This window comes from Corvus cornix, chromosome 5 (assembly GCF_000738735.6).
Source record: "Corvus cornix cornix isolate S_Up_H32 chromosome 5, ASM73873v5, whole genome shotgun sequence".
Lineage (NCBI taxonomy): Eukaryota > Metazoa > Chordata > Aves > Passeriformes > Corvidae > Corvus > Corvus cornix.
This window is the reverse complement of record NC_046335.1, coordinates 40,274,638-40,418,816: the sequence shown is the minus strand read 5'-3', so window position 1 is coordinate 40,418,816 and position 144,179 is coordinate 40,274,638. Positions and strand designations below refer to the sequence as shown.

General features: G+C 36.5%; 1 protein-coding gene across 4 annotated transcripts; it reads right to left on the bottom strand.

Moving 5' to 3' along the window:
* Positions 1–24,544: 24,544 nt before the first annotated feature.
* Positions 24,545–130,528, bottom strand: FUT8 (fucosyltransferase 8). 4 transcript variants are annotated; one of them, XM_039552097.1, is made up of 13 exons: positions 130,463–130,528; positions 108,691–108,771; positions 87,175–87,269; positions 81,080–81,211; positions 79,295–79,719; positions 69,765–69,880; positions 69,452–69,620; positions 63,345–63,459; positions 57,053–57,290; positions 42,384–42,630; positions 41,012–41,188; positions 34,974–35,124; positions 24,545–31,271 (listed from the first exon to the last, which is right to left on the bottom strand). In XM_039552097.1, the coding sequence occupies exons 5-13, from the start codon at positions 79,495–79,497 to the stop codon at positions 30,954–30,956; spliced, it is 1,734 nt and encodes a 577-aa protein (XP_039408031.1). In that variant the 5' UTR covers positions 79,498–79,719; positions 81,080–81,211; positions 87,175–87,269; positions 108,691–108,771; positions 130,463–130,528; the 3' UTR covers positions 24,545–30,953. The 4 variants fall into 4 exon arrangements, with proteins under 4 accessions (XP_039408031.1, XP_039408030.1, XP_039408032.1 ...); XM_039552096.1 differs by having other exon boundaries at positions 108,695–108,771; XM_039552098.1 differs by having other exon boundaries at positions 69,452–69,617; positions 108,695–108,771.
* Between the last annotated feature and the right edge of the window lie 13,651 nt (positions 130,529–144,179).

Sequence of the window (144,179 nt, the reverse complement as noted above, 5' to 3'; positions counted from 1 at the left end):
TGTTTTATAGTCCTAATTCTTTATCTTCCTGCCATGTTTTCTTTAGATGAGAATAGTCTAGCAAGAATACCTAAAGATGAGTCAGACATGTTTTCTAAAGGTCATATGAAAGGACCCTTGCAGAGAACAACACCCACCAGCTAATTAGACGTTGCTACAGCTCAGGACTAGCACATGACTCGGAAGAAGTCAGGCCTAAAAGGATCCTCCCACTGCATTTTCTAATTTGGCAGTAATTAGAAATGGCAGTCTTTATGCTGATGCAGTCCCCAAGCACTAGGGCCAGATGCACTGAACACTTGTAGCTCTGAGACCACCTGCCAGGGAAAACGTAGAAGTATCATTTGCTGAACATGGCAAGGGCACCTGCTTGGTAAGATGCTCTTCCTGCATAACAAATTCACAGTACCACATTCCCTAAAGCACTAAATAACATAATGAATGATCTAAAAATCTACTGTTAATTTTTCATGCAGATTGTCAAATTTGTGTGTGATTGTGCAAGTCTGTGAACGTTATGAGTAGGTGTGAAAAAACTAGAGCTGAGCCACAAGAACTGGAATGAACTGGGAATAAATCCATCTTAGCCCTAAGTGACAATATAAATACTTCTCCAGTCCCATATATGGTGAGAAGACACTAGATGCCATTTCCTCTCACAATCCACGCATTCTAGCAGATTTTATGAAGCACAGGAAGAGCCCTGCTGCCTACAATCTGTCAAATTCAACTATTTTGCTTAGGTCTCTTCCTACTTGCACCACAAAGAACTGCACATTTCAAACAAGCTGAGTCATCAAATGCTTTATGACCTAAACACATAAGCAGAAGGGTAGCTAAGAAAAATACAGAGACCAGAAAAAAAAATATACATTTCTGTCAGAATCAGACATTGAACCAGACACAGTGTTGGTGCAGAAGGCAGCACTCAAATAGCAGAAACTGCAAAGCAAAGGTTTCACCTGCAGGAAGTTATTGTCAGTTCTATTACCACATCAAAACCAACAGAAAGCCACACCAGAGATCAGCTGAGAGTGTCCTTTACAAGACAGGAACTATAAAAATACTAAATGCCCAGAAATGACTGATTTTTAGAAAGGCAGTAATGGTTTGATCTGGATCTGCCTTGATCTCATTCTATAGGAAGATAATGTAAGAAGACAAAAGGCTTTCAGACTGAAGAAGGGATTGGTTATATGAAAAAACATAAACAACCCAGCTTTTAAGTTGCAAAAAATTCCAAGTGACCACATCAGACAGAATGAAAATGAAACACTTTTCCAAACAAATCTCTCCTCTTCTTCACCGAGGAGACAGACCCTTGCTTGTAGGAACCACTTTTGAGAGCTCGGTGGCTTTCTGGATTGCACCAAACTTTGCCAGTCTCCTCTGATCCTAAGGAAGTTCATTTGGTTATCTCTGGGTCCTGCTTGTGCTCCTCAGGGTGGTCTCTGCCACTAAGAGCTGCAGCCTCCCAGGCTGCACTGTCCTCCTGCCAGACCTGGAACCTTCCCCCTGAAGCAGCACCCATCCCCTGCTGTCCTTTCCAAAGGCTCTCCTTTTCCAGCCACTTCACGTAGGGATACAGCATGCAACAGAGAACGTGCACACCAAACAAATACCATCTGTCACATTTGGGAATTTAATTTGTGTAGGCATTGACCTGAGACAAGCTCTGTAGGCAAGAACTGAACTACATGCAATCTCTCTGGCAGAGCTGAGAGGAACAGATGTAAATTTCCTTCCTCAAAGCCACTTCCTTCAGATCTAGCAGTAAACACAAGAACACATTTTCTGCAGTCCTTCTATTCTACAGGGGGGTGAACTATTTTTGGCACAAGCAAGTCCCATAGGCTTTGATGGAAGCAGTTGGGGCCAGATCTCCCCATCCCCTCTTATGTAGATGAAGTTATGCCACAATTACACTAAAAATATCAGTGTGTTCCACAATGATCACACGATGGAGACTATGGTATGTTGATCATGTAACAGGCACATATCTACTGGTGCACTGAGAGGCAACCAGTCTTCTCACCCAGCCAAATCTGCACCCATCACCTGGACTGCAGCTGGTAGGATGGCTGTCACATCACCCATCACTTGTGTGATGGGGATGGGAGGAGTAGAGAGAGCAAGGTTTCTCTTGTCTTCTGAGGTGCCCCTGAGGAGACTGGTGAGAAGAAGGCAGATGGATTGTTCTGGTATGAGAAATCTGGTCTGCATCAGGGAAGCTTCTCACACTGCCCTGCAGTGAGAATGAATGTGCTCTAGTTCAGTTTGAATTCTCTGTATCTTATTCAGTTACGACTGCTCCCCATCAAGTGATTAATTCAGTAGAGGTAGCAAAATGAGGGGAAAAATGCCCAGCTGCACCAAATCACAAGAAATCCTGAAAAGAAAGTAAAAAAATCCTCCAGATTCAGGAGTCAAATTCATAGCCCTGGGCAAAAAACCTACTATGAATTTCCTGTGCCTAAGGAGTGAATGATGCTAACTTTTCTGGAGAGTTTGGATAAGGAAGCCAGTTCTTTTTTTGGGAAATTGTAGCTGGGATACACCTAAATAGTTCTTAAATCAGAAGACCAAACCTTTGGCACACTCTGTTCAAGCCTGTGGGCCTACTTGAGTTTAACTGCTTTCAAATTCTAGTTGGCCAAATATTCTAATTCTATTCTATTCTCTCTATTTAAGGCTGCATGAGTTTAAATTTTTCTGTAGACAGAATTCCCCCTTTTGAAAGGGGGCACAAAAGATTTCATAGAGTAGAACTGAATTACAAAGGGATAGCAATTTCTATTATCTAATTTCTGCATGGGACCTGTCTTTTGCAAACAATCTGGGTATTTTCAAGTGAATTAAAGCTTTTTCAACAGCTACGGGCATCAGGATCTTCTCCCACTCTTTTAAAAAAAAAAGAGTTTGCTGTAGCAAAATAAAAGGGCAGGTGAGAAGAATCGTGGAGGGAAACTCCACAGAGAGGACCACACCAAAATGTAACCCCAGTAGAGAAGCAAGGCCATTCAAAAATGTTGCTGGTAATGGTTCCAGCAAATGATCTGCAAGTCCAGAGAACTGAGGAAATTGCTGACAGTGTTGATTTCATGTTTCAAGAAAAATATATGGAAATATGCCAGTGATGTAGATGCAAAGAGGAACTGCATCTTGAATTGAGAAGGAATCTTTGTTTCTGCTTCCTCCTAGAGACTCTGCAGAGACAGCTGTCTATGACACTACTTTGTTCCAATTACAAATGCTTTTGGTGACTTGTGTAGGAAAGCACAGGTTATAACTCTCCTCAGATCATTCTATATAGAATACTCAACAAGTCATCACATCTGTAAGTCAAAGATAATGAGGTCCAGACCTCTAACCAGTGGATTTTGAGTTCTCACTTTTGTCATTCTCAGTATTTTAAACTGCCATAAGATGCTCTGAGGAGTCTCATTAACTCTGCAGCAGAGAGGTTTCATCAGTTTTCTCTACTCAAATGTTTCTATTCAAAAGCCTGTTTATCACCTGACAATCACCACACAAATTAAACTGAGACCTGGATAGCTACAGCCTTTCCTGTTACACTAACAACCCTATCAACACTCAGGAGACAGACACGAGCTGCTAGTTTGCAAAAACATTCTGAAAACCAGCTACCGGAGATAAAGCTGCTTCCTCAAGCAAACCTTTTACCATGACAGCCAGATGATGATCCAGAGACAGTCTGCGCCTTGCAGCAGGGCTGAAGATGGCTGATTTTGATAGCCAGGCAAACAGCTCAAGAGTTACCTCTCTCTGGATTGTGTCCAGTTAGGATTAGTCAATAATTAGGAGAGACATAAGAAGACTCTTCCATCAACAACAGAGCTTGGAAGAGCTAAGTTAATTCAAGAAGGGAACACAGTGCTTCTCTGGGAGGGAAATCAACATTTTTGTAGCATTTTACCGGAAACAACTCTGAAAAGCTGAGAAACAAGCACCGCTGAAACTTTCAAGGCTTTTAGGCTTTTTCTTCTTCCTTTGAAGCGGAATATATTGTGTTAAGACCAGTCACAGCAGAGGAGGTGTTTTACTAGGGTTCCTCTTCAAAACAGCATAGCTTTATTAACCATTTAAGAGATGAGAAAATTAGTAAGAGATATATCAGTTTTGATCATGATATGCTATGTGTCAATTTTGTAAGTAACTGCAATTTTCTATAACAAACTTTCTGACTGACTAAGCAGCTGTGAATATGGAGCCACAATACTCTACAGCAAACCAAGTGCCTCTTCTTTGAGAAACACATAATTGCCATGTCAGGTGACAAATGTGACACCTATATTGACATTACAGCCAGAAGTGGTACGAATGCCCCTGCAGCTAAGACTGCTTTTCTCTTGTTACCCTTTATATTGGCCAGGAAGCCAAGGAAAGTCTAAGACACTGTACTTCTGGCAATGAAAAATTACAGACTCATTTAGCAATTTCTTAAAACTCCAGTGAATATTCAGTACAGAAATCAGGCAGGTGGCTTGGCTATCCAGTTCTCATTAATCTGCCCCCTGGCACTCTGAGAGAATTTTGTTTTACTATGCTTTATATGCTTTATTAAAGGCATTCAAGAAATATTGAATGCATAATTTTTCACTGAAGGACATTCATGTGGCAGTCCCTAGACATGGGCTAATTATTTTTTTCCTTGAATACTTTTTAAATAATATCTGGCTCCAATAATGAAAGAGTAATATTTTGTCATCACTCACACTCATGATGTTGGAACTTCTGGATCTTTAGAGTGTTGAGCTTTTGATGGGATACCCTTCCTTCTCGGACCAGGGTAAAAGAGCAGAGGAGGCTGCTGCTCTGCTAAGTTCTTTATTTCATAGTCTCATAGCTGTCTTCAAGGCAGGGTTCAAAGGGGGTTACATGATAAAGCCAAGCAACAGCAGCAGGCAAAAACAGCTTCTTCTATATGCTCTATATGCTCCATATACTCTGTACTCTGTATACTATACACTATACACTCTACACTCTATATTTTTTCCTACAGAAGTGTGGATTATATTTTTTAACTGACCAATAAGATTAACACACAATTTTAGTTTTCTTAACCTATCCTGGTCTAATTCTAATAGTTGTAAATCTTACACAAGTGTTACACAGGTATTACACACATTTGTATATAGTTTCTAGCAGCTCTTGTTGTTTATGTGAACACTCTATCTAAAAAATGTGAGCAGTATAGTTCTATCTATATTTTGTCTAAAGTAAAGAATTCTGTGAAAAGGTAACACTGCTGCAGCAAGAACTGTGTTTAAGGTATCTGCTAGAGCTTTTTAATGTTTAAGGCACTTAGCATCTATTTCTACTGAAAGTTAAAAAATCTGTATTTCTAATTCACTTTGGTGTGACTTCATGTATCTCAGCTTGTCCAAAGGTTTTAATTCAACCCCTGTGCTTTGGCTTCCCTCTGGGCCTGAGTCCAGAGGAGCTTTCACTCCAACATTACAGGACAAATACAACATAAACAACACATAAAATCTCACTTATTAATTTAAAAGAACCAACTCTCCTAAGCTATTATGCCTATGTTCATTCATCTGTCATTTCCAAAGTATTAATGAACAGGAAATGGGGTCGAAATACATACAAAAAGATAGCTCCCTCAATCAAAACTCCAGATAAAATATTCAAGGAAATGTTATTTTTTAAATTTCCACCACTGCTTCTTTATTAAACAGTTACATCACAATCTCAAACAAGTAAAATATGAGAGATAGGGAGACCACTATGTCCCCAGTACATCCATGTGGGTGTGTTTGCTATTTCTAGCCCAGCTTTGGACTTTCACAAGTCTAATATAACAATCTATTTTTGGGGTTTTTCCATATCATTAATTGGGACCTGTTAGAAGAATTCTAATGGTATTGTTTAGAAATGTTCCACTCCCATGATTTTCCTTATTAGAACCATTGCCCTCTGCAGAATTATCGGTGTGATTCTAATTAGCTTCCAATGCCTTCAATTTAGAGAGGAGAGGAAGGAAGGAGAGGAAGGAGAGGAAGGAGAGGGAGGAGAGGGAGGAAGGAAGGAAGGAAGGAAGGAAGGAAGGAAGGAAGGAAGGAAGGAAGGAAGGAAGGAAGGAAGGAAGGAAGGAAGGAAGGAAGGAAGGAAGGAAGGAAGGAAGGCTGGATTTTATAAATTTAAAGATTAATAAAGCCTCAGCATAAAATGTCACTCTCATTTTCAAAATTAATTATATTTGATGTGGAGAAAGGAGTAATGTGAAGTCAAAGAAAGTGTGCCAATTCAAGTGACTACAGCACAAATGAAATGCCAGTTTAAAAGCCCTGACAAATTTCAATGTTTCAGAAAGGTCATTTATTTTTTTCTGCTAGTGCATGGGCAGTTTGCCTGACTTATGTAGTAGAGAAAAAGCAGGCTATATTTTACAGTGTGAGAACCATATGATGAAAGGAATAACCATTTAGCACATCTGCCAAGAAGAAACACCAGAAGGAAACATTTTCATGATCTATTTCATATACTCCTTTGCAATTATATTTTTTTAACAGGTGAGCTCTAGGACGGAAGTGTTCTGTCAATTCACTGTAGATTAAAATCAATAAATCAAGTACACCAGAAATTCTCTTCTGCTTGCTTTGTAGATTCTAAGGAACTATATAGATACATCTGAGTCTTTGCTGCCTATCTCTCAAATACGTTTTGTTATTCTTCATAAAAAAAACTGTGAACATATTTTGTGCTTACTCAACAGAAGCATGTCAGTGTAGATCAAGACTGTCAGAAGGTTTATTGTGCAGAACTGTGTAATTTTAACCTCACAACAGCTAAATGAAACACTACATACCCTACCCATTCTGATGGCCCTTCAGGCCCGTGGGCAGAGATATTGTAGAAACCATCATAACTGAACCCCCTTCTGCCTTTCTTCTCCATACGCTTTATGATGAAAACTTTGAAGAATTAGTTTCTAGACAAATTTCTAGATCTTTCTACTTTTTCCCAGTAGGGTGTGGGGGGCAGGAAATCCATGAATTATTATTATTATTTAATATATAATCTGCAAACTGAGTCTGGTAAACATTTGTTTGTCTGACTTCCATTCTTCTAGACAATAAAAAGAAGTTCCATTAGATACTTACTTGCCAGTTCCTATTTTCCCATTAGTGGTACTAATCTCTCAATCCTATCCAGTCTTGTAAAGAAGACACTACTGGTTGATAGATCTAAGCAAGCAGCAGCACTTAAAAAAAAAACAAAACTGGAAGGCTTCCAAAACCTGGAAGGATTTGTTTGTCAAAGAGACATTTGAACTAAGTAACATTCAATCAACCACTCAGGAGAAATTTGTTTTGGAAATAAGAAGAATTTTAAAAATTCTGCAGAAACAACAGTTATTCAGACAGTGCTCACCCTTGTAGCTTCACAAAGTACAAAGAATTTGATACAGATGGATCTCCTTGAAGTTTGCCAGGCATTGTCTTGCTTTCCAGTGTTCAGATTGCATTATCAGACACAGCTTTCTCCCCACCCACATCTCCAATTATGTCCAGCATGTCTGTCTCAGCTCCATCATGTCAGTTTTTCTCCTTGATACAGGGAATATTTACCTTATCTGAACTTTCTTGAGAACCATGGCCAAGTGCTCTTTTATGTACAACCTGACAAGGTGCCCCGAAAACTCCACAGAAAAAGAGCTCTGAAAAATTTACACATTCCCCTGCTTTTAGATGGCTCAAAAATTTTTCATCTACAAATCCTGTAATTAGTTGATTTGACATAAAATTTAACTTTAGGTCTATATGTAACTTATAAATATTAATGTCCTCCAGCTCTCATGTAGGCAGCACTAAAAGCCCCAGAGAATACCTCCTTTCAGTATGACTCTGGTAAGAGTAGCCAGAAGATGTACTTGATTTCTGCCTGGTCAACTGATGTCATGTTGGACATGTATTTATTATGCACCCATGTGAACTACACAGAGGTCTCAAAATTACAGCTTGGGGGGTTGATACAGGCATTGTTTGCAAACAAGGTGAAGATTGAGGCACAAGGGTGTGTGAAGGGTGAAGGCTGCCTTGCCTGCAGAGACCATGAGATGGTGGAGTTCAGGATCCTGAGAGGAGAGATTGGAAAGAAGCAAGATCACAGCCCTGGACTTTTAAAAGGAAGTACACAGAAGGTGAAAACAGGGACACGTAGCCTGGAAGTAATAGAGAGACGCTGGCCCAAGCATGCAGAGACAGTTAGAAAAGCCCAAGTCCACTGGGTGCCGAACCCAGTGAAGTCTTTTACAAGTGTGTAAGTGGCAATAAATGTAGCAAGTAAGTTTTGGGTCCAAAACTGTTTGATGTCTTCATTGTTAATCTGGATGATGGGGTAGAGTGCACTCTCAGCAAATTCGCTGATGACACAAACTGGGAGAAGTGGCTGATAAGCCATAGGATTTTGCTGCTATTCATAGGGATCTCAACAGGGAAATGGCTGACAGGAATCCAATGGAGTCGGACAGAGGAAAGTGTCCAGTCCTGCACTGGAGGAGCAACAACCCCATGCACCAGTACAGGTTATGCAGCTGGAAAACAGCTTTGCAGGAAAGGATCTGCATTTCCTGGTGGACAGACAGTTAACCATGAGACAGCAATGCCCCCTTGAAACTGAGAATGACAGTATCTAGATCTGCATTAGGGCTGTTTTTCCTACATTTTAAGATATATCTGATACTTGCTTAACAAGATCACAGCCCTGGTAGAACAGTCTATTGCTTACATTTTTAAGAAGAGAGGTAACAGAAAAAAAAATCAGAAAACAGAATAGTCAGAAGAAAAGAAAGGTAAGATGACACTACCTAATCCTTCCTTTGTTTCATATCAAGGTTCTATTTATTTTATTACATTGTGCAATTTCAAACTTTTTAAACTACATGACTCAGAAAGCATTTAAATTATGAACACTGCAAGGGAAAAGCTTTAGTAATAAAAACAGAATATCAGTGACTTTCAAAACAATTAACTTGAAAAGGTCAGAAATATTTTGGCACTACCCCACTATTGTAGGTACTTAACAGAGCCTTTGTCTACAATACAGGCTGTTGGAATCAACATTGCTACTTTCTTCAATTCTCTCACTAGAAATTCCTAGTCTACTGCAGAAAAAGATCAGTTTTGTAACAAGAGCAGAGAAGATGCATCAGGTATATGTAGGTAATGACATTTATATTACTGCTGGTCATTCTACACTTCATTAAATTTTCACCTTTACGTGGTCTCAGATGGAAGAGGATCCATTCAGACATGGACAAAAACTGGCCTCTATTTTGCAGTTACTACAGATGTTTTACATCCTCCAAAATCTGAAAACAAAGCTGTTGCAGTCTAAATAACATAGATGAAAGTGACATTTGCTCAGAGGACAGCTATTTATTATGTCATGAATGCAAAAATCAGGGGGATTAAAAGACAAAATGTTAATATGATAATGCCCATCTCAAAAATGGCACATTAAAAGGCATCCAAGAAAAACTAAAATCAGAAGACTACCAAACCTTTCTTATCATATCACTCCAATACATGAAGAATTCCCTTCTCAAGCTTAGGATCTGTCCACATAACTGAAAAAAAAATCTGGGACTGTCCTATATCCAGAGACTGAAAGAAAAACTGTATTTAATCATCATTTTAGCTCCCATCCAGGCATTAGGTACCTAATCTTATGTATTAGCTTTGATTACAAGACTCCTAGCATAGAAGAAGTGAAATATATTTATTTTTATTTTGAGGTATTTATGTGGAAAGGTTTATCTTCATTTCACATCAGAAGCAACCTTGCAAGCATCTTTGACACTTTAAGTGGAATATGCAGCAAAAAAAATCCCTATTAATATCCCAAACAAAGCAGTTAAAAAGACATCCAGAAAAACAACTTAAATGAAAACCTGGCTTCACCCAGGATATTCCTGTTGAATTTATGAAGTCAGGCTTTCACCCATTTATACATCAGAAAATACAGTATCTGCATATGACAATGCCCAGGAATATCTTGTTTGTTATACAAGATTACATGAAATCTTGTGGGAATAACATGGGATTTTCATGTATAAATTACAAGTTCTGCAGAATGTAACTAGGCTGCTTTCCTCTGACATTTATGGGTGTCTCTGATAGCCTCAAGTGGAAGATATTGAGAAACACAGAGCAGAATGCTGCTAACACAATGTATATATATATGCTGATTATGTATGTATTGTGCACAATATTGTTATAATATATGCTGATAAAAAAATTGATTATATTTTAAACCAGTAAGGATGACCAACAGGTAGAATATTAAATGGATTCTATTAAAAAAATTTCTTTCTTCAATTTCTATATATTATTTATTTCTTCCAGAGAAAGTAAATCTGGGCATTGTAACCACATCACTAGTACACTGCTGTTACAATTACACTGACTTGATGCATTTGGAATGTGAAAAAAAACCTGTCTTAAACTGGGTTTAATTTGAAATATACAAATCACTGCTGTATCAGCAGCAGTTTATAAAACTGACATCAAGGATGCTACCTAACAGTTGTTTATTTTTAAACAATCTCACATATTCAATTATTATACTCTCTAAGGCCAGAGCTCATGCCAAGCCTTTCTACATAGAAATATAATCCATACCTTTGATTTAATTTAGAAAGTAAATACAATCTGTTTAAAATTAGCAGGATTGATTTTCAGGGTTTGGGTTTTTTTTTTTGGTTGGTTGGTTTTGTTTGGGTTTGTTTTTTGACATGAACAATGCAAATAGATTACTTTTCTGAAAAGAACAGACTTAAAAATTTTTATTATGTGACAGTGCTAGCTAGAATCAAGCACAGGCAGAACCTGTGGAACCTTTATAGCACATAAATACATTTTGAGCTGCAAAGCTACTATAGTCCATGTGTTTATTCCTCTTGAGCTTCAAATCACAGATCTGTGCAGCCCTAGTAAAGCATATACTTGTGTTCTGACTCAAATTTATAGATCATTTTCCCAGACACTCTGAAAATGGACCTAGAGAATGATGAACATACCCTATTTTCTTCATCTGAAAGCTATACACACAGCTTTACGCCATGGCACACTAACATCCAAGTAACAGGATTATTCCAGAACTTGTAAGTCAGTTGTAACAAATGACTTGATGATTCTCAGAGGCAGAGAATCAGCAACAGCTCTGCATTAACATCACTGCATTAATAAATAACAATTAAAACTCCAAAACAATTGCCCCTTGCTATCTTTGAGAATAAAAAAAACCTCTGATATAAATTGTATGACTAAAATCCCACTCAAGGATCTGTGCAAATTCTTAGGTCATTAGTGTACCCTGCATTCTTTGCATCTGCAGCCCCCCTGCTGCCCAGGTCCTTTCCTGTACAGCTCAGAGTTGGTTCAGTTACGCCTGACCAAGATGCAGAGAGCAGAGCAAACCCAGCTGAGCCAAGTGCAGCTGTGTTCAGCATGTGCAAGGCCTAATTGCACATCTCCTTGACTAACCAGACAACTTTCTTGCTTTAAATTACTAACTGCTTCAAGAAGAGGGTTTATTCCATTTACCTACTTGCAAATGTAATCATGTCGTACCTTTTACACGTTTCAGAATAAATGCAGAAAACACAGTCCCCAGAAAAGGAGAAAAATGTGCATCATTAGCATTTCTGCAGCTCGTGATTTTGCTTCTCACCAAAGTGCATTCCAAATGATTACCAAATCAGTGTCAGCACAGTATGCATTTTTTCATAATTTGCTGTTATTTACATTATGCATTATGCATTATTAACAAAACTTAAAATACCCCCATATTTGTCCCCTCAAACATAGTCTATTTTTAGAGCCATATTTCCTCCAAAGTTCACAATAGTGACTGAATTAAGACAATGTGGTGATATATTTTCAGGTCATTGTCATAAATTCTTTATCATTCACATTCTAAGCTACATAACAGAAAGAACTTCCACATCAATTATTCAGCCTTCATAGCATCTGTGTCAAAATTAGAGATAAATGTAAATTTGCCTTAATTAGTGGAGACAGTGTACTACACCAAGCCTCTCCATACATATGTTTGCTCTGCTTAGACTCCATCGGGTGTTTCACCAGTATCTTTCATTACTAGGGTGCCAAATATCATCCAGTAAGTAAATATGGGAACCCTGCATGATTTTTCCCACTGCTTTGCTTGCATTCTCTCTTTCATAAACACGAATATCAACAACAGAATTGAAGATTAGAGTGTCAGACATCATCACACACTGCTCCCTCCCAGTGACACCTACCTTCTGAGAATTCTCCACCCTTAGCAGTCAAGGTCTCAGTCTTCTTTGTTTTGCAGCTGTGGGTTAACAGGAAAAAATAAAATAATCTCTTTTCATGCAAGTATCTCATTGAACACACTTCAAAATAAGAAGCATAAAATTATTACCATATATATAACTGAGTTTACTTATTAAAAATTTCCAAATACTGCACTTATTATTTACACTGACTAAATTTAAGATCCTGATTTTTTTTAATCTAATTACTTGCAGAAGTTTGTAATAATGGTTTATTATCACATCACAGCAGCAGCATGGACTTGTAGCCTTTATATTCAGTCATTTTGGCAACCTACAAAAATCTCTTTCTGAAATGCAAATGAAGTAAGCAAAGTAGTAATTTGGAACGTTATAATTCAATGAGAATTTTGAAGTATTTACAAAAGACCTGTCTCCTGCTGCAGGTCTTTGAGCCTGAAGAACTTTAAAGGTTGGTGAAAACAATAAGGTATTAAATTTTGAGGAAAAAACCTAACATACTACAAAAATCTAACATAATGGAAAATGCTAGGCAATTGAAAGAGATGGTTCATTATCAGTGCTCCTAATAATTATTCCACATTTCTTATTTTGTTTCTTTCATAACTAAATTAGTAGTTCACTGTTCATTTTTACTTTCTGCCTTATGAGGTCTATTCTTGCAGCCAAAAAAATTGGAAGTCCTTTAGAGGTCTTATCAAAATATATACCTTTTTAATTTCTAGCATACAATATAGGTAAAAAGAACTCAGGCTTTTCAATATACTTTAATATATAAGCTTTTGGTCATTATAACTGTCCAATAAAATTATCTATTCTGAAACTGTTGTTGACGAAATTTATTTGAGATTTCTTTGAATGAGCTAAAATCTTTTAAAGCATTGATTTATTTTTGTTGCATGTGCATACAGAACCCTAAGCCAAGCTTCTAGATGTTCCTACAAGGGCAAAATAAACTTTTAAGAACGTGTATTTGGTGAGCTCTTTGAACAAACATGGATATCAAACAAAGCCTTCCCTTTTCCCTTTAGGAATCTCAGATAATGCCATTACCACCATTTTTTAATATGTTGATCCTTTAGTCATCCATTGAAAATAGCAATTTCTCCGACTCATATTACAGGAAAAAACAAGTATACTGCAAGTTTTTCAAATTAAATTCCCAATGGCAGTTTAAATGACAATTCCTTAAACTGAAATGCATGCTAAAGAGCTCTCTGTTTCTTTTTACATGATCAGTTTAAGTTCTAGCTGAGAGCAGACAGGAAGAAGATAGTTAGTGCTGGAACATTGACTCTGACTCAAACAGCGAGATGAGTGCGTATGTTAATACCATTGAAGACGAAAAATTTGTGAAGTGGAAGGAAAGAAGCAGCTCCACAAGTCTATGTAGACAGTAGCTTTAGATAATGATCCAAGAATTTAGCATTTCTGGCTCAGGGAAGCAAAAAAAATATGCAATGAGCAATGTCACAACTGCTTTAATCTCTTCCCTCAGATGCATTATGTTCAGTACACAAGGAAATTTAGGGCACTACCCCTGTGGTCAGGAGTATCAGTAAGCATAAAAAACACTGCACACCCCCAGCACGCTCGTCAGCTGCACCTTTCAGCTAAACTCAGAAGCAACCTAATGTGGAAGTATCTACAGTTAATGTGTGATCAAGCTACACAAACTGTAAAACCAATCTGGCTATATACAATTTACTTGGTTGGCTGATGCCTTTCCAAGACTATGGATACAGACCATAATTTTTACTACCTGACTACTTTTCAGGACTTTATTGGGGACTGTGTTATGCAAGTCTTCATCAGCAACAATTTCTTCTAGGCCTGCTGCCATCAAAAAGAGCTTTAAAAGCAAGGCAGATCTCCTAAATGACCTTTTCTCTGAAACACAAGGGCTTACAGTGAGCTGCTGTGCTTACAGAGCAGGAGAAGCCACCACTAACCTTGTTCTCAACAGGTGTGCTATGATGATTCAGCAACTTTTCCAACCTATTTTTGAAAGACCTCTCAGATTGTTAAGGTCTTGCTTATACCTGCACAGACAGGCCTCAGTGTGTGTCCTTGGTAAAGGAGGATACTCTTTTTGCTTTAAAATATCTGGTAAGTTTCCTCCCCTCCAAGCCTTCTGCAGAATGAACAATCCCAGCTCATTCAGCATGGCAGATTTTTCAGTCCCCTAATCTTCTTCCTGGCCCTTCCCTGGACTCATTCCAAGTCCACATTTTTCCTGTACTGTTGAGCCCACAACTGAATACAAAACTTCAGATGCCCTCACCAGTGCTGAGCAGAGGGGAATAATCACTTTTCCTGACCTGCTGGCAATGCTTTCCTGATGAAGCCTAAGACAAATGTTATCATTTGTGCTGATTCATTCAGTTTATCATCCAGCAGGACCCCCATGTCTTTTTTTGCCAAGCTCTTTTTCAGCCACTTGGTTTCCAGTGCTGCTCTAGTGCGTGGGGTTGTTCCTGCCCGGGTGCAGAACTTGGCACTTCCCTCTGTTGAACTCCATCAGATTTCTGTCAGCCCATTCTCTGGCCTGTCAAGGTCCCTTTGAATATCAGAGTATAAAATTGAGGTGAACTCTGCCCCCATCATCCAAGTCTTCCAAGAATATGCTAAACAGCATTGGTCCTATCGGCTCCAGGGTACACCACCAGTGACTGGACTCCAGCTGGACTTTGTGCTGCTGATGAAAAACCTTTGAGCCAGCAGTACAGCTAATTTTCACTCCACCTCACTCTCCACTTCTCTAGTCATAACTTACTTTTTAAGTTTGACTTGAGAATGCATTTCAGACTCTGTCAAAAGCCTTACTAAGATCACGATAAACAATGTTCACGTCTCATCCACTGAGCCCCCATCAACCTTGCAGGCTGTAAGGTTGAGCAAGAAATTCCTGTCGTATCTGCATGCCAACTCCAAATCACCTTCTGTCTTTAATATGTTTAGAAATTGTTTCCCTGGTTATCAGCTCCATGGATTCCTAGGGACTGAGGCAAGGCTGGCCAGTTTGTAGCTTCCAAGATCCTCTTGTTTGAGAACAAGAATGACATTTGCCTTCTTCTAGCTCTTAGGAGTCTCCCCCAAACACAATGACTGCTCAAAACCAATTAAGAGTGACCTTGCAATGACATCAGCCAATTCCATCAGTGCTTGCTGTCAGGTCTGCTCATGGACTTACGTATTGCCAGTTTGTTTAAATCTTCCCTAAACTAACTCTCCTCCACCAAGGGTAAGTCTTCCTTGCCCCAAACTTTGCCACTGGTCTGAGAGACCAGTGAGAGATACCAGTCTCACTCAACACATTTCTATTTTAAATGCAAGAAGTGTGACTTTGTTGATCCTGTCAAAGATGACTGAAGATACCAGTACTCACAGTAGGTGCCTGAATTAGGCTTGGATGGGGACTTTGTTAATCCTGCTTTATGCCAGATCAGTCTGATTGATGAATACAATTATCAGAAACTGCAACACAGCCTCAGTGAACCTTCTGGAACACATTCACTGCAACACCATTTGAGTGGATCAGACTAAGGGAGGAAAATTGATTAGCACTTTCATTTCTTCTGGACTGAGGTTTTATGATCAGGAATTAAATCCTCGGTGTTTAATAGCGCAGAGAGAATTATCATGCTCAAATTATGTTACCTCAGTGGGCTCCCCACTTATGCTATGGAGAGGAGTATCACTAAAAGAAGAATCTTGTCCTTGTCAGGAATGTAACATAGCAGTGCTTTGCAGAAGAGCTGTATGACTTAAATAAAATTAAATAAGTAATACAAAACTTGGGAAAAATAAAGAGCGTGTCAGAACTCAGGACCCTTCTGTGGCAAAGGGGAAAACAGGTTTTGCCTAAGGGAAAAAAACCCACCACAAAATTATTCCTTCTATAGGGTTTTCTGTCTTGCAGCAGAAATTGTTTTCATGCTCTAGGAATAATCATATTACTCAAATAGTTAGCATCCAAACAATTAGAAACAGGGATAATGGAGCATGCTGAGAAGATTTATCTTACAAGGATCCACCATCAAGGCGTAACAGGTCATAAATGACAGGTAGCAAACAAAAAGAAAACTTTTTATATATACCACCTTGTCCTTGGAAGAGTAACAGAAGAATGAAGCACAAACATAGCAAAAAAGTCTATTCTATTAAACATAAAACCTTCATTAAATATCCTTGAGTCCTCCCTAAGAATTTATTTTCTAGAGAGACAGTTGTCACAAGGAAACAGACTTGAGAAACTTTCCAGTTTTCAAAGAGCACATTGACTTCAGATCTCTTCACAGGACCCAACTCTGCTTGTTAAATTCATCTGCTGTCATTTTTCTTTCAAGGACAAACAAAGCAAACAGTACCTCCTCCATGGCTATCATATGCTAATTAATCTATCATTTCTAGAATATAATAGCTTGTCAGCAGAAATTGTGAACTGACTTCAATAAGGTTCCCCATTCCAGATGATAAGTATCTTTAATTAGTATTTAAGCACTACTAGGTAGCCATTTTTGGATGGTTCAAACTGCTTTTATTAGGCTTGATAGCCATTAGGACTTTAAAAAGTGACATTAAACTTTGTCTTCAAGGCATATTCCCGTAAGAGCAACTAGCAAGTTCCTGCTGGCCATCCTAACAATAATTTTTTTGAAGTGCATCTACAATTAGGACTTCAGTGTTGTGTAGGTGTGTTGAATCTAGCGTTATACTGAATGGAGGTGTAATCAGGCTATGATTCACTTTACTGTGATTCAGTGTGATTTCACTTTACTGTGGCTAGCTGCTGTTCCCCTCGCTGGTGTATTAAAACTATCTGAACTATGTTTGACTACAGTCCACTGCAGTACTGGCAAAAGACCACTGAGAAATTGATATACATGATTTTCCTACAGCCTTACATCTTCCAGCAGCTATGGACTAAGGCACTATTAAAGCAAAATTCAATTAATTTATAATTACCCAGCAATAATGATTATGTTTTCTTCTCTGAACATCTGGCATGAAATATTTTCATCCTCACTGAACATTAGTCAAACACCTGCTTCTCTGAGCTGTGATGCTGTGGGGAATCATTCTCCAACAGGGGTTTAATATGTGCTGAAATGGGAATGACTATCTGTGCCTTTAATTAACATGGAAAAATGTAATAATACAAAAATTGGCTAACACCTCTTGGAAGCTGAAACATAAGCTTAAGTTCTCTTTCAAACTAAGTAGCTATTTTAAAATAAGGATCAAGACCAATCATAAGGGGTTTTTTTATCTGAAAGAGAGTGCACTATGAATAATCTTCAGGAGGGTTCAGAATTCCTCCTCCTCTTTGTCTTTGACACGTTTCATTTCCTATAAAATCAGGATCCAAGAACTTTAGAGTAGTTTAAGTGCTCATGCTTTGACTCGGCACATGCAATTCAATCTGTTTCCCATTCTCAATCCTAGTATATAAATTCTACCTTGTTTTTAAAAGAAATTGTCAATTATTTGGATTTAAAATAGACAAAATGTACATGACCACATGTAGAAAACAGTAATATTTTGTTTAACAAAAAACTTATTAAATGATTACTGCTAATAAATGGTGACACAGTGTGACCTCAAACATGAGGTTCTTAGGTTTCACATATTTTAAGGCTTGTATCACACACCAGTAGGCTGGAAGCTGAGTTAGTCCTGCCACTGGCCTAATCTAAATGATGTCAGGGCAGTTGCAAACAGAGATCACCACCTGGTGACATTTTCATGAGTAATGCTCAGGACCATTAGCATTGTTCAGAATATATATGCTCCAATTAGGCACATTTCCCAGCCATTACAGCCTTATCAGTGTCAACTTCTGGAGACCAACACAGCTCCTGAAAATAGAGAAATAAAGAGAAAACCATAGTATGCATAAATGACAATGCGTTGAATAAATGATAGTGGAAAAGTGGTGAATCAAGCTGAGTATGAGACAGATTGTTATAACCTCAGTAAAGAAATTAGCAGGCTGCAGTAGATGGTTACAACCATACCCACAGGGACAGCTCAGCTCCTGTTCCTTTCTTCCCTTTCTGGAGTGAGACTGCTGAACACTAGATTTTTATTAACCTCTTCATACATGCCAAAATCCAAGGCCCTTGGATGGTATGTTAAACACACTGCTAGATTTCAACTACAATTTCAGATACCATGTTGTCTAAGTGCAGTCTCCATCAAGAGACTATAATTCTAGCATTATGTATGCACAGGCTATTAATATAGCCATTCAAAAAACAAATGTCTGGGATTTCTTCTCTAACCACAAGAATACATGGAACAGTTCTGGATGTGAGGGTTTTATTGTACAACAAAGCAAACTGCTAGCTGAATTGTGTTTAGTACATATCCCCTAAACTTGGGTAAAGATTAAACTGATTTTGACTTCCAAGCAATTAAATTCTCAAATGGGTAACTGTCTGGGTTTCACTAATTTGCATCCTTTAATTCTGCTGAGCCAGAAGAGGACTTTCGTAACTTCTCTCATATCACCACACTGCAATAATAGCTACTGATAGTGTGTGGCTGGTGCTAAAGGAGACAAGGCTTTGCGGTAGTGCTAGAATCATTGCAATTACCCTGAACTAAACTTTGCATCTAGTTCAAAATCTGGAGACCTGCAGCTCAGGTCTCCTTAGGGCCCCATGACAGCATGATATCTAAGTTAATGAAGAGGGAAAACTTACACTGGTTTCAAGAAAATAATTGAGAAGGCTCCAATTCTGGTAAGATCAAAATATAAAACTATAGGGATCTTGGAACCAAAAGGATTGGGGCTAAATGGTAAAAACCATTCCTTGTTTACACTGCTATTTGCACATTTAGAGTGGTCACCGTTGTTTGTAAATACCTGGACAATAAAGGAAAATATCCTAACAATACTGTCTCAAAATACAAAGTCTAAAAATAACATAATGATACACACATTCTAGAACATGGATAAATAATCTTAAGTCAGTGAAGGCTAAACCAGAAAAATGTCACTATGAATTTGGGAATTATGTACTTGGGGAAAAGCACTGCTAATTCTTCCGTCTCTTAAACAAGGCTGTAAGGGAAAGAACTGACAGAGAACTGATCTAGTTTTCTTGCCCTAAACCTTCAAAAAGAGCTATTCAGTCCAAGAGTGTAGTGGCTGATAACTAAAACACGCATGACACCACACAACTATTGAGAGAAGAGCAGATGCACAACTATCTCAATATTAAACCCGCAATAATTTAAAAATACATAAGCGTAAAGCATCTAATTTTGTCCTGATGTGCTGCTACAATGTGCATTCCACTGGGGATGGGCAGGCATTCCTGCATCTAGATCCAGAAAATGGAGACCCTTTGATTCCTAAGTACACTTCAGGACGTTGTAAAGGGAACACTACTCTTATTTCTTTTTCATTACAGAGTTCATGAGGTATAAAGAAATACAAAGCAAAGTGGAAAGCTGAGAAAATTGGAATACATTAGGGAACAGCACGTTACAAAGGTAAATCTGTTAGATAGAGGCAATTAACTTTTCTCTTTCTTGACCTGTTTATTCCTATTCAATTGTCACTTTATTCCACACAGTAAATGAATGAGGTAAGAAATCTGTCCTTTTTCAGAACTGATGGAAGAGATGACTAAATAAAAAATATACCCAGAAGAATAATTGTTCAAAATATTTTGGAAAAGGTCTTTAGAGAAGTCTGTGTTATTTTCTTGTATTTGCCAATGAGTAAAGCTGGTGAGAATTTCTGGACATGTTGGGATTACACTGAGTAGTCCTGTCTTTGACCGTTCACAGCACTGCACTCCACTCATATCTAGTTAGAAATTTTCCAGTGCAAATTAGAAGACTTTTCAGGCTCTCCAAAGAGACAAAATTTTAACAGCTTAATTCAAAACCAAGTCAAAATTACAGTCATCATGACACCTGAGCCGTGTGTATTTATCAGTATTTTTAGGAGCTTTGGTTAAGATTCAATGAAAACTTTGTAATGATGAAACACAAAGTATTTGCACATTTCTCAGGGCCGTCTGATACCAAAACTTTCAAAAGTCTGTTCTAGCTACTGCAGTCTTAAAAAATACATACATATCACAAAGAGACAAAGAAAGGCAACACATGCATGAAGAACACTGCAAAGAAAAAAATCTAGAAATTTTAATAGAGCATAAGACAAAGGATACTGCCTTTTAAGGGACAGAAGACTCTATTTGCTGGCACAAACTAAATCCTTGGAATGGTCCAAAACTTGCAAAGAAAACTATGAAGAAAACTACACTCATTATCATCAGAAGCTGCAGTTCAACAAACAACTTTATTTCTAAATTTCTATTCTATTTCTGGTTTTTATATCTAATTTTTTTTTTTGTAGATATTTTTCCTGGTATTCAGATGAACCTTTTCTTGAATGTAGTATAGATCAGAAATGCATACAAGAGCAATCTTCCTAGATGCTGTTGAAAAAAGTTACAGCATGAAATACTTTGTCATCAGTCAGAAAATCACCATTTTTTCCGGAAAGCTCTCAGATAGTTTGAACTACCCTGTGAACTAAGTTTTTTTTTATCTATGAAGAGATTGCCAGTATAAAGTGCTTCAGATAACTTTTTGAGAAGTCTCAGTAGCAAGAGAATTGTAAGGAATGCTTCCATCAGCACACCTGACTGGAATCGAAAACACATCCTCAGGAAAACTTGGATTCCAACAGTCTTTGATAAAAGGCTTTTGGCCTTTCACTGCAGATACATTGCTAAATGGTACTACTGCTGAAAAAAAGGACCACACATCTAAGCAATTTCCAATTGTGATTCCTGGAAAAACATTTTCTGCAATTGCAAGCATGCTAGAGAGTTAACCTCAATACGGACATGATAATCTGATGATGCTTGCAGGCATCCATTCCAGAGCACTAATAATCATGCATAGAGAGGGAAAAAGGATTTATGGAATTTGGAATATCCTTGTCTGCTTGTGTAGCAGACTGCTACTATATCATCATACACAAACAGAATCTTGACATATGTGAGGAATTCTGAGAAAGCATTACATCAGCAACATAAAATGAAAACATGGGTACAGTGCACTGTTCTGATGCACACTTGGAAAACTAAATCCTCTCCAGACAGAATTTGAAAACTCCAGATCAGAGAGTTTTCACTGAACTCAATATGAGCATTTTTGTCCAATAACTTGTTCTTTTCTTAGTGATTTGTGTGAGACTCAACTACTCTTTGAATCTGTCTCCAATAGTAAAATGTAGTTCACATTCTTCATTACTCAGTCACTGAGTGTGTGCCATGAAAAAGAAGTGACAGATTTCCAACTAAAATATGGAAATATGTTGTTGGTCATATATACTGTTCTTTAATAAAAACATCCCAGTTAGAATGGAGTGATTTCACAAATCATGTGCTAGCCATACTGCTCTGCAGTAAACAGTGATACACTCTGTACTTCCTGTGACTTGAAAATGATTAATTAACATGATATATCAATGTATTGCCTTATGCATTAACAGATGTTCCCACACTTTCCAGATGGATATACTTAAAGTTCTATCATTCATGCTATATACTTGCTCACAAGTGGTTATCTGAAAACCCCAAGATGAAAAAATACTAAATACTCTAACCAAACATCAAGGTAATTCTGTGTTAAGATTAAAAAAATCTTGAGATTAAATTTCATATAGCTGTTCTGGCAGGCAGCCTGCACCCTAAAGAGTCTGTCCAGTTCCACAGATGCAAATTAATGCTGATTCCTCACAGATAAGCAGCTATTTAGATGAGCTGTGAAACCAACAGGGGAAAACCAAATGCTAATCCTGTGTATTTCTACCCTGGCACTCTCAGTACTCTTTCCTGCAGTTCTACTCTGGGGAATTCAGTGAGATTTCTAGTTTTCATTGTTTGTGCTAGGGCTAAATGAACTACTGTTTTTGGAAAAGCTTTACTCCTCCTAGTAACCTTTTTGTCTATTGTTTCAGGATTAATAACTCAGAACAAAAATGATTTTTTTTTTGTTGCTTCTGAGAACCTAACATTTAAAAATGTGATATATAGAAGATAAAATTTGATTAAAAAAACAGATGTGTTAATAATATCTTTGCATTTAGCTTTCTGCTTTCATTTTTTGTACACATGCAGGGGTTTTTTGAGATCTAAAGGCACAGAGTAGAAGACCACTCTACGTATAAGCAGAGACAGGAAGGCAATCTGTTGGAAACAAAGGAAGTTGGCAACAGCAGTAGAGAACTTGCTAGAGAAGTTATTGCATAAATGAAGAGAGTAATGGACACTGTTGTGCCTTGTACTAACAGCATGCTTAGAAAACTTATTTACAACTCCCTTTCAATCAGACAACACTATTGCCTTATTTCTAAATTCTGAAATGAATTCAAGCTGGAGAAAAGAGACTTAGGCAAAAGAGTGGCAATGTTGAGAGAAAAAATTTTATCACATGGAATTAGCCCTAACTAGGTTCTTGTGGACTCCATACATCTGCTGTCAGGAGGGGTCACCACTCAGACAGTAATAAGAGACAAGTATTTTCAGAGGCTTAAAACTTACTTTCAGCACCAAATTGCTGGCAACAGCTAACAGTAGTAAGTTACTTGTATCAGGAGAGAAGCTAAAATCTACCTTGTGGATTTGCATGCCAGCAAGGCCAATTACAGCTATTTCAGAAATAAAGTATTAGATTCTTATCAGTAAAGAATGATTTTTTTTTTTTTTTCAACCACTGTGTGTGGCTTTACCAAAAGGAAACCCTTCAACAGAAACTATGAAGAGGGAATAGTATCAACACTGCACTGAGAAAACCCAGACTGTTTTACTACAGAGGCAGTACAGCAGAGCACCTGTATTACATGATGCATCTTATCAGAAATGAACAGGACATTCTGGGACCAGTGTCCATCCAGCATGAAGTCATGACAAAATAATGTCTGTCTGTCAAATGAATCCTGATGGGGCAGGCCAGGAAGAGAAAAAAAACAAGAATTCCAGTTAATCACAAGACTGGCACACCTTCATATCAAGCCAACCATTACCTTGGTCACATCCTGATCTTCTCGAGCCTTCTTCAGACATTTCAACAGATTTTATCCCTTCATTAGATACGTAACTGTCTATGATGTGTGCATCTGTATCTTCTGGGTGTAATCCTAAAAAGTGCTTTCTTGAGAATGAAAAAGGGCTCTCAACAGTGCACCAAAAGGTGAGGAAAGCCTGTTATTGCAGTGGCTCTCACACTTATTCTCCTACTCAATTTTAAAAGCACAGAAATTGAGGATATACATTCATGCTTACTGCCAAAATTCTCATTGACTAATATATACCAGACCAATCAGCATGGAAATGAACCTGTTTCAATTCACAGTGATATAGATTTAGCATACACGTGGTCAGTTATTAACTTCCAAGAGAAGGAATGAGCACAAAAGTACACAAGATAATTTCTTAAATCACTGTGCTGTTTCAGAACCAAAGATATAATATACTACCAATGACAAATGTCATCAGCATGTAGGAAAGACCTAAGATAACTTCCTGAATCTGACTTCTGATACATGGATTCCTTGAGGGTTAAGTACTTTTTTTTATACACACATGATGGCAAATAAGCAATATATATAACTAAGCAAAATATTAATGTTACATAAATAAAAGCAAACACTAAAAAATCATATTGAATTTACCATTACAGATTAAATGTTTAAGCCATTTTATGGCTACAATTATTATTCATATTACTGTACTGTCTAGGGATCCTACTAAATGAAGAATCCCACTGGGACAAGAGTGGTAGAAACACAAAAAAAGGCAACTCCTGGATCATAAATCTTATAGTCTAAACATTGGACAAAAGGACTGAGCAATACAGAAACATACAAACAAGCTAATATGAATCAGTGTAATAAAAAGTAGCCATAGCACATGAGAAATACATGCTGAGCAGGGAGATACATTGCAACTCTAACTTTATAGCAACAAAACAATTTTTCTGTTGTTTATGAGCAAAATGAACAGTTAAGGGAACAAATCTATCAATCCTAAATCTATTATGTAAAGATTCTCTAACCCCTGTATAAACTCTACTGACATACAGGTTAAAACATGGTCAAGCCAGCCTAACAAGATTTTTCTATCTTTGCTGAATAACTGAATCTTATTCATAGGCAACCATCATTTTAAGAAAAGCTAACACACCATCTGAGGCAAGAAAGAAACTGTCAGTTTAATTCCACAAGTCTGAACTTATTGTGTATAACAATTTTATTCTCAAGTGAAAACAAAATCTTATAGATGTTACAAACTGACCAGAGATTTAGAATTATAAACTCATCATCACAGGTCATTCTCCAGCAATAAGCTGAAGTACTAAAGAGAACTACTCCCACCAACATAACACAGGCTCAATTCCTTCTCATTCCCAAAGAAGCAAGTAGGATGTCCTGGTTTTTGGTTTCCTTCCATTCTTCCAGTTTGCTACTATTTGGAGAGGTATCAGCAAATGTACTTGGCTTCTTAAAAAGATGGATCTTCTGTAGACAGCCAAATTGGACAGCAATCTCTACATTTAGTGGCTTCTCACAGCTGAGCTGCAATATCCTCATGACTTTGCTTGGAGTGGACTAATTAACTGAGAACAGTGCAGCTGTATTACACCAAAAAACCCACAAATTTGCCAGAGAGGAACACTAAGTTAAAATAAAGGAATCCAAGGCCGAGGAGTAGCAAATTAAGCTGCATGGTCCTGTAAAAAGACTGCATCCACATTGTGTCTCTAGCAAATTAAGCTGCAGGCATTAGTGTATAATAAGCACTAGCCAAAAATGAATAGGGAATGCTATGAAAATACATCTTTCATCTGGTCAAGATACTTGTCATGGTATGAGCTGTAAACCTTACTATTAAAGGAATTTCTATGCCTTGTAAGCCTCCTAAACACTTATCAGGTGCATCAGATTATAGTTGTTTCCCCTTTGGATCTTTGACTATACTAATGAGGGATGACATAAAAACACATTTTAAAAAAATAAAAACAAAACCACAAATCTGCCAGAAATATAATTTCACATGTTATTATGAAAAACCAAATACAGAATAGTCCCTTGGAATCCTGGTCAAGTAATGACAACTGGGTAAGGAACTCAAAATATGTGAAGCAGAAAGGTTTGAAGAAGGTTCATACAACCACAGTAGATCAGGATCAGATTCAAGTAGGTGGCAGGGCTAATGGAAGGGCAAAAAAATGCACAGTCTTCAGGAAACATCAACCTAGCTGCTTCTATTAAAATGGTGCAACTTAAGGATATCTTTAAGACAGTTAAGAGGAGATGGGATGGGGTCTGTTACACTTCTTAAAGAAAATGTAGGGCATTTGGGACATCATCTCACCATCCTCTAGAAAACCCTTCACAAATATACTAAAATGAAAAGAAAACGTTGAGTCTGGATAAAGTGGAAAAATCATGCAAAACTGAAAGTAAAACCAGTACACGTACTGCCAGCAGTTATAGAACATGTACAGTACAGTGCACTGGAGACAGCTCCTTCCCTCAAGAGCACCTCCCGAGGAGTCAGCCCAAGTGTGACCTTAATTCTGAGCAATGGCAAAGACATTTCTGTGCAAACAACTGACAGGCCTTTACATTAATCCAAACTTGTTTGAACTGCAGTGGCAATAGGATTCCGCCGACAAGCTGAGTCAAAGGAAACAAGCATAAAAAATAAAGGGATTCCACTGAACAGCAAACATCACCAGCATTGTCTGTGCACAGTACTGAGAGGGCTAAAGACCAGCAAACATCAGTGCACAGGATTCTGTAGTAATGCTGAAAGACCTCTGCCTTACGTCCTTCCTCAATAATCTTGTACACAGCGAATGCAACCAGCGATGCAGGCAAACAGAGAAGCAATTCTTTCCTGCAGACTTGGGAATTTTATACTGTCCTCTTATTTGCATCATGCAGTGCCATGTTTCATGCTTTTTAGAAATGAACAGGATACTATGAAGTCAAACACAACCTGTAAGCAGTTCATATTTATAAATAACTTTCTTTGCTTCAGTCTTGCTCCATGTAAGCTTACATAGAGAGGACCTCGACCAAAGTCTGGAGACTACAATTACAATTCTAGGGGCACCTAAGGGAATTAGAATTTAAGTGAGCTTTAAATACAATTTTAATTCTATACAATAAGAAAACCACACAATCTTTTGAACCCCTTGACAACCTGCTCCCAGGCCACCAAAATCGGAATGAAACTGTAATATAAAAAAACCCAACAATCAGAATATGACCATGTTTATACACGACTGCGACTGGTATTAGGCAAAAATTAAAAAGGAGGGTTGCAAATTCTATGTATTTCTCGCAATAGCAGTATGATTTCACTGGCAGAGGTCCTTAACCCAGTACTGAAATATTTATTTGTGGCTTTACAAGATGATATAGCAACTCAAATTAAAAGCACAATATCATGTGTTACTAGACTCTCTCTCCTTCCCATTTCCCAAATTAAGCAAATTATTTTTATCTGGTTCCTCAGTCACATCAGAAATTACATTGTGAAGAAACTAATGACCTGGAAAAACCAAGTTCAATTCACTGTTATGAAAAGGTTCCAAACGGTAGGTACTACTCAACCAGAATGAAGAAAAATCTCCCTCCCCCTAACTAGAATTTGTCATGAAAATTTTCCACTTATTTTCTATAATGTTCCTACCTCAGAAGAGCCTTATTTTATAATTGCGTACCAAAGAAACATAAAACCCATTATGAAGGAAACATTTACATTGTGAATATCTCTCTGTAAAAAAGGTATCATCAGTTCTCCTTTCTGAAAATTGGTAAAGGTGAAAAATCTTCCTGTTTTCCTTAAGGTTTTCTTAAAATTCAGTGATAGAAGGGGTAAACAAAAGACTTATCTGAAGGTAAGCATTTAAAAATATGTAAAAACTCTGAAATAAAACATCATCCTTCATGAACAAATCCATAATACTCAGCAGTTCACATGGGCAGGATGTTGGAAGAGACAGCTTGTAAATCCCACACATTTGACCATGGGCTGAGCTGAAAATCAAGGACAGAACTCAGGTCAGTGGCACATCGATGTCACAGAAGACCAGTTAACTGAACCACTCAGAATAAATTTCTTAGCTTCTAAGCAGCATGTAGAATATGAAGCTTCCAGAGACTTCATTTACCTGGCAAGTCAGTTTTTCCAGAGAATGCGACAGTGATAATGTAAAACAGCAAAGAACAAAAGAGCGCTGTTCATAGTGGGTTTTATGTATGCAACATGCATATGCACACATTCACACCAATGTTTCTTAGAGAGGAAAATTTTAATTAAACAGCAATTGTTTAAGGCAGTATGAAAGCTTGTTGTTTTATGGATGTCAGAGAAGATGGTTTGGTATGAGGCAAAAGTTACAAGACTAGATTGTTGCAGGGCTACAAGGTAAACAGAACAAACACAATGTATGCTTGCTTCCTCGCAAGCTTTCTGGCTAGTACCTTAATGAGTTCACAGCCTTCAAAAGATTCAGCTTTCTCCCAAGTATTTGAGACAAAATTTTTATTTCCTATTATTTCACTTTTCTGTGAGCCACTACCAAAATCTGGGGGTCTCTTTTCCATGTACCCATGGATCCTTCGCCACTGTACACCGAGAATAAAGTCTCAAATATTTATTTTGTTAATATAAAACAAAATCAGTTTTAATGTACCAATGTCTCAGGATTCCAAGATATAACTAATTGGTAGTCTTAAAGGAAACAAATCTCTAGAAACATGCATCTAGCAAGCAGGGTATTGCTAGATTTCTTCCTCTGAGAAATACTGAATTTTCAGCACTAGAGGATCATATAACCCTGGGGAATAAGATCATAGCATCTGCATTAGTACATTTCTGAATTATTAACAGTAATGCTATAATTCTGTATCATTTCATGATCATTTTCTCAAAGACGATGACCTAATTATTCATTAGGTACTCAGAATATGTAAGGAGGCATGTGTACCTTGCCAATATTTTGTCAGATACAGTCTGCTGAAGAATTGCCACACTAAATAGGTACATCTTCTACAACATCAGTGTTTTCAGTTCTCTCATTACCACACCAGAAGATCTGCTCTTCTTGCCTTTGGGCTCATCTCAGATATTCTGTTATTTATTTTCTTTTGTTGTATTTTCAACTGAGTTACCTGATTATGGCAAAATTTTCATGTTAATTTATTTATGAATACTATTTCTGAATCACACTCTCAGAAATGAACCAAAAATGATGGGCTCTGAAGCTCTACGTAAATAGCTTAAAAACTAAAACATTTTCAAAATCTCTAAATATCAATTAAGTTAATGTAGTATTTGTGGAGAAACAATTAAACTAGTTTTTCCCAAAAATAAAATGCATTGACTTAATTATTGAGGAAGAAATGTTCGTGGGTTTAGATCTTTTTTCAAGTTGAAAAGGAAAGTAGTAGTAGTTTTATATGTACAATTGAAAATAAAGTAAAAAAAAAAAAAGTTATAATTTAGCCTACATTTGTACCTCTGAAATACCGTATTTGCCTGAACTAGTGGAAAATTTACCAGCATCACTTGAACAGGAAATTACTGTCATAAAGCTGCTTCCTTAGCAGCTTCAAGACATAGAAACACCAGTTGATTCTAGATACCTTTTGTTGCAAAAATTACCTTTTTTTAAAGGTGACCTTGTCACCTTTAGCACTTCCTGGACAGTCTTTCTAATTTTCCATTATCCTTCAATCAGTCTTTAAATCTCATTTGGTATCTATGCTCATTTTTACTGATATGTCTATTTAACACTATGATCAATGTATCTTTTTTCCCCAGAGTTTTTCAACTTTGATTTTGTTATTCTTTTTCAAGACACAAAATAATTTTTCAGTTGAGGAACACCTTACTGGAGGGGATCTACAGGATCAGTCCTGTAAGTAATGTCAGCAAGTACTACTTTGTAATTCGTTCACACAACAATCCAGTTCCATCTCACCACCATTTCAATTGGAAGCCTGCTGCTGAACTGCACATTGCCAGAGACTTCCTTCTAGTTTTCAGTCTAAAATGTATTCATGGTCAAGTGCATCCATTCATTATGTTAACAATGTCCTTGGTCTATTCATAAACATAATTAAGTATACTTTTGCTTTGCTAAGGTCAACTAGCCATGCTGTTTTAACCTTTACTCACATGGCATTTTCTCAGTCTCTGAATAGCAAACATTTTCAGCACTGCCAGTGATCCAAACTGGATTCCACTAGAACCAATAAAATACTATTAATATATTCTTTTTATTTGTAAACAATTTCTTGCTATCTTACATATTATATATATATACACAACCATGAAATCTATGAATTTGTTTGTAAAATTATTTTGTAAATTACCTCTTTTCTTAATAGAGAGCTGACTAGCAACAGACTTCAAAACACTAAGAATTAATAACAATCTTATGACATGCATAAAAATTCATCCTTGTATATTTTCTTGAAACCTACTATTTTTGGGTAAGCTGTTAGATTTTTTTTTAAAGTAGTCCAGACCGACAGGTTCTATGAACGGGATAACCTGCAGTATTTTACTTAAAAGTAATTACATTCAATGCCAGAATGCTAAGTGGCCATCCATAATACCCTAAAGCCCGAATTATTTTCAGAAGAGAAAGGGTAAGAAAATAGTGTTAGAGGGTAAATGTAAGCAATTTAGCCACTGAAGTAATTCTGCTGTTACCTACTGTCCACAAAGCTGAGCAGCACTGTGCCCTATACAACTGCTGAACTACACAAGTGTCTAAAATTCAATGAAACTCTGGCTACTTTTTCCTTAGTTTGCGGATTTTGTGTTGTTGGTTTTTTTCAATCAAAGGCAATGTCCAGAAATTACCAGTACTAAAGAATCTGTTCATGGCATTGTTTACAAAAGTTCCTAAGAGACTTTATTGTTGAATGTAACCTTTATTTTATTAATGATGAGAAGTAATCAATGGAATGCTAAAAAAACCCCAAACTTGTAAAGAAATCTAGTCTGAAATCTGATTCTGTTGTTTGAAGCAAGTTCAGTGGTCACGGTAACACCAGATGAAAGTTGACTCTTGCCCATAGTGAAATAGGCATGGCTCTTCTAAAAAGGTCACAAACTTTTCAAATATAGGCACCATGTTTCAAATTTTGCACATACAAAATATGTTCATGTCACTCAAATTACACAATGTGGCAGTGTTATAAGTCTGAACATTATTGTCAATTAATGGCGGAGAAAAGAGCCCGAAGCTCACGTAAGACTAATGACTGGGACAACTCCTGGAAAGAGACAAGAAGTATAAAACAACAGTTTTCCTGTTGTACGTGGGTTTGTGTGTGCATGTGTGAGAGTGCATATAACAAAAATGTTTAAGAGTAAGTTCAGGTAATAGCCCATCCACTTGTTCTCAACTTCTGATCCAGTTTCATTGCAAAGGCTTTGATTTTAACTGCATGATAAAATGCAAATTCAAATCCCATAGAAATCAATAGTTAGTGTGTTGTTGACTGGTTTGAACCAATCAAAATTGAGTCTTTTTTATAATAATTGCTGAATGTCTTCTTTTTAATCTACTTGTCAGCCTCTGGGTATGTAGGATACTTGACTGTCTCAATTTTCTCCTTAACTTTATAGGATGGGTACAGGCCTGTTCTTCCTAATTTCCTATTGATGCCTTTTGAATAACCATCCCAGTGGTTTCCAGCTACTCCAATTATATCTCCAGGTTCCATAGGAATTTCATCAGCAGTTCGTGGATGATGAGCATAAATAGCAATCTGGTTGTGAGCATTCTGTCCCCCAAAGTAGTAGATATCATCCAAAGAATGGAAATACGCTGAAGCATCTGGATGCAACGTCTGCATAATTTCATAGGCAACTCGACAAACCTTAGAAATAAAAACAGAAGTCATTAATATTGTGTGTGACTGAAATATACCACAGAAATCAACAACCAATGTAAAGTAATATTTCCCAAGAAGATCAGGTTCTGGAATGTCTGGGTTAAAAAAAACAACTAACCAACCGACCAACCAACCAACAGCCCCCAAAAAATCAAAAACCAAACCAAAACACCCACCAAAAAAACCACAGAATCCCTGCATCTTTACTAACAAAAAACATGACATTTTGGAGAATCTTAATTAGGCCTCTGGTGATTAGATTTGATAAACAAATAAATAAATAGGTAAATAATTAGTACAGTCTACTCTTCGGTATAAAATGAAAACATCTACATGAACACTAGCTATTCAGCTTTTTCAAATGAATGATCTGTAGCCAATCAGATATAAAAGCAAATTAGTTTTCTTTTTCTAATACTACTACTACTAAAAATTGTATTTTACTTCCCTTTGAATTTACATTTTCAAAATTTATTGTGCAGTAACGAGGCCTTGCATTTACTTTTCTAAGGGAAGTTCAAATTTTCACAACCAAACAGTTCCGTAAGTCCAAGGCTTTAAAATGCTGTTTATATTAGAACAGTGATAGTATTGTGACTGTTGGCAACTTAGAAGACAAGTAAATGACAAGAGAATTCCATCAAGGCAATAACTACATTGGTGGGAAGAAAGATGCACTTTTACTTGTCATTGTGTCCCATTTTATGAAGGGAATTTTCACCAGACTGAACACACAGTCCCACGTCAGAATTATGTTGTATTTCTCAGAGTTGCCAGAAGCACAAAAGGCTTATGAAAAAAAGCTCTTTTCAGCAACTGGCTAGAAAGCTCTTCTCTGTCAGGTGTCCGCCTTGGCTACTGTGAGTTTTCTGACTTCTGACTTCCATTACGGTATCTTTCTCCGATTTTGCATAAGTTTGATAAAGGTTGGTTAACAATACAGCAGATTTCTTCAATATGAAGAAGCATTTGAGCTTTTTAATAACTTTCAGTCTATGTTAATATAGCAAAGCTTGATTTTACTTTTATTTTCTCCCTTTGAAGATACAGTGAATAGAACTTTGATCAGTCATACTAGATGTATTTGTACTTTCCTAGCTCCTTTGAGAGAGGCATTGGCTTTAAAAATGTAATAGATTTCCTTTTATCCCTCTGCATCTGAACTTTAAAATAAGTTTTCAGAAGTACCTTTCAGATGATCAGGCTGAAGTTAATTATTTCAAAGTACCTGTTACACTGGTACTATATTACACTGTAATATAGAAACAAATTTGACTACCCATTTATTTGCAGAAGACTATTTATTTTATAGCTTCTGTGACTATTTTGGTTTTGTTCTCTGCATGTGTGTGTACCCCAGGAAGCAGATGCAGAGAATACACGCTACAAAAATTTAAAATCTTTTCAGTAGAAATGCTTTTAGCATGTGTGACTTGCATATCTGACACAAAACATTCAACAGCTCCGCTCAGCAATTGTTTTCTTTGTAGCACCAAACCTGGGTAACTAAACTGTAAACTGTTGAGGACAGCAGGCAAAATATGCACATGCAGAAATATAGCTAAAGCCAGCCTCCCATTTTTTATTGCCAGATCCCTTGCTCTGCAGCCTGTATACTTACATGTACAATGAAAAATACAAAGACTAATAAATTCTGGAAAGAAACGAAGTTATGAAGAAAAATACATCAGTCAGAGGGAGCTACAATTTCATCTAAATCAAGACTGAAGAAACCAAAAAAAAATCTTTGCTGTAATTTGTAATCTTAATTCTCCTACTGTGTTATGATTTGTGTAACTACCATGCAGCTTTTCTATAAAATTAATTAATTAATTAGTCTATTCAATTAATGTGACATTGCTGAAATACAGTGTCAAGGTAGGTTGTTTCCCCTGACTCTCCGTTATGATGGGACTAATTCCTTAAAAACAGTATTTTAATGAAATATCTCTTCTTCAGCTTACACCACTGTTCTTCTGGTTTCAGCACCATAAAACCCAATTACTACAGGGGAATTCCTGATTCTATTCACATGTAGCACCATTTTCTCCTAATATCTCTGTAATGAAGTTTAGACTCTTTTTGGCAAAATGGAAAAAAAAAGTCAGCATAGAATTGATTAATGAGAAAGCCCAAAACCACATTGGAAATACGTAAGAATACATTTTTAACCTTATTTTCTGTTCATACCTATTGGACAGAAGATGGTCATTAATGGCCTTATTTTGCTTACCTTCAAGGCCAACGTGACTATCAAATGGTTTATTTAATTGATGGAAGGACAGGCATAGCAATGCAAATATTAGAGAATCAAATTTTAAATCCATAGAAAGAAAACTTTATGAATGGTGGGAAAACTTGCAACAGACCTTAGAAAAGCCCAATATATGAAGATTCTGTAGAGACCCACATTGTTGCATGCCCAGAAAAACTGGTATTAAATTATTTTTGAGGAGATAGAATTATTAAAGCACAAGAAATTGCCTAGAAAAAATTAAGTAAATTACTGGACCAAATTCATAGTCCAGATATTGACAGTAACAATCTAACACTGGATTTCCTATACTTCAGTAGAATTTTCTCCAACTCTGGAAAACCAAATATGTTATCCAATAAGCAAGTCTATTGTCAAATGCATGGTGAAACAGAATGCGAGTTGAGCTCAAAGACACCATGTACCACAAAGGTACCCTCGAAGGGGGTTGTATCATGCCCTCCAGAGATCTTGATCAACCTGTATCATCTTAACTACGTTTATAACCAGGGGTTTACTTAAAGCAAACATTTATCACTTTTAACACAGCCATCTGAATACAACAATAGCAGAAAATGTTACAGATTTTTCATTAGGTTTTGACCCAAGACCATATAATTGTTCCTTCAGACCATGAACTGTCTCTACACCAATGCACATGTTGCACTTAAGACATACAGCTGTAGGTTTCACCTCTTTCACTGTGATATGCATTCAGTGGATGTACTTCAGTTAAATCAAACTATTATTATTAAAGTGGATGGCTCCTCACAGCTCTTCTTAGTGAAGATTTTTGCTTTGGATTTTACTCATGTCTATGGTCTGAAAAAGCCTATATTAATAATCTTTAAATATGCTATAAAATGTCATTCTCTGAACAGGATGTGGTGAATGGTAAATAAAGTGGTAAATAAAATGGTAAAAAAATATGCACAAGCATGATTGAGGGATAAGAGACTTTTCTGTACTTTTTGTTGTTTTGCTGTCTTCTTGCTACAGCAATTTTATTAAGAATTATGCCTGTCAAAGACAATATATCACTGTATTGACCATATATTAATATTAATATTATGCTTGCTACTTATTTTTCATTGCAGTGCAGCAGACAATTTACATTTGAGGCTGTGGAAAGCATTTAGTTTTTATGTGAATTTTAACTTTTGATTTTTGTGTCCACTTCCATCTAATAGTAAAATCATGTGTGATTGTGTCACCTAAGAGAATAACGACAACAGCAAGTAAAAACATTCAATCTGATTGAAATCTTGCCATATGTGAATTAGAGGGATCAACACATCAGTCACAAAATCCTGCTTGGCGACTTTTTGCTGCGGTTTTAATCTTAAAACAGATTTTTATAAACAGAAACAAGAAGAAAACAATGATTTAGAACTGTTACATATAATCTACATTGTATCTGCATTGCACTTTACCTGGGATGAAAATGTGCAGACCAGGAAGTCTGCCTGAGACAAGAAGTGAATATCCAGAATGACACCTCTTAGGGAGTTTTCGGTGTATCGGTTATGCAGTCCTGCTGACCAGGATATGGAGTTATCACTGATAAATTCATAATTTGGATACCTGTAAAAATACAATGCACAGTTAATAGCATTGTTCTGTTCATTTTTATTTTTTTAAGAAGCATTACCTCTGCTGCAAGATAAGGTTGTTAATTTGTTTAAGTGAGCCTCTGCTTTACAGGAAATTAATTACAATTTTGCTGAAGCTTCTAGAATGTTACTGCTGCCTCCAAGCATGCCCTCTCTTCATCTAGAAAAAAATTTAAATACAAAGATGCTGTAAGTCTGTCTGATACATAACAAAGTAGAAGAAGTGAAAGAAATATCAGGAAGTATATACCACATTCTGTAAATGATGCTGATTTTAGATGAAATATAGTCAGACCACTTAGTTTTCTCTACTGCTAAATAGGATACAGGATTCTGACTTTACTAGACTACATTTATTACCATACTATTAGATACTGATTAGGACACTGTGCAAAAAAAACCAGTCACCTGTAAAAGGGACATATTAAGTAAAGGCATGTAAACTAATGAAAAGAATTTAAAAAGTCTTTCCCAGTTCTTAAGACCATATGGAGAACAAATTTTCCAATTCACTGGTCAAAAGGAAATAAATGTAAAACTCCATGCCAATACACTTTTCCTGACTTACTACAAAAAAAAAAAGTACTACTTTAAGTCAAAATATTTTATTTGAAATATAGAACCTTAGTTTATGTTATATTAAAATAAAAGATTTTATCATGTAGCAATAACTTAAAAATAAAAAAAAATCCTTTAAAAAATACTGGAAAATAATGGTCTTTCTCAAAAAATTTACACTTCTGTATTGGGTAACTGAAATCTGAAAGAAACTGTGGCAAGGAGCATGAATAATTAAATTTTCAGTCAGCCTCCTACCAAAGACAATTATTACAGATGTAACAAAGGTAGTAACTACATTGCTGTTACACAACAATTATATTTCAATCATGAAGTGCAACTCGCATAACTAACCAGCCAACTACAAAATTTCAACTACACAACTTACTATAAAACAAAACTATATATATATAAAAAAGCTTTTTTTTCACATTTATAACTTCATTGCAAATATAAATAATACATTTCACAAGAGAGCAAGGCAGCCAATATAACATTTGTAAGAACATGCCTAATTTATTCCATTTCAATGTTAAAAATATGAAGAAACTGTCTTCGAAAGTGAAATGGACAACTATAGCTGGCTTTTGGGACTACCAAATCAGCAAATTTATCTCAAAAGCAAATCAAAAAACTGTATGCAAAATGCCCACGTTTGATGTGGAATGTATGGGTGTACCTGATCATGAATGTCAGGGAAAGTTCCTACTATATTAAAAAATAAGAAAAAACAAAACAAAACCAACAAAAAAAAAAGAAAGAGAGGGTGGAAATAATATTAGAGTAACTGATAATACCCCTTCTGAGAAATTACAGAAGCATATGAAGCTATAAATAGTTTTTTTCAGTAGGAACTCTTTCACAATTTTAACTTTCTGATTTTTTCATGTCTAGCATTTTTTTGTCAATATTTAACTAGCTCTCAAAACCCAACAGATGACACCACAATATTTGGGACACATTCTATTCCAATTTCCATTGTGTTAATCATATTCCTAATTTTTTTTTTAAAGAAAAAAAAAAGTACAGACCAAAAGGAAATACGTCATCCTCTACTCTAAGAACTAGCTGAGAAACAGAGATAAGCATCAGTCTTATCTCAGTAAACAACTCTGAGTGGAGCAACACAAAGAACATTTAATAGGAGATGGCATTTCTAGGGACAATAAACATGGTAAAGATATTTGCACACCCCTTTGGAAGTTCTTGGTATCAGGAATACCACTAAAATTAATCACTTCCTTCAGACTTCAAAAATCAGAATCCACATGCTGAGCAGATACAAAAGAACTTTTCTTGAAGAATCTGATTTCTTATTAGCAAAAGATCACTCTAATAACTTTAAGGAATGAAGCACAGGGGAAAAAGTGTCATATTGGATGTGGTAAAAAACAAAAGGTCAGAATTATTTACGCATCTTTTAATGCATATATTTAAAATGTTCTCCTTCTTTCCTTTATTCTGGAACCAGTCTCTGAGATGCTTTTAGATCTGGCCTTTCATTCCATTTTATAAAGTTGATCCAAATTCATCTAACCAACGGTTTCAGAGCCCACTCTTCAAAACAGTCATCAAAGCTTGTAATTTATCTACTCACATTTTTCAGCTTTCAAACAAGCACTTTTATGTTGTCTCCCACACACAACGCTACATTCATGCTTGGGAGAAGAGGTCTCTTTTAAAATATGAGTGAAATAGCAGCCATACTTAGTGTGACCAAAGAACCTTCTGGTTCACTACCCTGTCTCCAACACATGCTGAAAGCAGAGCATAAAGAAAAATACAGAAAAAGGCCAGATGCACACTCCTCTCAAACTGTATGTGGCCCACTGACTTCAGGTGAGGTTTAATTCTCCTTCCCACTCCCTACAGTGCTGTAGATTCTATTTGAAGCTATTCTTGCCACAATGACTGCAAAGAAGAAAGAAAATGAAACTACCAAAGCTCTATAGTTAGCTCTGGCTTCCTTCCATTCCATTTTCCATCTGTATTTATACTATGAATAATGTAATACTTTAACTGTAAGTTTTTGGGGATTTTTTTTCTTTTTAAGTAGAACATGGACACAAACCCATTACTAGGATTCCTGAATGTGTAGAAAATGAATCATACATAGTAAGTTGTCATATTTTTATTGACAGAATCACTGAAACACAATGTTGTGTAGGATGCCTCCTAGCTTTACTCACAGTCTCTTTTCTGAAACAGGAAAGGCCCAGGAATCATTTAAGTTGGAGAAGACCTTTAAGACCATTGAGTCCAACTATAAACCCAGCACTGCCAAGTTCACCACTAAACCACGTCCTGGAAGTGCAACATGTACATGACTTTTAAATACCTCCAGGGACAGTGGTATTACACCTCCTTGGGCAGCCTGTTCCAAGATAAAACCAAATAATGGAAACTGGCACAACTCTGTTTCCTTTGTATTGGATTACATATATGTAGTGTATCTCTTCCACATATCTAAAAATAATACCCAGTTCTTCTAAAGCTATCTGATAGATTCTTAAAACCTATGTACAGGTGCTCTAAAAAGAATTGGAAAAGATATGAACTGTTCATCAGATTCTAGTACTTTGAAGCACTGCTGAATGCTATGTATCAGGCATACTATGTGGGGAGGGTTGGCCAAACTACAGATAGGATAAAGGGAGAAGAGACATTAACGTGCTACTGTGGAAGTAAATAAACAGTAAAAAAAAAAGGAGAAAAAAGAAAATAAAGATGACTCTACAGGTAGACATTCTGGAAGGAAGAATAATATTTGCTGAATTTTTGTGCTCATGTACAAGAGAAAGACACCTAAACAGGTTCATATACAAACCAGAAACACATTAAATATGATATCTTAAAAATGTATGTATATGTCATCTGTATTATTTTGAATACCCTAAAGAGAGAAGATACTTCAAGTAGTATTATAGACTAGAAATAGATATACCAGATATTCAAAAATTTGCATGTGAAAACGATTAAATCAGCCAAAGAGAAAGCAATTTACACCATCCCTAACACATCACTTATCTAAGATAAATACCAGAAGCTGTCACATGCTTTAATCGTCTGATCATTGCAGTTGCTGAACTCTCAACCATGCTACTCTCTACTAAAGTTGTTCTACATAATCCTAATTCTGAAAATATGTCACTTCTTTCCTTCTTCTGGAAATAGAACACAAACACTCTACAAACTGGTGGTAGTGACTGCACTATCTTTACTACTGTACTTGCAGTTGGTAGACATCTGACTGCAAGGGAAGTTTCTGAAACTTAAGTCAAAACATTTCTGTTTTCATGACTATGAATAGTTTAAAATACTTCTCTTGCTAGAAACAACATGCCTATTCATGTGAATGTTGGCTAGAGTTTCTTTACTTAAATGCCAACGCTGTTTGACAGCCAGTCACTCATGTAGAGATACAGTATCTAGGACTTACTAATATTACTGCACCAAATAATGAATGCAACATAAGCTACTGCAATGTGACAGCTGTTTCTATCAAAGCTCGGTAGTTCAATGTGACTAGAACATTTCTGTCAGAAGTGTAAACCAATCTATAGTTGATTTCACAAGAAGAGGAAGAAAAGCTTCTTTACTGCCAAAACATGACCTTAACCTGCCTTCAGATGCTATTAAATGCCCAAACATCAAATTGCATCCTGCCTTCTCTGAAATCACAGGAAGTTTCAAATGCCTTCTACTCAAGGCATCTGAAGCTGCAAGCAACAGTAGGGTGCAAGCAACGAAGGAAATTATGTTTCAGTGTAAGCTGTGACCTGAAAACTCAGCCGTAACACATAAAAAGTTCTTCACTACTTACAGATTCTATGCCTTTTATGAAGAAAACATAAAATTAATGCTGTACTACTGAGCTGTATCTTACCATATTAAAGTAAAATTGTGATTTGGTATGGACTTGAGCTGTAATTCTTAATAAAATTCAGTATTGTTGTACTGAACAAGTTACAATTCTACATTAGTTTTTGTTGCTATTGAAAAATTGGGATGATATGTTTACAGGGAGAGCATCTCATTATTCACAAAGAATGGTAAGGCTTGAAAGTTAAAAATAAAAATGCATAACTAATATTGTTACATCAATATTGAATTCTGTTAAGTTACAAACACTTATTAAAGTTATTTAGGACAATATAATGAATTAAGTACTATAATCTCAACTTTGTATTACCTGTCTTTTCATTGTTTAGATTTGCATTTTAAATGCTATCATTGTTTCTGCTATTGTTCTTGCCTCTACACATACAAAAAAGGAAGGATTAGGTTGCCATCATCTGGAGTTTGTTTGTTCATTCAGTTTTTACAAAACACCATAATTTTAAACAGCAGCCTTTTATAGATAGGAAAGAAAAACAGAAACAGCACAGTTGAAATAGACAGGTTTTCAATGCTGTAGAAAATTCTTCTACTACAAAATAACATTTTCTGCTTACCTTGCATGTCCAAAGAAAATCTGTCATGTAGTATGTTATATTTTTCCAAGAATGTCATGAAGAATAGAAGAGTTCAAAAATTTGCCACTACTTTGATCAACTTTAAAATCAAGTTGCCTTGATTTTAAAAAAGTATTAATTAATTAATTAGAAGTATTAATTTACAAGGAAATACAGGCCACGTAGGAGTAAATGAACATTTACTATGTATCCATATCTAGAGAGCTAGAAGAGGGCACAGAGCAAAGAAAGGGACAAAGACACTGTAAGAAGTTCAGAATCTCACATATATTAAAGGACAAAATTATTCAACATGTAGGGTGAAAGTCTTCTATGTTATCACCATAGAAGTCCTTCTGAAAGAGGGAAGAGCTTCATCATCAGCTTTTCACTTACAAAAATTCCTCCGTCAACTGTTCACAGATTGGTGTTTTTTGGACAGGTGATGCTTTTTAATATATTACCAGTTTTTACAATATTCCTAAGTAGTTTATTTTTAATATGTATGTTCAATAAGAATTTGTGTATTTATTATATTTATATTATTTATACATATATTATTTATATTTACCTTCCTTCTACATCATTAGTTTGTTTTTACATAATCACAGGTATCTTGCTCAACTCTTCTAGATTTTTAACATTAAGCTTTGAAAAGCATACTTGGGAGAAAAAAAATCCCAAAAACACATATCTGAGAGAGAAATTGAAATCACTGGAAAATGAAATGCAATCTTAACTGAATAAAGGATACAAAAACCACCTACACTAAAACTTGTGTGCGCAATAGTCAGAAATTGTAAAGGTAACTGGAAGGAACTGTAATATAAACATAATTCATCTTACTTGGACTTTGCCTCTTGCAACAATGAAGGGTCATCTGTAGCCAAATACACTCTTTTTTTATCAACATGCATCCTGCGAGCAAGAAGTTCAAACCGCTCTTCCACGTGTACCATGTACTCTTCAATGGGGTGAAATGCTGCCTCTGTCCCTACTTTGTCTGTCCTTCGGACGTGAACACTGGAAAAAGGTAGAAACTAGGAATTACATTTATTTATAAATACTACACATACTTTAGCAAAGGAAATTTTAAATTGAATCCCTACGTAAAAAAAGGAAGGATTAAAACTCATCCATGTCCATCAAGACACACTGACAACATGAAGTTAGATGTCAGTCTGTTCTCAAAAGCAATATAATAATCTCACAAGGAAGGCAAAGGGTAACTGAAAGAAAGGAATGAAGGACATTGAATTATAGCATGTAAGGTGGCATTCCTTTTGTGCACAAGGCTAAGTTATCTACTGTAGACAGATAATGCTTGATCAATACAGGTCAAAAGGAAAATAGGAATATTTGCATCACATAATGCATAGTTTGAATTAAGGTAGTTACAAAGGCATTTTTTTGACCTCCTTGAAATGTAACAAGTCTTCAGATACAGCATTGGTGAAGTGCCCTACCGACTTAAGGTCAAAAGCCAACTAACACTTGGACAAACCTATTGTGTGCTTTCACTTTTCAACTTTCTTGAAAAGAAAGTTGAGGATTGAATGAAAATTCTGGCAAAGGAAGCAGACTCTAGCACAGCAGCAGCAACATTTTCCACACTACATGATGGCAAAACCTTTCTCCCACAAGCTGCTTTTTCTTAGTCATAGGTGCTTTTCTTCCTTCTCCACGTATCTCCCCACACAGACTTTTCCAATTCATCTTTACCTTTGAGAAACAACAATTGAGAAAACACCAGCAGGGAAGGGAAAGGCACATGCCATGTTCATATGCAGCCAGTGATAAAATTAGTTGTGAGTTGTGGCAAGTAAAATGTAGGCTTAGCCTTTTTTCCTCAAATGTAAAAGCTATTGGCATTTGGAAAGAAGACCCAGACAGTTAAGTGCCTGGAATACAAGCTATAAGGCAATTACATTAATGAAATCCTGTATTACCAGATGTGGAAGGACATGTTAAAAAACCTTCTATTGAGCTTCCTTTTATATATCTGTCCAACTACAGGTGGACAAGTGTGCTGAAGAAGTACTTGTAATCAATTTGTATTACGCACAGTTAAAAAATAAGAGCTTCCTCTAGGAATCACCCTCTCCCCACAAAATACTTTGAGACTCTGATTATCATCATGAAATATTTCTTCCTGAACAGGAATCACTACATACACATATTAAAGCACAGACAGTTAAAAAGAAAACGAAATACCCACCCGATCACTGGATGTTTGAAGCCAAGTTTCCTTGTGGCTTCTTCTATTTCTTTTTCTAGCCAAGGCTGTGGACGAATCAAGTATTTCACAAACTGTGAGACCCACCACACTGCAGGATCCCCATGTACACGAATTAGTCTATCAGCCAAGTCTTCAGGGACAGCCAAGGGCAAATAAGGTGGCCGTGGGTGTAAGCTGTCAACAATGGGAAGTTCCACCACCTGAACATCCTTATCATTAGCCTCACCTGTTTTAAAATACATACTAAGATGAGTCAAGTAGTTTACTTTATTAATAAGCTTTACTATTGGCAAATAATACCCCAAACATATCAACTAATCTGTATCTTCAATTTCAAAAAGACTACCTAACCCTTGCTCTGCTTTTTCAAAATAGCATTAACAAATCTAATAAAAACCACAGTTTTAGACTAGATTAATATAGGAACTATATCTAACAATGCACTCAAAGTAGAACAAAATTGAAGGTTCTTGAATTCTTAGCAGCTGGTAGTTAATTAACTATTAAATGTGTTCCTGTTCATATATTCATACCTTCTTATATACAACTATACCATTACTGTGTGCTAAAGCTTATCTGGACAGACTGGTTATCTATAATGTCTAAAATTCAGTTACTTGTTCAAAAATTAAACAAAGAAATATTTTAAGGCATAAGAAATCATTAAGAAAATAACTACAGCTCTGCTGCTCTTCTGAACACATTTTATTGCAGTAAATTTCAGCATTTCAGACATCATTATAACCACTGAATTAGCTACTCTGTTGTTAGAAGCGGAGAAAGACAATTCCTGTCTTCAAGAACTTAAACTATGAAGTAGAAAATTAAATAGATCAGGGGAAACACAAGCACTATATAAGCACGTGATGTACCTATGGATAAGAATTTGTTATGTTTTAAATATTAACTACAGTAGAATATACAGATGGTTTAGATGGGACTTTAATTCAAGGCCTAATAGCCACTAAACGTCTTTTAAGAGTTTTTACAAACTACACAAACACAACAGTCTACATAATTGATAATTCAAAGCTATGTTCATATACTGAAACAAATTATAATACATGACAACACAAAACAAAGCATTACATTTTTAAAGCATTGAACATTTCAGCTGATATTTCTAGTGTGCTCATTTTCTCCAAAATAATGTTTTCACTGTCTGCACTATTTACCAGCAAAGATGGTTAGTTCTCCCTTTAGTGCTCACCAGCCAGGAAAGAACACTGCTTTAAATATAAGCAAATAAAACTCATAACTTTTGATGCCCAAGTAAATCTTAATGCTACAAAAATCAGTTCAGGGAAGGAATAATGAGTTTAAGAGTTTAAGAATGGTTAAAGATCCCAGAGGTTACAGCACTTTTGCAAGACTAGTCAAAATTCTGCAGTAACTCTCTGAGATATGGTTACTTAAATAAGGAATGTTTGTTATCCTTGGGTGTATTTTCAATTCATTTTTACCAGATTTGGAAATCTGTCTTCCAAGGGGTATCTATATGTCAATATTTCATCACTGCACTGTATACCATCACGGTAAAGGGATTCTTTAGAAGAATTACCCATACGGCAGGTATGGATGATTCTTTTTAATTCAAGAAGCCAGTTCATATTTTACCACCTATTATATCACACTCACAATAAAAGATTTAATCAAAGTTCATCAATTCAGTAAAAACATTGAGCATTTAAATCTTCCTATAATATGATGGATAATACTTTGTTAGTATGACTTCAGAAAGCTGCAATAAAAAAAAGCAGCATGAAGCCAGGGAAGTGCTAAATCTGGTGCAGATATATCAGGCAAAAGTTTAGACAAGAAACGTTTAGCTTGGGATTAGTATGAAAGAATGCTTGAGGTTCCATCCTTTTCACCTTCTCCCCCTCAACTGAGAATGGGAGAAGAAACAGGGTGGCAAAAGAAACAACAGCAATCTTAGCCAAGACAAGAAAGAAAATACTTCCATCTTAAACTAGAGAAGAGAATTTGCTGCAAACCTTTTGAGGGGAAAAAGCAGGTGATGCAAAAGTGCATACAGAAGGTGGATTTTTATTAAGTACAGTATCACTGACAAGATTTTAAAATTTGTTGTATTACTGAATAAATATGTTGGTCTGTAAAGACAGTCATTTGGAAAATCTTGTTATTGATAAAGCTGATTGAGCAATCCGACCTACTAATTGACATTCCTACCCTGAAAAGCACTCAATACATTGTTCCATCCTATTTAAAGGATAAGAGTGTGCTTCTAAAAGTTTCCACAGACTGGCTTAAGGTTTTGAAGAAAATGAGATTGGCCAGAAATAACTAGGAAAACTCTTAGCACATATAGCAAACTATATTCAAGTGTACCAAAATTACCGAATATCAAAGAAGATTGTGAAAAAAGAATTTCAGATTTCAGCTTTCAGCTCTATGTGATACACTGTTTGAATAGCAATGAAGTTGCAAGACTTGCTGCGAATCAAAATCAGAAACAAAAGAAATGTATTTCATTAAGGAAAAACAAAGAATTTGATTGTTCAAAATTACCTACTAGGTCGAGTGTAGTCTTTAAAAAAAAATTACAAATCAAATCATAAATAGGGTCATGGCTATTTCAATAATGTTTAGTTTGTTAATTGCTTACATACAATTATCATCTGCATAATCAAACACACAGGTATGTGTACAATTCCAAAAAACTTTATGGCAACTCTCTAGATTTTATTACCTATATTATTGTCCTGAACAATAATCAAGGAAAAGCTCCCTATTAGTCTTCACTCATTTTTAAAAGTATGAGATAGCAGATGCAGTAAAAGGAAAACTTACAGCAACTGTTGGCTTTAGTCCTGGACAAAACCAGTGCAGAGAAACTCTTCAGTAACCCTGAAGGGGTAAACAACTCTCTGCAACAGCCTTATAGGCAAGAGACAGCATTCTTACCCTACTGATAACTGTTTTTTCACAGTGTTTGTGACAAAGATTCCTAACAGGCAGTGAGCTTGCCCAGTTTTCAACACGTGTAGTTTAAAAAACTGTTATCCTTTTTTGGACAGCAGGTTATTGTTTTATTTTAAAATAAAATAAATCAGAAATATGCTGCAATCAAAATCAATGATACAGGAGATAACCAAAACTCAGTCAGATCAATAGACAAGCAGATACATTAGAAAACAGTAAGTCTCATTGCTGATTCATATGAATTTTCAACTGAAGATAATGAAACCGAGTTAAAAATACAGAATTAACTTCTAATCTACACTTCAGTTTTCTCTAACTTGTAATATATTTGAGCTTTTCTTCACAGATGTATTTTGTTAAATAATAAATAGGCCATAAAAGGTAATAATCCATACTAATGTTTATGTATTTTTCTCATGTTGGTAGTTTAAATCACAGCATCATCATGTCAATTAGGTCCAATTCCCTACTCAGTGGTGGCACAATTTTGACATTTGATCACAGAATTATTTAGGTTGGAAGATACCTCTAGAGTTGTTATACATAACTTACATGTCAGCAATACTTCAAGTTACTTCTTCTGATGTGATTTATTTTACTTTTACAGTTGCCAAAATTTGTCACTATAATTCTATTTATAGCTTAACTTTCATATGATTCCAGGTGCTGTTTTTCACTTTGGAATAAACTAAATAATTGTCTTCCAGAGTTCTGCAACTTAGTCCAGTTTTGGATTTTACTTCACTGAGTAACTAAAGATTGAGTGTTTTTGCAAAAGTCATAAAGTACTGCAATATTGAAAACATTCATTCTTATCATAACAACGTGCTCTGGAGGAAGGTCCTGGACTGAAACTGATTTTTATTCAGATGACCCATGCCATTTGCATCTAGTTCTTATTTATTACCAGTTTTTGGATATGTTCATCACTAATACATCAGCAACACAGTTTCAATTTCCAGGAGACCCACTGATTACTTTTTAAATACTGAAATTAGCTCTGTGTGTTATAAAAAGCGTAACTTTGCTTCACTGCAGTAGCCCAATGTGCCTTAATGACCTTACAGCCCTCTTGTGACTTGGCATAATCTTACTGTCTGCCTACTTTTCAATTTACCCTAATTTAAAGCCCCTTTAAAAACTTTTGCTATTTGTATCTTTCTTATCAACTTCTTTTTTTGGAAGCCTAAAGATGTTGGTTTGACTCAAAAAGACCTTTGGAATTTTGTCATTTTAGCTAAGCTTACTTCCTGCCATCTGAACATTGGCTCATGCCTGCACTCGGATGGCCATTTTCATTGGGTGTTCATTAACTTCTTACCTGAAAGGAGGCTGACATTTACCATGCAATCACTACTACTAGTTAATGTTAACTGAAAACCTGTTTGCTATTCATTCTCCTATTATTTCAAAATTCACCAGCTAATTTCAAAGTATTTTTTCAAGAAGCCCTTAAAAGGTATGCCAAAGAACACCATGCTAAGGACATTCCTGTCTTATAACTGAGAATTTCAATTTCATTCCAGTTTGTCTTGCTAGAAACACTGAATAAACTGAATAAACTGATGCAAAAATGGAACAGCTTCCCTGCTTTTCTGTTTCTGTAATATACTTAATTAAGCTGATATCAACTCCCATAGACCAACCACAGATTTACTTAACCAAGCTCTACAGCTTGAAAGGCTGACTGCCAATATGGAACCTTACCCAGGTGAAAAACTCTCATTTCAACTGCACAAGATATGTCAGAGTGATGGGAAAGCTGTTTGATTAGCACCGGATATGGTGAGAGGACTGTGCTGAATTCTCTCAAGGCTCCTCATTGTCCTGCTGGCTCCTGTTACATATTGCAAAGGACAGCAGGTTCAGGGTTCATCAGTGACACCTCAGTGCTTTTCTTTACAAATCAGATACAGTAAAAAATGAAAACTACGCAAAGTTACGGCATGTTATGCTCTTTATCAATTGTCAACTAGTTCAGAAGAAAGTAAAAGTATGCTTTTATCTGTTTTGTGATGCAGACTACACCTCCTACAACTATCTTCTCGGCATTTGCATACTTAAACAAAGTTACCTTGTAAGAGATTTATGCCATAGTTGAATTATAAAATGGAATTGCCATCAGAAAAAAATTGTATTTTTCTTTTTAAACAGTCGATGTAAAACACAATTCATATATCTAAATGTTGGGTTTTTTCCCTAAGCTTTTCCTTTGTACAATTTTAATACAGAATTTTTGAACTTGGTTTCTGATTTTCTCACTAGTGTTCCACTTATTAATTTTTTAATCATCCTTTATGTAACCAAGCCTTTAAAGGCAGACAGGTGTTGAATAAATTTGGTGCAATTCTGTTTTAAAGAAACTGAAAACACAGTCCTTTTTTTTCCAGGTTTCACATGCCATATGGATAGTGTTGTCCCATTTGTCATCCCAAGGGGCTGAATCTCGATACCTTCAGGAGTAAATACACCAAAATGTTTTCAAACATGCCAACAGTGCCTTTCATTACTCTTCTCAATCCAGCACTTCCAAGGCTTTTTTCCTGCATTCTTTCCTTTCCTCTTCTGCACAACTCTTGCAACTACCCTCACTTGCTCTCATGTCTCTTACCTCTCTGGGTACTGTTTGCATGTTGAAAAGTGGCATCTGTGATCAGTCATTGCCTCTCACTTCCTCACAGGCCTGAATGTTGACTTCAGTGGCTCTGTACACACACAGAGTCTATCTACTTTAAGGACCTTTGAGAGGCCTTAACAAGACCTATTTATTTTAGTCACATTTGGCCAAAATTCATCCAATATTCAGAACTTAAACTAAGTTAGGCTTAAAAAGAACAAGAGCAGATAGAAAGGTAAAGCACAACGACAAAACTTTTGCTCTCACAAGAAACTTGTCTAAAATAAATCTGTGAAGATATTATTTTATCATCTCCCTCCTAAAAAGTAAAACTTTAATGGTAGTCTTCTTTCTCCTCCTGCAAAAACTCTAACTTCCAGAGCTACTGAACTACCAACATGTCTTTGTAAGACAAGTGACAATCTTGCAATTGTATTTATTTTCCCATGTTATTCCAGTCCTGTGATAATCCTCCCCATCATCTAAACCATAGTGTAAAGATGAACACTTACTGTCCTAAAAAGTGATGAGATTCCAGTGAATGTTTTCCCTTTTGACCTGATGGAGGCCTGAACTGAGTGTAACAATTTCTGCATTTGCAATAGCTCTGTCTCTAACAAAACTAAAGCAGTAGCACCTACTGGTGCCTTTAGAGCCTCCATTCCCTTTACGGCAGCTCAGGTGAGCTGCATTATAAAGACCTGTATTTCTGTTTCACTCTACCAAAAACTTCTCATCACTTCCTAGAAGCTTTTTGTGGCAATTGTCACATCACTTGGAAAGAACATTATAAAGTAAAGATTTTTCCCTTCCTCAATTGTTTGGATAGCCAGTGTGTCAGCTGGAGAGTTTACAGATGAACAGACTGTGCAAATCAACTTCATAGAATAGTCAGGAGAGCATCAAACTACGTAGAAATCAAGAAGTGTACTAGCAATTTATTTTTCCTTTTATCTTGATATATTCAAACTGCTTTTGAACAATGCCCCATTTCATCTAAACAGCCAATATGAAAAGTGTACGTGTTAAAAAGGAGCTCCAATTCCCTAGCTGCCAGAAAATATCTCAAAATGTATTTGCAAAGGCAAATATACTTTCATAAATGCAAAGGGGTTTTGCCACGTTATCCTGGTCTAGTTATTCATGTAAACAGTAAACAGAACTGATGTTTTAAAAGTAATATGTAAGGAGAGTTGAAATAACTCAGGAAAACATAAAAAAGATCATTACATCTATATTGATAAAAAACCAAATTTGGATTTGATTTCCAACAATTCCACTAAAGCTTATTCTCTATTACAGTCTAATGTTAATTACTATATACTTATAAAAATAGTTCCAAATACTTGCTTTGAATATATGGTTATCTTTTCTGTAATAGAAGATAGCTTATTTTTATAATAATCCTTCAACAGCTTCAGGGACTTATCTCTTGCATGCATATGCTGACTGGACATACCCTCAAGCCTGCAACAGGCATGTAAAAGCATGTTAAAAAGAAGACAACATGCAGACAGTATTTCATATCTCATGACCTAAAAGCTTCCAACAGGTCATGACAATGGAGCTTAATATTTGCAGCTGGCTGTCCAGGCATCTAGTGGAGAAGTGCTCCCAGTTTAGACAAGACATTTACTGTCTTTTCAAGGTAGTGGTTTATAACTCCCAATCTTGTATTGTTCTAATTTGAACACTTGGAAGACTCATCTTTCAATGAATTAGTAAAAGTACCTCCATATGCAAGTCCAGATGGAACACAGCTCTCAAGGTATGTGTAGACAAAAGGACATTTTAGTTAGCCATAAATAAAACAGGAGAGAATAAACCTTCTATGTTGTTTGAAATTCATAGCAGTAAGGCACATGTCACCTTAACAGTGCATCTGAAAGAAAAAAGGATGCGTTCTACTTCATATGGTCTACTAACATGAAAGGAGAAAATCAAGAGTGTAAGCCTGTAATAATGGAAAAGGAAATTTTTCTGATCTTCAGTAATAGGGGAAAATGTAATGGAGGTATTAAGAAAAAAACAAGATAAATCACACAGAAATATAGATGTTTTCTCCATAACTATTACAGTAATAAATTATTATTAATTTGCACAGTATTGGAAACTTGAAACCACTACTTTAGCTAAGGGTACTTGCAAAAAAAGCCCCCCAGTTTTGCTGAGGTTTGTCACAGGATTTATGTAATACCAGATAAAGGAAAACACTTTCTAAAGATTTCTCTACAAAACATTAGCACAATGGCATTCATGGACATGCAATGCCAAAAATATGGTATTATAGTAAATATTTTTTCTTTGAATATAAAATGCTAAATTAAATTAAATGTTAAATTAAAATTAATGTGTGTCTTCAAATGTGGGTAGGAGATCAGTGCAATAAAAAGGCAGCTTTTCAAATTTCTTATCTGTTCACAACACCAGAAATAAATCAGTGGGCTGAAGGCCTAAAGATTGAGAAACAAAAATACAAACTGCAAGAAATTATTTCTGCCTTAAAAGTCTTAGTATAACTTCCAGTTATTTCACAAGATGGAAAAACTGTATTCAGAGCCATTTGCCTACAAGCAGCTTTTCACTATGGCATTCTAAATCTAGACAAGAAACATATCCTGAGAATTAGATGACATTTTAAGGTTCTTTTTTAATTCATTACTCAAATGCAAGAACACAAACACCCTTGGTGAAGTTACACTGAAACGAACCAAACGCCCAGCCTTGTGCTACTGTAAAGAATTAAGAGTGCCTGCATTAAGAGAAAGAATGGCTGCTGTAACAATTGATACATTCCCAAGAATCAGAGCCATAACCCATAGTGCTGGCAGATGTCTCCACCTGGATATTGTGGTAGTCCTTTTCAAGACGTAGGAAGGGTTTGGATGACTTGAATTCAACTCCACAGCTGCCAGTTCAGATTACTCTTGCTTAAAGATCACTTAAAAATAGGTAACTATTTTTTCTAACTATTACTTAACCAAAACATTTTAATGACCTAGTGTAATACATTAGAAAGTTATTCAAAACTTGAATGCAGGTTATAATTCCCCAAAACCCTAAGAAAGCTTCAGTTTGGATTGAAATTTATGCAGCCAAACAAAGAACTCAGATTAACATTTGAAACTTTGCGGTTTGTTTGAGACCTAACATACTTAGTTTACCTCATGTCATCTCTTCATGTTCAAAAAAACCCTGATTTTTCTCATTTGGGTACAAAACACACTAGTATTTTTCCCTACAGCACATGCTGCAGTATAACCTTTCAAGTAAAGAATGTCTACCTTAAATCAAATAAACTCTTAATATTAAGCCAATCTGTAGCTTTTTTTTGCTTATTAAACAATTCTTAAAAGGGTAACAGTTAAACTTAACTTTTTTTCAGTTTTTAATAGAAACTTGGTTTACCAATCTGTCATTTATCATCCATGACTTAATGCTCATAAGGAAAGTTTGTAATTAACCACTAACCTACTAGTACTAGTTTTGCTACTACATTGTGGGGGGGCAGCATCAATCTGTTAGGAAAAAGGGAAAGTCATGCTTCAAAGTGTAGTATTTTGTATGAACAGCATAAGATCTGTGATCAAATACGTGATTGATTATTCCTACCACTGCACAGAACAAAGCCAAGAATCCTTTTCCCCACCTCCACGCACTCCTTGGATTTCTAAGTCTTCAGCTTCAGCTTTCCCTGATCAAGAAACGTAGGGAAAGAAGCCCCTGCTATTTGGGAAGTAACTATTTCAGTGGGCACACTTAGGTTACCTTCCTTCAATTCAACACAGTTAAACAATTCTCATGGAACAAAGTGTGTGCTAATCTGCCTACGGTCCTGCCCATGCAAGGAACAATTATCAAGCAGTCAATTGCATTTTATACAGACATCAAATCATAACCTAAATTAGCAATGACTTAAGGAGAACTCAATGTATACAATCCCCATGTTTTCACTTCCTGAACATTTTTTGATAGATAATGTAAATATAAACATTGACCTTTAAAGAAATACAGACATTCTAACTTCTGCTACCAGACAATGGCTGTATTTAAATGCAAGTATTTTCCATTTATCTCCCATCCTGTTAAAAAATGCCACTGACATGGCAAACAACTTCCAAGAGCACCATTCTTTTATCAAGAATAGATTTGATGTAATTCCTCATATAATTAAATGAGAACCAGTGGTACATTTAGCCTATGTAAATGGCTTCATTAGGATCAACTTGGCTTGACTGATTATAGCGTGAAAGAACACAGAGATGTACTTTATGAAGACCCCCTTAAAATACAAATTAATTTAATTTAGTATTGCAGATTTGGGACTGCACAAGTTAACTCTGTGACACAAGCTGTAAGACAATATTGGAAGTATCACTACAAAACAAACGAAAAAAATCCCATACCCACTCAAGGAGCAAAGGCAAACATTCTTCTGTGTTAAAAAAAAACCCAAAAGAAATAAGGCTAGTTACAAGAAAAGACTGCATCTCCTGTTATTCCAATTTCAGATAATGCAATTTTTTTGCTTTTCTGCTTTGGGACCAGTTGCCAAAATAGGGGTCAACAGCAGTAGTGAGTTGCTGTTAAAAAGCAGACCTCATTTCCAGTCAGAATTGTCCAGCCACATCTTTGTCTAAAAGTAGAAATACTTCCCATATAGAAATACCTATAAAATGTGGCAGGACCAGCTTTTAAAACTTGCTTTATTTTAGAATTGAATTATGGTTTTGAATCTCCTACTGTAAAGCAGATTTTTATGTCCTTGAACCAGTGTAGGCCCTTCATATTTATCAATATCCATTTTGAAGGCCTGATAACAGAAGCAGACAGTGTCCTGCAGCCTGTCTTTGCTCTGCAAGGTGGAAATAACTTCTTGCTATTATTCAATAACCCTCCACTTAGACATGAATAAGGAACACTTTGCTCTCTTAAGCTACTGCGCTGCTCTGAAAACTCAGACCTACCTCATTAGAATTCCAAGGTCCTTTTAAGAGTTACCACTTCCTAAATATATTTATGTGTTTACACAGACAAATGTCTTTACATAGAGTATCTGACAAGGCACCTTGAGGACAAAAACTCTACACAGTATCAGTAGCTTGATTTCAAGATTAACACAATTGAAAAAAATGGAAAATACAGAGGTTGCTGCTAAACTCTGTTCTCTCAAATCACCATTCTCCAGCTTGCTTCACAGAAATGGAACTTGTTTGAATTAAAATGTAAATAATGAAAGTCACTGTATAAAAACAAAATTAAGAATTAGAAGTAGAAATTAATCCATTTTTTCTGCAAGATTTTATAAATAAGTTTGAGACATGGGAGCAAAACATAATTCATGCAATTGTACACAAGTTAAAGGGTTTTTTTAGCCCAAACCTAAATATTCAGCTGATTTACATAAAAAAAACTATTGTCAAGGAATATCTAGTTCATGGAGTGAAACTTTTTAATTTATTGCAATTAATTCTGTGAAAGTTTTCATGGTTTGATTTTGCAATTTTTATTTAGTCCTTTTGATTACTGTTGCCAGATAGGCTTTAATAAATTAAACATTCATTTTGTGTACCCACAGTATCCTCGTTCTTGAATTATACATATAAACATATTAGTTAATTCATATTTTAAGATTGTAGTTCAATTAATACTTAGAAGCTGGCACTACCAACAAATGAAGAGCTCTGCCATTTTCTCCCCTCTGGGTATCCCTTCCTCAAAGCATTAATTCATCAAACCATAGTTAGAGGCAGCAAAATCAATATTCAAGGATAATTGTAGGAAACATCGTTTCAGGTTTCCTTTTTCAAGTTATCTTTCATCTTCCTGGTTTTTAGGCCTTATGGGAAGGAGCACATACTGTTATTTAAAGCATGTAGATGCCTTCTTTACCACCACATCCCTTCATTCTCCAGCATGAAATGCACATAAGACTTCTTACAGTACATTAATCTGTCCTCCCCATTAATCTGTTTTCTTTCCTATTTATTCTATGATTTTTTTTGTCTTGTTATTTTATAGTCCTCTTTCAATTTATTATTGGGGAATGCCACCATAACATCATAAATCAGCAAGTAAAAAATTATAAGAAGAGAGACTCCATGTTAGCATGCAGCAATGATAACAGAACATTATGACCTGGCTAACTAATTAATTTAAAGAAAATTCATCAAAAATTTCATGATAAATAAGTCTTCACAAGTTCTCTCTATTTTGGCTCTTATTGCTAGGAAATCATCCATGCTTCTTTTATAAAAATTCCTACCTAAATTGTTCAAAAACAGTTTGACCATAGATATCAAAGGAAATACTGAACTACAAGAAAGATGCAATTACAGGCAAGATATAATTTTAGAACTAAAAAGAGCATCTCTTAAGATTTTTTCTCTGGAATGACAGTATGAGTGAAAAAAAGGACAAAGAAACCTTATGCCACAGTGTAAAATAACTGCTGTATTTACACAAATCTGCAATAGAATTCTCAATTATTTTAATATGTTTAAGCCAGAAAAGCTGAACTTGATTACAGAACTACCATGTCAAACACAAAGAACACGTGCAAAACATGACGTGGGCTGAGATGCCCCCTAGTTCTTCACAGATGGTAACACGTCTTACTAATCTTCTGCTATCAGACAAATATCAGCTTGTCCATTAAAATTCACTCTAGTTCTCAAATTCAAAAAAAACCCTTAGCTTTTATACCTAGTTAGGAGAGGATTGGACAAAGAAAATTCCAAAACTGTATGTATTCTCAGCTTATATAAGCCTCTTAATTTTTTGTAGAAGGTTCTACTATCTAAATTGTTTCACAGAAGATAAAGTTCAGAAAATTCAAAATTTTGTGCTGCTAATAAAACTAAAAGGTGTCAAGCAGAGGCAATTTAATTAAAAAGAAGAAAGATACATGTACAAATTTAAACAATTTTGTCATGAAGTACACTTTACTAACTTACCATCTATGCAGGTCTGCAAATTACATGAAAGCATGTCTTAAATGATATACTTTTCTGACTTGTTGGCCTATTTCTATAATTTACATTGAACACTTGCTATAATTATTCACTTGTATGAATATTTTTGAAACATAATTTTAAAAAATAATGAAAAATCCCTACAGTACATAGGAGAAATGTTTTATTTATGAAAAATGAAAATTGATAAATGTCAATGCGTTTTAATACATTTATTTTGAAAATCTAGGAAATCCCATGCAGATTTCAGAATTTGTAGAGAAAAAAAAAATTAAAGGTGTGGTTTTGCAGACAAACTGCTCTAACCAGAGTTAAGTATTTCAGACTTAATTGTCCTTGTAAAAACAGGGAATAGATAAATAGATATACAAGTAAATAAAAATCTATATACATTTAGGGAGGCATAAAAAGCACACAGAAATCTTCAGCAAGATACAATGTCTTTAAAATTTACCAGCAATTAAGCATCCAGTGAAGATTCCTACTGAAGCCACACTGAGGCTGGTAAAGAGATCGCCTGTCAGTATCATGCATCCTCACGGGCCAAGCCATTGCACAGGATCAGAATTTAACACAGTTTACAGCATGTGTGGCTGGCCAACAGGCTAACTACAGAGAGATTGTCTTTCATAGCTCAATGTCTGCTAGCTCTAGAATATCAAAACTCAAATTAGTGGCATCCATTATTTAAAACATAATTGATGGCATCAGGGTATTTCATGTGCTCAGCCTTCAAACTATTCATCCTGATCTAGAAACTAATAGAAAAGAGAGAAAAAAAAAAAAAAGGAAAAAAAAAAAAAGAACCCAAACTGTAGGGAGCCAAAATGAAGCATTATTTGTACTTTCACCAGCAAGAGCCTGTATTGCAGGAAATCATCATCTATTTAAGCAGGTTTTCATGGAAGTATATATTCTTTTGAAGCCATGTGTGCATGAGTGCTCCAGAACACTGTTTTCCAGATTACTGTGCTAAAAAGTTGCTCACAAAACTGTCTGCATCTAAATTCTGGAGTCACGTAGAGGAGCCTGGTGAGAACCATGTCCAGATGGTCGTTTCACTTACTAACTTCGCCAAACATGAATAAAACTTCATCTGAAGTTCTCAATATCCATTTTCCATTTATAGTTGTTTTTATAAAACATCCAACCATTTCTAGGAAACATTTTTTGCAAAAAAAATCTCATTCACAAACCCCACTAGAATTCTCAAAGCTAAGTTTTGTAGCATCTTGAAGCTTTGAAGAACAGATGCTATTTCAATGTGCAAATGCTGTTTCAATGCGTAAACACACAAGCTTACATGCAATCTGTAAACTGGATTTTGTAACCCTGATTAAGTTAATTTCAGACCTGCAAAACTTTTTAGTAGCTACTTTAAGATTCCATATGCACTGGATATGCAGTGTCCTAGTGAAAAGACTGAAGATGTTGATATGTTTTGACTATCAATCACATGGAGAAAGATGTCATTTAAAACAAATGCTGTTTACTTTGACAAAAACAAAGCTATCTGATCCTCCAAACCTCAGTGCCCATCTACTTACTCTAGGCAAATTGTTCAGCATGATATAAGAATGGACCACCTTGCTGATGTACAAATAAAATTCATATTTAACATTGCCATTGTTTTTACAACATGAATTTTGTATCTGTTAAGCTTGCATGAGGAATTGTATCAACTAGTTCTTTATTTTATTGGGGTGTGAATGACTATTGGATACCATTTCTTTTATATTTCTATTGCTTAATATTGGAAACATCCCTGCTTTTTAAAAAAGTTTATTAACAACAGCCTCTATTTAATACTCTCTCCCCATGAAAATTAGATTAATATCTGGCAGAGAACACAGAAGCAGCCTGCTGAAAAATTATAATTTAAATCTCAAATACAAAACTTTCGTATTAAAAAACTCTGCCAATGCAGAGCTATCTTATCAAGGAATTTTATTTTCAATACAATGGGCAAATAAGATATAAAAGATGCTTGCATACACAACTGTAGTCATAGTTACCATGCTCCACACAACATGAAAGAGACAACAAAATAATCCTACATGAACAAAGCTGCAGAAAAGCAAGGAGAAATGATGTGAGTGCTTCGGCCTTACCTGACCAGTGGCCAGTGGTGGAGCCTGCTCTGTCAGTGCAGGTCTCGCTGACGGGCCGGAACACGGTCTCCCAGCCGCCGGTCGCGTAGCGCCAGTTCTGCGACTCCAGGATGAGCGTGCGCTGGGTGCCGTACGCGATCATGAAGCAATAGACCACGTGGTGCAGCTGGCAGCCATAGCCACAACCTTTGTTGATGTTACACACAAGTTTCTTAGCTTTGCTGCAATCCTTCGGGTTCTGTAAGGATGGACGAAAAAGTGAAGCTGAAGAGAAGATACACCAAAGGCGTATGTTTCTCTGAAAAACTGGCAAATGTCATAAATCACAGAAGCCATCCTGCTATAATACATCTCCTATTAAAATGGATGAGTAAGCTTCAGCTCCATGAAAATTTTATGTGAATTCTTCACTGTGAACATGAACAGTTATTGAACAACTTCACTATCCTAATGTAAAATAGAATACATTCAAGACTTTAAATTACTTTCTCATTTGTAAATCTGTCAGAATAAGCCAACATTTGGACTCCGAGTTCACATTTCATCAGCATTTCATCAACATGATTCTCAGTGTTGGAATGCTTTTTCCTTTGGCATTTTTTCAAGTTTGTTAGTTCTGTTTCAGTAAGCACGCATGTCATCCAATAAAAGAAAATCTCCACCTGTCTACATGGCACAGAATAAAACAAATGCTTATTAAGGGACTGCCTCCCAGGCTAGCTGACCACACAGTAAATACAGAATGTAAAACGCATACCTGCGCAGGCTGATAAAGGACAGAATTTTAATCTGCATACACTCTCCATAAAATAATGTATTTCACTTCCACAAACCAAGAAACCACAAGACAGGAGGCAAATGCCTACATTATATGAATGCTATGTTTAAAAGCACAAACTAATAAATATTCTCAGGTATGTGGACAACACAACAACACAATCAAGAGAAGTTTTTCTTTACATAAAATATAGTAATTTTTTGTATACATTCATACTTGCATGGCTGTAGACATACTTCTAAATTCCAGAAAGGTCTTCCATAAAATCTCTATGATGAAAGTTTCAGATAAGTTGTGAAAATACTGATATTTGAGCATCAATATAAATTCTGTTTCTTTCACATCTAAACAATGTTAAATAAAATTTTCTGTAAATTTGCCACAATCAAATGAAATCTTTTAAAAAACAGTGATCCCTGTCTGGAGAATTGAGATCCCTCCTTCAAGTGATTTTAAAGATAATCTGAATATTCTGAGTCCTACAATACTTTAACAGAAAATTAATTTGTGCATTCAGTTGTGTACAGGAGGGGATGACAATTCAGATTGTGGGGCAGGGGGGAAAATAACAAAACATCCAAAACAAAAACAAACCCAAAACTCTACAACATGTGCTACAACTACAGCATTTTTTTTTTCCTTTTAAATACACCTGATTTAAAGCCGAACTAGGTATGAAAATAATAAATTAAATAAAATTTCCATTCCCAAATTTTGTTCCTCAGACCAGTACTTTTGTCATCACAAATCTAAAGGACAACTTGAGACTAAACCTAACAGGTATCTTTGAAACTACAACAAATGTATTTCCCACAGTCTTTCAGAAGAGAAAGAGGGCCTTTCTAGTATTCTGTACAAGTCCACACAGAAAGAACTCCATGAAAAAATACCTCCTCATATCATTATTTTCAGCAGCATTATATTTTTATTATTACAACTGTCATTAGTATTATCATATTTCACTTGGTTTCAGTTATTAAGCTGCTCTTATCTCAACCCACAATGGGGTTTCTTTGTGGATTTTTTTTGTTTGTTTAGAGGTTTTTTCCCATTGATTCTCCTCCCTGTTGCACCAGGGAAGAAGAGGAGTGAGTGTTTGGGGGGGTACTCAGTTGCCAGCCTGGGTAAAGCCACAACACTATTTTCATTGAAAGGGATAATCTCTGTGAATTTTTAGGAAATGCCCATAGACAATATAATGCTTTCTACATTTGCCATTACCTCCAAATGCCTGTGTCCTCTAAAATGAAAGCACTTAATCGATGGCATATTTGAAGTATTGTCAAGGTGTGCCTTTCTAACTTTCTTTCATGCAAATGCAAGCTTCATACAACAGCTTATGAACAATATTATGGAAATCAAGTAGTACATAATGAAATATAATTTGATAGTGTGACTGCTTACCCATGTTAATATTATGCACTTACTTGGGTTTTAACATTATTTGAAGACTTAACTAAAAACTATATATATCTTAGTATTAGTTTGTGACTTAAAAAGGAAGCTAGTTAACTAATTTCTTTATGATTGTGGTTTTTTTCAAATTGCTATATTCAAGTAGCAAAAAGACAAAACAGTACTTGAGCTTCAATTATACACTGATAATTTAAAAAGAAAAAGGGAAGTAGAGATACATGGATATATTGCAGTTTCAACGGATGTTTCTGGAAAAAGGTGGACATATTAACCATTGATAAGGAAGAAAAGTTACATTTCAAGCATCAGAATAGCTTGGGTGTTCATAACCAAAACTGCCAACCAAAGGAACCAGGAGAAGTATTGAGCTGATAAAAAAACCAGTCAATTTCAAAATCAATGAAGACTGACAGAAGAGTTTTCCTCCTGGCACAAAGACACAGAAAAGGACTGTAAATCCCTGATTCGAATGAGCAGTACACTCTGTTCTCAACTCTAACGACACTGCTCATCACACACTCCTATCTCCAATTTAATGATCTACATAATCAAGAGAGGGATATAAGGGACATCCAGGAATCTCAAGCCCTGCAACGTAACAGCCATACAACTGCATTAAAAACAAATACAAAAAAAAAACAAAATCCCAAACAAACAAAAAACCGACAGCTGACCAACCACACAAAACATACTTCAATATGAAGATTAGATTATCAAGCCATGACAAAGTTTACACCTTTTATCTTTCTCAGAATTACTTCTATGAACAATGCAACTGGAAACAGTAACAAATTTTCAGAATAGTAAAATGGTTATAATTATACATTTCTACGGAAGAGAATGCCTTCTAAAATAAAAGAGAACTTTTGCAACTGGCAAGACAGATTTAATGGTCTTTCATCACAAAGAACATGGGTATACATTGTTGTTCTCACAAAATTCAGGGTTTCCACTGTATTCTTCTTCCAGGGCTCTTGGTTGGCCTATTCACAGAAAGTAGACTCAGATGGGAATGATCTCCCAAGGGCTGCTTCAAAGCCTCTCCATCTTCCAGTGCTTCCAAGTGTGTAGCCAAACATCAAAACACATGACAAACTGGCAAAAGTAAACTCTGCTCCTTAAAATGCATTTTACTATAGGAGAAATGACTGTGTTGTTTCTGAATTTAAAACAGTTCAGAGAAATGTACTTAATCCAATGAATCACAACAGATTAGAGTGGAGTGGGAAAGCAGTCTGCTACAATTTACTAAGTAACCTCATAAACACAGTATGATGCTCATTAACAAAGTTGTTCTTTTTTTATATTTTCAATAAGTATTTTGTTCTTTGATGCTACACAGTCTGCTGGAGAAGACAGTCCCACCCAAAATCTTTGGAAAATTCCATTTTTTTAGAGAATGATGTCAAGGAAGGGTGTTTCTCATCCTAATTATCGCAAATGTAATTCACACCATCTTCTACTCCCCTTCTTTTATGATGTCATTTGTAATCATTCTTTTCATATCAGCTCCCCTCAAGACTCTGGAAGGAGAAAAACTCCAAAGGCAAAAAAAAAAAAAAAAACAACCCAACCAACCAAACCACCAGAAGTTTCTTCCAGCTGCTGAAAGAAAATGTTCTTTCTTCCCTAGTCAGAAATAGTAGGTATTCAATTTGAGAGACAGAGATCTCAAACCTTCCTCTAATGTTAACTCCTCTGGTTTGCACCTACCCTGCTACAACACACAAGCTTCAGCTTGAGTAAAACATCCCAGCATGCAGATGGACTAAACACATGGTGCTCCTCAATCCACGATGCAGAAATCCCAGAGAAAACTTCACACAGACATCAGCAGTGATCACACTTTCTTAAGTGGTTATTATACTAAAAATATATCATATATTTGATTTGATTGAGTAAAGGATACAAGTTTAAACTTTTCAAGACTCACAGTTGTGAGGGGTGCACCCTTTGCATGTATGCCAAGTGCCCAGAGCCTTTTTTACTGTTGTTGTCATTTTAGCATGAGCACTTTTATTAAAAATATGTATCAGTAATTTTAATGTGAGGGAGAAGATTTAATATAGAAAATTCTAAGTGACACATTAAATCACCAAAATTACTGCCAAACCCAAAAAGCTCAGAAAAAAGTCTTGTGACCAACTTTCTTTTCTTTGCCTACATAAAAAGCCCCAACTAAATAGTATGAATATGACTAGTATAATTGATGTATTTTTGAGCAATTAGTAACCTTTCTCGCCTAATTATATTTTTAACCTTCAAAGCTGAACAAAAAGTTTTGGATTTTTTTTAAATCAGAGGCAAAAATACTCTGCTATTGCGAGACTGCATGCTGAATGAATCACAAACTTCCTAAAATAAACAGAACAAAAACAAGCACAAAAGAGAAGGGACAGAAAACTGCTGCCTTCATAATCATTTACTCACTTGATGACAGTACTACAGGTGCTCTTATCTGACTTCTCTTGCACATTCTCTTCAATTGTTTGATAAAAATCATCTCTGAAAAAAACGCCTTTTCCTTAAATATAAGCTCTTAGCTTTTTAAATGTTGCTCTAACTACAGGGAACTAGTTACATGTAGCCTCATTAAATCAAATTTATGGTAATGTCATCCAAATGAAGTAGCAGTCATCACTATTCACAATCATTCAGCTAAATGACTTGCCAGAGAGATGTCCCAAAATAATGCAGCTTCCCTGTTCAACATGCACCAGAAAAATGCTATACAGTACTTTCATACTTAACTGAAAAAAAAAATTACAAATATTTCCCATATAATTCTTTTTGGCATTGACTTGAGGGGCAAGGGTTGTTGAATTTTTTATTTTATCTTATTTTTTAATACAGTTTTATTATTAATAGAGGTGTATATATATATCTCTGTGATTTTGAACCATTTGACTGCTTTACAGTGGTGCATATTTGTTAAAGCAAATAACTTTGTGCTCTTTTTGAGGACTTGCACAGTTATATTACTAAATAAGACAACAAATGGATCATGAAAGAGGAGGGAAAGGTAGAGAAAGGCTATATTTATCAGCATGAAAAGCACTTACAGCACACTACTGTCAAACAGTGACATCCAAATGAAAAAATAAGGAACAGTTCTCAGAAAGGAGTTGAAGAAATACAATAAAGTGATGACTCCTGCACAATTCAGAGAGATATTTTTTTCCTCAGAAGGGTGTCTTTTTTTATTTAACAAGCAACAAATACATAGCTTGGTCACAGAAGAGAAGGTTCCAACAGCTGAACTGTGAAATAATGAAAATCTGAGAAACAAATTCAGCTATTTACACAAGAGAAAAGGATCACACATTAGGAGTGACCATTCAAAACAGCTGCATACATACCACAGAAAGTAAACCAAGTACAAGTAAAACAGACTACATTAAATGTCTTTTTGATCACTGCACAAATAGCTTCATGCATTCAGTCATGAAAAAAAGCCCCAACACCTTCAGATCAAGTTTTATTTAAATTTTATACACACACACAAGCACATATATTAAAAAGGCCTTATACACTCAAAAATATGAGCATCTAGAGAAGTCTCAAACATCTTTTGAAACAATCTAGGACTAGACAATACACTCTACAAGCCCTTCAATTTTGCTTATTTAGAAATGGGCTGCTAGTTCAGAAGTTTGATACAACTACTTTTATATTTTTATTTTTAAAACAATGCAAATATATTTATGCATTTTGATATTCTAAAGAATAAAAAAAAAAAGTCAACCAGACAATTATCTTTTACAATAAAACAAAAAATTCAAACAGGGAAGTACAGCCCAGTAAAAACCACAAATCCAAAAAAAAAAAAACCAAAACCAAAACCAAAGAATGAAATAAACCAAAATAACCAACAATAAAAATCCAAACTCCAAAGACTTCCTTAAAATATTACCTTCCATTTACATATATAATACTGTTTGAAACAAAGGTAATAATTTCCTTTCTACATCAGTCATTCATATACCAACATTCACTTTAAACTGTCATGTAATTATTCTATTGCAAGGTTTTAGCTAAGTGCTCTGTATATAAGAAGAGAAAAATGTTTACTTTGCATCAAAAGCTCTATCCTCTTACCTGTAAATAAGTTATTCTCCTCTGTACCAAATCTGTTAGGTCTTTGGCCTCTTTTTCTCGCCAATCTCCAGCTCCATCTGTTTGACTGAGGTAGTACAAGTCGGTCATTATTGACCTATAAACAACAGTGGGAAACAACAATCTTAAAAACTGGGAAACAACATTACTAAATTAGAGGATTGAATGAAATCAAAGACAAATTAAAGAGATATTTCAACTGTAGCCTCAAAACCAGTTTCTTCATGCTACCTCATACTGCACAAGCCAAACAGCAGCCAAGACTGTGTTCTTCATCTAATTAGCAATTAAAAACTAAAAATTCTAAACAGACTCATGGCCATGCAAGTCTATACTACAAAACATGAATTTTGAGGAACTATCAAATACTAAATTGAGATTATCTAATACACTAGAGATTCTCTTCTTAGAGCTATAACATTTCATTGGCCAAATAAGACGATAAAGAACTCATCATCATGAAAAGAAAAATGTTATGTGACACTTACTTGTTAAAATTTGCGGATTAGTCAAAATTACTAATTTGATTTTGTCCAAACAGTACCACCCTGGAAAAGACATTTTTTAAATCTCTGTGGCTTTTGGGAAGAAATACAAAACTAGAGAAAAACTGTTCAAAGGGCTTATAAAAATGGTTATTCTAAAAGTAAAAGGTGGCCCAATTCAGAACAAGGCATTTCAAAGTTGGTTTCATAGCTTGAGAATATTTAATATTGCTAAACATTTCTCCATAACAGTACTAAAGTTCTAAGTTTGAACCATTTTTCTTAATACTTTCATCTGAACTTCAGATGTTGCAGTTTATTGCCTGAAATTCTTGATACACCACAAGTTTGATCTAGAAAGAGAAGCAACAGAATAAAGGCGGAGAAATTTGGGAGGCGACCAAAAAACAGTGTGAGGGTTGAGAAAAATACATTTCCTAACAATACTTGAAGTGGTCTTGTCAAGCTGTTGGCAGCACTTGTTTGCACTGGAAGCACAAGCCTAGTTAGCCAAGGCTACCCCTTGTACCTAAGTGAGAGGAGCAGGCTGCATATCCCTACTAGGTAACTATTTCCAATGACACAGTATTTAAGCAGTAAACATTCAGTTAAATCAAATTAGGGCAGACCTATCTTTATCAGCAGATTTACCAGGCAAGCTTCTCTTGCTAATTTAATAACTGGATTTATGGATCTGTAGTTTTTATTCTCATACACTCATTCTAGTCTTCATTCCCATGCTTTTGTACAGGGCAGCAGAGACACTAACTATAATACCTAGTATTGTTGTATTAAATATTTTACCCAAATTATTCAGCAGCAGTAATCCTCGCCTTCTGTCAATCAACTGGAAGAACCTTATCTACATTCTAATCTCAAACTATATATACTGGATTTTCTTTTACAAGGTAATTGAGCTTGAAACACCCTATTCCGGCTTTGCATAAAAATTAATTTAAAGCATCACCGGGTAACTAGTTTTAAATCAGTAACTCTCAAAGACACATAATACTCCAAGTAACATGCACACACAGTTTAAAGAGAATTAGAACAGAATTAATGATGGAGTAGTTCTAATACAATGGAATATATACAGATAACTGAACAGATAAAGAGCCTGTTCCTTTTAAGACAGTTTTCTACTTTATAGAGAGCATTTAGGCTAGCAGGCATACTAAAAAAAAAAACCACCAACATGTATTTTCTTGGGAGTTTAAATATATTTTTCTTCCCAATCAGGATGTAACCATGTTGGGTGTTTAAAGAAAAAATACGAAGTTAAGGTTTAAACAGCAAAAAAGAAAAAAAATTCTCTATCATTAAAAGCAGCTGTGCAACCACCCAGCCACATTTTAAACCATTTTCACATGCTCTTTCACTAGCCTTAAAAAAGTCTGTTCTGTACTTGTGATGTAAGTATTCAGTGTAAACTCTCTATACTTTACAGAAATATATTTCCATTAAATATAGACAAAAATAACTGAAAATAAGAAGTTTACCAATTAAAAAAAAAAAACAATAAAAAATTTTTTCTCTGTCAGCTCTTAAGCAATTTTTCCTATTTCTACAGAAAAAAAGTGTTGCCTAAATTTTATTTTTTTATATTCTTGGCCATGGTGACCATGACAAAGAAAAGGCAGTAGCTTAGATTTAATAATCAGCCTTATGGATGAAATATAATTACTTTGGTAATTTTTGAGGTAAGAGAAATGGTGAGAGTGTCCTTACACAGCCTCAATGACTCACCACTTTAGGTAAAGGCAGCTTTGCTCAGTAGAAGCCATAAAGAGTATCAAATGATTTGCAGGAAATGTAATGAATTCATGAAAGAGTTTTCAGACAGTATCCATGATCTTCTTTAAAAAAAAGATCATAAAACTCTGAAGTATACCAGGAAGTGAAAAATTCACAGGTGTTACCACACAGAAATTACTATAAGGTAGTGCTATTTTAAGACACAGTCACAGACAACTTCTTTCTTTGATTGTTATGGCTCAGAAATGTGCATTTTTTAGCTTTACATCTGCTAGGGTTTTTCGAGTGTGACAAATCACTGGGATGGCTTATTAATACAGATTTAGAAGAGACACAAATACCTAAGACCAGGGTCATTTGCCATGCAGAGAGTTAAAAGCACATGGAGCAGTGATCCATGAGCCCAAGATAGCTAAGTGCAGACAAAGGATGAGTCTGCACAGCACTATTAGAGGCTATTGAAGGTAGTAAAATGGCAGGAAACTTCCAACAGTGGCACTGCAGATGTCTACTAAGTCAAACTTGGTCTTTCACTGGGTTACTAACCAACAATATCAACTTGCTGCTGTTGTTGCTTCATATCATAAAATAAATCATGGAGCTGCACTTAAAAGCGTTTTGCTCCTGGAAAGCAGAATGGAGGAAAAAATCTGACTATGTATTTCACCTGTATTTGATTGCCAAAATAAAGAGGGAAGGGTGGTCATTTTTAACTATTGGTCTAGACATTTATTCCAATCATATGACAAAATTACATTTAAACCTCCTAAGAATATTACATCAACAAATAAAAACTCAAAGAAAAATTTTTACTTCAAAGGAAAGAGTGTGAAAATCTGTCCAAAAACTGCATCAAATATTGACCAGTTACCACAAAATCCCTGATGACAGCTATTCCTCGGGAGAAGGAATGAAACCAACTCAGTAACAGCCACCTTGCAAACAACTTTTGTCAACACAGGGAACAACCATGACAACTAGAGGATTAATCTGCTCTTTTTTAATAGCTCAATATCAAATAATCTTTCCAGTGTTTAGATGAATTTACTCTCAACAGGCCTCTTCCCTATAGCAACTACAAGAATACAATTATGTAATTCTCAAGAAACTGTGTGCTGGGCAACGTTGTTTCTCAAACAGAATCGGTAGAGAAATACTTCACAAAAACAGATGCAAGACCAGCACTTGTGGGCATAGCCAACAAACAGTGATGAAGACATCTAACAAAAAGCACTATCATATTAGGAGTAAACAATTTGCTTAATATCAAGATTAACAAAGAACTCTAATACTACTGGTCCAGAACCACAGGAAGAAAGTTTATAATCTGTTAGAATGCAAATCTTAATCTATGACACAGTAGGCTTTCCTCATAAACAAAACAAAATAAATATTAGCCTCTTTCCTTACATAGCTATCTCATCATTCGATCACTACCCACCTCTTTATTTGCTTTCCCACCTAAGGACGGCATGAAAAACTCCTTTAACTACTTATAATTAACATTAATCTTTCTAATCCAAACACTAGATTATAAAATATATTAAAATTTCTGAGATATCTTTATGTCTATCTATTTGTGTATATATATAAAAATAAGTAATACCAGCTACTCTTGCAGTGTTCCATTTATAGAAAATAAAACTTTTTAAGACAGCACTGTCAACAAAAGGGCATTTGGCAACATGTTTAATCCCTTTAAAAAAATTCAACAAGTGCATGTGCACTTAAAAAACCCAAACCAAACCAACAAACAAAACAGGCAATAAGAAAAAAACAAACAACAACAAAAAAAAACAAGCCAAACAAACTGAGTCAAACAAAGCAACCACCAAAAACCTGTGCTTCTCAGAGTGAATGAGAACATCTGATTTGCTCATTTCGAATATGCTATGTTCCTTTCAGAAGTGACCAGATGGACAGCAGAGGGAAGATGAGACCAGTCCGTTCCTGGGGAGCTACTCTGCATTGTAAGGGAAAAGAACACCCCAGAGACAGCAGTGCATCCCATGCTAAAGGATGGGTACACAAGGAACTGGGAATTTTCCTAGAGTTCACACAATACTGAAAGATCAAAGTGAAATAATGAGATAGCTTGACCTCAAAGGTGCAGGAAAAAGCTTCCTCAGGACTAGAGGCAACCAAGAAGTGCATTCGGCAACACAAGATAATTGTATTGCTTGAAGGCAACATTGCAAATGCACCAGGAACACACACTGAATATTGTAGAAACATTTTCGTATCGTTTTTTTCTTATGCAGTTCCTTTGAACTTCTACACTGTAAATAGATTGCCTAGATTTCAGTTTAATAAAACCTAGTTGCTGGCTATTTGACTTTAGTTTAAATGACTTAAGTCTTTTTTGAGGACCTCACCAGACAAGGAAGGTCTACACAGATCTATTACTAAGACTAAACAGACTTCAGATTACTCTGGATTTAATAACCACTGTGACAACTGAAAGAATACTTGTAGTCAATACAAAAATTATCAGAGGAAAAAAAAAGAGCAGTTGTGATTGCTTGCATCATGTACAAACTTCTTTCAGTACCACAGTGGAAGTCATCTCATAACTTCCAGAGATCTACAGGGCAAAGTTTTCTAATCCAATGCAAAGGAGTCATGCATCTCTAGAATGGGTTTCACCTCACCCTGAAGTATTGAGAGATGTGAACATAAGGGTATCAGAAATGCAGAAACTTGCAAATAGGACTTAATGAGTTAATAATCATTGGTGTAGGAAGAAGAGGACTAAGGAAAAGGACTCGTCCTGGGAGACAGCAACATAAAAACCTTCTGGCATCAAACACACACAACATTATTCAAGGTTTCACTGTGGTGACTGCCTCATCCTGGCTTCATAAACAGAGGAATCATATGCACACAAGTGATTCTGTTACCATGACAGATGTGAGAAAGTCTGGTATTAGACTACTTGCCCCAGTTTTTAGCAGATAGTTTAAAAGGTATATAAGAATCCATGAACTAAAGTTCACAAAGCCCAAACAGAAATAATTTCCATGGAGAATAAATATTTCTGAGTGGAGATAACTATCAAAACAAACTGTCCAGGGAAGTGGCAGCTTCTCTGTCAGTTCACTGTTCAACTGAAGATCTCAAGTCTTTTGGAAAATTCTGCTTCAGCCAAGTACTACTTTTATTTCAGTCAAATATATAAAACTGCACTTGGCAGAGAACTAATTGGATGAAATTTAATCACGTCTTTTATATAAATAATAATTCTCAATAATTGACTAGTCCCTTCTCACTTTCAACTCAATCTATGACAAAATGGATTTTGGAACTGTGGAATATTAAATTACAAAATTTAATGGACCGTACTATTTGCCCACATTAATAATCAAATTCATATTGCCTTTATGTTTTAAATAGTGTTTACATTATTTCTAAGGAATTGAAAATTCTTCTGATTTTTTCCCTTTACTACAGCATTATTTTCAAAGGCTCTTGCTTTATTACTGATGTTCACACATGGAGATCACAGCTTTTTTCGGGACATTGATACGTGTTTAAGGCAGTATATTTAGTTAAATCAACTACTTTTGTATAACTGTTTACTGATGAGACACAAACTGTTATTGCAATCCTGTTGGGAACAGAGTTAAAAATATAATATGCTTAAAGACAGACTTCACTGAATTTTTAACATCTCCTGGATTAATTTTTTTCAGCATGAACAAAACTCATACAGAATATTTTGACATGATAAAAAAGGTACCCCAACAATGAGGCCTGATGACTGACAACAACTAAAAATATAATTGCCACACATCTTTGAACAACATAATGACAGTTAAATTAAAGGTCAGAATCAACTAATGCAAGTACCTTTCCTGATGACCTAAATCAGACAGAAATTCATCAATGCGTGTTTGCAGTTCACTTCCTTCTAGATTTTTCAACTTCTTCAGTTCACTCTGGAGGAAAAACCAAAGTTCCTTAGCCCCATTCTCAATCCTCCTCCTCAGTATTTCATGGTCTTTTCCAAGGCCTCCTACTAAAAAAAAAAAAAAAAAAGCATAAAAGCATCAGTATCAGTACTTTTAGTTGAATTACTTGTTAAGAAGCCAATACATTTGTGATAAGAAATACCAAAACACCAAAACTTGTTTTAGAATTAAAAGAAAACTTATCTACCAACCATCTCCTGCCCGCTTCTTATAGTTTTCTATCTGTTCTTTGGCCTTTAGAAGTTGCTCCTCTAAAGCATGTACCTTTCCTGCAGCTGGTCCCTGATCAATGGGACCATCTGGTATCCTAGGACATAGAAAATAAAGAAATTGCATGATTTATAAATATAATTATTTGATAAATTATTTGCATCAACAATTCAGCTCTCCTTTCATTTTTATTCCATACTGTTTTACTGATAAACCTTCATAATATTTCCTTAAAACCAGAAGAAATTAAACACATTGACATAAACAAGATTTTGAAAGCACAATTCCATAGGAGAAAAACAGTGCATAACACAGCTGCAATGCAGGATTCAGCCTGATCCTATACTGTGCTGCTTTCAAGACTTCCACTCACCAACATGAACAATGCAAGGCTCTGCTTGTGAAAACAGTATCTGGGGCAGTTTAATTGTCGACCTGATTGGCACACAAACAAAGCCTATTCAACATACCTTCAAGAGATTCTATTTCTGACTCTTCTTACATTCACACACGAGGTACATTCTTCTCTTGAACCCTGGCCATATATTCTTAGAGAACCAGGGCTCCAGCTCTTGAACTCTAGTTAAGGCTTCCTACACATTCACCCAGGATGACTTCAATGTATTGCATGGACTCAGAACAAGATCCAACCACCTTAAATGTACCATTGTCATGATCTCTTATTCTAAACTGTACCTCACCTAAAACAACACCAGCAACTGTAACATCAATTTGTAAAATTTCTGATATGTGAGCACAGGAGAAGTATGGAAATACATATCCTGAAATCTATGAGCCGTAAGTCAGCCCTGAGGGCACTACTGAGGTTTGTTCACCATCTCAACTTGAATCCACGTATTAATAAACCAAAATTATTGAAGTTTAGAAACTAGATGCTAACTACTATTTGCCTCACAAATTTAAAGCAGGTAAAATAAAAACTCTTTTAATTTCAAGAGAAATTACACTTATTAAAAATTATTCCACATTTTATAAGCTTTTGTAAGATCAGACTCTAAAGAGAAAAAGAGCAAGCAGACGTGCAATGAGAAGTCTTGAGAACTGCAAAGAATACAGAATTCTTGCAGAACATAAAGATGATTCTTCCTTCATAAAGGAATATGAACATAAAAAGAAACAGATATTCTCTCCACACACAAACAGAGTTTCACAGCACCATACACAGGAAGAGTCCTTGACAGGTGCCTCTAGCATAGGGAAAACAGTGGTTTGAGGGAGCACCTTCCCTGTAAAAAAGAAATGACAGCATTCTAAATATCCTACTGAGATTTTATTAACTTTAATGTCTCTCAGGTCTGGATAGCTAAATGCCAATAAAATTTCAGGGACTGATGAGAAGTTCATTTTCCCCGGAACAGTTGAAGAGAACAAACACCTAATGTAAGCATCAGAAAGGTGTATCACACGAAGCATAGCATTTAAGCACCTTTTTTCAGAAGGAGATAAGAGAGGTGGAAGAAGCAGCTATGTAGCCTGAGGGAAATTCAGTAAAAAATTCTGCAGTCTTAAAGCTTCCTATCGAAAGGATCCCTATCCTAGGGATAATTACTGAAAAAATATTTGTGTTCTAAAACTACCACAAAAAGGAATTACCATTAACTGCTCGTACATCTGCTTTTTCATGCACTGATGGAACAAGCATGTCAAAACTGGGTAAAATACCCTAATCTTAATCATGTGCACTCCCTAAATATACTCTCCATGTCAACAATCCATTTGTAAATTTGTTCCTACAGAAAATGTACAGTATTGTATCACACTGAGGTACAGTATTGTATTGCCATGTACAAGACAATACAAACAAGCCTTTAAAAAGTATATTGAAAGACATTTACGTTCTTACACGAATTTAAAACCACCAGATGGAAATGTGTTTGTGATCTGCTGACTTGGTACCACAGCTGGAGTTGTGAAGGAACAACTAACCACAAAATTGCCAGAAAAAAATGTTAGGGTTTATCTTGTACAAGTCACACACCCTAAAGGTAGAATCTGTGAAGAACAATAGGGTAAAAGGACACAAAATCATTACCATAAGAAGTCCTGAGACAGTGTACAAATAATCTTAGCATAAGGAAAGTCTGTTAAAGTAGCAATTAGAGGATCCTACAGAAGGATGGTTGTGGATGATATGAAAGAAGCACAGTAATGTTGATCATTTGATATAATTAAGATCTTAAAAAGAAAACTGCATGCCATTTAACATTCATCTTGTTTGGCACATTGGCACATTTGGCACAAATTTTTATTGTACTTAGACTGTTAGATAAAAGAGCTGGGATGGGGGGACATTCTCTAAGCTAGTTGTTTGGACTTTCAAAAATTATATCATTTTAGGATGAAACTAAGATAGCTTATTCTTTTTTCAGTTTTGTCTCCACATCTGTTACCTCATCAGACTCAGAATTGCTGTCTTCCTCACTTTCATCCAGTCTCAAAATTAAGGAAAAGATTCTTCTCTGCACAGCTTGGCTGTTATTACCCTCTCCAAGTACTTCAACTGACTTGGAGATACGACAACATTTGAGGGAAAAGCGTTTGAATTAAAATCCTTGTCTAGTCTCATGGCATCCTGCACGCAGATAATTTCTAGTGCAGAATATCCTAGTAATTATGCATACTTATGAATAAGAATTCCTCTTGAAAAACAGGAATTCTTACCAAAATAATTCTTACCAAAGTAAGTCCTGACAACTATTTTACTCCTTAAAATATGAGAGGTGAGTTTAAAGTAAGTTCATCTAAACTAAGATGATTCTAAGCAGTAATAAAAAAACCACATCAGTAAGCATCTAGGACACAGTGTCCTTCACTTATTACTATGGTAAAACTGTAAATTAAGTTATGAACACAAAATAAACACAATTATAATTCTCTTAAGCAGTCAGTCAAGCTAATAAACCAAGTAGTAGGTTTATTTCAATTCTCAGTAGTTACAAGGTGTGATGTTTGCATGCTGCTTCCTACCATTTGATAGCAAATAGAAATTATCTTTTCCATAATCAACTCATCAAATAAAGATATTACTGTATAACTTCAAACATCAAAAAAATTATGTTGTAGAGATAACCTGTTTCTACTTTGTCCCTTGTTAATCCAGCTAAAAAAAAAAAAATAATTCTATGTACATAATCCATATGACTTAGGCCAATTTCTCATCACCTTCAGGTGACAGAGGGGCAATGAAAAAGCAATGATATCTAGTCTGGATCTCTGAAGGCAAAAAGAACACCTTAAAAATTAATCATAGTGACATTCAATTTAGCTAGAAGAACTGCCATACTGTGTAAAATAATTGTAAAAATAATTTTAAAAACCCATAAATTACAAAAACCATTCTAACCTTTTCCTATTCCCAAGATATTTAAAAGGTTACACTAATTTATCAGCAAAAGGAAAAATATAAGATTTCACAAGTTCACACTCAAATATTTTCTCATTCTTTCATTTATATCTAAGTTCTTTGTATGGAGCTAGAAGGTTTATAACTAACTAAAGTCAAATTATGATTGTCTTTTCTTCTTTCACTTTTTTCTCTTCCCCAAGAAGAAAATCATGTTCAATTATTAATGACCACTAGCACACACAAACAAAAAGAATACAGGCTGTCACTTCATCCTTCTTAGACAAAACCTTCTCAGTAAATAAAACTGAAATAAAAGAGTCAATGTTATCTGCAAATAAAGACCAAACATCCCTTATCAATTTAGATCAGCACAGCCCTGATCAGTGCTGATTATATCCACTGCACATGTGTCCCTTCCCTTAACTCAGAATTGCACAAAAAGTAGTAAAAAGAGCAGAGGTGCCCACCATTTAGTTCAATTATCTTCATCCTTCACACACTAGCCTGTGCAATACTGTCAGCTTCAAACTTGAGATATTTTAAGTACATGTAATAGAAAACTGTACTTTAATATTTAAATTCTTATCAACCTGAAAGTATTCTTCTATCCAAGCCCCTTTAATGCTTTCTACAGGTTTAATGGGCCCAAAAACTGCCCAGAGTAATTGACAGAAGTACTTTAATAGAGTTGCTTATGATTAATTGATCTCGAGTTTGGATTCTCCACCAGCCTCAGCACCAGCTACATTAAAGCAACTCTAGTACTCTTTCAAATTCAAAATCTGATCTCTTCTTTCTGAAGCTACACTCAGAACTGTGAGAAAAATATCCTAAAATATAAAAATTTGGCTCCCACCCAGTAATACACAAAGAAGCACATAAATACTATGAAGCATTCATGTATTGCAAAAATAAAGCAACCCTAGGACAAGGATGAAGGCATACACAGCTTCCATCTAAGAAAATGGGACATTACAAAAGTTGTAATTGTAATCCTCCTAAAAGCCTTATATCATCTATATGCAACAGGGACAGTCTTCAGCAGTCATATCATAATACTAAGAGTAAGTAAAAATTTTAGGTAAAACTACTTCCTAAAACTACTGTTTAGGAAACAACATTATGTAATACTTCGGTTTGATTATTACTCCCTATCAGGTTTCCCTTAAATAACTACAAAAATTGCAGTAAAGATTTCCATTTTTGCTGTCACACCTACTACTTAAGTGTCCTTGAAAGGGTTCTTCCAGTTTGACTGGATACAGAATAGTAAAACAACAACCTGTAAAAAACTCAGTTTTATTACTATTTTGCACTATTGAAATCTAGACTGCTTCTAAAATCAACCCAGATTTGCTCCTACAATATTGTTTATGATCACATACAGACTATGGTACCTCTCCAAATCTCACTACACCACAATATTCATGCACATAATTTCTAAAACTCAGACAATACAAAACACCTTTAAGCCCATTTATCTTCTGCATCGCTAATATACATCTTTGCCTCTTTATAGCCCACAAGGAAGGTTTTTACAAAGCACCATATTGGCAAAAGAAAAACTACAGTAACTTCTCACCTAAGGCTTTTTAAATACACCATAAAACCTATGCAGTACCTGATGTAATTTCAAGTAATCAGAAGTGCACCACAAAAGTGTACTCAGTTCCTAAACGAATATTTTTTTTATTCCAGGCCATTTTCAAAAAGAGTGACTGTTCCAACTTGCACAGGTATATACAACTTAGAAAATAAGTATCTAAAAATATGCTCACCAAAAATCCTTACAAAAATATGAAATATTCTTAACCAATATGGGTAATGAATTAAAAATATTTTTAAAAATCATAAAAACATAATATATTTTGTGAAATCAAACATACAAATGGTTGCAGTGGGTGGGAAATAAACCAGAATAATCCAAACAAGTACCTATCAATGCCCTAAAACTTTAATTCTGCTCCTTACATATCTTGTGTGAGAAGAAGCAAGCGGAAGAAAATTACAAAATCAGGTATTATTTAAGTACCACAGAGAAAAAAAGGGTCAAGCAAGACTTTATAAAGCCTTTTCACAGATAGGATCTTTTTCAAGTTTTGAATGGTTAGTTTTACATGCACATAAGGTATGCTTCATAAGGCACATTTTTGGTTTTCTTTTTTGTTGTCTTTGGGGATGAGGAGCTGCTACATAAATTGGCAGCAAAGGAGGATTCAGATCTCAGGGTGGAAAGATCACTTCTTGTCTTTCTATGTTAGCATTCATAGAGAGATGGATGGAAACAAGCACACCAGCTCCTGTTTTCAACCATCCCAGAAAACTGACACTTTTATTAGGTGATAAGGAAGTGAGAGAAGTCATAGGAACCCATGATAATGGGAAAGTCCAGGCAATTGAAATGTACTGAAATGCATTTTACCATTTTAACTAACAATGTAATCAAATATGAAATACCAATTTTCTCTAACTTCAAAATGGAAATGAAAAAACAACTTATACTTTTATTAAACTACAAATTCTTATAACCATACCCACCTTCTGCCCCTTCCTGCCTGCCCTAACTAGCTAGTATTAATGTCACAGCTACTCATTATGATAATGTTCTACCATTCACAAAACTTCATTGCTCACTAAGACAAATTCTGTTAACTTGGAGCTTTTTAGCATCCAAAACTTTTATCTAATAGTGCCAAAATACTGTAACTAGCATAGTTAGCTAGTATAGTTAATCAGATGTTTGTTTATTGTTACAATTTTACAGGTAGGCACTCTCATCTTGTATAAAATCCTCCACAAGTAACCTTAAATTCCTAATTGGAATATGCCTAATTTCAGGCATTAGCTTAACCGTGTTGCATACCATAATATATTCTCTGTTTTAACCCCAAAAAATGAGCTTTTTTGTTCTCTAGATATAAAATCTTAGTGAAAAACGGCAGCAAAACCAAGTTTTTATCTCATGCCCTTTATGAGCTATACTGATGCAGGGACTGTTGTTTTATCCACTCAGATTTAACTGCCACTGTCAGTAACTAGAGTTTTCAGTACAAAATAAAAATTCTAGCAATTAAATCATATTCAAATAATAGTTCCAGTCCTTCTGTCTTTGATCAGTAAAGCCTAAAATAAATTACGTCTTTACTTTAAGATGTAAACTGGAGCAAAAGTGATCTTTTCCGTCTAATTGGATTTCTGAAGTTAAGAGGTGTTTTGTTTCTATAATGTATGCTCACAGCAGCAGTGATCTCTTCCAGTACACAGATACTAAACCCATGGACTGCTGGTTAATGCCTCATTTTAAACAGACATACTGCTATAAAAATGTAACTGGGACAATTTTAAAGCTAACATCTATTTTCAACACAACTTGTTCTATCTGGCAAACAAAGAAATGAGACACTGAAATTCTGTACCACATTATGATTTAATACTTTAATAACACAGGTTGACCAGGATACGTCTAAAACCTATTTGTGATGTTTCTATGTAAACAGTATCATGGATTTGGCACAGTAAAAATAATGAAAAGCCCTACATTGTCATGCATCATTTCCCTCAAAGTTAGTAGTTCACCAACCTCAGAGCACTTCCAGCATAAACTATGACTGGTTATCTTCCAGTCTCAAACTGGCTCGTGCCTGGAGAGCACTGACTACTGAACCTGGACACGTGTGGCTGTTCAACTGGTATTTAAAGTCATTTATGCTTCCTCATGCTAGAATTTCAGATTTTCCTGTGGTTATACAGAACTGCTCTGAGGAAAAGTCTCAGAAATACTGTTAAACACCATCTTTACAAAAAAGAAGCTGAACAGAGTCCAGTCAACACCGTTTTGCATCACTTAATCTAATTTCAGCATCTTGAAGCCATTAACTGAAGCATAGAAAAGGAATGTTGAAATATTCTAACATGGTTAGAGTAGATATAAACTAATGTTTTTATTTTTATAAATCATGAGAAATTATCAACAGTATAAGCTATTATTTAAAACTTGCCCACCAAAAAGGTAATATTTATCTGAATATAGATAAGGTTAGTGAAATATAGAAAGATATTTAGAAAAATCATCACTGCCTAAAATATAGTTTAGCCTCTACTTAGCACCTCCTGTCTCTACTGCCTCCTTCTTGAGAGGAAAACAGTACCCTGCCATCGGTAAAACAATTTATTCTCTTCTAGTCACTGTGTAATTTGAATGGGTTATATTTCAATGGCTGTGCACTACAACACATTACCATTTATTCAAGTCAGACAAACATGGGGGACTGAAAGCATGGAGGGTGGTAATCTTTACATTCAAGGCCAGATATTACCACCTCTGAGGCAAGAATCCCCAAGGCTAACTATTACTGTCTAATATTCAAGAAAGGTACAAATACTGCATTTAGTCAAATACAGAGCGTTGCTTTAGTTTCTTCATATCAGCATACAGTATATTACACCATTTTGTCAACAACATATATTAAAATCTTATCAAATACTGTTGTTATCATATATTAATAAACTGAGCTTAGGGAACTATAGCCCACTCAGCCATTCATGGCCATATTACTAAAGGTGAAGATTATCAATGCTCACTGTAGAGTACTTGGGTCAGCGGCATTTCTCCACCTCTGGGGAGCAGTACATGAATGCTGAGGTGCTTCTTCAGGGCTGACATATAGTTCAAAACTAAGACATATTTCTAAGCTAAGAAGCCTCATCAGCATGCAGCCACATCTACACTGCATTCCAGAAACCAGGAACAGAGTGCAGTGAAAAAATATTGCAGTGAGGCAGGGAAGTCTACCCAGCCTAGCAAATCCAACAGCCTGGATAAGAATGAAAGAGAGAATGCATGAGAAAAAACATCAGAGCAGGCTAAAGAGGAAACGTAATTCATTTCACTGCTACAGAGTTGAGGCATGATTTCATTAAATGAAGGTGGGAAACAAACTGACTTGAGCTAACAAGAACAGGACCAGAAACCTAAAACACCCTAGTAAAGAAAATATATTTGTGCAATTCTGTAATTTTCCCTATGAAATATGAAGTAAAACAGCAGGGTAGAAGATCCAAAATCTGCTCCTAAAGGGTATTAAAAGGCAAGCCCAAAATCAGTTTCTCCTTGCCAAGCAAGAACCAACCAAGAGACAGGATGAACTTTCAGTGCCCCTTGCTCTCCATGTACTACACAGGTGATCCTGGCCACACCACTGCTACACATGTGGTGCTCATGAGCACAGAGCTGGGAAAGAGACAGCCAATTCAGTAAAAAATTCAGATACACGAATTCAGCTCATTTAGACATTTTTAAAATAAACACCACCCTCCCATTCTGTAAAATCTTATACTGAGCTTTACTCTTCTCCACCTTCCTATAACATATGAAGCCTCTGCACTTGTCCCCATGATCCATCCCAGCTTCTTAGGCTGCATGTGGTGCTGTCCACATACTTGGGTCCAACCTGGCACTGACACATCCTGCCTAAGCAGCTTTCCCTTTCAGGTTTTTATGACAGCAGGTACCTTGAATCTATGTGAAAAGCTGTCTGTCTGAAAAGGTGAAAGAAAACACTTCAAAATGTAATCATACCCATCTACAATCTAATGACTGTAAAAAAGTAGATGATCCTACTGTTTTACAAGTATTTCTACAAGAGTAGCAGCAAGGCAAGGAAGAAAACTTGGATAAAAGAATTTTTATAATGCAGCAATCTATTGCAGATCATCTTCAGCAAGTCAGCATTTATCTTCAACAAGCTGTACAAATGTTTTCAGCAATTTTAAAACGAGCTCTTCTAATTACTGCATGCAGAAGTATAAAGAACTAGATGTTCTCATTTGTATGAATGTCATAATAATTGCACTTGTTTGAAGTTGGCATTGAGGGGTGAATCACCTACAGAACTCTGTTATTGTGACAGTAACATTTCCACACCATTAAATGACTCTTAAATAATGATTACATTAGACCAGGACTAAATGTACATTTATTTAAAGGTTTTGCAATATATTTTCAGCACAAATTAAAACACTTATCTATACTTAAATGTTAAATATAATTTGCAGAAACTCCCACAAACAACCCTTACAATTTCATTTCTGGTATTTCATATTTCAAAAATTTCCTGAACAGTTTTAATTACTTCCAGGTCCTACCTGAGAGATTCTGCCATGCGCCTTAAGTCTTCATTTTGCTGCTTTAACCGTTCAAGTTTAGCAAGGATCTTGGATAATTCACGACTGGAATGATCTGGGTGCTCGCTGTCTCGTACCAGGTGTCCACCAATATAAAAGAGTAAAGTTCCCCAAGCAAAGAGGATGAGCATAATCCAACGCCAGGAACCAGTCCATGGCCGCATTTTCAGAAGTTCAATTCACTCCAGAACTGCTCCGCTCACAAAATAGCAAACATTTTAAGTTCTTAGCTTGTACAAAGGTGGACAATGCCAGTTCCTCTGCTTCAACACATTGTACCAGAGAAAAATTATTCTCAGTGTTTATCTTACTGCAAGTCCTTAAAGAAGATTCTTACAAGGCTGTACATAGAAAGCATTAGTATTGCATCATTCTTCATTTATATTCTGTGGGAAAAAATAAAAATAAATCTGAAATTACAATTCTGATATGTACAAATACAGTGGATTTCAATTAAGCTAAATGCATTGTCATTAACATTCAAGAATGACAATAGACAATGTTACTACTTTCTGTCACAGAGACAAAGAAAAAAGCTTTTAACTTTCCACAGAACAGTGTGCTGAATTCATGAATGAATGACAAAGAATATGCAATTAATCCTAAATTTGAAATGGCCAGAAGAAATGCTGCTTTTTACACAAGAAATATTTACCAATTCGTGCCATTTCAGACATTAAAATAGTTCAAAAGTCACTCTGTAGTAAACTTGACATTTTCCTTTACTATCAACAAAGAGCTTTTATTTAATTACAAATACATCTTAATTTCTTTCACTTTTATTCCCTTTCTTCTCCGTTTTTGTCATGACTGCCACTCTTTAACAAATGAGTTATAGCCATTGTAACAGTATATTCTGCAATTTGCAAGTATTTGAAAATCAGGTATGACTTTAGAAACCTAGCTTTTAGAAACACTTCTCTGCTGTCTCAAAACTATCAAACCCATTTTGACAAGTTATTATTAAAGTTATAAAAAACTGCAAAAAAGTGCTCCAAAGGTAATACCTTCTCTCACAAAAAAACCCACCATGCCATTTTAAAAAATGCAAAATCACCTCAACTCATTTTCTACTTGGCAAAATATCATTCAATGAGGATAAAGTCTCCTTATTCTATCTAGATCAGATTTTAACTGACAGCATGTCCGGAGCCTTCTTTAAGTACTTCTCCCCTCTCTTCCTGTTTCTCAGCAATGTAACATTTTTACCTTTTTGAAGAGCATATATATGCCATTCTTATTCAATTTCCAAAATAACCTATTTCTTTGGATTCTCAAATCTTTAAATCCACTGTACTTCCTCTGAGATACCATCCACATCTACCTTCTCCCAAATTATTCTTTTCTGTTTTATCCTTCTTTCATCTTAACTTCTTTTTAATTTCATTTAGTTATTTTATTCTATTCCAATTCATTTCAAGCCTAGAGCAAAATCTTCCCAAATTGCAGTAACTTCCAAACTCACCCAGTTATGGAAATATGCCTGGAGCACACACCTCCAGATACAATAATTCTAACATTGAATATGCTTACTGTTTTCAACAGCACTGAAAATGCTGAAAATTTTCTCTGGTTATCTTGAGAAGAGGGGTAGTTTGTGTATGTTTAAAAGAGGCCCAAAAAAATCCACTTTCGACTAGTAAGACACAATTGGGACACAATTGTTTATAGAATACTTCGCAAGCAAAATATTGACTTTTTTTTTCCAATCTGTTTTTCATAAAACATGAGCTTAAGCAGACTCACAAATCAGGTATCTTCTTTACGAGAGGCAGCGTTGGTCTGTCTCAAACAACAGTGTTAGTAGATCAGACAATCAAAAATCCACAAAATTGATATAACGAGCCATCAGGAACAGATGGTATTCTTCCAACAGTTCTAAAGAAGTTAAAGAATGCAAAAGTTTAATTATTAACAGAGGTGTTCAACCTCTTACTTATAACCACTCTGTAGCAAAGGAAAGGAAAATTAAAACAGTAAACTGAATTATTTGTAAGGGCTACAGCAGGGAATCCTGCAATTACAGGCCAGGAAAAAAAAATATTCATGTCAGCCAAACTGGCAGAAATAATTAGATTAAATAAATCTGCAAACATAAGGATGAAAGTAATCAAAGTAAAAAAGTACTAACATCGCTTTTAGAAAGACAAATAGTGGCTATAAATTTATTAAAGTTCTTTTGAAGATGTAAACAAACAGGCAAGACAGAACCAGTTCTAATCGTTATGTAATTGATTTAGTCAGTGTGGATTTTCAAATGGCATTCAACAAGGTCCCCAAAATGTTCCAAAAAACCTAAGCTGCATGGAAGAAGAAAGATCATCATGTGAGTCCCCACCCCACTAGACAAGAGGAAACACACAGTAAGACTAGGCAATCAGCTGAAGTGGAAAGAGTGATCAGGGACCTCTCTGCACCCACTGGCAGACTTCATACAGCTTGACATATAAGTGTTTGGAAAACAAGGTGAAACATGAGGTGAAAAAGTCTCATAGCAATAAACTGGAGGTAATCAAGATGCTTAATGAGGAAAAAATCAAAAATGGGAAAAAAATCAGTTTATCAGTGGGTAGAGTTGTGTACAGACGACCTTTGAGGCCCATTAGGAATGGGATTTAGCTGTGATCAGTAATTCTATGAAATATCAGTTTAGCATTTGGCTAAATGCAACCAAGTCCTCACAGGTTTTGTGTGATTTCCCTCAATCTCTGAAGATGCCATTGTTCTTTTCGTAAGTTAGGTCACAGTAGAGTTAAATATAAAATAAAGATGCCAAACTAGCTGAATAAATAGGGAGAACATTCTGAAAAAACATTAAAAAGCCTGTATCTCAAATGTGGTGTATCTAATTATATGTGAGTGCTAGCAACACTTAACTACCAACTTCGTACTGTAATGTGGCTTACACATTAATTCTTTTATTTCATACTGTTCTGGCAATAGAAAATGTCAACATATTTGACATTTTGTCAAAGTATTTGACATTCCAGGGATGGGGCATCCAGAGATACTGGATGCCCCATCCCTGGAAGAGTTCAAAGCCAGGCTGAATGGAACTTTGAGCAACCTGATCTAGTGAGTGGCACCCTTGCTCACAGCAGGGGAGTTGGAACTCCACAAGGAACAGACAGAATATTTACCTAAAAATAAGGATCACCTTCAAGCCTTGGTTGGGAAATCAAATTGTGCATACTACACATGTAAGCCACAACTGATTGTAAGAATGTGAAAATGTTTTGTTGCCAAATTAACAGGAAAAATTTGGTTAAAAAACAGCATTGCTTCAATGTAATGGAATGCACTGAATGACTAAATGAAAATGACTACATGAAACACTAAAGAGACTTGATTAAAATGGCAAGTGAAAAAAGAGACTGAAGAGTAGCACCAATATCTTGATGAGAAATAATGTGCATCCATGTCAAAGTTATTTTGCTATAGCAAAAATGACTAATCAAAAATAAATACATACTACCTTTCCTCATCTTGCTCCCAATGAAGCCTTCCCGTTATTTTAAAGCTTTAAAAGGTACTTAAGAATTAGAAAATTGAATAGCCCAATACTATATAATTTTAAATGGAAGGACATTTTCCATGACTTAAATAAGGTCCCTTTTAATGTACTATTTCGAACATGCTTTCCATAGCAAATTCAGTGTTGCAGTGTGTATTTTCTCCATGTGTATTTTTGCTTCCTACAGAATTATGGCCCCAGAATAGCATTATGATTTTTCTTGGCAATGTATAGTTTCAAGTTATTTTAGATTAAATTCAAAGCAAACTAAGCAAGTCTACTTTTGGCTGAACCACCTACTGGCCTAGATTCACTCAAAAAAAGTGTACCTTATGTAAGCTGAAAAGAAGAAAATTACTCACAAAGTAAAATACATTACTATAGTTAACATATACAGCAGTATATTTAAGGCATGTATATCCCCTACAATTGCACAATGTATGAAACATTAAATCCATTCCACTCTAAGAGCTATCACAATGACTTATCACTAAATGTGAAACACACGTGAAAAGCACGTTACACCGTACATATAACTTAGATTGAACCCTCACAACATTATTAGTTTCCCTTACAAGTAAACTTATTGAAGTTAGTATTTTTAAGATTTCACTGACAAAAATTATCTTCTTAGGAAAGCATTCTACTCTAAGTAATGTTAGCCTGTTGTGCTCTCATAAAAATGAAAATTAAAACCAACTTTCTGATCCCAGTTCTTATTTAACAATAACGTGATGGCACAGCCTCTGACAAAGGATTAGAGCCTAAGGAAATAATCCTTTTAGGATATTAAAATAAAACTAAGGATCAAAGGACAAAAGTAACAAGTAAATGCCTCTGTAGCGTTTGATAAAAATAAGCAAACCTTACAAACATTATTCACGGTGTAGGCAATGCATTCTTTATGAGGACTTACACAGTAATTGAATCAGAATTCTCCATGTAACACAAGGCGTTGCTGGTGTCTCGTACGAGCCAAATACCTGCTTTTCTCTCTTGGACCTGCCTACTGTGATGTATCCCAAAACAGGATTTCTCTTTTCATGGCCACATTACTCTGGCAGTCAGCAACCATTTTATAAGGACATAATACATTCAAATCTTTCTGCGTCTATCTCTCTTCAGATTTATAAGCTCCTGTCTTATATACAGAAATTCTTCTTTTTCATCCTTTTAACTTTGTACTATTACGCTTTATCCCATTCTATCACTCCGGTGTCCTGAGTAAAAAATTCTTGTACATTTTTCTGACCCCATCAGAACACTCTTCTATTTTGTGACCTAAATTTCATTATAAACTATTATATTTTCATGACATTGTCACTACTGAAAACATCCAAGATGAGTAACAGATGTAATCCACTGCACTAATAGGGCCTCTCCTCCAGGCTAATACTCTTCCTTGCAGCACAAGTCCCTGTCACTTCATCCCTTCAGCTACTTCCTTTTCCAACAAATGACTCTACTTTTCATCCACATTTTCTCTCACTCAATATAGAACTTTCTATGTGCCAAGAAATGCTGAAAGGAATTCATACACATTCTCTCCCAAACTATGTTTCATTGGGAAATTTACCTCATTGAAACAGTTACCAAGTAAATCCAGAATAGTACAGATCAAAAAATTGTTGATGACAAATCTATGTTGCATTTATCTATTTTCCTATTTTTATCTACCTCTACTTTGTTAACTCTCATTTCTTTGAAATTTGTCCCCATGCTTTGCACACTATTGTGATCAAGCCATGACTGGTAATTATTTCTAGTTCTAGCATTCATATTTATCAATCCCAAGAGACTTTTTCCCATTTAGATGCAAACATTTTTCAAATAGTGACTGGAAACAATTTGGAAAGCATTTCATTCATCTATAACTTTTTAATTACCTTTATTAACATACAAATTATATCTATTGTTCTCTTCAACCAGAGAACAGAAATCCATTCACAGAGCATGTATTAATGTTTGTGTTCTAAAAGTATCCAAAATGAAGTTCATTCCATTTCTTAGTCAAGCTCACTGTTTTAGTTACATTTTTTCTACCCATAAAAACTATCCACTCCCTCTTTTTTCTGGAACAAGGACATAAAATTCGTAGTATTCCATACATACTTAATTATTGTAGAAATTTACTTCTTTTTTCTTCTTAACTTCTATTCACATGTATCAGGGGCCATAAGTAGACATAATCATTAGACCTGTTCACTATTTAATCATACATCCACAACTCCCTCTTTACTACTGTTTCTTTCTGCAAAAGTCTAATTTTATACTTGTACAGACTGCTCTGAGCAATTTGCGTGATATTCTCTTCATACACTCCCTTATAATTTTACATTAATAAATACAGTCTACTCATCTGATACAATCTGCAGATTATTCTCAAACTAAACATTTTCTTAACAGAAATCACCACCCTTTTCAATTTCATTCCAAGTGGAAACTAATTAAATGCTGAAGCCTTCAAACACTCTAATTTTGGATCTTTATCACAGAAAACTCCCTGGCAGGAAGAGATGGTACTGAGGGACTTCGTTTACTGTGCGAAAGCTACAGGCCCCCTCATTTCATTTGGTTAGAAAACAGAATCTTAACCAACCAGAACAAGCTTTGGACAAAGATACAAGGTGATTTGCACTTCCGGAAATTTTGCTAAAGAGGTTTTGTCACCAAGTGTGGAAGCTTGATGATTTTTCAGGCTTAGTGAGATTACGAAGATGGTAAATTGCTAGGACTTGAGGAATTAAAACCTCGAGTCTAAAAGCAAGATTATCAACTTGAGAAGTCATCTTAAGATTCATTTAGAAGCTTCAGCAGAATACATACTATAATACAGACAAAACATTCAAAGTAGGGGAATGTAGGGGAAGATTCTGGTATCATTTTGAAGCTTATAGTGTGTATTTGATGTAAAATGCTCACCTGAGCAACATAGAGACTATTTTCAATTTAACTGTGTAACATTTTACACTTGAAAACACCTTTGCAAAAATTTTGAATGAAAACACCCTCAGAATGGAAGGCAGAGGAATGAACAGACAAATATTCAGAATGACCAATTAGCAATCTTGTGCCAAATCTGTTCTTCTTTTATGAAGTCAATATTTACTGATGCAACGAAAAAAATTCAACAAGGTGAGCACACATAGAATACGAACTGAGAGCTGATCAACAGCTCAAGAGCTGCTGCATTTGCAACACAAGCAGCAGCAATAAATTCCCCAAAATGACTGATGATCAGTGAAGACACAAATCACCACACCAAGGTGGCTACTGCTTTTCTAAAGCTCTTAAGGTGGTGCGTGGCAGAAAAACTGAAGCTGAGAGAATAGTAAGTGCAATTTCCCTCACAAGCCTAAGTTCAATCAGAATCATGTAGGAAAGTAATTAAGGAATGTATGCAATTATTTCCTAGAAGCCTCCTCCTCCATCAGTGATCCGTAACTACCACAAATACCTGAGTTGTTATCAAGAATAATCAACTCTGTAGCACTGAACAAGGTCTTAGGACTTTCAACCCCAAAGAATTTCTAATATTACTTTCTATTTTACTATATTCCTTTACATTATCTCCTTGATGTTCGAAATGGTACAAATTACCCAGGTAATTTCTAGATTTTTATCCTCTGCGAGTCCAAATATCCTCCATTAAGAAAAAAAAACCAAAACAAAAATGAAGCCAAAACAAACAAACAAAAAAACCCCATAAAACCAAAACCCCCATACTTAGGAAGTTTCACATCAATCAGTCAGATGTTAATGGAAATGATTCCTCAAAAAAAAAAAAAAAAATAGAGTGGTTATAACAAATATAAATGTTTGATTCAAAATTTTTGATAAAGTACAAAGGAGAAAAGATTGATTCAGAATATCTAGGAAAAAAAAACTGCAAGACAATTGCTAGTTATTTGTTTTCATGATCAAATAAATAGCTCGTTATTAATAGTTCCCATGACAGCTTATTTTATACAACATGCTGCATTGAGTTAAACTCCTTGCATTTAGTACATCACATGGTCATACTGGTGAAAGTGCAGTAAAAAGTGTCAGTGAAGTCTCCATCCCTGGAGGCTCGGCAAAGACCCGAGCAACGCACTCCAATCAACCCAGCTGTGATCAGTGGTGTTGGACTAGAAGATCCCCAAAGAAACTTTCCAAATCCAGCTATGATGTGATTTCATGAAATAACTTTTACAGCTTTTGGTGTTTAAAACAAATTATTCTAAAATGCGTGACATGTAAACGTACAATGTATTTTATCTGTCACATAAATAGCAGTACATCTTAAAAAATCTTAACTTCATAACACATACGAAGAACAGCTTACCCTCTCTCTGACAGCAGAACGTAAACACAACTGCATCATGGAGGTTGGAGGTTAAAATGTAATCCCACTATTCCAGCAGTCAGTGAAATTAGTAACTGTTTGAAAGAAAACAAGAAAGTCCCTTTAATTTCACATTCTGTAAGAACATCTTCCTTTTGATTTACTCTTTATCGTAACAGTGAGAAAGAATCTTACATTTTAAAATACCTCATTTTCTATTTGTAACTTAGCTAATCATGGATTATCCACAAAGATCAATCATTCAACCAAAATATTTTTAACTACCATCTTTCATTATATCTAGATGAGATACAATGTGATCTAGCAACCAAAGAATTAAATTAAAGAATATTTTAGGCTCTGTATTGATTTAATGAGTAAATTTTACAAGTCAGTCTCACAAGGCCTCAATTTCCCTTGTTAATATTTGCCAACTTCAAAATTATGTTTGAAGTTGATTCATTAATATTTACTGATACCATCAAATTTGCAGCTGAAAGATGTTATACATGTTGAATGCAAGATATAAATCTGCATAATCAATTAAAGCAGTTCAGCCATTTAGCAGTTTTGTCAAATAATTGTTTCCCCATGTCTAAGCATCAGTCCCTGTTCAAAATACCAGGCAAAATTTTGAAATGGAAAAAAAGAAATAAAATCAAAGATAGAATATTTAACCTTAATTTTAATAAAATTAATAGAAGAGTATTCATGTATATTCTTTCACATCTTTTATCATGTATATCTTTTTATCATTTATAAAAATCATGACTATGTTAAGGAAACCTTGGAAAGAATTTTCTTTCAATCAAAATATTAAAAGTCACTAGAATAATCACTGGAAAAATCACAGATCTGGAGCTTTGGAGAAAACAAAATAAAAGTAAGTTGAACAGCTCTTCAGAAGTATTCCATAGCAAAAGAATACAACTCCAAAATTTCAAGGAAATTCCTGGTGTCTTCCAAAGAAACATAAGCTCTCTTCATAACTTTTTAACCTAAAAATATAGTTTATCTCTCACAACAAATTTCTTCAGATGCTGGTGACATCAGAACTGGAAGCAGCAGTCCAGGTGGGATCTCACAGGAGCAGAGGGGGAGAATCACCTCCTTTGCCCGGCTGCTGTTGGCGCAGCCCAGGACTGGGTTGGCTTTCTGGGCTATGAGCACGCACTGCCAGCTCATGGTGAGTGTTTCATCAAATGAGTCCGCCATTTTTTTGACAGACAGTATTAGGGGGGCAGAAGGCATTCTACTTGCTTCTCCACTATCATTCTCATGCTTTTCTAAGATGATCAGGTCAGGCAGGGCCTCCCAGAGAAAGAGAGACAATGTGCATGCACTCGTTGGAGATACCCTGACTACGCTCAGGTCCAGGAGACTAAAGAAACTATGCAGTATGACAGTGAAGAAATTCCATTACAGGAGCTTGCTACCCAGTAAAGAAATTGCAGCAGGGAGCAGGGAGCAGACTGATCTTAGACACTACAGGAAAAACTTCCAGCAGATCAGAGGGCACTGCACAGTTCAAGGCTTAAAGTCACTGAATTAACTGCAACCAAGTAGAAGCAACAGCACACTCACAATGACAATGTGGGCAGAGAAAACCTTGTAAATTTTTTTCCTTTTTCTTCTTTCTTCTCTATACACTGAGTTTGCAATACTTAAAGTGTTAATTATCCTAACTGTTATTCTAATAAAACTTGGCACTTCTTCAATTAAAAAACATTTGGTTTCCTTTGAGGAGCTAATTACACGGAGAACGCCTATGGTGAACCACATAAAAATCACGGCCAGCTCAGGGTCCTCGGCCCCTGTAGTTACTAAATATATTTCTACTGGAAGAAAAAAACCCCGAAACACACACACACCCACAACAATGGAGTTAAGTACTAGCACTAATCCTACTTCAACAACATAGCTTCTGGTCAGAGATAAAAAACAAACAATCCAAACACCAATTTTGGTACTTTTAGTATCAGAGACCAAACATTCTCGAAATTATGCTATACGAACACCTACAGGTTCAGTTATCACAACAGCAGTGGTTCAGAGAAGTCCACACCCACAGCACTTAGGGGCTTTTAAGCTAAGATATACATAGAACACTGACCTTGAAAGAGCTTAACAGGAGTTAAGAATCTAATCAGAAGTAGTAACTTTTCTAAACTAGATAAAAGAATCAAGAGTGCATCAACAGTAACAAATACAGTCTGAAAATAATAAGCACTCCTTATTAGATACAGTAATAAATGAGTGCTCATAATTCTTGTAACATATTACATTTGAAAGCTTCCAAAAAGATACAGTAATTTCTCTTTTTTTATTTACAATCGATGTAATTTTGAACAAAAGAGGGAACTGTGCCTTGAAAGAAAAAGAGCAGCTTACTTGTCAAATATATACAAGATTCTCTGTCAAACAGACAAAAACTTATTGGTGATTCTTCTTTTAGAAAGGTAAGAGAGTCAATTGCAGAAACAATGCACTCCTCCAAGGAAATTATATATATGAATGGATAAAGCAGTCTTCACTTTTACAGTCCTTTTTAACTACTAAGATAATACATTAACCAGAAACACAGTGAAGTGAGACATTAGCTTTGTCTGATATTAACTAATGAAATGTCTTTGTAAGACAAAAATTACCTTAGAAAATGAACAGGACAATCACATGATAGTAAAGGTTTATTTTTTCTTGTTTACTTACTGTATTGACTCCATACAACCCTATTCTAGTATAAACACAGTCAATGAATAATAAAAATTCAACTCTAAAAAACCTCAACTCTAACATCAATCATGATCTTCCTCCACCGTAGTATGTTAATAATCTACTGATAGTCCTTGCAGAAACCTCATTCCAAAAAAAAAAAATAAAAACAGGAAGAGGGAGAATCTTTGGAAGCAATGAAGTAAAAGAACAGACTATGAAAGTTAGAAGGACATAACTCATGTGTTAAAAAAAGAATTTGTGACATTGAAATTGTTTCTTACACACGCAAATAAACACATAATAAAATCTGGGGATTAGGAGTTCCACCTGGATAAATCTGGCTCATGAGGTAGGAGAAAGTCATTCCTAAACATGTAAGTGCAAAACAAATAAAGGAATCAGCCACTGAAACAGATGATTTCATTAAGCAACAGATTCTCAGTTGCTCATTCCCTTTTAATTGAAGCACCTAAAATGCTTTCAAAAATACCCAGCCATTGAATCAAGAAGCTGAACAGAATTGGGCTTTCTGCCCTGCATAAGTCACATGAAAGTTAGCAAACAGAAATGGCACATCCTTTTCTTAACAGAACTTAATAGAATGTTTGCCTTCTGTTTCAGTGCTCATCTGGGACCAAAGTACAGCTGCCACTTCCTGGGAGAAAGTGCAGCTCCCTATCGGTAGAATAATCTGGATACCTTGGGAAAGGAGTAGAGAGGGAGAAAAAAAACCAATGGACAACCTTAAGGTAATATTTGACTTTTCCATTTTTGTTTCTGCTGAAGCGCTCCACTAAATTTTCTTTTCCACTTGCTTCCCCATGTCATTCCTTAATGGTTGCAAACATCAGAAGTAAGATCAGAGGTATGATCTTTCCTCTTTTGGCTGGCATCAAAGCAACATGGAAAAATCTAATAACCAGGAAACTTAACATCAGTCTGTTCACAACTCAGCTGGATGTTTATAAATCAAGATGAAAAACAGGCAGATGAGAGAGCTGCTGAGTTTGTAATAGTTATGCAAAAATGCATGACACTTGGCAGCCGTAAGGAAACTAAAGTGATATTCGCAACCAGGAGGTTTTGCAAAATCAAAGCATAGTGAAGGCTATACGGTAAAAAAAGAGTCACAAAACTGAGCTAAAAGCCTTTCTTCTTACACATGGCAGACTTGGAGACAGAAATGTCAGAATACAGTTTTGAGTGGGCCACATCAGGGAAAAGAATGTCGAATGGGATCATTATCTAAATAATCAGACTTGCTTTGTATCACCATTTTCTAGTTTAAATTGAACCATGTTTGATGCAGTACTTTTATTAGAGCAAGACAAATTTTACTGGGGATTGCAAATAGTAATATTGCCATTTGATAAAGAAGTATCTGCTTTAACTTTAATTCCACTATGCCACAATAGGCAGACCTTAGCCTGTGAAAATTTCCCTTGGCATTCCAATTTTCTTTTTTTTTTTTGGGATAGAGAATTTTATACACTAAAAAGCACCAAAAAAGGCACCTAATGAGCTAATTCAAGTATGGGAAGCAATTTATTTGCATTAGCATATAGGTTCACTCTGTCTAATTTACACTGGTTTACAGCTTCAGTAGAGCTCCATGCCACCAAAAGTTGATTGCTTCCTGCATGTGATCTTCACCATCACCATGGCTCAAGTGTACCACTGATCTAAGATCTATTCACTTATTTAAAACTGAAGGAACTGAAAAACTGAAAGCACTTTGTACAATGGTAAGGCTATGAATAAAACAGAGCTGTGAAGTTGCAAGTCCAAACCTCACATAATGCTGCCAATGCCTTTTCCTCTCTAAAATTGGTGTGACACATTATTAAGGCAAAATGACAGGTGAGTTTAAAACTTACTGAGTTTAAAACACCTTTGAAAGTGTTAGCTTCCTGCTTAGCTCTTTTTATGTCAAGTATTAAGTTTACACTGCTAATCAGAATTCCCATTTTTATTCATAACACTAATACATAAATTTGCTGTCAAGCCATCGTGAGTGTTAGAAACTATCAGCCTTAATGACTGAGCTGTTTTCTTTTATATGTAAGACGGGATTTTTCATCTGTGTGCCTGGATATATGTAACTTTTTCTATAGAAATTAAAGCAAGCTTGATGCTTTTTACAAAATAGTATTTTATTTTATAGGCTAAACATTCTAAAAATAAGATTTTAAATTCATTTTCCATATAAAATAATTATTTAAGCAATATTAATATTAGTACAGTAACAAAAGACTTAAAAGCTAAATTTGCATATATTCTCAAAGGTAATTCTAGTGAAATCCCATTCAAGCATTTCAGACTGATAATAAGTAAAACCAAGTCAGATTTTAAATCATCTTTCAAATCAATTTGGAAGTCAAGCACTTGTAGGAAAAACCTACAATCGTGTTATTCTTACTGTTTCCTAGGCAAACCTACATAGCCACATAGAAAGCCATTCACTTCATGGAATAATTGTGTATAAACTCATTATTTGTGAGAAAAACAGTATTTTCCTTTGTGGTGAACACATTATAATAAGGGTGTGACTATCGTGGCCAGCGGCTCCTATGTTTAGCTGTTCCCCAGTAGTATCTCACAATTCTTTGCAAGTTAAGACTTTTTCCACCTACTCTTTTAAAACAAGTATTACATTCTTGCTCCTAATTTCAGTGTAGGCTTTTTCTTGCCCTTCAACTTCCTTTATTTCTGAATAGCTCAGGTTAATTTTAGCAACCATATTTAAGAAAAAAAAATCAAGAATGCCCATTATTCCCCATACACTGGAATTTAAAAGAGCTCTCCATGGTTCTGAGCTATCTCCTGCTATAGTCACACACTGTGTGTGACTGTTTTTTACCCAAGAGTCTGGCCAAGGCCCAAACACAGGTAGTAACTCTTTGGTTATAAATCTTTGTATTCTTTCTAAAGCAAGCAACCCTGCTTTAGCAAACTGAGTCTCAGGGCAGAATCTCCTAGTAATTTAAAGGAGAGTCTGGATTGCATTTAGAGCTCAGTTCCACAAGGAAGGGATCTACAGGATCTGAAGGATCTACATCTCTAACCATTAAGTTATTCACAAAATCAAAAAGCAGCAATGAAACAACAAAATCAGTCTGCTACCCAACTTGAAAAATTGCAAATTACGATTATAACAAATGGCAGCAGAAGATTGGAGGGCAGGGGCTACCCCATCATGATGTATTGTACACGATTACCTACATTGAGGTAGGTAAGTGAGGAAGTTAAGAAGTAAAACGCTGTTTTTTGAAGTTGGTTTTGCTAAAACCAAAATATCCTAGAGAGACAAGTAGACTCGTACAATCATATAAGTTTTTAGTTTGGAAAAGACCTCTAAGATCATGTAGTCCAACCATTAACCCAGCATTGCCAAGTCTACCACCAAACCATGTCTCAAAGCGCTGCATCTACACATAGTACACCAAACAAATTTCTTAATACTTTTAATACACTCTGAGGCTCCCACGTCAAGGGAGTCTCAAGAAAATTTTGAGAAAGAAATGGTCCCGTAAGTAGATGATACCAACATCATTCTTATGTGGAGACTAACAGGGATTCTAAAGGATAGGAGGCAGGTTATACAGCAAGGTATTAAATATCATCTGTAAAAGATAATAAGCTGTTCAAGGCTAGTGAATGCTCTGTGGTGAAATGACTGCTGAGTATAAAGACAGAATTTTATAAGAAAACTAGATGGTATTTCAGAAAATGCTGGGAAGCTGGTGACTTCAAGTCCACTATCACTTCCAGTAACACCACCAGAAGTTGCAGAAAAGAAGTCTCTGGAGTACAGTTTCAGCTGTTTTATAAAATATTAATGATCAAGTTTTTGCTCCCTATGACACACATAAACCAAGCAGAGAGGTGATGATGAAGCTTAATTGGAAGATACTAAATTGGCAGCCTACAGAAGTTTTGAGAATCCAGTTCTTACATGCATAAAAACTGTATCAAATATTTTGAAAAGCACAATGGAACTGGAAGACTTGACATAGATTCCACAACGGCAAATGATGCCACAGTTGATTATTACAGCACATTAAATACAAGACCACAGCAGGAAAGTTAAATAAAATAAATGCATTAGCAATTACTAGAAGGAACTTAAATTGATCCCTACATTGAAATCTTTATTCACAAAGAAGACGACAGAAGAATTCTTGCAGCTAAGAAACTACAATACACATCAGAAATAGTTGGCACATCAGTTAACACCAGATACTGGGAAATAAAGAACATTGTGAGGGAAGTCATGCCTCAGAAGGTGATTAAGTTTTATAAACTAAATTAGCATGGAATTAGGGAGACCTGGTTGATGTAGAATATTAGGATTTTCAGAAGGTGCTACTAGATTGTGAAATTCACTGTAATTAAAATGTTCGAGTTTAAAAAATTTGGTATGTTAAAGAAAGCAGACTTAGATATTCTTTCTACAAAAATCCATCCACGGATACTATACTGCATCTGTCTTAGAACAACCCAAGTCCTGGAAGCTCAGAAAGTAAGCTAGAAGGGTCATGGCTGCTTGCTTCCACTTCTACAGATAACTGCTACTGACATTTGAGTAAGACAGGGAGCCTTTTCAGATAAAAGCTCAGATCACATTAATTTTAAAACTGACTCTTTCTGACTGGATCTTATGTAGGCATGGTCATTGCCAAAAATCTATTCAGTAAGTGAAGAAAAAAAGTGAAGAAAATTGCAACAAAATACAGTAAATAAACACTGCCACAAAACTCAGCCCATTCTGATAGAGCTTTGATACAGTTCTTAACAGTCTTCAAGACACCTAATATAATGAACTTGAACTTCTGAAGCACCAGAGTTAGGGAGAATATATTTACTGCAAGAATCTCAAAAGCAATTATTTGGGAGCTGGCTGGAATGATATAGTGGATGTATATGCATTTGGAAGTAGGTAGCAAGAGTTGAATTCTGCAGATACACAACAAACCCATACTGCTGGAGAATTTAGGGACAACTTTTTCAGAACTAAGCCTTACCATGTCAATGCTAATACAGATTAAATACATAATAGAGAAAATAAATTTTAAGACCGCTTTCTCTCACACTGTTTTTTTTATGAAAAGCAGCAGTAAACCATAATAAGAAAGAAGTCACAATGTGCAACCAGTCGTGTGAAAATGAAGACGAGATATCACACAACACAAGCATTTCTACAAAAGAAATGTAATGAAAGACATTTGGATGGTAAACTAAAGCACGAAACATAACTTTTACCTGTAGTTCATAAAACAATCAGTATTGGAGCTTAGAGGAAACAAACCTATTACATTCTGACTGTACCTTTGATCTAATCAGAGAGCTTTCTATGCATCATAACAAATTGATTAGAAATCCCAATAGTAAGTTTTGTAAATGTAGTAATTCCTATGTTCTTCTATGACCTAACAGAGCGTTATTAGGACAAGCACAGTTAAAGGCTCCAAAAAGCAGTCTATTAGGAAAACAAGATCAAAGAAATTTTGTAATTGTATGTGATTTTTATATCCTAATGAAATCTGTGCATGTGAACACTTTGAGTTCATGTTTTAATTTAGGAATCACAACATTTCATCTGTATATGTACTACTAAAAACACAGGCAGACTGCACTTTTCAAAATACTGTAATAAACAAAAGCACTCACAGGGCGTCACGTGCTGCTGCTGGTATAATTAAGTCCTCCTGTATTCAACAGACTTACTGTTCCTGCTTTGCACCCCTAACTTAGATCCTGATCCTGCAACCAGCATTCACAGAAGCATCCATACATACCCAAAGTGTCAGCTGCAACCAATACAGGAGAATTCTCAGAAACAAAACAGAACCCCATACTACCTATGTGATTTCACACATTTTCATTGTCCAAAAGTGGTCTGAATTATTTCTAATCTTTTCAGAACAATATCCAATCATCAATTTGGAGGAAAACTATTCATTTTTCCTTTTTTAATTTACATGCATTTCTGTAAGTGATGTCAAATAAATTAACTATTTACTAAGTACACTTATTGGAGGGGAAAAAACCCACTGCATTCTCAGCACAATAGTGCCTGACCTATTTTCTAATCACACTATATAGAGGAACAGAATGAGATTGCCAAAACATCAAAACCCAGAGGCTTCATTTAAAATATACGTAAACATAAAGCATTACATTCCAAGTCAGACAGAGGGAAAAAACAGTAGATTTAGATAATACTAAAACTTGTTTTCAAAGTTCAGGGAACACTATATGTTTTAAATTATAAAAATTCTTTATGTTTGCTATTCAAATATCCCAGATGTGTAGTATATGGAGAAACACGAACCGAAAATTAGACAAATAACACTGATGAAGTGGTAACTGATTTTTTCCCTGTACTTCATCCATCACTACACAATAGTACCAACACAACAAGCTCTGGAATTCTTTCTTTAGAAAGGATTCCTCATGCTCAATTGAACTTTTCAGATACACCAGTTCTCCAGCAGCTTTTGCCTACTGCATATACATATGCTTTCATAGAGACTGGATCAAACAGCCACCAAAATTCTGACTGCATTTTACAATCTGTAAAGAATTGTAAATTTTAAACCTGTATTTTAAACCTGTATTTTACAATCTTCTTTTTCTCAACCTCTATAACTCACAAACATCATCTTGTTTGCAAAGACATGAGAATCAAAATATCTTTACAGTATCTTAGACGCAATTCTAATTCTGTCTCCTCTGCTCACAGTTAATTCAAGTTTGATCTAAACCTAAATAATCTTGGACCATATAAATTCACTGTTTTCAGATTTTTCATAAAGACACCAACTTGAAATGTAATACTAATATGAACACTTTTGTAGACTGGATCCAGTTTTTGAGAAGCTGAGCAATAATAGTATCAGCTGAGGTTGAAAATGTTATGATAATTGGTTCCTCTGAAAAACAGGTTTATGGTCTGTTCAGCCACCTTTTCAGGTGTTAATTCCCCATAAATGACTTCAAGACTATTAGTGGCTGCCACTACATTTATGTGGAGTAAAATCTTAGCCTTTTCCTTTATGTAGTTGAACAGCCTGTAAGGCAGAAAGACCATTCACATTGAATTTCTTTCAGAAGATGTGCAAAAATTTTGCAGTAATATTTCTCCTTTTTAGATTCAGAACAAAACAAAGTGATAAATTCCTTCATTAAACTATAACACCGAGGTTAAACAAGAATACTGGGCTTTTCACCTTCACCTTAAGAGCTGCACCACTAACTACTTCTGTCATTGCTATCTTACCTGTCACTACCAAAGTGTTTGCTCAACACAAGTGAACATTAAGTCTTTTGCTAGTGGCAAGATATTCTACTTCACAATATAATCATCACTTTTCCAAAGCATAGTGGTGATGGACATCAGTTTCCTTCTATCAGGCGGTTAAAACTGATGTAAGCTTTCTTAAATAAATGAATAAATGAAACTAATTAAAAAAATAAAACCTACCTGAACATGACAGCGAGATGAGTTTTGCTATCTACTTACTAAACACATTTCAAATCAATATTAAAGATAGCAAGATTGAGGGGAAGACAGCAAAGAGTAACCAGATACTTATTAAAAAATTCATGCAATAACATGACACTGTACAAGCCCAGGATGTGTTTATTAGCTAATTCAAGCTAATTTTCAGAAACTTATTTTCAAATACCAGATATGTAGTAAAATATTTTTGTTTTCTTTTGAAAAAAAATGAAGTGATGGGCATATAATTTATGATTGTAAGCATTAACTTATTATTTCACAGAAATAGATATCATTACAGAAAGGTTCCCTAATGACATATAGCAAGACCCACTACTTCCTACTTTTATACAGCATCACTTATAAATAATCTAATTATTTTGTCATTGATTTAATAAGATTTCCCTATGAAAAACTCTCTATGCAAGAATTGATTGAAGAGAAATTTCATACACTGTGTTTATCTCACTGTGATTTACACAGCTGGTTCCAGAGAAAAATAAAAAATTTAGATCCAAAGTTGAGCTTAGACATCTTTATTCATTCCAGTCTTACACAAGAAGTCACACTTCTTAAAAACAGGCATGCAATGGAATATTTATTTTAAATATACTAGTATACCTTGTTTTTTTACAGCAATGATGGTAGATGAAAGTCTAAGACAGCATTAGCTGATCAAAAATTCAACACTGGTATTTTTAACAAAACCATACTACCCTGATTTGCTTTAAACAGATCCACTACTACACATACTGTACTAACACATATCATATAGTCATATCTTCATGGAATGCTACATACACAAGTTCATTTAGTACCATTCAGAATTTTTTTATTCATTACCTGACCAGAGGAAGACCTCTTCCCAAATCTCAGTATGTACTCATTTCTAACTTCCTTCACTATCTATCTATATTAGAGAAGCTCACAAAAAAAAATAAAACATTATGCCAAGATTATTTGGTTGTAATAATGCTGAAGTTTCCTATATAGGTTCTACCCAGAAAAGCTCAAGAGATTCCATTTTCCAGACAATTTATTCTTATGATAAAGTACACATGACCCAGCACAGGCCCTTGACCAGGACAAGATGAAACCTTGCATTGCACTGTTCCCATTATGAAAAATAACCATATATTCTGGTTTTTTCGATTCCCTTATGGGGTTACAAATTCACAAAGAAGCTGTTTTTCTTTTCTTCCCAAAATCTCATTTTTCTAAAAGGAATTGTTAAAAAGCCTAGCCAAGACCAGGCAATTTAATTATAGTTTATTCATCAGGTCACCTCTGCACTGGCTCTTCTTCAACATACCACCTTGAGCACATATCCAATAACTCTTTTCATGGTTGTGTTTAACAGGAGTTAAACTTACAGATCTTTTACCTCAAAGGCCATCTTTGGAATTCCTGTAAAATAAGGTTCTACCAAATACAGCACCTTCTAGTTTTCTGGTATTGAGACCAATATAAGCAACAGTTACACAAGGAAGTCAGTTCTACATATACAATTAACAGGATCTGATCCTTGTACAGAAGTATAGTCAACTAAGATGAAGGTATAACCTTTGAAAGAGTCTCATTTACAGGGAGCAGTGTGGGCTATCATTTCACAGTGCTATTGAGAAAGGTTGCTCCATGTACATGCAATACAGACTTTTGGAATAGTTTGGCGTAAGGTTCTTCTTTTTTTCTTATTTTATTTTTTTTTTTTTTACTGTTAGTTTGGTTGTTTGTTGGTTTGGGACATTTTAATGTTTTAAGTGTTGAGCTTACTCTTCTCTTCTGCCCCATTCTCTCATATTTTCTCTGCTTGACCAAAAAAATTATAGCCCAAACACACTGAATGTTAGGGTATAAATAAAAAGGCATGAAACTAGATAATCATTACAATCACACACCACCAAAACATTCTTTGCGTAAGTTCTGATCTTTCTAGAAATGAGGATCGTTATTTTAAAATGTTTGAGGAGACTTATCAACAAGAAAATGGGGGAATGGGAATCAATTCTGACAATAAGTAAAGAAAAACATTAGGTTCCCACAAATACTTTTTAACCAGTTCATACAAATCATCCCAAAATAATTCTGGTATTTGATATTTTAAAAAACCCACAGAATTTTATTAATTTTCTGGTTGTTAGGTTGTTAGCTTGTTATAAAATAATTTGTCTTCCCTGTTTTTTATAGGTATTTCTATATTCCATTCCTTAATCTTGTCTAATTAAATGACAGGTGGAGAAAAGATAAAAACATGCTTACACGGCAAAAAAATCTAGAACCCTCTCCAGAGTTTGACTGCACCAACTGGGCCAGAGGAACAGAGGGAGAAGAATGGTATAAGTCTTCCTGCCTCGAAGAACAGTGAACACTCTGAGAAAAAGAACTGAGAAATTTAGCAGCTGAAGAAAGATAATCAATTCAGAAACACAACAATCTTACTAGATGAAAGAAACACTTGATTACTCATTATAACAGGGCTAGGAATTAGACCAAAAAAAAGTTACATCCTTCAGCAGAGTACCAGAATAAATTACGTTTCAGAAAAAGTACTGTAGGTGTGAACAAAACAGAAAACAGGAAAAAAACATTTCTTCATACTATGACTGCTAAAAAGAGCAGTGATCAAAAATTTTAAAAACCTATTCTTTTCTGTGTGCATATGGATACATAACATGCTCCTAACATCTCTAAAGAAATGGCACCGATAAAAATACTGCTGAAATACAAGACACCAACAGAAGCAGTTGGCAATGACTTAGTGAGCAACTATGTGGAAAAAGCACATACATGCATGGAAGTACTGAATTGCTTCAAAGTTCTGATTATTTTCTGTATCAAGCTATCAATTAATTTTTCTGATTCTTCTTTACAGAAAGAGATGTGAGTCTCACTGCACTCAGTCTATGGAGAAAATCCATAGACTTTTAGGAGATCACACAAAACCTACTCATTATATTTGGCATGCACTAGGAAAAGATCCCATTCTCTCTGCCATCAACTCCATCTCTAGATAACGTTTACAACAGCTACAGTTACTAAATTATGAAAAAGTTGATGCAAAGGAATAAATGAAAAGCAGGAAATCCTTTGATATAAGACAAATGGAAAAACCCTCAAGTTCTGCCAAATTTAAGGGATTTACAGAGTTCAAGACTGAAAGATCAGTGCTCCAAACAGGCATATGGAAGAAAAAAAGCAGAATGAGAGGTGGAAGGCTTATGTTATTAAGCTACTCTCTGAAGCCTTTAGAATGCATGAACTACATTCTACTAATTTTTGGAACAGAGCTCAAGTTTTCCTTTTTCTTGACCTTGCTTCAAGCTATGCTCCCTGCTCTAGTGAGGCATCAAAACATTAACCCACTCTGATATATGTTGCTGTAAAATTGTCCCAAACTCAGAGATTATTTTTCACTGGTCACATCCTAACAACACTCTCTGGAATACTGCTATTGGACTAAAGCTGCTAGTTTAAAAATCTAGGGATAGGTGAAACACTTCTGATTTAGTGACTTTTGACTTCAAGTATATGCTGCAGAACAGTAATAGTTTTCAGAAATATACCATTTCAAATATACTACAAAGGACTGATGTAGAATGAATGTTCAATTTTCAGCTTTTGCAAAATAACTGCCAGAAATATCCACATTAATTTTTCCCATCCAATGGAGCTTAGTAATTCAGATTCACCATACAGATCATTTTACATCAGAACACATTTTAAGAAATACATATTAGTTAACAGCAACAATTATTAATTGGAAAATGGAGATTCCGGGTATATGTAAATTAGTTTTCTGGAATATCTGGAGCACTAGGATACAACATTATAAAAGAATAAGAAAATATGTAGATCAGCAAACTGAAAAAACTAGATGAATTGTTTGAATGGAACCAGTGGGAGAAAATTAGTGCAAGTATTCTATGAATTATTAATATGAATGTTCATTTAAAATAGAAATGGTTTAGTAACACAAAAATACAAAGATCATAAAATATTTTTAGCAAAATAATTTAAGAACCTATTCTAATAGTATTGCTACACTAGAAGTAGTTTTATTCCATTTATTCTTTATTCCAGAAAGCATTAGTTGTCATACTGCTGCTAACAGTGGCCCATCACAGCACACATGTACTTGTTTTTGTAAATATTCTGGCCCCTGTCCACAAGATCTTGTACCCACAAAAAGGTGAGCAATACAGCTGACATTCCAGAGCCTTCTTTATCACTATGATTAATGAACTGTTTTACAATGCTCTGTGGGATGCTAATCACAGCATTCAGGAAATTATGAAGACTCAAGAGTCCATTTCCCACAACTTCATTAGTGGGAAACATTCATTTTAGTGTCCCCTTTATAAAATACATGTGGCTCATCACACCAGTTTTCACTCAGCCACTCTCCAGAAGATACATGCATTCTTCTCAGAGGAGTATTATGAACATGTAACAATAGCACACATAATTTTTCCATATTTGTTTGACTTCAGCAACTACCAAAACACATCAAAATGAAGACAAGATAATCAAGAAGAAAGGATGCATGACACAGATGGTGCACAAAAACCATCAACTGCTGCAAGCATTCACTGACCACCTGCACAGCGCTGAGTGGTGCTTTCGGGTCTGTGAGAAAAGCAACCAGTTGTAAGTTCCTTCACTCTTATAGTACAATCAGCAATCTCCTTGCACCCTTCAGACTATGTTCATGCCAAACACAACTGCACACGACACTGACACCACAATCAAAGTCATTTGACAATGGTGCAAAATGGAAAGATTGCCCTCCAGAAGTTTGCAATTCCAGACTACTGTCCAGGGAAATATAAAGTAAATAGCTATTATCACACATTTAGAGCCATTAAAAACATTACATTTGCCCAGCACTGCAACTGTAACATGCAGGAAAAAGAACATTTCAAGACAATGGAATTTCTACGCTGTGGTGAATCAAGAGAAGAGAGACATACAATAGTTCTGCCTTCCTAAGCCAACCTTAAACATAGAAGCACCAAAACAATACCATGAATATTAATATGGTTGGGAAGGAAAGTGCAAAAAGCAGTCTTTTAAAAATAGAACTTTGTGAAAACATTAGCATATTTCACAGAAAGGCACATGTTCAGTGGCAGGATTGCAAAACCAACATTCATTCAGAAGGATTCTACCCTTAGCTCAACCATCTAAAAAGGAGAAAGGAATAATACAATTACCGCATAAGAAGACGCAACATGATGCCTGAATATGCATTTGGCTGGCAGAAAAGGAGCCGGTAATGCCTTGAGAGAAGGATGGATTCCACTTAAATTCCTGTTACTGCTACACATTGTATTTTACCTAGTACTTGTGACAAAAATGTTACCAGTAATATGCTGACTTGGCTAAGGGCATATTAATACCCTGCCGGTGGAGGGGAATATGGCATCGGGAACTGGACTGGGATTCCTCCGAAGCAGTCTGTAATACATTTGTTTCCTGACCCATAACATGAGGTCTCATTCTATCTACAAGGCCATTCTTTCCATCTAATGTGAATACTCTACTATACTGTCTTGTTGCACTCTGATACATCATGACTACCATCTTTGCTTTGTGATCCAATGATCACAAACCTTCTCATATTTCTTGCATCAGAACCACACATGTTCCCCAAGACAATGCACATCTTTTACTAAAACCATCCATGAGATTCAAACACATTATATGAGAGAATGAGAGAGAACAAATGTTTCCCAGATAAATTGCTCAACTGCTTAGTTACCAAACACGTCTGTTTTCAGCACTCACCAATGTCTTTTCATATAGGATTGAAGTACGAATCTTCAAGACTTCTCATGTAACACTTCAACAGAACAAGCTTCTTAAATCTCTGAACTGAGGTACACTTTCCCAGAACCTGAATTTTTACAGCTCTCTTCTAGATCTCTTAAGACTACTTCTGACTAGTCTTAGGAATCCCAAACTAGCCATAATATACTCACCACAGCCCATTAATATTGCATACAGCGGTTAGTACCACCTCCCCTACATGCCTTCTACTGGTTGTGTTATTCAAAACCTTTGTCTCTAACCTGCAAGTGCAATCTACAGTATTGGTCTCTAGACCTGGGACCACACATTTGGCTCTATCCAAATACTTTCAAGTTTAACTTGCCAAGCAATTCAACAGTTAGTGATCTCTTTCTATCAAACTTAGACATTTATTAGGAGCAATGTATTCTTCCCAAGAGCTAAAGTCAATGACCAAGAACCTCCTGCCATGTAGCAATGAGGGCACCTTCCTTATGGTTTGAAAGTTCACTCCTTACTGACAGGTTTTTGGATTCATTAACCAATTTTAACACAGTTAATATGAGTTACGACAAATATGCTTAGGCAAAATCAATCTGATTAAAAGACAGTATCATTATGATCAGTTCCAAGTGAATCACCCTATAATTAACCTCTGTCTTGATTAGGTTTTTTTTCCCACAAACTGGCAAGCGTCTAATTTTTCTAATTCCCTTTAGACTTGGCTTATTTCAACATTTAAGAACAACAGAAGTAACAAAGAAACCCCACCAAGAATAAGTGCAAAAACAATTAAAGGAAGATTTTCCTATGCTAACAGGATCTGCCAGTTTCAGAAGTGTTTATTGGCCACTATTTAACACAATCCAAACAATAAAGAAGTACTGAGTTATCAGTGTAGTATAATTACATCATTTAACAAAGAGCAAAGCCAAAACAACCACACAATATTTCTGTACTGTAGATGTTGCCTCGACATTTATCCATCTTATTCTTCTCTCCATGACAACTACAATTTCTTTCAATCAGCAGCAAAAAGCATGCAAGACTATCACCCCATCTACCATTTCATCTAAAAATAATATTAAATTAAAATTCATAATTCACAGATACATTTATCATGCCTATACTCTTTCTCTGTATTTCATACTAAAAACAAAATGAAAAAAACACCTGTGATGTACATCTTTACCTATTTAACTGAAGGAACTTGTGAAGCAGGAAACTTCTTGCCTGGCTATTTCCTCTGATCTTGTCCCCTTAAACAATTTGTCAATGCAAAAGTTTAGTTTACTGTAACCGTCTAATCCTAGACATTTTAAAAGGTATAGACTACCAGGGGTACTTGAAATTTGACTTTTCGGGCACTGTAAAAGTAATACTGATTTAGAGCCAAATAATATCCACCAGGTTATCATGTCTAGTTTTTTTCAAATTTTCAGTCAATGTTTTAGATTTGGACTATTTAAGTCTAAACTTAGATGCATTCGAGATAAAAAGTTACTTCATCCATTGGAAGAAGTATTTAAGTGAAGAAAATTTTGAAATAAAAACCACTGCAATATGCAAAAAGAGATCCTATGCTGCTTCTCAGCATCTTTTGCAAAAAGCTGCTTTCCCTATGCTTCATTCACAAAAGAGATAGACAATTAAGGGGGAAAAAAACAAAACCAACCAAAAAAACCCAAAACATAAAAAAACCCACCAACCAAACCAAGCCACCAAGCATCTAGAAACTAGACATTATATCATAACATGTAATAAGGTTATCACAAGGTTATTAAATCACTCCTGTCATCTAAGAGGAGATCACACGTACTCGTATGTGTCAGACTACATTTTATGAACTTCCAAAGACAAACACATGCTCTTCCCACTTCGTTGCAGTGCTTCACAAGCCTCAATGCATTAATCTCTGCAGGTAAAAAATGTACGCTCCTTAATCAGCCTCTTCTTATTCCTACGTCTCCTCACAGGTCTTGGATTGGCTGTTATATGTCAATACTATTTTCTTCTGGACTCTCCAATTCAGCAAGATAATTTTGATTTGTTTGCATGTATTACGTGCATGGTTCCAAACCGGACACAATGACCTAGTTGACTCCATTTCTAGGTTGTGCAGAGAGATTTACATCAGTTTTACAGCATTGAATGACAGCACTTTCATTCACTCATCCTGGTGTGATGTTCCATTTTCAGAACTGCTTTTTGTGCGTGATACTCTTGATTTAAGGTCAGCTCTTAACCCTCAATCTCTTTCTTCAGAACTCTCAGCCATTCCTTATCCTGTACTTGCCTGTTTTCTGTTCCTTTAATTTAAAAGCAGTATTTTAAGTTTGCCCTTAATGGCTTGAATCCCATTTTTCCCTGATCATTCTAATTTCTTGCTTCATGTTAAATTCTCCTCCCATCTTCCAACCTCTCTGCAGTGTCTCAGCCTGGTTTCATTTTTCACTGCAGTAAACGTGTGTCAATGGAGCCATTAGCATCCTCTTTTCTTGAAAAGAAAGACATAAAAGACTGTTGTTTGTGCTGCTGCATCAGAACTGACTTATCTAGAACACACTTTTAATAAAGAATATAGTTCAGAGAGACAGAGGAGCAAGAAGCAATCTTTCAAAGAAGAATCCAAGCTAAATGCCTACCAAGATAGAAGAGCAGACTGAAACTGAATGCTAGGACAAGAAACAGACTTTGCTGATCCTCAGGCAAGGGGGAAAGTAGCAAGTAAGATCATAGATACTCCAGAATCACAAAGGGACAGTCCTGATAAAATGGAAGGGCTAAATCAGCAATATAACCTTCTGAAAAGGTATTTTCCATCAGGATTCATACGCTGATCTATTTAGATATGCAGGAACAGAGAATATCTATCTGAGATTTCAGGTGCCCTTACAATAAATAAAACTCAAGATATACAGGCCTTTTCCAGAGATTAGTTTATCTTGAAAAGCTTATCATGGATTAATCTAACTTACAGAATATCCAAGAAAGGATAAGAAAGTGTTTTAGAATGCAATAAAAAATGTCTATTTGATCTTTCTTTCTTAACAAACTACAGAACAGCAGTTCAAAAATGGAATGGATTAGACTAAGTGTGAAATATGATTTGGGAAAAAGAACCATGGAAACATTTTTATATGTGAAAAACAATCAGGAAAAAATATTAAATACGTATATGGATGAAATACAGTTTTCCCAAGCCAGACTATGATAGCAGAAAATAATTCCAAATGCAGCTTGTTACAAAATCTGACTGGAAGCAGGAATCCAACACAATCCATAGATTGCATAATCAAGTAATATGGGAAAGATATCACCTTCACTCTAGTGCTCCATTACTTGTCTCAATCCACCAGCACTACCTAGATTTTACCTAGACCCTAAGATCAAATCAGCTTTCTTCCACTGCTCAATCTCCCTCAGTAGCTGAGCAATGCATATACCAAACCAGGGGCTTAACTACAGCTCCAAGCACTGCAGTTTATAGACCTGTACAAATCCTTTTAATTACCCTCCCACACAAACTAAACAGAAAAGGCAACCACTGTGCCTTGTTCTTACTAAAGGAAGGAAAGCAACTCTGCTAAAGACAGTGACACCATCACCACAGCTTCCGGACAAATCAAGTTAGTGCGAACACGGAACAACAGAAGTATAAAAGTAAGTAATTACACATGCATGCCTGCATGCAGGCTCTCACAAAGAAACAAATTTTAATTTACAAAACTGCAAATCAAGATACAAATTGTTGTATTACATAACATCATGTACAAGGGACCAGCCAATTCTGACTAGAAGTGAGGTTTTGAGAAGTCATGGAAATTCTTCTACCTTTCATTCATTTTCAGAGCCTGGAGCACACAGATACTACACATGGGGCTGGAGAGTTGGAGGGTGGGGTGTGGGGAAGACTATTACAGATTTCCTAGTCACCGGCTAAGATTTTTTCCCTCTGAATCATTGTTTCTATTCCATACCAATAAACTATTCCTACCAACTGCAATGTCTAGGAGGAATCTGGCAAGATTAGCTAATTCTAGTCTAAAGCTTCCACAGAAGCCTGCTCTTCTCCAGAGTCAAATCATGTATTCCCAGCCTAACAACTTCAAGAGAGCATTACTGCAAACTGCTGGCCAAATCCACTGACTGGCAGCTGCCTAAAGGGATGGATTACACTCCCACACTATTTGCTCCTGCCTGCAGAGTCTCTCTGCTTCCTCTGTACAGAAGAAGTTGGACGCTTCTTTGAACAGTTGTCTGAGCTGATCCAACCCAAAAGCCAAGAAAAAAACTAGCCACCTTTTCTCTGGATTTGTGAGACAAATCAGTTAACTCATTTCAGTAGGACTGAAAGTGGGAAGAAAGCTGGGTGCAGGAAATGGAAACAAGTCCTCTCACCAGCAGGAAGCACTTACAACAGCTAACCCAGTTTCAAGACAACTACTTGGACACCAGACGCTTGGAAAGCTATAACCATATTCTTTGTTCTGTCCTGGCCAGAAGGTCCCCAGAACATTATTTGAAATCCCACTTTTCTTTTTTTTTTTTTTTTTAAATAAACCATTCATTAAACTCTTACAATAACACAGTACTTCTAGAGTTATAAGTGCACAAATAAATCAAAATAATTGAGAGCACTTTAGATGTCACCAGCTTGAAAACCAGTAGTGAAGTTGGGTGAACTGTAAAAGCATCTAATCTGCAACAAATTTGCTTGAACTCTTAATCTAATTTGTTCAATTGTGAAAGCTTAAGAAATTTTCATAACTTTCTTATCATAATTAAGAATAGCGATCATAACAGTCTTTTCTACAGTTGCATCAAAAAAAGAATAATGTCATAATGTGCTTGGTTTCCAAGTTCACACCCAAATTCATGCTTCAGTGAAGTTCACTTCATTCTTTAAGCAGCTTCTCAAAATGAAGAGTTACCTTTCTGCTAAGTTTTATTTAAATAAAAAAAAGTGTCCTCAAACATGACTACTATGGTACTTGCCCAGACCTTCAAAAGCATAAGAATCTGAAGTGTTCACTAGCACTGGATCTGGCATACCCCAGAGCACACAATACTTTCCACCCACAACAGCTTAATTTGCTTATAACTCTTGAAAAACTTCATGGAGCAGGGCCTGTGGCCAGCCTCTGCAAAAGTACAGCTTATCTCTGAGAAACACATGTAATACCTGCAGATGGAAAGGGTCCAGAAATACTGCCAAAGACATACAGGATTTTGTTCGTAAGACAGAGGATACATAATGAACCTACCAAAGAATTTCTCTTTTTAGAGGTGAGAGGCAAAGAGTTATGGGAGAGAAATAGGTGTAAGGAGAAATGAAAGGTGAAATGGGTGTCTGATTGACCCAATTTTGTCAGTGGTCTGACACAAAAGTGAGGCACTTGACCTCTCTTTTGCAAAGTTTCCTTTTTTCAGCTGACAAAGACTTATCAATAGAAGAGCAGTTTTCAGTTGTGAAGGCAACGTCACAAAGAACGAGAAGTACTTACTTACAAGCAGTAATTATTGTTCAAATTAATACTTTTGGGGATTCTTCTTCCTCACTTTCATTTTGAAGCATAGGTAATTCTCTGAAAGTAGAAGAGGAAAATATCATCAGTTTTTATCACAGAATCATTTAGGTTAGAAAAAACCTTTAAGATCATGAAGTCCAGCCATAAACCTACCACTGCCAAGCCCACCACTAAACCATGTCCTTAAGTGCCACATCTACTTATCTTTTAAATTCACCTGGGAAATGGAGGCTCAACACCTTCCCTGGGCAGCCTGTTAAGAAAGCTTGACAACTCTTTCAGTGAAGAAACAACTGTTTTAAACAAAACCTTTGTTTGGGGTTATCAAGGCATGGAGTTACTACATAATTTCCTAACAGTTGTCTCACTGATTCAGAATGGCAGCACACCACTGAACTAAACGTTGATTCCTGGCCACTTAAGAGAAAAGCATTCAAATATGCACTATCAGACTCTGAAACAGCAATAAACTGGTTGTTGAAAAAGCTTATTTGTGAACCTCACTTCAAGGAAAGGAATGAAAGCAGGAAAAAAAAAAAAACAGGAAACCAATTAAAGCAACAATAGTGCCAGGAATAGGAACGAAGGGAAAAAAATGATAAATGCTTCAGATAACTGACTTTTACTGCAATGAGAATTCTGCCAAATTAGTCTTATTTTTGAATGAAAATTAAGTGATTTTCTATTTCAAAGAGAAGCTAAAGCAGCTGTACTTTCAATGAACAAGGTGAACTGGCAACTCTAAACCTCTCAAAAGCAGCAACAGTGATAAAAAAAAAATCTGAATTCTGTGTTTTCCTATTCATATAATAAATTATTTAAAGTAATCAGCACCTACAAAGTCAGAGCCCATGAACTTCCAAAAATGGAATGCCTGAGGGAAACAGGGAGATAGCCTATTTTCACTTCTATTTGAGATTGATGGGTATACTTTGGCTAAGGTGGCACTCAATGAAAAGGTTATAGCTTTTGCTGTGATAAAAGTATCTCAGAAATTCAAACCAAAAAATACAACACGGTTACTCCGTGTATAAAAAGTAAAAGCAGAAAAAATAAACTCATTCTTTTATTGTAGCTCTCATCAAATCAGTTACACTGCCTGCTTCACAAAAATGGAGAGGTGAAACCTTCAGCTGAAGGTGACTCAAGAAGCCCAGCAGAACAAAATACAGAGCCCACATGTTCCAAGAGGAAGCCCTACATGGAATCCATTAGAGTATGGTCTAGAATGATGGTTACTCTTAATTTTGTATGAAGCATTATGATGTTTCTTCTTAAAAGTTCGTATTCCCAAACTCATTAACAAGTGGAAGGTAGCACATTAGGTGAGCCATACGTATGGAAAAAAAAAATTTAGACAGATTGGCTCATGGTAAATATGAAGTGGAAACATTTACACTTCATATAATGAAAAGAACTATCACTAAATTTACAAGCTGATTTATTTGTAAGCAACAGAATTGCAAGCAGTACCAAAAAGCCTTCCAGTCCTACCAGGCTGGGCAAATCACCATGCCCTAGAGAAAACTACTACTAAGAGCACAGAAATAAAGCTCTCAGGGTTTTTTCCCACAGTTCCATAAAAAGAACAGACAGTCACTTTACATAAATTATGATTATCTTAAAACAGTCAGCCTACTCTGAAACATTCAAAACTACCAAAAAGTTTCATTTTTACAGCCTAGTATTGCTAATAAATCCCTGAAATTTGAATACTATTTATAATGTGAAAACTGAAAGTATTTAAAAAAATCTTTGCATTTGTGTTTTCAATCACCTCAAGACTATTCACAAATATCACTAATTAGACAGTGCTTCCTTCCAGATAAATTTGCGCTCTTACAGAGATCTTTTTGGAAATATAGGTCATGAAGTGACCGTACAGATAGGAAATTTTAGTTATATGTTTAATTCTGACTTTTAATTGCTGGGTGTACATAGACTAGTCACCACCTTTTTTCTTTTAAATTATCTATTTATATAAAAAAAAAAATTCTTATAAAGGATTCAATAACATCTGCAGTGTTCAATCCAGTCTCCTGCATTACAAGACCCCAACCAAAACCGAGTCCAAAACGTTTCATCAATATTTTTCATGTAATTTAAGTTGAACTTTAAAAAGACATGAAATCTGAAAGCACCACACTTTAAGTGCCTGCAACTACAGAAGTGTTAGATGAAAATACCTAGATCACCTTAGGAATACAGAGGGTTGCAGCAAGGAGGAAGAAAAAATGGAAACACTTCTCCCATCCCTTCTGCATTTGACTAGGGCAAACTGATTTAACTCTGAACACAGACATTAGACCTATATGCCAGGCCAGGACTACTGTCCCAATACCACAGGACAAATCACACATATCACTCAAAATCCCACCTTTAGAGAATGGCAAATTGTCTCTGCTTCAGAAGATGATAAACTATGCACCAAGAAGACAAAAAATAAAAACAATAAATATTCCCTTTGGATATGCTCAGGATACCAGTGGCAGCTCCAAGGAACAGAATTTGTAAAGCTGAAAACTTTATGACAAATAACAATCAAATATCTTCTTGTCTGCTCTACCCTCTTTCTCAGAGATTTCTATTATTCTAATATCAAGAAATCTCAAATGTTCATTTTTAATTTCTGAGTCCAGGAGCAACCTTATCATCTTAAACCGTATTCTTACATAAATATATAAAACATCATCTTGAACCATTGAGTTTCTTTCTCTCCGTTACTGAGTAGACCTCATCCTCTGATTTTCAAAAAAGATTTGTTCTTAAGTTTATGCCTCAGATTTATTTATTTTCAGATGTTTCTCTCCCATATATGCCCTCACACCCAATAAAGACTATTGTTATTTCTTCCTAGGTCTTACTCGCCAAATTCTTTCTTTCCCGTTTAAGAAGGCAAGTCCAGCTTAACCACACTACCAGTTCTTTCTTACCCAAATGACTTGCTCTTTTCTGAGTGTGACTGTGATCAGAGCTAATGCCAATCTAAATGTAAATCGATGAATGCTCTATTGGCTGGTCCTAACAATCTGTTTTTAAAAGCTAGAAATGAGCTGGTGTGGTTTGGAATCATGTTACTCCCATGAAGTCACATCATCTGAGAAGGAAGCAGATCTGGAGCTGGGTCATACAACAGCAATCTACCTCTGATCACCAGTCTGCTTACATCAGGAGTTCTCATCAGTGCTCAAGGATGTGAATTTGCAATCTTTTTTTTTTTTTTTTTTATTATTTATTAAACATCTTCTATTACTCCAAAGACATAAATCTACTACTAAGTGTGATAGTCCTACCTTCTCTAGTACAAGCAAGTTCTGAAGCATACAGACCAGCTTTTTAGTAAAGTCGCCCGCATATTCCGCTGCTGGCTCTACAGTTTCAAGAGCTGGCAGAGAAGTGACTGAACCTGTGCCAGGGAGAACATTGCATGAAAAAAATCCATTTTAAACAACAAAACAACTTGCAACAAACAACAGAATCAGTCAATTGGTAAAGAAAAAAACAAAAAATTATTCCTTCTGTAAGCCCAAGTGAGGCTCAGAACATGATTTTTCCAGTTTTAAGAGATAATGTATGTTTCTGATGGAGAAGTAGGTATATAACTGAAAAACTGAACTTCATTTCTCTTATACCCATCAATCCATCTGTCTGGTAGCACTGTTACTTGCTGGCACTAAGCAAATTTCCTTAAACAAATATGGAAAGAAAAAACATCCCACGGAGACAGAAGGAAGGCTAATCTTTTTACTGTATATATTTAAAAAAATCATATAGGGTCTTTTATACACATTATATAATGGTGTGGGGTTCAGTTTTGTTCCATTTTTTTCTTCAGATTCCTTACTGCTAAGAGCTAAAAAAGCTGGCATATGCAAGGTACAAAGTCAAATCATCAAACTTCTACTGCACAGAAAAGAAGCTCCCGGGAATTATCTGTTTTGCAGAGAAGTGCACAGGATGCCTTCCGCAGTTCAATTTTGTAGAGGAGGTTCCCTTTCAAACAAGCTTTGATTATCACTGGTCTGAGAAGGACATACAGTTGGTCAATGAAATTCCATTTTCAGTCAAGCCAGATCTGGGACCATTATTCCTCAATATTCATCAAAATAAGCATAAAAGACAAAGATCTTCCTGCACTTGTTTTTCTTTGTCACATATAGTACTTGGCCACTTTGACCTTGTTCTAAGAGTACACCATTTTTAACAGCACAAATAACAATTAGGAACAAAATTCAGTATCAATAAGCAAGTATCCTTTACAGAAGAAAATGTAAAATAGTTGCTTAAGGTACAAAGTCCCTTCATAATACTGAAATTTTCACACATAATGGTTTCTCAAGGCACAAACTCAGAACACTCTACAAAACTGATGCAGTATACAGAACAGTACACAATCCACTGCCTTCTTTCATGGACATATTAAAGGGCTAAATGAAGAATTAAGTTATAAAATAACATCCTGAATATAAACACAGTTTTAACCTATCCACTTGCCAGGAGGTAGGTGACTCAGAAGGTAATAAACCTACGTGACACTGCATAGTTCTCAAGTTCTTTCCTGCTTCTCTCCTTCAAGACACACTGTCCCAACCACTTGACTCACTTTTCCCTTTTATTTACATGGCCCTAGGTGACCCATCCCCTTATTCCTGGAAGACACATCACTGCTGTTCAGTGTCTGCAGCCCTACATTTTTCACTGTACAAAGTTTCATGTATGCTAGAGTGGCATTGCTAATACAGTGTACTGTTACATGTGTAGCAAATTTGGGGAAAATTTGGAAAAACACTTCAAGCACTGGACCTCTTTTAGTTCTCTCAAACCCAGGAAAACATATGCTTCTTTTCCCCAGAGTTCCACTTTTTCTCAGCCATGTGAAGCGCCATCTGTGCTTCCCAGCCTGGCAGGCTAAAACTCTGCTGTCATTCAAATCATCAGTGAGCAAATTAAAGCAAAGACTGTCCTCTTTAATAAAATAACAAGACTTACAAATGGCAACCTAGATCACAGCTCCAAAGGAATGAGTGGCAAGTGTGGGCAGCTAAAGGGTCACAGGGAGGAGAAGGTGGCAAACAGTGGAGTATCTTCTGAGCTTCCTTGTAAACTTCTGCTTTACTTCTCAGTAAACTAGCACAAGAACTATGAGAATAAAAACAAGGGTAGCTGGGAATCTCAGAAAGTAAACAAATATATAACTCAACTGCCACAACACCTTTAGTGAGATACTCCATCCTGTTAGAAGGCCTACTTGGCTCAGGGAGGACAGATATATAGGGTGGAGCAGGAAATCTTGTCTTGAATATCTTAAGATTAGTGTATCTGTTCTGAAATACAGAATGCAACAGAAGCCAAACACTCCACATAACGTTAGAATGGGGAAGTTACAGTGAGTAGGAAAATGCAGACCTCCTATAAATTACCAAACCAGAAAATTTAAGTGGATGAGGGAGTTGGAGGAACTGTTGAGATTATTTTTTGTTGTTGTTGGGTATGGTTTGGTTTTTTTTTCCCCAGACAGCTGGCAGGATCATTCAAAGCATAAGATTTAATATTAATGATTCACGGAGTAGGCCTCTTAGGAAGCAATAAAACTGAGTTAACCTCTAGTTGGAAACTGGCTTGACTGTTGCCTTTACAAAAGTTACACCTATGTATTAATGACTAAAACGTTCCCAGACACTGATATGCAAATCATCATGTAAGAACAAGTCCTGAAATACTTTTGATAAAGGCCAACTGCACTCTCCCAACCTCTGGGAACAATCTGAGGGTTATCACATGGCTGGGAAAACTTCCAACAGTACGGCACACACAGCTACCTGTTTTAAGGCTGAAAGATTAACAGAAAGGACAAATCTCAATCTGTGCCAGCTGTCCTCACTAACAATGGTCAACTTTATTAGTGATGATGTAGTCAAAAGGGATTTGAAATCAAACCAGCTTAAAGAAACTAAAATTAAGTGCAGATTAAGTCTGGAAAAGTACATTAAAAAAAAAAAAAAAAGAAGAGGAGGAGAAAGTATTAACCATCTTTAGAAATTTAACCAAAAGAATGAGAAAATTTAAAGGAAAGATAATCACACAGAAAGAACACTCTTTGTAGACACAGGCTAATGAATGAAAAGACTGGAATAAAAGCTGACAGGAAAGCCCAATTAAGAATGTTGTTAAGTGATAATACAGTCAACATACAGAAGAAATAACAATCTACAAGCCGAAATGCTGGTAAAACCCATTCATTTAAAATCAGGTCAAAAGACAAAATAAAAAAAACCCCAAACCTGGGTTTGAATTTGAGGAAGGAAATTGTTCATGCAGTACAGCCTCATGATTATTTGTTACCAGTTGCAGTAATTAGCTCAAAGGAGAAAGTCTACTCTACCAAAAGACAAGACTATGAACAATGTTTGACAGTCCCAGAAAAAAAAAAAATCAGCAAGCTTCATAGAAGAATAAAGACAGTACCATACATGTCACTGAAAAACAACTGTGATGTTGAAAACACCACACAAAGGAACATGGCTGTAATCCAATAAAAAAAAAACCTTACTTGTTTCTAGTTCATATTTATATAACAAAGCTAGACAGCCTTGCTATTAATTTTGTGGGATCATTTTAAACTGTGGTATTTAATTCATCCTATCAAAGTTCTGACATAAAGCAGGTAAATTTTTTAAAAATTAAGAAATATACAGCTTACTATCCACTGCAAATACCAGCTACCCCTACAAATACCATTACTCAAGTCATTTACAGTCAGAGAAATTTACATGGAAAGAGATGCGAACACACACAAGAAATACCAACACCGACAGAATTATTAAAAATCTTCTACGTATTAATTGAAACAATTCATTTCGTAAATGAAAGAAACCACATTTTCTGTTGTGCCTTAGATGCCTCACCCCTTTCTTCATTTTTTTCTTCCTTCTGAAAAAGATAAGTTCTTCAAACCTACCCACAGTGAGCACATGGCTCGATTTTGCTAGAGAAATTATAGTAGGAATTCATACATAATTTCATCTTTTCTTTCAAGCTTTTCAAACAAGAACCAAATAAAAATCATAGCACTTTATTCCAAAGTCTGTCATTGATCAGCTTGAGTGACTCTGCTTTCATTAACTGACTGGTCAAGTAGCAGTGCATTAACAAGACTGTGGTCAACCTCACTGCTGTGACTCAGAACCATACCAGCAGCTGTGCAGATTTCAAAGATAGTATCAATTCTGTACTGCTGCCATTGCTCCTCTGTGGGAAGGCAAAGAACAGATGCAAGCAGCATACAACAACCAGGAAGCTGAGAAAAAAAGGAACACACTGCTTCCCTTGAGGAGAGAGCGGTTCAGCTTCACGTTTATCAGACATGGTAAATGTTCATGTTTATCAGACAGGTTAATCAAAGGTGGATCTTCAAACAAATCTTCAAACAAAGTCAAGAAGACTATCAAATTTAAGATCCTGGCAATTAAAATCAAAGAAGTGGTCAAGGATTTTTAATAACAAAATCTGAAACCTTCCTGCAATGTCTGATAGGTGCCTGATAATGAAGGAAGCATAAAATTTATATTAAATATAATTCCATCAGCATAAATATTATACAGAAAACCCATGCAATTTATATCATGCAACAGAAAACACCTTTAAATATATTCCTTGACACTACACACCAAGTTTTATAGACCCTAAATGTTAGAGTAAAAAACATGTACTACTACTAGAGTACATTTCATTTCACAGAGGTTTCGGGTCTTTTAAGTTGCTGGTATTTGAAAAATTGTTAACATCTTTTCCTTGAGCAGGCTTCACCACAAACCAACTAAAATAGCGTGATATTAAGAGACTATTCCTTCAAATGTACATTTCAATGTTCCTTCTGAAGTGGTTGTTATTTTCCTATCTCCTACTTTCACTATCCATTAGCCAATCTTGTATTATTTTCTTACTCCTCTCCTGCTTAATTCATGAAGAAAATTTTTAGAAAATTATACATGTCCTTCCTACTTAGGGATAAAAAGCAAATATAATTTTAAAAGTTACAGGTTGATTTTTAACCATTTTGAATATCATCTTTTTCTCTCAGTTTATAATGTATGAAGGAGAGCAGACAGACATTGCAATGAATTTACTATGGGTTAAAGGCTCCACAAAAAAAGTGCTTCATTCATTCCCAAAGCAAGTATATATTGGTAGTAAGTCAGGTTTCCCTACACTACCCAATGACTGTGGTACAAGCTACCCTATGTGATCAGAATAATCTAGCATAATTATATAGTTTTGTATATATATGTCTGCATGCATATAATATGGATATGTTTAATCTATACTATTCATATAACCCAGTTTTCAAAGAGCAAAGAACTTTACAAATTGTATCAAGCATCACTTCTGTTTTCTTTTATAACAGCAGCTTCATCTAATCATAGATCACCCTTTCCCATCAGTCAAGAGATGCTGACAGACACCAAGCAAAGAAAACAAGGCAGTACTCAAACACCAAGAGATACAGAATCATGAATAAGGGGTTTCTGCTAAATCCTGATCCCAGTAAGAGGACAGTAGGAAAAGAAAAGCTAATATATGGAAGAACTCTGGGAAGCATGAAAGAAAAGACATTGAGGCAATGTTAAAAAAAAAAACAAAACACGTCATTTTAAGCCTGATATACAAGCAAAATTTGTAGCAGCTTTTACTCTACTCTTAGTTTTACAGAGATACAGTTTGACATCAGTGCTGTCCATCATTGAACTCATTAGAGAGCCTACTGGATAAAGAAGGACAAACGTGTCACTACACTTCATACATTTCCATCAGGAAATAGAAAGTCTAAAGCTGTAAAATGCAAGATAAAAGATAGATGAGAGAGAAAATGTTTTGTTGAAGCTCAAAATGCACCCAGAAGAACTAATGAGTCTGCCTTCCAAATACCTTTTCTCTACACACGATACATTATGTCACCAATTACACACATGTAATTAGTGCAATTAAGGGAAGACAGACACCTGTAATAGTACAAGTGCCATTAGAAATTAGTTCAAATGACAGTACTCCATTTTGGTTTACTACTGATTATTCTTAAATACTGTCACATTGTATTTTTTTATGTTAGCACATACTAACTGCACACCTGGGACTATCCACCGTGAAAATAACAGTAAATCTTCACACAGCATATCCAAACACAGCTAAAAAATTCTCAGATGGGAATCCACAGTTCACAGCACTTTTTATCTACAATCACATTTGACCTAACATAATAATAAAAAAAAAAAGCCATAATCTAAGGGCCCCAAGCTCTAGGTACACTTCAACACCAGGAGATGACAGTTAATAAACACAGTATTAATAAAATATTTTCAAGCAACAACCAAGAAAAGAACTGTCCAAAGGAGCATTCCAAATGTTTCCATTTCACAGTACTAATGATTTCAAAAAGAACAGTTAAAACTATGACCTTTTTCAATAAGATATGCTTAAACCAGATAAATAATTTTACTGTGGTTGCTTGTGCCAGGGAAGGTAAGAAGTTAAATACTACACAACTATAGAAGACTTCAAGAGAAAAGCCAGTAACAAAAATCTGAAGATTCCCTGTTTGCTTATGACTTCAAGGAGCTCTTGAGTAACAGAATGGCACAGAGAACATTAAGTACACAAGCAGATCTTTACTGTCCTAGAAGTCAGACCACAGTAAACCCCTTTAAGAAACAAAAAAATGGCTAAATATGTTTGACTTGCAGTTGCCAGTAAGTTCTACCCACTACTTACAAACTCCTCAGCAGGAAACAATTTTCATGAACACTCAGGATGCATCTTTGCTGTCTAACACAGTATGACCATATTGTAGCATTTCACATCAGAATCACAAGGAAATATATTTAAATGAAAATTTAAGGACTGTGAAAAAGTCTTTCTGTATTCATATTAGTTATATAAACATGAAGAAAGTCAAAAGGCCTGACTCAGAGTGAAAGTTGTTCAGAATCTGCATGCTCCTTCAAGATAGCACTCTGAAATAAACAAGATACAATTCTGCTTACTATTTTTCCCACTTATTTTCAAATATAACCATGTAATTGATACCCTAGTTAAATTTCTGATGGGACACAAAAGTATTACCTCCATTTACTAGCTCAGATTTTTGAAAACATAAAAATCAGTCATATGAATCTATAAAATTAAAAGGCCAAGATGAATCATTTAATTTTCTAAACAATCTATAGCAAAACACCTCTCCTATGAGGAAAGGCTGACAGAATTGGGTTTGTTCAGCCTGAAAAAGAGAAGGCTTCAGGGTAACCTAACTGCTGCCTTCCAGTACCTGAAGGGAGCCTGCAAGAAAGATGGAGAGGGACTCTTGACAGAAGTGTGTAGCGGCAGGACAACAGGGGATGGCTTCAAACTGAGAGTAGATCTAGATCAGATAATAGGAAGAAATTATTTCCTGTGAGAGTGGTGAGGCGTTGGAACAGGTCACCCAGAGATGTTGTGGATGCCCCATCCCTGGAAGTGTTCAAGGCCAGGCTGGAGGGAGCTCTGAGAAACCTGGTCTAGTGGAAGGTGTCCCTGCCCAGGGCAGGGGTGTTGGAACTGAATGATCTTTAAGGTCTCTTCCTATACAAACCATTCTATGACTCCATGACATTCAGGGTATCATACCAATGCCTTAATCAGCACGGCATGACTTGAAAATACCTGAAAATCTGTACTATATTGTACCACAGTCAGTTTTATGCTCATCTTCCAAATCTCGCCTCTAAGAAAAGGGCTCTCCACTGGAGAAAGCAGGATGTTATGTAAGCAAGAGTAATCCTGGAATCAGACAGGCCGAAGTACTACAAAAGGGATCCCCAAAGTTAACAAATATAAAAAGACCAATCAAAGATCAGATGGCTCAGGGGGAATACATGTCACATCAACAAAAACTGCAGATAAAAAGGACTTAATCTTTCCCTAATGACAACTGATATCCACTTGACATAAAAAGTTGGATAAAAGGATATTTTAACCATATGTGAAACCTGTTAACTGTGAACAAACCAACACTGGGGACATGCTTGCAGTTAACCAATCTATTTAGCAGGCATACAAATGTGACAGTTCCCCTTCTATTCTTGTGAAGAATGAGTAAGCCCACCCCAAAGACCCACAGCACTCAGATACAGCTGGAATAGTAAATGTACTCCATCACTCTTATCTACATAAGAACGTGTGTCACAAAAGGCACAGTCTTGGGAGTCTTAACTGAAAATACATTTGGTCACAAAGTTGTGACTGCCTCTGCAAAGCAGGGACAGCAGGATCTTATCTGCTGCAGGACTTCAGGAAACAGTGGATTTGGATGTAAGCAAAAATCATTGCTCTGTAAAACAGTATTTCAAATTCATTCCTTGGAAAGCCTAGCATCAAAACATCTCTGGTGAAGAGATACCAGCATATCCTGTTACATCTCAACACATGGTTTTATGACCCTATGTCAGATATCAGTACTTGGGGTATTTCCTATTCTTGTCCCAATAGCTTGAAGCAACTAGACATGTTCAGTGTGCCTAAGGATAAACCGTGAGTGATTTTGTGCACACATACAGAAGGGTCTTAAGAGCAAGCAACTGAATACAGACTGTGTTCTCTCAGCTCTTCTGTAGACACAGAATCTGCAGAATTATTAACATTACCTATGCATGACACTGCAGTATGTTGTACAGGAAAATCAAACAAGCATTTTAAATTTTGCTGATCTCTCTGTATCTCATATGTATGCCTGGCTCCTTGAGAGACCAACATTTCTTTGCTCTACTTATACTGAATCCCTCATCTGTAAGAGCATGATCCATTGTAATTAAGTGAAGAAGGATAAAAGGGCTTTCTCACATGCATTACAAGGATCCTGCTGCCTCTGAAAAAAAAATGACATCAGAAAAAAACATCAAAACCCACTAGGGAACATCCCCTGTTCCCTAGGAAGTACCCAAAGCATATATCTGCAAAATTTGAAAATATTGTTGTAGGATATAAGCTGCCATATAACCAAAACTGCCATCCATCTTTCCACCCTGGCAGAGCAAACTTCAGAGTATTGATACCTAGTCCAGCACCACCTCATTGAAGTTAAAAGACAAAAACCACTGCAAAGAGAATGTCTGAAATCCCGACTGATGGGTAGGCATCTGCAACGAAGATAACTCAAGAACATCTTTCAGTGCCACTGAATGCCTCCAGTGAGCCACATGAGGAAAAAGGTGTAATTCATGCTGTCCTAGCTGCTATAACTTAAGAACACCCCAAGCAATAGACAGATCAAAAAGTCGGATGCTGTACTGTTAAAATACAAATCCCAAGATAACTGTGAAACAGATTTAGTTACTGAACAGAAATGTGAACACATGCATCAAGAAGATTGTAAACTGTGAACAAGTCATTCTAAACCCCAGACTACAGAAAAAGGAAGGGCAAAGACTATCTAAGCATACTAAGACATGGCACAATACCACAAAGGTGTCTCAGTGAAACCGTCAGAAGTAAGGAAAGCAATTAATTTATGTTTGGGTTTTAGCTTTTCTCTTGTATATTCAAATCCTGCCCTAAATAAATGCTTGCCTAGGCAGCTGGGGGAAACTACAGACATAAGGTGCCCTGCCATGAATGGTTCTATACAACTTGGGGTGGGAGAAAAACAAAAGGGGGATGAGGAGAGAGAGTACCATCCACATTAGATGATTGCATCCTTGAGAGGGAATAGTTTTTGCTGTTGCAGTGTGAGCACTGATTGTCAGACAAAAGAAGCTGTTTAGCAAACACCCTAAAGGAGACAAGATGTCAGCTAAGTACAGCATATCAAAAACCTGTATACATACGTCAGGTATACTACCTACTTCATCATAAATAGAGGCACAGAGCGAAAGACAAAGTTTCAGGCAATCTGAAAGCTCACATTCTGACACTTGGTCAACAGAAATTTCCTTAGAGGCAAACCACTTAAAGAAGAAATTTTTGTAATTGAATACCTTAATAATTTTTAAAAATATTTTTACAAATATGTGTTATGAACTCTTCAATAAACAGCATATTGGATAAATACTTACTTTAATATTTACTACATACTTGCACAAAAACACCTTCAAAAGAATAAACTTCAGAAAGTTTAACAAATATATTGGTACCCATACAAATCAGACTTACCTTGAAAAGTTACTGTGTCACTGTGCAAAAAAATTATGGTGAAGTACAACATAAGTAATATAATAAACTAAAGATGAATATTGGGAGGTTATTGGAAGGGAATTCCTACTGCTCTTTTATAAAACCTTTTGTAAGAGCAATACTTTGAAGAAAGAATTTAACTCACAGCAAGTCAAAATTGATGTCCATAAGATATTCACAGCAATGTTCCACAAGCTTCTAAAGAGTCTGTAGCGTGCAGAATTAATAATGTCATGGCGATATTTATTGCTATTAACTGTCTCACAAAAGAAATTCCCTAACATTACAGAAAATTATTCATCTTGCTACTATAAGATTATGAAGCAAACATATAATGAAAGCACACTCCTAAAAAGCATTTACATTCAGAATATTGCTACCACAAAGCAATTGTAGCAGCACAAACTTCATCAAGTTCTAGAATGGCCAACAGCTGAAGTATTTATTTTTACTCTGTTATATATTATATATACATATTTTGAAAAGAAATTATGTGCATTATGCTTTATTAATAGCCAATATTTGATGGAACTAAATACAGTGGTTGATTCACTGGAAACTATGCTTTGCAACAGAAATCACCATTTGTTTTAGGGAGGATACCTAAAGAGTACAGGGTAGCAAATACAAATGAAGAGGCAAAAACCTCAGAAAAAGATCATTCCTCATGTAACAGCTCATACTTAAAGAACAAAAATGAAAAATAATTTTTAAATATACATATACATCCAGTCTGTTATTTCACAGTAGTTCTCTGCTACAGGCAACTCTTCTGATTTGAAGACCTCTAGCCAAGTCTTCCAAAACAGTTCCTGGGCTCCTCACATCTTACGACTACTTCTCTTCCTTTATTTATTCCTCACCCTGAAAATGCGGCAGGGGAGGGAGAAAAGAGCAGGAAGAAACAATAATGATGTGAGGGAAGTAGTATATAATATTGGGGGGGGGGGGGGAGGGGAAATCAGAATTGATTGCAACTGATTTAACAGATTGTCAGAAAATCACCACCTTGAAATGATGCATTATGAGCTACATAATACGAATTTACATACTTATCATGACAAATGACCAAGAGAGATCACCAATTTTGAAGGCTGACACATACTTCCTTGTAGAAGAATCATTTTTCACTTTAAGTTGCCAAAGGCTTTTCAAGATGACCCACTCTGTGCCAGGTGTCCATGTCAAAGTTACTTCAATATTTACATGGTATGCAAAACATATTTTTCCTCTTTCCAAGGAAAGCCACATAGAAATACACTTTCATGTCATTACAAAAGGTTATTTTTCTTCAAAAAGTTTAATCACTTGAATGCTTTAAGCTCCACATGCATCTTTCTAAGAGACAGCAAAATGCTTACCCTGACATACAAATGATGCTTTTGTCAAGCTCACTGTAATGCTACTGTTACTGATTTTGTTTTGATATGTTGCAGCTGAGCCACCTACATATCCTGCCTGTACTTATTCCATTCTTGTATAAGGCTTCTGGGAACTTAAGATCCACGGTTGTAGACTCACAGGATAACAGAGCTTGGAAGGGACCTCCACACGTCCCTCAGTCCAGTCTCCTGCTCATGGTCAGATACCAGATAAGAATGGGTTGCTCAGCTTTACCTGTTTGTGTCCTGGAAACCTCTAAGACAGAAGCTACACAGCTTCTCAGGGCAACCCCTTACACAGCTTGACTATCCCCATGGAAAGAATTTTTCCTTACATCCAGTCTGAACCTTCTTTGTTTCAATTTATGAACACTGCCTCATGTCTTCTCCCCACGCATCTCAGTGCAGAGCCTGAGTCCTTCTCAGTGATGTCCTCAAAAAAAACAGCATGTTGTTGTTTGATCCCACTGAAATCACGTGTTTCTCAGGCTAAACAAACCAATCTCTCTCAGCCTCTCCTCACAGGATGAGTGTTCCAGCTCCCTGATCATCTTGGGAGTCCTCCACCAACTTCACTTCCATTTATCAATGTCTTTCCTGTAGAGTCCCAAAACTGGGCACAGCACTCTAGATGCGGTCTAATGAGCAGCAAGTAGAGAGGAACAACCACTTCCCTCTCTCTGCTGGCTATGTTCCTTCTCATAAAGTTCAGGAGGTTGTTGCCTTTGTTTTCTTTAGGCTGAGAGTCGGGGTTGTGGAGAGCAAGAGGGAAAGGGACAGGAAAAGGAGAGAAGGCTTCTGTGAAACCTTAGAGCACCTTCCAGTACCTAAAGGGGGTCTACATGACAGCTGAAGAGGGACTTCTGACAAGGGCATGTAGTGATAGGGCAAGGGAGAATGGCCTTCACTGGAAGAGGGAAGGTTTAGATAAGATACCAGGAAGAAATTTTTTATTGCAAGAGTAGTGGAACTCTGGAGCAGGCTGCCCAGAGAGGTTGCGGATGCCACATCCCTGGAAGTGCTCAAGGCCAGGCTGGATGGGGCTTTGAGCAACCTGCTCTAGTGGAAGGTGTCCCTGCCCATGGCGGGGGGGTTGGACCTGGACGATCTTTTATGTCCCTTTGTATAGGCTCTGAGATAATTTTTTTTCTTTTCCTTAGCAGCCCTCAGTGCTGTGCTTTACATTGGTAGCTGGAAACCATTCTGTGATTCTGCAGGGGCATGCTGCTGCTGATCCATGGTTAGAGTGCTGTCTACCAGGACCCCATGTTTCTCCAGCAGAGCTGCTTTCCAGCCTGTCAGTCCCCAGCCTGTATCACCGCAAGGTGCTCCTCCTACAGGTGTAGGACTTTGAAGTTTTCTTGAATAAAGCTCCAGATGGGCCTTGTGTTCACAGTGACAAAGTCCCTCTGAATGGCAGCCCATCATCAAGCACAGCAACTATTCCCCCCAATTTGGTGTAATCTCCATGCACAACAGCATACTTTATCACCTACTCAGGACAAATCCCTGCAGTACCCCTCTTGTTCATCAACCTCTCTATATGACACATTAAGCACTTCTTGTTAAGTCCATCCATCCAACCAGTCTTTTTTATATCATCTAGCTCTCCAGCAATCTGTAATGTCCAAATCTGGATACAAGAATATTGTTGGCAACAGAGCTGAAAATCTTGCTAAAGTCCAGGAAGATTAAATCCACTGTTCTTCCCTCATCCAAAGTCAGTCATTTTACCATAGAAGGCAATCTGCCTTTTTACCTTTAATAAATCCATGCTGATTGCTCCCATTCACTTCCTTCCTCTTGTGTCCAGAAATGTGCTCCAAGAACACCCACGCCCTTATTTTCCCCAGGGACAAAAAGGAAGCTACCCAGTTTGTAGCTCTTTGGGCTGTATTTTGGCCTTTTTATGCATTTGTTCAGCCATTGGGAGGGTCTTCTGGTATCTAAGATGCTTCAGAGATGATGGGGAAGGACCTCACTGTGACTCTGGCACGCCCTATCAGCATTCACAGGCAGGGTGCATTTGGCCACACGCATAGGTAGGGTTTGAGTTCTCTCAATAATCCCCAACTGAATCCTCAGCCACTGCTGGTAGTTGCTCTCCTCAAACCCTTGTTACTAAGCACAGAGGCCTGGGAGACCTTGCTGGCAATGACTCACCAAGGAACAGAGGGATCAGGATACTCCAGCTTTATCTGCATCCACCCTCACTATGACACATCACTACCCAAAAGAAGCTCATATTTTACTTGTCCTGCTTTTCACTACTCAAGTACTAGAAGAAACTCTTCTTGCTGGCCTTGATCTCCCTCGTAAGTGTCATCTCTAGGTGAGCATTGGCTCTCTTGATGTCATCCCTATATACTAGGACAATTTTTCTAAATTTCTCCTTCGTAGCCTGTCCCAGCTGGCCCTGCTTGCATATCCCATTTTTGCACTACAGCTCAGACATGAGTTCCCCATGAAGTCAAGCTCACCTCTTGATAGGCCTGCCTGTTTTCCTGACTATCAGGATGGAGCACTGCCATCTAAATTTATTCTCAGTGATATCCCTGCTGGATCCAACAAGTATGAAAATATAAGCTATCCACATAAACAAAAGGGTGGAAAAGAGAGGAAGCAATAAAATTTGACTAAAGAAAGAACTGCAATGTGGGGAAAAAGCTGATACAGTTGACAAGAGCGAACACAATCTTGAGTTTGGGATAGAGACCAAGTCTGAGATAGGTAGGAAGACAGGCAGGAAAGGAAAAAACAAATTCAGATGAGGGAAGCCAGGAAGAATGAAGCACAAAACTGAAGGTGGAAAACTACAGAAGACAACAGGAGCCAGTGGAAATTCACAACACGGAAAGGACAGACCCTCTTTATGACAGAGAACTGGATGTGAAACTGAGGATAGTGGACAGAAACCTGAGACCAGCGGAGAGGACTGTGAAAAGCTAGAAAGGATTCAAACAGTGAAAGAAACTATAAACAATTTATTAGAACCTCTATGCACAGCAGTTCTGGATGTCAGATAAGAAGCCCTTTATCAAGAAACAAACTGTTTACTTGGGGAAAATAGGATTGTGATAAAAATTTCAGAATAGGACAAAGATTGGGACAGGGAGATATTACACAAGGAATAAGCAGAAAAATCAGCATCCAACAGAACATGCTCAGTGCCAGAGCCTGGAATAGAACCCAAGATTCCAGAGTTTCACCTCTACTTTCAAACACTTAAAAATCTCAGAAAACCATACACAGACAACATCATTTGGACCACAGCCGAATCACAAATTACTAGTATCACATTCCCAGCTAGCTCAAATGGCACAAGTCTCATGGCAAAATAGACAAATTTCAGCATTTTTAAAGACTTGTATACTATATGCATATTAGTCATATATGCAATCCCACAGGACAGGGGATTTCCTCCTGTCCATCAGGCTTGCTGACTTTTTTTTAATCTAGAATGCTGAACATTCTGGTTATGCGCAAAGAATTTCACAGAGTTTTAAACAGTTGACTATCAAAACCCTAACATCGATTCAAAAAAAATACAGTCACATGACAAAAATTAAACGTTATTTGATCTTGTTCTCTGTGCCCTTGTGCCCAAGGTACTCTTGCTGTGTTACTGAACAAAATGCTAGAAAAAAAAAAAAAAATCAATGTTATATTACACAAGGACCTTGCCATATGCACTGCAAATGTTGGCAAGTGTGTTGTTAATGAGAGAGGTATTGCAGGAAAAGGGACAGAATTAATATTGTCCTGGAAAATTTTCTTTTCTTCTTCTTTCTTGCACACAAATAATTTTTAAAAGAAAAAAAATATATTAAAAAACCCCACAAACTTTTAATGAGCAATCCACTTTCCATCAAAACTATGGACTCAGTACTTTGGGGTTAACACTGCAACAGATCTAAGTATTTATACTTGCAGACTACATCAACACACACCATACTACAAATCAAGCAGTGAGGTCTTTTCTAGATAGGCATTCATGGATTGCTGTTGAGGGGTTTATTGAAAACAACGAAGAAAAGCCAGATTACTGTTAGTAAATTAGAACTTTATGGGAAAACATCTTAGAACACATAAATCATTAAAACATTGATAGATTATTTTGAAAAATCATATCATAAAGGTCCTAAATTGGATATTCAACACAAAGGAATACATAATAGATCTCAGGAGACTTATGTGAAAATATTACTAGTGAAACATGCAGGCACTAGAGACTGAAGGTAATGAAACAGCAAAAGAGGAAATTAAGAAGGTACAGTATGAACAGCACATAAACAAATAGTAAGGCCACACATTATTTGACACCAAGAAAAAGGATTCAATATCACACACTGAACACCATCTATGCCATTCTATGCTATATACTGAAAGCAACATTGTAGGGGAAAACATAACATTTAGCCCTACATTTACAGGTCGCATTACAGTTCTTACAAGAATCTCTAATTCTAGCTTTTCATGACTTGTAAGAGCTTGACCTTGCAACTTCAAAGTTCTTTGGATACAGTTTTTGTTGCGCAATATCAAAACACATACTCTATTTCCCTAAAAAACTCACACATCACTTCACCTGCAGATTATTTTCATCCTACAAGAAATGCATATTAATGCAATCATACATAGCATGCATCATCTACAATTGTATTCCTTATCATATTAGAAGCATATTCTATGACCAAACAACAAGCTTTTGAACGAGTCCAGAAAATTAAGTCACTTTTGCTTTGACACTAGCTCCCCCTCCAGACCAGCCTAAGATTATAGTAATGACTTTTTACTTTAATTCTGACTCTGCAACAAGATATAAATACTCAAGTCCAAACCTTCTTCATCTTTACCCACTTAAATGTCAATGAACAGACTGATCTGATAAAATATAAATAAAATTATCATATATTATTTTTAACTGCATACATTCCAAGCCTGGGAAAATCATTTGGTTTAGAAAAGATCTGACAGATAAAGCACCTATTCCATACTGCCACACAAAGACAGAAATGGACCAAAAAAAAAAAAATTTTACACTATGAATGGTGTGCAATATTTGTAATACATAAGCATTCAATTACACAAACAAGTCTCTATTTGCAGTCTCAATAAAGTGATCATAAACCACAGATGTCAAACCAAAGGGAAGCCCCTGTGTGGTTTAGTACAACCTTTACTGATTCACTTAGGGTGAAGTAGATCCATTTCTACTCCAGCAAGTATAGCTCACTTTTTTTTTTCTCGTATTAGCTAGAACTAGTATCTTTGCAGTTGTTCAGCTCATGAAACTGCCAAAATTTTAAACAAATGAAGACAAAGGACTAAAAGGGAAAGAAAGCTACAACTTCCAACTGACCACCTGTATTTCCCAGTTGTCAAATGTCCTGGCAACTACATCACTAAAAGAGTGAATTTGCCTAATTCAACACTCCAAGTTGATTCCTGCCTTTCCCTCATTGTTGAGCTTCTCACTCAGAAAATATGAGTAACTAATTATACTTCCAACTTTGAAAAAGGCTGTCTTATTACGTGTAGTTGGGAAAATATGCAAACTTTGCAATATGCTAGTGTGCCTGCTTAAGGTACATATACCTACGAAACCCTAACAAGCATCAATAAAAATCTCGCAGTAAGCATAGCTGCAATAACCAGAGAAACAGACTCTACTGGAACTACATCAAAGCAGAGTCACCAACTCCTCATAACTAATTTTCTTTAATAATGAAAGGAATTATAGCCGAGTTATTTGTAAAAGCAGAAGCAATGTTGGCCACTTATTTGCTTTTGCATTTCAGACTTTTCTGAAGTTTTTGACGACTTGTAGTGGAAAACTAGTAGGAAAAATAAATAAGATTAATACTATAAAATCAAGAAACCTTTTCATGCTCACTCTTTCTGAAGTATTTACTCCACTGACTTTCAGGCCTAGACATTAAGATCCTGTACTTTGGGATAGAAGGAGTATGTGTGTATATATGTACACATGTATACTGAAACATACAGCTTTCAGCTATATTGTTTCAGTATACAAACACACACAGACACAGAGAACTGCCAAGTGCTAATACAAAATCGCAGATAAGTACAAGGACATTCTGAACAGAGGGTTGTTTCCCACATCCATGTACACACAGCACGTGCATCACACTGTACCATGCGTGCGTTGAGGGCGCAAGGACAGCAGGTACTGCCCCGAGGAAGTGACAGTCTTTGAACAAACAATTTTACAGCTGATGTCTTTGCCCATAGGCTTCTGGTACAACCTGCACCACTGCACTGTAGTTCCTGCCTCTTGTACCCTCCACCAAGAGTTTCTGAAAGCAGAGGATCACAGCCTGGTCTTTGCATCAAGAACACAGTGCGCGCACTACCTGCACACACGTGTGAAAGACCTGAGCATACATCAAACACTAACTCGCCTAGAGGTAAATCGCCACAGCCTTACCAGTAACAGGATCCACGACCAAAGCACTTAATTGTGCCGAAATACAGGAAAGGTCTCCGTGGGAAAAGCCCCAGGCAACAACCGATGGCTCTGTACCCGTGTCAGACAAGCACTTCCTCGAGCTACCAGGCGGCCCTAGAGCGTGAGGTCCGTCCTCAAAGCCCACGTTTCCCATGTATTTCACCCTGCCAAAACCAGGCGTTCCCTCGGGCGTCCGCAGTTCCCGGGACAAGGAAAGTTGGAGGCCGCTCCCCGCGCCCTGCGGCCGCGGCGCACGGGACCGTGGCAGCCGCGCTCCGCGCTGCGGGAACCCCGCTGCCCACGCCGCGCCCGGGGCAACGCTGCCGCCCCGGGCTCGCACGCATCTCCCTCCCGGGCCCGGCCCGGCCCCGCCGCCGACGGTGATGCCCCGGCCGCCCGCCCGCCGAGCCCGGCCTCCCCTTCCTCCGCCGCGCTCTCCGGCCGCCCCAGGCCCCACCAGCGACCCTCAGGTGAGGGAGCCCACGGGGACCCCCGGCACACGGCGGGGACCGGCCCCCTCCCCGCCATCACCACCCTGGCGGCGGCGGCAGCGGTTGCTGAGCAGCGCCCGAGTCGCAAAAGCGGCGCCGCCAGGCCCGGGGGAGGGATGGGGAGCGATGGCCGGAGCAGCCCCGTCTCGCCTCGGTACCCGCTTCCCCGCCGCCGCGGCTGCCGCTCAGCCCCCGCATCCCCTTACCCGAGTGCCGGCGCCGCCGGCGGAGCCCGCGCTGCCGCTGCCGCGGGTGCCGGGCGGGGGGGCGGCGGGGCGGGCGGCGGAGCGGCGGGAGGAGACGGAAGCAGGAACCCGCCGCCGGCGGAGCGGAGCCGGCGGGGACGGGGCGCGGGCAGGGCGCGCGCCGAGGGCGGGGAGCGGCCGCGCGGGCAGCTGTGACAGCGGCGCACGGCCCGGGCAGCGCGCGCCCCCGCGAGCGCGGTAGGAAGAGCCGCGCCGCGGGCGCGCGCCTGCCGGGAAAAGCAGCCTATGGGAGCGCGAGCCGGGCCTCGGTGCCGCGGGGAGCGCCCCCGTCACGGAGCGCCGGAGCGCGCATTGCGCGCCCCGGACCTGCCGCCGCCGCTCCCCCCGGCCCCGCCGCCTCCTCCCGCGCGCCCTCGCCCCGGGAGCGGCCGGGCGGGACGGGCTCGGCATCGTCCCCCCGTCGCTGCGCGGGGCTTTCCCCGCCGGGCGCGGGACCGCGGGGCGGCGGCGAGAGCCCGCGGGTGGCGCGGGAGCGGCCGCGTTTTCCGCGGCGATGGGCGTGAGCGCGGAGCAGCAGCGCCCGGCTGGGCGCCGCCGCGGCGGTCCTGCCTCCCGCGAGGGAGCTCGGCGGGGACGGGGCGCGGGGGCGGCGTTGCAGGGCTCCGCTGAACAGCCCTTTGGCCCTCCGGGGAGGCGTCCCGCCCCCGGGTGGCTTTGTCCCCAGCAGCGATGCCGTGCCGCGGGCAGGGCCGCCCGCAGCCCCCGGCAGCGCTGCTGTCCGCAACAGGCTGGTCCCGCCCGCAGCCCCAGCGCATCCTGCCCGGGAACAGGCTTAGGGGTTTTAATGCAAAGATCCCTGCAAAAGACAGAAATCTCACGAAATTTTGTATTATGAGAGAAAAAGGAGTACTCTGTGTGCTGGGTGACAGCAGGACTTGGGAGAGGCCCACTCTTGTCCAAGCACCCTTGACTGTTCTGCCTTTGTGGCTTACCAGAACCCTTCCCAAAAGTGCCCATAAACAGGTGAACTCGGATGGATGTAGAATTTCAGGGCGTTTGACGTAACTATAGTTTCCTAAACATTCATGTGGGAAAGCTGCATACATTTTAAAAGTTCGTAATGTGCACTTGGTATGTTTCAGTGTGCTTGGGAGATGAAATGGCAGAGATGGGAAGATAGCATGTGAAGTAGGAATTTTAGTGGGAGTATGTTCCAGGATTCTGTGGTTTCTGTAAAAGCCAGAGCTGGTAATGATGGATATTTTATAACTATCACATCCTTCTTGCACTCCCTCCCAGACTCAGAAGAGCTGTCGTGCATATTGGTGTTCAGTCGTGTGTTCCTTCACACTTGTCTTCTCTGGTTTATTTCACAAGCCCTCTTGTTGGTTTTTGTTTTGTTTTGTTTTGTTTTCCCCAGAACTAGTAAACATTCAAAAATGTGCTTGTAAAGTGTGAGACATTATGCCAGTGTCTGTTAGTTTTCCTATTTTGACTTCATACATTCTGGATCAACTGCGGGCTAACATGGAGCTTAGGGCACAACCACCACAAGCATTGTCTGGGGCACAGAAAGAAGAGTTACAATATTCTGTGCCCATAGCAACCTTTCAGAGTGATCTGGAAATGCAAAAATAATTAATATAGCTTTTTTCCCCAAGGTTTTGATTCCTAACTGACAATAATAGAGATTAGTTAAGAAATTGAGATCATAAGCAGATTGCTGATGGTTGTCAAGTGCTGAGTGCAGTTGCTAGCTCCTGTGACTATGACAGTTGTAATACCTACTAACAATTATATTGCCTACAAATTTAGTCAAGGATTTATATTCCAAAACCCAGTTCCATAAATCAAAAACATTTTTAAAGTCTAGGTATATGCAAAAGGGCCAAAAGTCTGTGTAGTGCAGGGAAGGGAAGGAAGGCCCCATCCCTGGAAGTATTCAATGTCAGATTGAAAGGCTCTTTGAGCAACCTGATCTGGTTGAAGATGTCCCTGCTTATTGCAGGGGGGTTGGACTAGATGACCTTTAAAGGCCCCTTTCCAACACAAATCATTCTGTGATTCAAAGTTGCATTAAGATGATCCAGAAACCAAGGCATGGCTTTCCAAATGATACATTTAACTGTATGCTGCCTTTACTTGGAGGAGGTCACCTAAAGAAGGATTCTGAAAGAAAGTAAAACTGTTCAGGAGACTTCTGAAAAGTGGAGATCTTCTGATGGGTCTTTCCTGTCTAGTAGGAAAATACTATTTTATAGACATAAATCTGATTACTAACCCACAAAATATTTGGGTACTTTCAATGTGAACAGTTCTTAGATGTTTACAAACTGCACAAAAATCAGGCCAAAATAAATGGGCTATTTCATTGATACACTCGTGATGATTTCAGTTGTACTTACTATGGTGTGAAATTAAGTTCATTTCAAGTGATTGTTTAATGCGATGAGGAAACTACTGCTGGCTTACTTGCTTTCAAGCCCATGATAATCTGTGCTACAGGCATATTATCTTAAATCAAAGAAAATGACACAGTACTATACCCAGTATCCACTGGAGATACCAGTGGGTAAAATGTGATCAATCTGCACATAACTTGTACAGTTTGGAGCTATTTTTATTTATATTGTGTTTCTAACCGTGTAATAGCAGCTACCGCTATCAGCCTCATTTTTATTTTGAGGAATTGGTGACCTAAGCTGTGCTAAGCCATGACATAATGGGAGAAAGAAAATTAAATTACTAGGGAGAGAGATGAAAAGCTAGTGAGAGGAGTGCTGTTATAGAGCGCTAACTTTTTACAAATACTAAATGCAACAGGTACATACAATTTGAAGTACATTTCCCAAATCATACTAAAAGGCCAGCAGCTAATTTTTTTTGCACCACAAAAAGCTCAGTTTTAGGTGTAGAATGCCACTTGTGACCCCAACAACTTCTTCCTGTGAGCAAGGGGCAGAGCCTTAGTTTATTGGTGCTCTGAAACCCTTGGGAAGGGAAATTTACACTAGAATATGGGACACTTTTTCACTACTATGGTTAGGAAATTAATTTTCTTAAACAATTTTAAGGTGGAGGATTCTAGTTCTTGTTGTGCAGCGTACATTTTCAGGTGCTCAGTCTCACAACCTAGTGAATCACTTTTACCTGATACAGACCCAAAATCTGCTGGAGTCAGCTAATTCTTTCCACTTGGCAAGAAGGTGGTAGCACTTTTACATAGCAGGTGGAATCTCAGCAGGGCAACTCTAGTTTCACTTTGATGAGACATCCTGCCACCTGTCTCAGAAGTTCCTCGGAGTAGCAACTTGAGTTACAATGGAATGTAAAGGTATTTTGGCTTTTTCCCCCAAATACCTGAACACATACTGAAGTCCACATTTAAACCTTCCTAGAAACAAAATTTTACTTTGGTGAACTTTTTCTTTCTCTGTGCAATGTTAACAAGTTGTCTCTTATTCTCTATCTCTGAACGCCAGAGACATAAAGCAGTCTTAATGGATAACAACAGCTCCTCAAAAAAATACCTTAAATCCTTATCCCTTTATATGAAAGGTACCCTCATCCCATCGTATGATGGCCTCAAAAACTTTAGAAACAAATTCCACTTTTAGCTATCTTATTAGTAAAAGTAAACTTGAAAGGAAGAATCACCAGAGCTGGAAGGGATGTTAAAAAGTACTTCTCAAGTTAATTTGGGGTGGGGTTTTAAGTGTCCGTTTGGGGCTTTGGTTGCCTTAGGTTTTGTGGACACTTTTTATTTATTTCAGTATTACTGTACCTTGGAAATACTTCACTTATAAAGACATCCAGTTCTCCAGGTGACACCAGAGCTAAACCACACACTTACCTGAATCCTCCTATATGCAGCTTGGTGCTGCAAACTGGCTTTACTTCATACCAACTATTCTATATTACCTGTTGCAGACCACTGTAAAATGGTAGAAGTCAAGGACCACTAAAACTAAGATCAGAACAGGAGAGTGTTACAGGTATTTTTCTCTTTGCTTACTATAAAGAATAATACAGTTTCTAGCATAATTTATCCAAGCTTTGTTTTGTCATATGAAGTAGGAAGAAGACATGGGTAGGAACAGCTCAAGAACCAGTATATTTAAGAAACAAATGTAGAAATTACATTTGAAAAAAATGGAACTGGAGTGGAAGGGTGTTACACCTTTGTCCCTCTTAAATAACGACTGTATATACAGGGGAGGAGGATGAGTTGGGAAAAAAACACAAAAATCTAAATCGGTTAATTTTTCCTCCATGTAGAAGTCAACATTCTATGAGTACCCAGACACTGCACCAGTCAGGAAACTGCAGAAATGCAGCCGTAACATTAGAATTACAGAAAACATGTCACAAGGGTTAAAGGAAATTCAAGACACAATAGCAATGAGATAACAGAAACTGCCAATGTTACATAAAACTTTTTTTTAAAAAACAATATCTAAGACTATTACCAATCATTTAATGTAAAACCAAATTTCCTAAATTCAAAAGAACACTTTAAAGGATCCATCGAGTGTTTTCTTTCTAGCCCTCAGAATTTTTCCTGCTTTTTCCATTGGTTTGAAATCAGATCTTGTACTTATTAGGTCTTCAGGTAGAAAAGAATTTCAAATACTTGAACCATGCCCCATCCCCCCCAAGTTAGTAATGTTGCAAGAGAAGTTTTAAAACATTTTAACTAAGACTTATATCCGTGTCCATTAAAGGGTATCAAGAAAACCTGAATTTATTTCTCCTTTTCCAGGAAATACCAGCAGTACAGCCAGTCATTGTAAGTGCACTACAAAACAATGGTTCCTCCTCTGTGAAAAAAAAACCAAAACCAAAACAAACAAAACAAAAAATCTGAATTACTGAGGTATAGTCCTGTTAAAAGATGTGAGACAGTGCTTCACCATGACACACAGAAGTACTTGCAGCTGCAGAGCAACTCAACAAACTTTTCTGTCCCATTAACCAAACCACTTTCAGTTTCCAGCTTGAAGCAGGTGAAACCATAACAACTATTGCACAAGGACTATTTTATCTGTATCCAAAGCATTTAAATAAAGTGTTTATATGAATCAGGGCAAACTTATTCTTTCTTGACACTTCCACATTTACAATTCTTCTCTTTGAATTCTGGTGGGACTTGATGTGGCATGTCAGTTTGTTGCTGTCTATTTACTAGTTTTATTGCAGGCAAAGGCTTAAAGGTCAAAAGGAACAAAGGACAAACACAATTAAAATGTGCTAGGTGGGTCGTGTAATCAAAAAATCATATTGTGGATGCTCATTAAACCTCAGAGATGCCTATGGTTATGTGGAAAATACGGCTGCACTGTGATATCTCTTCTGGGGGAATGAAGCAGGGACAACTTCACTAACAGCAGCAGTCTGTGTGTCTCAGCAGAACAGAGATGATACATGCATTACATTGGAAAAACAGTCATGTAAATACAAAGGCAAAAGGATCTTCTCCATGTGTACATTCTTATTTTAAATTGAGCCACAAGTAGTACAGATGTGCAAACATGATCATTTGTCCCTGCAGATGAGTAAGTAAAATACAGATTATTCAAAACTATTTGATTTGGATTATCCAAAACTATTCACAGTAAAAGCTACTTCAGGATTTAAATCCAACAATGTAACTTGCATTACAAGCTGGATGAGCTGCAATGTAGACACTGACGCCTGAAGCTGGCCCAGCACTTCCCACTTTAGGATCTCATTTCAGTTGCTGACAGCAGAAATACTTGTTTTCTTAAACTGTCAGCTACTTGGGCCAGCCTTTTTAAAGCTCTGTCCCTTTTGTCTCAAGTGCCTTAAGTTTTGGAGTGAGAGTTCTAAATTTGTCAGGATTCTGCTGGTAAAAAAATGTGCCTTCTGTAAGGAGCAAGGGGAGGACATTACTTTAAAAATCATATTTTTCACACCCTCAGAACTGCCATATAAACAAATTGAGTTTTGCAACTAGATTTTCTAATCAAATTTTCTGAATGTGTTAATGGATATGGCCTGATCTTTTAGTGGGACCTAATCTGAAACTGAATTTCTGGTCTAGTTGTATATGGAGACAAAAAGAAGGAAGTCCTCTCTCTCATGTTTCACATCATCTCCATGCATTTCTTATTCCTGGAGGAGCTGGGATATCCTTGCAGACAGACAAATTCATCACTTTTTCTACTGCAAAATACTAGAAGAAGAAACATTTCTAGAGCTGAGTAGTAATTACTAACTTCTAAATATGTTAATGTGGTATTGCTAAGATGTTAATTGCTACAATATTTCAAGGTTTCCTTGCTCAGATTTATTTTATAAGAACTGAATGCAAGGCACTCAAAAGAGTGCTGGTGTCTACACTATTTTCATAGTACATTACAGCTGTATTAATTCTCTCTTCTGGACTTTTTTCCCTCTATGGAGGAAATGCACTTGTTCATCACCAGCACATTTTTATGTGAATATTTCCTATCTTTACTCAGCTCCTATTTCTGCCACAAGAGGGAAGGAGAAAGTGCCAATTTTTTTGAATGCTTGACGGTGCAAAAATGTTTCTTCAGAATAGTTTTTGATTTGTATACATCCAGAGGGGAATAAATAAAGTTACTAGGTTGCCAGTGTTTTTGTACAACAGGTACAAAACTCTTGCTTTAAGATCTTGGCCCTTGAATTTGGGTTCTTGCTAACTTGCAGTAATTTATTCCAGATTGATGATTTATCTTTGCATTGGACTGGACATTAAAATTCCTACTTGCTAATTTGCTTCCTCTCTCAGATCAAGTTCCCAATCCCAACAGATTGTGTAAATAAATTTATCATTTCTTGTAAGATTTTTGATATTGCGATTTAACAATAGCATTATCAGGTAATTTCTAGGTATTCATGGAGAACAAGAACTTATCTGAGAGCCTCATCTGTGTGCTCACAGGGTGTGGTAATTCCATTAGCTTTCCAAACAATGGATTTCCTGTGAAGGTAAACTTACACTCAAGAACAGCCAGGTCTGGTTTACAGCCTGAAATAGAAATGCGGAACATTTTATCTGTGGCTTATAGAGAAAATACTATCAGCTTTTCAAATAATAACCCCAGCTGTCTTGTTTCTCAGCATGGCCTTTGCAAGAGGTTTATGCACACACTTTCAAAGAATGAGCAGCCAATAAAAGATGTGCTGGAGAAGGGCAGTCTGCAGCACTGGCCTGGCATGTCACATGAAACTGTGCTGAGTTGTGGACATAAATACTTCTGTAAACTAAAACCAGGCAAGACAAACACATCTTATTCAATTAAGCTTTCATTAGACTCAATTATTTTGTTTTGCTTTTGACTAATTTATGTGAATTTATTATTACATCAGTAGCTGCAATTGAAATAGTTCTTAAATGTCCCAAGGGCATTTCATTGTTATTGCATCTATCAGTATTTGGCGCCAATGGAAAAATAGCTAATAAGCAAGCAAAATCAATTTATCGGTGCAATTTACTTATCAGCCCATTCTCATGTCACATGTCCCACATGTAACTTGCAGGACCAGTTTTTCCTTCCATTAGCAAGTACATTAAGAAAAACGATCTACCTCCTAGCAAGTGCCAGATAAACCAGATACTGTACCCCTCCTGGAAATTTAAAAGTTATGTGCAGGGCCTTCACTTGAATTGCATTCCCGTTTCTAGCAGCATCGGCACAAAGCAAAGATTGTGGCTAACAATTAAGTATAAAGCATGGCTTCATATCTCATGAAATAAAATAAACTCCCCACAGTCACAGAGAAGAAATAAAGCCTTCACTTCCACCAGCTCTTCTACAACTGAAGTAAAATATCTACTTGCAGCACTGGAAGTGAGTCTTGCTACAGTGATAGTTGTACTCAAGACTTAATTTCTAACTTATTAAACTGCATTATCCCTGGAGAAAAAACAAAAAAAAAAACAAAAACAAAAACAAGCAAAACAAACTCCAGATGGTTAAAAACATACCAGGCTCTTTGCTGGGAATGAAAGGCTGTAGGGAATGAAGGGCTGTTGTGAGCAAGCTACTCTGGTATGCCCGTCTGTGTTGTTTCTCCACCAAATGCCAAGGTTGTTTAAGGTTTTGCTTCTAACATCCAGCATTCCCACTTGGTGGCAGCTCCCTTAGTGTCCCACTGTAACCAGAAAGCTGTCAGCAAGTGGAGAGAAACAAAGCTTTTGTCAGTAATGTTCAGAGGCACTGCACTGTTGCTAGGCTTCAGAACTGGCTATCTCATTTCTTCTTTTTCCCTGGATTCTTTTGATAAGCAATTTACTTCTAACCTTAAAGAAGGAAAACGATCCATTATAGTTAGAAAAGACAAATAATTAAGATTTCTCTAGTAATTTTGAAAAATGTTATATTGCATGATATGAAGAATTGAAACAGTTTTCATTGCTAACCTTAGACCTTTCTTGAATTAACATTCAAGTGATTATTTCAGAGCACCTCTAACAATCAGCCAGGAGGGGTTCAACACCAGTAATATACAGGTACACTTTTTATAAAGTCTGGTAGTTCTTAGATAAAGTATTTAAGCATTGCTTAAGGCAGCCTTCTCTCCTCAGTTGTGCCAGATTAAGCTGACCTGTTGCAATGCCTTTTAGCAACACAAAAAGCAGCAGGGCAAGGCCCAGGTTAGGACCTGGTTGCTACTGAAGGCAGTTACTGACCTGGCCAGTGCTGATGCAGGGCTAAAAGATCCACTTTTGCTTTCTAAGCAAATATGTGTTTGGCTACTGTAGTAGTCCTTATTTGCACTAATCATAAGCTCTCTACTGTATGCAAGCTTTTTCCAATTCTGAGGTAAAACTTGGATTTGAAGATGGTGCATGTGTGAGATTAAAATTTATTTTATCAAAAATGGTAACACAAAACTTTAATTTGCGCAAGGAATCAAGAGAGAAGTGGTTTACTAATTTGAGAGTTATGCCCAAAAGTCTGCAGTACGTAATAAAGATTCCTACCTCATAAGAACTCAAAGTGGATGAGCCTCTTTTTGTGCTCTTCCCTTTCCATGAATGCTGCAGATGGTAGATAGACTGAGCTAGAAATGCATATAACATCTATCTAGTCTTATCTTAGCAAATGTAAACCAGAATTCTTTCTTAATTCCGCCTAACTGAATTTACATGTACAGGGTGGGCAAAGAGCTCCGGATAAATTGCAGCATTTACTCCACCCTCTGTGATGGCTAGGGCAGCAAAGCAATCTTACAAAGCCAACATGGTCTACATTTATATTGTGTTCAAATAAGACTTGCTATTTGTTTGAACTCAAAGAGTTGCCTCCAGGGAAGAGTTGAAGAAAGCTTAGCTCCTCTGTCACTGGAGACATCAATGATGAAAAGTTTACATAATCTTTTACAAACATATTTTAATACAAATTATTACTTCTTTTTGATGTTTCTATTTCCTCTTGATCCTACAGCCAAGTTCATATTTGATAACAGAAATAGGAGTGCCATGAGAGAGAACTGGTAAGAACTGACATATGTAGATACAGCTGAAACACTGACGAGCCAAAAACACGTTAATGGCAGCACAGATCTTGGAGCAGCAAGATTTATATAGCAGGATTTAATCATTCCAGGGTTCCTCTATAGCGATTCCATAAAGGATGGTCACAAGCCAGGAAGCCTTCAGACCTGTAGTAATTATTATAAGCTTATTTTTTATTATTTTCTCTTTCACACTTCAAAAACACAAAACTTTACATAGCTAAAATAATGCAATTAGATAATTAAACTGTATTGTTATGAAGTACCTATATATGTGTTTCCAGTTACTGCAAATGTATCATTCAGTCAAAACCCAAAAAAGGATTTGGATGAATAAGCAACTTAGGAGTATTTTCTAAAGGCAGAGTCCTAGAGGGTGGCCAGCAGTAACTCATGGAAAGAAATGTGTGTGCCCATCTGACTGACATTATATTATACATGTCCAGGGTGAGCAAAGCAGCTTCTGTTCCCACCTAAACAAATGATGCAGGTCATGTCTCATCTGCCAGTGACTTCTCTGAGTTCTGTGTGGCAGTCAGCCATACCTCACTCTCATCATCAATACAGCTGTAAAAATATATGCAAAACCTTTGACCATTTCACCTCTTAAAAGAGTAGAGCTGTTCTTGTTGGCAAGTTTCTAAATATTCTGAATCAGAACATGCACATGTAAAAGAAGATTTTAAATCTCTACTGTAATAGTTTGAAATGTTTCAAAATATCCACTGGCATGAACAAAATAGCTGCTATTGCCAGAAATTATTATTGGTCGCTAGTGGAGAGAAACTTTCATGCTATTCTGTTACTCTGAATGTGGGTAGTCTCCTTTCAACAAGAAAGAGAAATATGTGAAGTGGCTGAAAGATAAACATGTGAAGTGGCTTTTGCTAGTTTTTATGGATAATCATGCAATTCATGCAATCTGCTTTTCAGTAAGACCAACTGCTTCTTTGGGCTGAGGTACCTATGAGCTTCACCAGCACTGTAAAACTGATCTGGGTTTCCTGTCTTGAATCTTTTTTTCCAATCCACTCTTCTCCAACTTATTCTGTCCAGATTTTAAATTTGGTTTTTTGTCTACTTTTGAAATTTTGTGCCAAGTAAGTGGTAAAACTCAACTCCATCACACTGATGGGTGGGTTGGAATGGCGTGCTGGAATATATAGCTGTAGTGTAGCTGTGGCAGGGCAGCTGCACAAAACCTGTCACATTTTGTATGCATAACCTGGCAAGATAAACCCAGTGTTAGATATACCTTGCAAAGGCAGACAAATATGGTTACAGTAGATGAACTGGAATGAGGATGTTTCTCCTATCAGCTCTGCTGTTGATTTGTTGTGTGAACTTTGATCACTTTATTCATCATTACCTTTCCTGCTCTCATCTGCAGAATGGTGAGATAACAACTGTCTCAAAGGCAGTGAGCCAACATGTGCAGAAGAGCTCTGAGATCATCAGATAGAAGGTGGCTCTCACAGGACAGCAATGGGATGTATCAATACTGATGCTACAGTTTCTTTTTAAATAATATCGAAGGCTAGATTTTCATCAGAATTATTGCAGTTTTATTTTGCTGTTGGCATGACAAAGATGTTCTTTTATTGGTATCTTGGGGAGGTTAATTGCATTGGAGTGTTTTGTTTTAAAGTTCAAACCTTCAGTGAATGCAGGTGAGCTGCTCTTTTATCATAAGATTTCATCACACACCCTGTTCCTGGAGGCTGTTTCTGGCTGTTAACAGTCCTATTGGTTCAAATTTTATTGCAGTAGGTTTTATATTCTCTGGTATTGCCACCTCTCTTCAACTCTTGAACTCTTACAGACACCCACCCTATGCAGGCTCTGAATGTAGGTTTTATTGAATGGGTGAAATATTTACTGAGCTGTAATAAGCCCCATACAGTGCTCAGTAAATGACACTTGTACATTGTTTTGGAAAGTGCTCTGAGATCCTGCAGGGTGAGCAGTTGAAAATACTCCCTGCTACACAGATGGTGTTGCATAATGGACCTCAGGTACTACAGAGTCAGTTTAGAAGTAAAAGAAAATATAAGGCCACACTTCCCAAAATGCTGCTGTGTGCACACCAAGGGAACACTCTGTGGCTACCAGCTTTCTAAAGGAAAATGTCAGAAATGTGGACACAGAACAATATAAGTATAATGCCAGTGTTCATTTAAGTATGAATAGTGTCAAGCTCCATGCAGCTTTTTTCACCTGGCACACTGTGTGCATTTTTAAATAAGGTTTCACAAATTAGACGACCATGTAGCACAGAAGGCAGTTCATTGCAGGAGGCTAACCAGCTTAATTCCAGCTAATGGTATGCTTTTGGCAGTAATTTCATAAGGAACTGGTCCTATTCCTTGACATCAAGAGGAAGATATGGCCCAGAATCCACACTGAAGGGTGTGAGTGACAAGTAGTTTAGAAAAGGTTTACATCCTGTGCCATAATTTAGGGAAACTGGTAGAAAATATTATTATTTGATAAATCAGCTGATTGTATAAGTAACTAAGAGACAGCAGCATAGGCCCTGATGTCCCAAGATGGCACTATGAAATAGCACAGAAGTAGTGAAATTATTCTGGAAGTGTTGGAAATTATAGAATCTCTTAATAATTTTAGTTAATGGTTTTAATTAACTTTTAAATTAATTATTTAAATTAATTATAACCAATATGAATTTTAATTGTAAATAGTGTGTCATTCTTAAATTACTCTTAGCCAGCATTTAGCAAAGTTGTCATAAGTAGCTAATGTGGGAATACAGCTTGGGAAAATTACTGAAACTTTAAGTTTTGCTAAGCTAACCTTGATAGGCTTCAATGAACAAGGCCTGGGAGAGAATGATGTATTGTTGAAACTGGATACAAGAAGCACAGAATTTATGGACTACAAGGACATTTTTCAGAAACCAGAAGATAGAGAAGAAGTTAACAAGGACTCAGCATATATGTGTTGAAAAGTCCCTACCTGGGAAAAAGGTACTAAAAAGACTGAAAAATATAAGCTAATTAGCATGAGAAGTGAGAAATCAAAAACCAATAAAGGACAGAATACTAATTAATGAAAGAAAATGATGTAATTTAGAACCAATGAACATTAATTTCTTTGTTTGCTAAAAATGTATGAATAAGTGAATGAGTTTTGTATCTACATTTGTGCAGAGGCCAGAGTTTTGTTGGCCACACACACGCCTGCTGGCCAAGAATAAAGTAATGCCTTACTCACTAACACTAAAAAGACAGTGGTAGAGGGTTTTATTTATCCCGACATCTTTGGAGGGTTTGGTAACTGAAATATCATTCAGCTTCAAGAGCTCTGCCTGTACTGTGACTTGCTGTAGCCTCTCAGCATTCCCTTGTGTCTTCTGAAAACAATGCTGAAGGTTCCCTGTAAGCTGAGACTAATACAGCAGTGGCAGAGAAACGTACTTATTCTGCTTCAGGAACACAGAAATGTATTTCATATTTCTTCAGCGCACAGGAATTGTACAATGTGTATTTTATAGAAAAGCCCAAGAAGGATCTGCAACTAGCAGTTATCAAATAACCTGTCTGCCACAGCAAATGTCTCCATTCACTATTCAGTAATAAAAGGCATTTAATTAATTAAGTGTGAGAGTCCATATCCCTGGTCAACCTTTAATTTCATTGCTTTAGCAAAATCAGCTGGTTAAGACTGGACATCTGTATCTCTGAAGGAGCAGAAACTAAGATATGGCAGCAAATTCTTCAGGTTGTCACCTTCTACACAAAGTTTACTAGGCCAAAAAAAAGCTAAAATCCTTTTTCATTAAGGCGTAAAATTGGCTCAAAAGGCAACAAGGAATGACAGAGTTGTTTTATATCTTAAGTGTGAAATACAGTTTGTCAACGTGGTTTGAATGTAGAAGTCAGTTATCTGACTTGCTTCCGGTTAAATGCTATCTTGTTCAGAAATTGTAAACAGACTCTTTATTGCGTGATTTCCTCAATGACTGCTCAAACTATTGAAAAAGTGCATACATGTAGATCAAAGTTACTAGTTATATACTGAATTTTTGTGAAAGAATTGTGATCTCCAAAGCATAGCCCAGCTATGAGCTGTGTGTGCCAGTTCCTTGGGTGGTGCTTGGACTATTGCAACACTGCAATGCTAATATTCCCTGAAGCTCTTGCTGGCAGTTTTAAGGCATGATGTAATAAATCTCTTGAGGGTGGAA

Coding starts and splice junctions, on each gene's coding strand:
- FUT8 (XM_039552097.1), bottom strand. CDS start 79,497: ATGCGGCCATGGACTGGTTCCTGGCGTTGGATTATGCTCATCCTCTTT. Junction 69,621..69,764: donor TAAGAAGCGGGCAGGAGATG/GTTGGTAGATAA, acceptor TTTTTTTTTTAG/TAGGAGGCCTTGGAAAAGAC. Junction 42,631..57,052: donor CACCACTGGCCACTGGTCAG/GTAAGGCCGAAG, acceptor ATTTTAAAACAG/GTGAGGCTAATGATAAGGAT.